General features: G+C 40.0%; 4 protein-coding genes across 7 annotated transcripts; 3 read left to right on the top strand and 1 right to left on the bottom strand.

The window, feature by feature from the left end:
- The first annotated feature begins 9,639 nt into the window (after positions 1 to 9,639).
- Nepro (nucleolus and neural progenitor protein) lies at positions 9,640 to 23,500 on the top strand. Of its 2 annotated transcripts, XM_052740790.1 has the most exons (9): positions 9,640 to 9,819; positions 12,240 to 12,394; positions 14,579 to 14,658; positions 14,954 to 15,085; positions 15,327 to 15,404; positions 17,038 to 17,396; positions 17,752 to 17,813; positions 21,041 to 21,303; positions 22,877 to 23,500. In XM_052740790.1, exons 1-9 carry the CDS (start codon positions 9,714 to 9,716, stop codon positions 23,340 to 23,342), a joined length of 1,701 nt encoding a protein of 566 aa, XP_052596750.1. In that variant the 5' UTR covers positions 9,640 to 9,713; the 3' UTR covers positions 23,343 to 23,500. The 2 variants fall into 2 exon arrangements, with proteins under 2 accessions (XP_052596750.1, XP_052596751.1); XM_052740791.1 differs by lacking the exon at positions 15,327 to 15,404.
- Positions 23,501 to 26,237: 2,737 nt separating this feature from the next.
- Gtpbp8 (GTP binding protein 8 (putative)) lies at positions 26,238 to 36,689 on the bottom strand. The gene is made up of 6 exons (XM_052740792.1): positions 36,329 to 36,689; positions 35,756 to 35,854; positions 33,858 to 33,988; positions 32,663 to 32,762; positions 30,059 to 30,177; positions 26,238 to 26,746 (listed from the first exon to the last, which is right to left on the bottom strand). The coding sequence occupies exons 1-6, from the start codon at positions 36,665 to 36,667 to the stop codon at positions 26,677 to 26,679; spliced, it is 858 nt and encodes a 285-aa protein (XP_052596752.1). The 5' UTR covers positions 36,668 to 36,689; the 3' UTR covers positions 26,238 to 26,676.
- Positions 36,690 to 54,683: 17,994 nt separating this feature from the next.
- Positions 54,684 to 82,025, top strand: Cd200r1 (CD200 receptor 1). Of its 3 annotated transcripts, none has more exons than XM_052740793.1 (7): positions 54,684 to 55,029; positions 76,537 to 76,596; positions 77,341 to 77,658; positions 77,772 to 78,023; positions 79,936 to 80,044; positions 80,569 to 80,614; positions 81,272 to 82,025. In XM_052740793.1, exons 1-7 carry the CDS (start codon positions 54,966 to 54,968, stop codon positions 81,413 to 81,415), a joined length of 993 nt encoding a protein of 330 aa, XP_052596753.1. In that variant the 5' UTR covers positions 54,684 to 54,965; the 3' UTR covers positions 81,416 to 82,025. The 3 variants fall into 3 exon arrangements, with proteins under 3 accessions (XP_052596753.1, XP_052596754.1, XP_052596755.1); XM_052740794.1 differs by having other exon boundaries at positions 77,772 to 78,020; XM_052740795.1 differs by lacking the exon at positions 76,537 to 76,596.
- A 30,118-nt stretch (positions 82,026 to 112,143) lies between these two features.
- LOC128111693 (cell surface glycoprotein CD200 receptor 5-like) lies at positions 112,144 to 121,357 on the top strand. The gene is made up of 5 exons (XM_052739914.1): positions 112,144 to 112,680; positions 113,429 to 113,746; positions 113,858 to 114,106; positions 120,631 to 120,748; positions 121,336 to 121,357. Exons 1-5 carry the CDS (start codon positions 112,647 to 112,649, stop codon positions 121,355 to 121,357), a joined length of 741 nt encoding a protein of 246 aa, XP_052595874.1. The 5' UTR covers positions 112,144 to 112,646.
- Positions 121,358 to 121,896: the final 539 nt, after the last annotated feature.

Below are 121,896 nucleotides of genomic sequence, written 5' to 3' on the forward strand. Positions count from 1 at the left end.
TTTACATAAAATAAACCTTGAAAAAAAGTTTTACTAATTTATTGATATTTAGCAATGTTGAAAATACAGGTAGATACACTACTACAGGCTATCAAATGACTAAAGAATTTTATATAATTATATAATTAATATATTACACAGACCTAAAGGGTTTATTGAATGAATATCAGGCTCAGAAATTAACTCTGGAAAATTAAATCCAGTATCAGCACCTGCAACATGTCCAAAAGGGCAACTTATAAGTGTATTTTAATAGCCTGGCATAGTGGCACATGCCTTTAATCCCAGCACTTGGGAGGCAGAGGCCAGCAGATCTCAGTGAGTTCCAGGACAGCCTGGCTTACATAGTGAGTTCCAGAACAGCCAGAGCTACACAGTGAGACCTTGCCTTGAAACTTCCCCCAGAGTATTTTATTTTTAAGTGTGTGTGTGTGTGTGTGTGTGTGTGTGTGTGTGTGTGTGTGTGCCTTTAGAGGTCCTGGATCTGGAGTTACATGCAGTTGTGAGTCACCTGCCATGGGTGCTGGAAACTGAACATGGGTTCTCTGAAAGAGGAGTACATATTCTTATCCACTGAGCCATCTCTCTAGTCACCCCAAAGTGCAACTTTTAACGTCTTTATTCTCTCCTAATATGTTTATTAGCCTTTTCCCAAAAACAATGATCTCACCCCTTCCCTCTCCCCTGCAAGAAGGACTTTAGAAACTATAATATTAAGAACATACAGACAAAAGATCTAGGACTTATCTCAGACTTGATAAGATGTAAGATTTTTTTTAAAAAACAGGTGTCCATGCCCTTATCCCAGCACTCAGGAGGCAAAGGCAGGCAGATCTCCAAGTTCAAGGCCAACCTGGTCTACTAGGTGAGATCCAGGACAGCCAAGGCTACAGAAACGCTGTGGCATTCGAGCTTGAGCACAGCATGGTGGATTCCTGCTGTGGTACACAGAGGTGTCTCCAAGCTGTGCAGCACTCTGCATGGTGGATTTAGTTTTTGTTAGTACAGAGGAAAAGAAAAAGAAAAAGAAAAAGGTTTCTGGGCTACACGCTGCTTGATGGAGGCATAGACCCACTGCTTCTCAGAGTCGGCGGTGAGCCTGGCTCCTAGAGCAGGTGGTAAACATACCTCTGCCATGTTGGGAATCGGACAGGGGCAGAGTCAGCAGCCAGGACTGCTGCTTTCATCCTAGCCACACACTTTAACAGTTTAAAATCTCTTCTGGTCAGAAAAGGATTGCAGACACACAATAGGACAGATTCAGATAGAAAAAAAACTTCTAAATGGTACAATACGTGTTTAAAACTATATGTAGGCTTGGGAGAGTAAAGAGAAGGTATAGACAGTCATAAAAAAGAAATACAGTTTTAAAATAATAAAATAAAGCCATCAGAAAGGGAAATAAGATATAGAATATATATAATATAATATAAAGAAAATGAGACGTGATGGAAAATGCACAGAAAATCTGGATTATATGTATTATTGTATCTTTAAAATTTTTGACTGCTATGAGACATTTGATTGTAAAGGCTGCTAAGTTAAACATATATATATTTAAAGGTATCTTGACTTCCAAATTTGGGTCTAAGGATATGTTGCTTTGGAAAAGAGGTTCTGCTTTTGTTTCTACAGAAGATGAGAACCTGTGGATTGCTTCCAGGCTAATATGGTTTTATCAACCAAGACCCCCTGAAAGGTCTCTGATGACAGCCATGGCCCAGACATCCAAAACAGCTTCAAGGCAACTAGCTAAGATGATACAGCCTCACAGACTACTACAGCCAAGATTTAACTGTAATTCTTAATTTTCTCAGGATCCCCATAAGATTGCCAGTGTCCCTAGTCAGCAGGAAGTAGTATGGGAAGCTACACTCAAATTCCCAAAATATTGTTTATGAATGTTTATTTTTATTTAAAGCAGGTTGATTATAAATGCAATCTCTTTCTAAAGAAGAAAAGGGGATAGAGATATGATAGAATGAAAGGGTAGGTTATTGAATCTACTTTTAAAGAGCAACAACTTTTTTCAAATGTTTTACATAGCTATGGATTTTAGTTTATTAGTACAAACTTAAAGTTAATTTTGTTATACTGTATATATTACTGTATATATATTTCTACTCTTGTTTAAGGTATTATGTTTATGCAACTCATTTAAAATTGTAATATATAATTAAGAAATAAAGATTAACAATTAATTATCTATGATAATCAAACTTATAGTCATGTTAGTTAAGTTTTCTAGGTATATGTAGATATACTTCAATTAGGTAAGTAATCTCAAACACTTCAAAGACCTACAGAATATGGCATTTAAAATGTTTTAAGAACTTAGACTTTTCTGGACAATGAGACATGTCTGCTCCTGGCAGCACCAATTTACTTCAAAGAGGAAGATGGGCATTGAAGACACTCCATATGGAGTTTATCTTTTTGGCAGAACTGGCCATTTGGGCAAGAAACTGCTTTCGCCTGGACTGCTTAACAGTATGTTATATAAACTGGACATACAGTATCCATAGAAAAATGACCACTAAACTTTGTCTAAATGGCGAGATGGTCCTTCAGGTTCCTGCTTCACAGAAGAAACTGCCAGACATTCTGCAGGACACAGAGGAAAGCAACTGATGAACTTTGCCAATAGGTGAGACAATTCTTCAAATTTCCTGCTTCACTAAAATGTCTGCCAGAGACTCTAGGCCTGTAGGCTGAAGATGGATGCCCCAATGTTGCAGAGGAACTTGGGGTGACTTGTCCAGTTAGCCAGCTGTGTGTTATTTCTAGAATTTTGAAAGTTGCTTACAATGTACTTCCTGTTTACTTAGGTAATATGTACTTTTGGGGTCTTTGATGGAGTTGAAGACTAGATAGTTATAATCATAGTCTTCCTTAGTTATGATGAAAGGTAAATTAGATATAAAACTTTAGACTCATAAATATAGGATGATAGAATATTTTCTTTAATTTTGCCAAATACAAATAGACTAGATATTAAAATTGTAATTCCTGCTTGATAACTGTTTTGTTATGTATATAATTTTACTATGTTAAAATTAAAACCTTCCTTTTTGATTAGACAGAAAAGGGAAAGTGCTGTGGGATGTCTTTCTGTATGTTGTGAATATATGTTGCTCTCATTGGCTAATAAATAGCTACTTTGGCCTATGGCAAGGCAGCTTAGAAGCAGGCAGGAAATCTAAGCAGAGATACAGCGAGGGAGAAGAAAGGCTGGGTCAGGGGAAACACTAACCCACCACCCAAGGAGCAACAAGATGCCTGCAGACTAGTAACACCATGGCCATGTGGCAACACACAGATTAATAGGAATGGGTTGAGTTAAGTTATAAGAGCTAGCTAGCAAGAAGTCTGAGACATAGGCCATACAGTTTATAATTAATATAAGCCTCTGTGTGTTTACTTGGGACCAAGCAGCTGCAGGTGGAACACAGGAAAACTTCTCTCTATATATGTCTCTGTGTGGGTAATTGCATTGGAGTGCAGTTCTGAAGCTGGAGTTACAGGAAGCTGTGACCCTGATATGGCTGCAGAGAATTGAACTCAGGTCCTCTGCAAGCACAGTATGCATTCTTAGTTGTTAAGCTGTCTCTACAGTTCCCTATAGTTGCTTGTTAAGAAGTCTGTCTTGAAATGTCATTTTTGTGGTTTGGCACATTTAATCCAAGACAGGCTGGAGAAGGCAGCACAACTTTGTGCCCAGGAATGAGAGAACAGGGGTCAGGTTTATAAAGGATACCTTAAGAAAATATGAAGGTATTGTCAGAGACAAATATGTTAGATTAAAGACTTCAGAGTCATTTCTGCTATGACCTTTCAGTTTTTGAGATGGAAGTGGGTTAGGATAGATGAGTTGAACTGGAGAAGAACTATGATAGAGAAAGCAATTGAAATAATCACCTCTTCATTATCATCTTCTATATTACCCCAACATTTCATCAATATCTCCCTTAGGATCCTGGGAAAACCATGTGATCAGGACCTATGGGGACTCATGCCTCAGACCTAGACCCTAGACTTCTCTTCCATCTTTTTCCTCTGAGACAAAGTTGTTACCTACAAGGTTCACACTTGAGACCCACACAATCAAGTTAAACATAAATACAATAAAAAATAAAATTCACGAAAATATCTCACAATGTTTTAAGCAAGTTTACAGTTTTGTGTTGGACCATATTTATTGTTATCCTGAAGTGCATGTGGCATATGGGCCCTAGGTTTATGTCTAACATGAAAAGTCTTCTACCAGACTATATAGTAATTTGTTAAAAATGGCCTCCAATAAATGGATCATATCACCCTGTGCACATGCTGCTTAGCAATGTGTCTACTTCTTTCACCAACAAGAGAGGGAATCTATTCCTCATTCCTGGAAATATGACAGTAGAGTATGATGGAAGCTCCATCCATGGCTGAGCCTCAAGAGGACTTGCAGCATAAGCTTTGGCTGAGAATGGATTCCAGCTTCCATGGAAAAGAGTCCAAGTGATCCCACTGGAGAGACTGTGTGGAAAGACAGGTCCCAAAGAGACTGCTTCCCTGTTTTTTCAACTACCATGGTACCACATGGTACCAGATACCAACAACATTTATACATGCTCAATTTTTCATTACTGTACATGACAGTGATGAACAGCATTATCCCATGCTCACTGTTCATCAAAGACTCTATCTTGTTCAACTTAAGTCTGGAAATTAAGTAAGATGCACTATCTCTCTACCTTGGTGCCAAAACCGGTTCCCTGGCTCCTATAACATAGACAAAATAATGCATTAATAAGCGGTGATCTATTTAATTCCTCCAGACACTTTGATCAATCAGCTAATCAAAACAATTCAACAACCTTGTTTCTTATAGTCAATTACTGCCAATTGACCTTTGTCTATGTGGGATACTATTATTCCCACTGAAACCTGGGAACTCAGTTCAGTGGCAGTATCGCTTACTATCAATTGACCTTCAGAAGATGGCCATCACAGAAGACACTGTGAACCTCTCATTAACTCATTTCTAGGTGCCTCAGCATGGGGAGTTATGTCTGAACTCTCCGAGAGGCTACACCATTGGGGTTGAGGTGGGTAGGTAGACCACAAATTACATATCCACTCCAATATTTCAATTCCTCTAAGCCTTTGGATCTTACCCTCTGCATTATCCCCAGACAATTCTGGCACTTAGCCTGACTGAATACTGGTTCCAATTGGTTCACTTCAATCAGCAGAGAAAATTTCTAGCTTTAAGATTCTCCCATATCAGTCCATTTTGTCTAGTCCATTGTTTTATATCTATCATCTCTGGTCTGATGACCTTAAACTCAATGTTACTGGAGTGTCTGTCACTAAAAATGAGCAAGATTCTGTAATTACTGTGGAGTATAAACTCCTTCCTTCTCTGCCAGACTTTGTACTTGGTCCCTCAGAACAAACCCAGACCTGCATCTAGATATAGTTCCAGGGATGATGAGAAGCAGCTGGGGTCTTCATGTCAGTCCCTTCAGTCCCGAGAGCTCAGCTTTTCCTGAGTCCCAGTGGAAGCTCCCCATACCATGGTTCAAAGTCTTTCTTGTAACTAATCACATTTACATGTGAGGCTTATTAGCACACGGATGCTATTTAGATTGTAATTCTGCAAGCCACAAAATTGTATACTGAGTCCAGGTCTGCTCAAAATTCTGATAAGCGAGTGAAGCACTTGAAGTTACCACAGAAGCTCTGGCTCTTCACTGGAGCTGAGAGTAAGTGACCCAGTCCTGCCATTTCTGTAGGCTCTCTGGTTCATTCAGAAGCATCACTGCTACTTGTTTCTGGTCCCCAGTGGGCTTCAGAAAGTTCTTCATTCCAGCCAATCTCGTGTGATTAAGCATGGCTACACAGCATAGCACAGACTTATCACATCCTATTGCCTTAATTAAAAAGATGGTTATTGTGTTCAAAATGTATGATATAATCATATCAACCGGTGAATCCCATATTGAGGGGTTATTACCTGGGACCACCTCTGGTTCCAAATAGCTCATCAGTTAGGACCCTTGAGTAAAAAGGGGTGAATGTCACACACTTTACCTTCAAGAATTGAACATCTGTAGGTTAACTGGACATTTGAGAGCTGGAATGCTAAACTACAACAGTGCATTAGCAAAGTAACTTTCAGTTAACCATTCTAGGAGCTGGCGAAACAAGAAAGACCAGGGACTTGGGCTATCGAAGGTAGGTTTTTAGAGGAAGATACCTGCAGAATTGGGGCACAGGTCACTGAGAAGGCACTGCTGGCCCTACTGGGGGTGCTTCTAGGATCTGTTACAAAAGTCAGAGACCAACTGCCACTACCTGGGCTGAAGAGGGAGGGCACCGTCTCTCCTCTTGTGGTGGTCCTCCCTCTAGTGGCCCACAGTGGTTTAACAGCGACCTGGCAGAAGCATGAATCACCAAGTCCCAAGTGTGGGATCAGAGCTGAAAGGCCAATGAATGAGTCATAAAGTATGTGCCTCTGAATTATACTGGCTCATGTTTACATCTCCTCTCTCTCCCGCCCCCTTTCACCCTCACACTCTGTCTTTGGTGTATTTTAGCACAAAACATTATTTTTCTCAACACAACGATTTCTATGTTAAAATAAAAAATACAAAGTCAGAGGAAAAAAGTCTGCCCTACTGATGAAAACTGATCACTGTTAATACCTTTTTAGAATTTTTTCAGAGCATTCCATCATGTATAATTTCAACAGATCAGCTTTCTAATCTGCTTTTTAAAATGCCTGAGGAGACTGGAGAGATGGCTCAATGGGCAGGAAGACTTGCTGCTCTGCAGAGGGACTGGGTTCAGTTTCCAGCACCCACATGGTGGCTCACGACCATCTGTAACTCCAGTTCCAGAGGATCTGACAGCCTCTTCTGACATTCATGGGCATCAGGAATCATATATATATATATATATATCTCTATATATATCTATATATATCTATATATAGATATATACAGATATATACACACACACACACAAAACCAGGCAAAACACTCATAGACAGTGGATAGAATAAAAAAAACAAAAAGCCACACCTTAATGTAGCATAAAAATTGCTCACATCAGTCTATGTTTATTTACGCCAGAGGATTTCAAACCATTCCTAAGTATGGGCTTGTGAACAACCCACAGGAGTGAGAGTAGAAGGCCGTATTAATGGGAGGGCCTATCATCACCCTTAGCCACTACAATTCTGTTTTACATATTTGCTTTACACATTTGACACCAATGTTAAGATTTTTTTGGGGGGTAGGGAAGAAAATTATACTGTCGGAACTATTAGAAAACAACAGATTTCTTGTGAGGATATAGTGTTAACAGTATTTCCTATTTTCTGTTTTAAATTTGGGGCAGGGTCTTGCTATGCAGGCCAGTTTTTAACTCAAGGAGAGCCACCAGTCCCAGTCTCCTGAATGCTAGGATTACACGTGCTCAACCAAGCACATTTCAGTGTGCACTTCTTGGGTTACTGAGGTGTGTAAGGTTTTACATATTTGCTGACTGACCTGTGTCTGTTAGTCTTTCTCTGGAGTCTAAAATTTTTCCAAGCATGACTTGAAAACCTGCACTGGGATTCTTCCACACGCCTAGTTCCTAGAAGCTCTGCTTTCAATGTGCATTGCTCATAAAACACCATCTCCTTGTCTCCACTCCTCATTACGACCTCAGAAATTCCTTCATGAGAACAGACCTCTCATTCTTAGGCTCCCTCATGTCTTCCTACCCCTGCCTCATAAACATGCCCATATCTATAGCTACCTTAACTTTTCTTTCGGGCTCAGATAGTAAGGCTTTTTAACCTTCAAGTGGACTCTTTCACTTAGGTCCTTGACTCCATCTCTCCTTGTCTCCTCTAAACAGGGGAAGATATTGCAAGATGCTATGGTACTGACTTTGAACATGGAAGAGGTAGGTGGGCATGAGCCAGAGAACGAGGCAACCACTAAAAGTTGGAAAAAACGTGCCGGGCGGTGGTGGCGCACGCCTTTAATCCTAGCACTCGGGAGGCAGAGCCAGGCGGATCTCTGTGAGTTCGAGGCCAGCCTGGTCTCCAAAGCGAGTTCCAGGAAAGGCGCAAAGCTACACAGAGAAACCCTGTCTCAAAAAACCAAAAAAAAAAAAAAAAAAAAAAAAAAAAGTTGGAAAAAACAAGGAAACACATTCTTTAGAGTCTTCAGAAGGAAACAGCACTTTAAACAGCCAACTTTATTTCAGTAAGACTGAAGAGAGGCTGGGGAGATGTCTCAGTGGGTAAAGAGCTTGATGTGCAAACATAAGAACCTCAGTTCAGAGGTTCCTCATTACCCTAGGAAAAGCTGGGCATGGTGGTTCATACCTGTAGCTGGTGCTGATGGGGATGGAGGGATGCTTCTGGGGGCTGGCAGCCAAATATTGAGTTCCAGGATCAGTGGGAGAACCTGACTCAAAAACAAAGGTGGACAGCTATAGAGGAAGACCTAACCCAGTCGTTCTCAGCCTTCCTAATGCTTCAATCCTTTAATACAGTTCCTCGTGTTGTGGTGACCCCAACCACGAAATTATGTTCATTGCTACTTCATAACTGCAATTTTGCTGTTAGCCTCCACATAGGCACGTGCACACGTGCATGCACCATACAACCCCGATTAAAAAAAGAACATTTCCTATCTTCCATAAATCCAGTAGCTTTGTGTTGCTTCAATCTGTTAAATCTGTGGCAATTTGTTAAGAGTCAAAATAGGCCATCAAAAGGGCACGATGGCAGTGCATTAAATGGGCATCTAAGTAGTTACAGAGTGAGGCTAGGCGTTTAGGAAGAATTATCAAAGATAATGGTCCCAGAGCTGACTGAGGAAGTGAGGCTGTTTCAGGGAGATGGTCCAGATGGAAGAGCAATTATCTGCAAGGTACACAGAGGACAGAAATGTTTCAGTAGGGCAAGATTACTAGCATTATATACAAGTCTGGTAAGAGCAAATATTTGTATAGTAGGTACACTTCTAATGTATTCCATAACCTATGAAGGCCTTTATTTTACTCATAAGCATACTGAAGTCTGGAGAAGTAGCTTTTTGGGATCACAGAGCTAGCAAAGACAGAATGAATGCTAACAGTCTCTAACGCTCACTAACTGCTCCTCTCCACATTGTGAAAGGAACCCTAAGCACATAAGACGATATCAACGGCCGAGAATAAACAACCATCAGGATATCATCGTGATGAGAACCAGCAGAGCTTGGAATATTTTGTCCGAGACAACGACGGTGGTAATCCAGACAACCTCTGGGTCTCTCTGTTATTATCAAAGTGGGGTTGACAGCCAAGGTATGTCAGTCTTCCTTGACTACTCAAAATAAATCGTTACGAACTCCACATTTAATACAATCCGAGTTTTTTTTTCAAAATACCTGAGGCGGAGTTGAAGGCTGGGCCTCACTCGGACTCATCTGTAAAAAAAACCTAGCTTCCAAATTGTTCCACACTTCTGTGTGCCTCAGAATACTCTGGAAGGAACTTAAGACTACCTGTCTCCTTTCCCGGAGGGCCTAACCGGGCGTAACTCCGCCCCCCCGGGCCGGGCCACACCCCTCGGGCCCGCCCCCCACTTCCTCCCTCCCTCCCTCCCTCTCCCGCCTAGGCCGCTCCAGCCGGCCTCGCCCAGCTCAGTGGTCCCAGGCCCTCCGGCGGCGCGCAGGATGGCCGCTGCGGTGCGGCGGGGCGCGGAGCCGTGGAACCGCGTGAGGATCCCGCAGGCGGGCAGCAGCAGCACAGTGACGGTGCAGGACCGCAGCGCCACCCTCGGTGAGCGAGGCGCGCGTGGAGCTCCGGCACGTCTCCCGGAGCCAGCGGGCCGGCTCACGTGGGATGGGGGTGGGACTTCCTGAGCGCGGGGCACGCCGGGAAGGGGCGCCCCGGGCGGAAGGTCCCCGGGCTGCAAGTGTGCGTCCGGGACTGTGAAGCCGCTGGGCTCCTGCGGGTCTTAGCTGGAACGTGAAAGCAAGGCTAGCCCCGGCGTGGCGCGTGCAAAACGCTGCCTGGGATCCTGTGCTGTCCCTCCAGGATCGGGGCTGTCCCCCAAGTACCCTGCTTTTCTCTTAAAATGGAGCTCATTTTTCCCTTACCGGGCGAGGGAGTACTCGGGTCCCTCGGTTCTTCTCGATGGAAACAATTTCAGTTCCGAGACAGTTTTAGCAGTTTATTTAGAAAACAAGAACTCCCAAGGAGATGTCGGGGGTCGGGGGAGGGTGGCAGCTCAGTGGGGTCTGTGTTGTGAGTTATAATTAATATATATGATGTGGAAGGGTGCGTATTCATGGAATCAGGTGATTGTATCTACCCTGTCCCAAGTCATGGGCTGGATCTCTTCTAGGACTTTATTCACAGGACTCTTTTAGAAAATTCTATTGGGTGGGCGGGGCGAAAAGGTAGTTTCCTGCTTATCGATCCCCGGGATTCATGTGGGAGAAGGCGAGAACAAACTTCCGCAATTAGTACGTTCTCTAGACTCAGTGCTGTGTGTGGTACTCCCTCACACTCAATAAAGAAATGTAATAAAATATCAAAACATAATGCAAATACTGTAATGAGGTGAGGGGGTCTTTTGAAGTGTGAGGTGATACCTGAGTGCTTACCTGCAGCCTGAAGGAATTTAACCACAAATGGACGTTCAGACCAGGAGACCTAGCTACCAAGATAAGCTGTAATTTTCTTGGTTACCTCATATCTCTTTTTTTTTTTTTAAAGCTGCCAACGGTCCTGTGACTGTCAGCTAAGAAATTTTGTTATTTCTAAAACTGGGGTTTTAGCCCACTCTAAAATGGAAATTAAAAATAGTACCAGTTCCTTGAGGTTGTACTGGGGAATGAAAGAGTTGATACCATGAAGCATTTGTAACCCTGTCTGGTATGGCAGTCGAATGATAGCAGCTGTCGTTAATATTAAATAGACACATTTGCTCATAATTGTTAAGTACAACCTATCACGTCATCTCACCTCTCTTCCCTTCTATCTTTCCTATGCTGTTTAAAACTCTAATTCCTCTCTAGTCACATTAAAAACAAAACAAAACAACCAAACAAAAAAACAATGCTATGGAAAATTCACCAACTCGTAGCTAATTTAAATTCTCCAGATAGGGCCGGGTGGTGGTGGTGCACGCCTTTAATCCCAGCACTCGGGAGGCAGAGGCAGGCATATCTCTGTGAGTTCGAGGCCAGCCTGGGCTACAGAGTGAGTTCCAGGAAAGGCGCAAAGCTATACAGAGAAACCCTGTCTCGAAAAACAAAACAAAACAAAACAAAATCCAGATAGTTGGGAGGGACAGAGAACATTCTTCCACTTAGAATGTTTGTGTTTCCTTTTTGAGCCACCAGGTGGCACATTATACCTGCTTCACAGCTGCTCATGTTAAGATTAAGAAACCGGTATTACTCTTTCAGTTACGTAATACAACTTCCAGTGGCCCTGGTGGTTTCTCTTTTCTGAATGTAGATTCCCACTGATATTCATGGGGGATTGGTTCCAGGAATCCTTTTATTTAAAATTGGGCACATGCTGAAGTCTCTGACATGGTCGATAGTACTTTCAGTATGATCTACTCATATCTTTCTGTATGCATTCACTCTATCTATAGGTTGCTTATGATATTGTATACAGTGTGACTGCTACTGAAATATGTTACAGATGGAATGTGGGGGACTATATTCAGTGTGAGGTTGGTTGAATGCACAGAGGGCACTCATGGGTAGATGGCTAAGTGTATTATATATTCTTATCAGAAAGTGGTATCCAAATACAGTTCCTTTGACTTTGAAGGTTGTGACTCCATCCATTCTGTCTTGCTTACCTGCAGAGCAAAGTGAGGGTTTTAGAGACATGCAGCATGTGCCCGGCTTTTGTGTATTTGGGGTATAAGTGATGTAAGTAAGTGATCACCACCAAATGATGACTATAGAGTAGTCATAGCACTCAACAGTCATGGCAAAAAGTGATGTAAAGACATATACACACATTCATGTTTAACAGATGTTCTCTTGTTGATCACCTGACACCATTTTCCAATTTCTTACATACTTGGAATCCTTTATTACATTTTTTTATAGTTGAGGCTAATTTGTGTTTTGATTTCTTTAAGGCAGATACAGCGGAATGTTTCTTTCAGCATTTGATGCAGTAAATGTAGAAATGCATACCGAGTCTTGTTTGAACTGTTTCTGCTTTAGACATTTGCATTGCAGCTGTCGTGAAAGGGTGCCATCTTGTCACACGGTCACTCAGGAGCCGGACCTTAGATGCGGAAGTTGACGTGTTATGCTCCGTCCTCTACAGCAATCAAAACAGATTGGGCCACCACAAGCCCCATTTGGCTCTCCGACAGGTAAGGGGAAGCTCTGTGCTCTACACGTAGCCCAGTACTGATGAACATGAGGATCACAACTGCCACTTATATTTTGTTACTTATGGAAAGTTCATAAATTATTTTGATTCATAAATTTATAAGACACAATTACATGTTGGATATTTTGGCCTTTTATTTTCTCAAGATATTTTCAAAAGGTAATTTATGATCAGGAAGCATATTTCAAAGCTGGTGTGTGCCTTTAATCCTAGCACTTGGGAGATAGAGTCAGGTGGATCCCTGTTAGTTTGAGGCCTTCCTGGTCTATGTAGTGAGTTCCAGGAGAACCAGGGCTATGTAGAAACACCCTGTCTAAAAACAAAACAAAACAAACAAAAAAACAAAACAAAACAAAACCCCAAAAAGAAGTATGTTTTGATTCTTTCCAATTTTTCAGTAGGCACAGTCTTTAACAGTGCCTTTGCCTAGTTCAAGAGTAAACTAATTTGAGCCCTAAAATCTTAAAAAAGAAAAGTTGTGGTTTAGTGCTGTGGTTTATGTCTTGTGGGACCATAATCTAGTCAGCAGTCTGCTGGTGTGAGTGAGTTTATGGTAAGTTGTGGTGTAAAGTGGTTTCATGCAAGTTTTGGAAATAAAGTATTGTGACCTTCAACTCCAGGACTCCATGGCCGAGAGCTGCTGGAGCTGGGTTCTGTATGTGCCTTCTACATACTCTCTTTGCTAATTCTGCAAGTCCCCTTTCAAAGCTCAGTGTGCTGCCCATGTGTGTCAGAGCCATCTTTCCAGTATTTATTTATTTTTTCACAAAGTTCTCTGTTGACACTGTGCTTGCTGTTGGATCTGCAGCAATAACAAAGACATAGTCTCTCACTGCGCACTCTTTCTGGCTAGCTATACTCACTCCCATTGCTTAAGGCCCGAGGGATGAGGATGCTCTCAAAGAGGATCATGGTCTTTTCCTACATTGTCTTTTTGGGGCGGCTTTTACCCAGGTCTTCTAACCCAAGAGCAAACTTGTGTACTAACTTCTCTGCTGAAGTTCTTAACTGTTTTTACCTTTCTCTTCCTCCCTTACCCCAAACCATATTTCACTCACTGTACTTTCCAAGCGCATTGCCATCTTGGACTGTCAATACCTGTCTTCAAAGATGGTATCCAGACTTAGAAATTAAAAGAGATAGGAGCCAGCCCCAGAGAATTGAAGGATTTGAACTATGCTGAAGTAGATTTGGTTTTTAGTAGTGTATAAGTAGCTCTGGTAAGATATGCCACTTACCAATACCAGTTCCCATCAGGAACTTTACATCCTTCAAAGTGCAGAGAGTTTATACAGCATTTTGTATGCTACATGGCTTGTTTTTCCCTGAGAGCCTACTAACCCCTGTTCTAAGAACTGGATTACATGGGTGAGCAGACTGGACAAGGTATATAGTCCGCGGGGAGCTTACAGTATAGTTTGGAGAACAGGGCAGTCTGGCAGCCAGTCAATGACTGGCTGTGCCAGCCGGTAAGAAGCGCTACAGGGAAAAGCAGAGGGGGAGATTGCGATTTTCAATAAAGCATACCTGTTTTTGCATTAAGTTAGTACTTTCTATGTTATCTGTCCTCATTACTCGAAATTGGGATGTATTGTATACCATGTTATCTCCCAACATGCCTTGCGTGTGGTTAAGGAGTTCAGTATAGATTTCTTCTGTGACTAAGTCACTTTCCTCGTTTCTGGTGTTTACAGACTGTTGAAACTGAGTGAAGAAGTTGCTATCTTGTTTTACTAGATTCACTACTGTAAATATGTTCCCTCAACAAATTATAATATTGAGACATATTTATAAGCATGCTTGAATACTTGGCACATAGGAATTTTTTGAATTGAGAAAGTTGTTGGTGGCACACGCCTTTAATCCCAGTACTCAGGAGGCAGAGGCAGGCGGATCTCTGTGAGTTCAAGGCCAGCCTGGTCTCCAAAGTGAGTTCTAGGAAAGGCGCAAAGCTACACAGAGAAACCCTGTCTCAAAAAAAAAAAAAATCTATATTCGTGAGCAGAAGCCATTGCTTTGGGATTTGGGTTTCCTTGTCCTTAAATGAGAAGGTCTTCTGTGATATATTCCCACCTGGGAAGTTTGCTTTCTTTGAGTTCTTGGTCATATCTGCGACACTGTTGTATTACACACAGTCTAATCTAAGCCGATCTTCCTCCTTCAGGTAGAACAGTGCTTAAAGCGTTTGAAAAACATGAATTTGGAGGGCTCAATTGAAGACTTGTCACAGTTGTTGTCTGCCAAGTAAGTGGCCCATTGCTTTGTCAGGATGCCTTTGGTAGTCTCTGCTTGGTGTTGAGATATCATCAGCTAGGCCAAGACACATACATTGTGTTTTACTGAGGGGCACCGGTTGACTGATGGGAGAGGCTGGTGGGACTCTGAAATGTGGCTCACAGTAGGTTACAGTGAAAGAACCGTGGGTTGCTAGTGGGCATGACCACCTCAGGCTGAGCCTAAAGCAAGTCCTCACTTGCATACTACTCTAGAAATGTTGTGCTTAAAAACGAAAGTCGTGTCTTTTTCTGTTTATGTTAAGTGAAACTCAGCCTGGAGTTACCGAAAGCCATGCTGTCCCCAGCCAGCCGGTGGTGGAGGTGGTGCTGATGAAGGTTTTGGGAGGCTGCAAGTTGTTACTGCGCTTGTTGGACTGCTGCTGCAAGGCATTCCGGTATCCTTGACTACGGGAACACCTTCTTTGGAATGGGGCTGTTTGGGTATATTTAGCTTCTGTTCGAAAGCTGTGCTGTAAGGTGGTGTAACCTATGGGAATTCTGAAAGCTTTGCCTTTTGTCTTGGGGCTTTAATACCTTCAAAGTCTTCTGTACTTCCAACTTATTTCTTTCATAATTTTAACTTCTAAGTCTCAAGTTCCTTTGGTTTTGTTTTGCCAACTTAAACTGATTCTTCAGGTTGACCGTGAAGCACTTGGTACTGCAGGAATTCATTATTTTGAACCTGGTGATGATTGGGCTGGTGAGCAGGTTATGGTATGTTTACGTTTCTACTTTTGTGTTTCATCTCTTATTAGTGTTCCCACAGTTTCGTTTCACACTGTTGGCCATGGGAGCTGAAGGTGTGGGTTTCCCTGTCTTCCCAGGACAGTTTATCTGCAGATTGTAAGCTGAGTGCTGGTGGTTATGCCAGAGGAGTGGGCTTTGCTTCTGTAACCACACGATCAGTGAATTCCTAGGACCTAGGAACTGTAGTAATAGTAACAGTAGTAATAATACTAATAATGGTAATAGTAATAATAATAATGATGGCTATAGTAATATTGCGGTAGGCTTTTGAAAAAGCTGTTGTTCCTGTGGTGGTCATATCTTGATCCTTTCTGACAACTGGTTTCTAATTTTAATAGCAATTAGAAATATAATCCCAGCATTTGGGAGCAGAGCCAGGCAGATCTCTGTGAGTTCAAGGCCAGCCTGGGCTACCAAGTGAGTTCTAGGAAAGGCACAAAGCTACACAGAGAAACCCTGTCTCGAAAAACCAAAAAAAAAAAAAAAGAAATACAATTTGACCTTCCTTGTATGCTCTGGACTTTTCTTTTGCCTAACACACAGCTGCTTTTGAAACCTATTTGGATGATGTAAATAACATTAGTAATACTAAATAGTAATACCCACTAAAAAAAGTCATTTTCCTTTTTTAAGATTTATTTATTTTATGTGTATGTGTGCTCTATCTGCATGTATGCCATTATGCCACAAGAGGGCATCAGATTCCCACTATAGATATTTGTGAGCCATCATGTGGTTGCTGGGAATTGAACTCAGGATCTCTGGAAGAGCAGCCAGTGCTCTTAACTGCTGTCCTGTCTCTCCAGCTCCCTCCCCCCAAAGGCATTTTCTTGTGTGTTTATGCAGCATAAAAAGGTTTGCTGGATAACGACACAGAGTTGGATCATTAGCTCTTATTTGAATGTAGCAAAACTATCAAAACAACACAAATCCAGAAGATTCTTTCTACCTTCAAACATAAACCTTGCTTTGATGTCGTAACCCAGATATCTCATTTGTATTTTAATCATCTTTTTATTCTGCTTATTCTTAATCAGAAATAACAGCATTTGAATTACTAATATTACTTTGTTAATAAAAAAATTAAGAGAGGCTCTTACTGTGTAGCCCAGGCTGACTGAATTCATGTTCTCTTACCTTAGCCTCCAAGTATTGTAGGTGTATACCACCAAGCTAGGCTTGCTAATCATATTGTTTTAAAATGTTTAACTTTTGCTATTTTCTGAAATGAAACAAGATTTACATTTTACTGATTAAAACAATGGTTTATACTTAGAAATCCAAAAACACAAAAACGTGAAGAACTTGAAATGCACCTGAAATCTCATCTCCATAAAATACCCGTAGGGTTTTTATGTACACATCTTTGACACACGTCTCTAGGAAGTTCTCTTTGTGTAGCGTCAAATACTTGGAGTTTTGTGTTTGGGGTGGATTAACCTGGCAGTTTGCAAATACACACCATAGGCGCTTTGTTTGGTTTTGTTCAATGTATAGTGGCAGAGCTTGTAGCTGTGTATTTTCAGTTTGGAATCTTGTGTTTCTTGAATATCTGCAGACGATATTACTAGCTAATTCCTGAGCTTCTGTTTCTTTCCAGGGTTCTCCATAAGGGACTTTTAAGGAGGCTGATTTCCTTATATGAGCCACTGTTTGGATTGCTTCAGGAGGTCTCCAGGATTCAGCCCATGCCTTACTTCAAAGACTTTGCCTTTCCCTCTGATATTACCGACTTTCTGGGGCCACCTTACACTGAACTCTTTAAGGGAAAAACGCAGGCACCTGTTGCCACTAAAGGAGTAACTAAGTTGCTAAATAAACTGTTTTTAATGAAAGAACAACTACCAAAGATCAATGAAGACACTTTAGATAGAATTTCCAAAACATCTGAACAAATAAAGAGCAATCTACAGGGAAGTGTGGACCTGGGACAGCCAGTGAAAAAAAAGACCAAGAACGGTGAGTTGCTTGGATAAGCACAAACTCGTCCTCATTTCATTTAAAATTTTACTTATTTGTTTTTATTCTTTTCTTTTTAAAATACGTACTTTTAAAACAAACCTTTGAAAGCACGATACAGTCATGCATTGCGTAGAAAGAAGTTCAGAATCTCACTGAAGTCACTGATTATATTTAGGGAGGTATGAATGTCACCCCTTTTCAAGGCTTCGCTTCTAGTTCCTTCCTGGGTCTTTGCTTTATTTTCTTGGTTTCTTTGCAGTAACTAGGCAGGAAATGTCACAAAGTTAAGAATTTGTTGGCGGTTTGAAAGTCCTATGGCTGAGTTTTTCTTTTCCTTTTTTTAATTCCACAGAAAAGCCATCGGGATTTGACGTGCGGGCTTTGTGCACAAGGCTGCGAAACAAGGCTGCTCAGGTCTGTCTGGTTTAACTAACACAGCTCTTCATTTCTATACGTTTAGAGGAAGCTCCTCACTACGGACGGCAGGACTTCCCTCTAATAAGCTTGGCTGAGTTCTTAGTTCTCAGTGTGTTCTTTTGAATGAACAGGACAGGATTTTTTAATATCCTGGTTACTCCAGTTCATAGGATGTGTTCAGAAGGGCTTCAATAGGCATTTTAAATTTCAATAGGAATTTTAAAGTAACCATATGGCATGGCCCATCTGAAGTACGGATGGTGAGCAGTTTAAGAGCATGGACTTTGTAGTTGCTGGAACCTTGGCCCCACCCAGCTGTGTGATCCCTAAGTTCTCTGACCTTGGTATACCTCCCTTCTCTCCACGCTCCTAACTTTGGGCTAGCTTCAGTACATGTGAAGTGTTCGATGGACTCTTGAGCATGGTCAAGCATTTAGCTGATGGCAGATGTTGTTAGTAACAGTCATTTTGTCTTCCTCCTCCTTTGTCCTGAGGTGCCAGCCATTCTTTTGGGGTTCAAGCTTTAACTTGGTACCTTTTAATAATGTTGGAAAATTGTTCTGGACTTCCTGACTGATAAGTATGTCAGTGTCAGCCTTTACCCGGTAACTCCTTGACTTTTATTACCCTTTGTCTGGTTTCCTTTTGGGGTTATTTCCCCCATTTTATTTAAGAACTCTTAATCATTTCGAAGAACCTGTAGTGCGAATCCTAATTGGTCTTAATAATAAAAATCCAGAGCCAGATTTCAGGGTAAATGCTGAAAGATCAGAGAGACAAAGGAGCAACTCCTCAGCCTGAAAGGGGCCAAGCTCCTGTCTCCTCCCGCCTTATATTCCTCTCTCCACCCAGCATATCAGTTCCTGTTTCCTCCTCCCTAGTGCTGGGATTAAAGGCATGAGATCTCAAGTGCTGGGATTAAAAGTGTGTACCATCACTGCCTGGACTCTATGGTTAACTAGTGGCTAGCTCCATACTCTGATCTCCGGGCAAGCTTTGTTTGTTAGAGCACAAACAAAATATCACACAAGAACCCTTTTTTTTTTTTTAAAAGATTTATTTATTTATTTATTTTATGTATATGAGTGCTCTGTCTGCATGTATAACTTTATTACAGAAGAGGGCATCAGATCCCATTATAGATGGTAGTGAGCCACCATGTGGTTGCTGGGAATTGAACTCAGGACCTCTAGAAGAGCAGCCAGTGCTCTTAACTGCTGAGCCATCTCTCCAGCCCTGAACCCATAGTTCTTTTTTGAACTTTTCAACACAGATGGCAGCTTGCATTTTGATCTTGCCTAATTGATGAGTTCAGAAGGAGGAAACATAATAGCAGGTCCTTTGAGCACCTGACACTATCTTAAATGCTTTATGTGTATTAACTCCCATCATCCTTAGAAAAGCCCTGTGAGGTAGATGCTTGCATTACTGCTTTCCTATTTCCTTTTTTTAAAATGTATTTATTATGTATATAGTGTTCTGCCTGCATGTCAGAAGAAGGCACAAGATCAAATTATAGATGGTTGTGAGCCACCATATGGTTGCTGGGAATTGAACTCTGGACCTCTGAAAGAGCAGCCAGTGCTCTTAACCTCTGAACCATCTCTCTAGCCCCCAGCTTTTATATTTCAACAGAGGAAAATGAGGCATAGAAAGTCTCAAGAGTTCTTTAGGCCATATAGTTAAGTGACAGGGATCAGGTTTGAATACAGGCCCCGTGATTCCTTATTACAGCTATCCTGGGGAGAATCTTTGAATTCTGGTCTCAAGAACTGTGGTGTCTGTGGGCCTTTCCACCTCTGCAGCCTGAGAGCCAGTTTACAGGGCAGCTGGGCTTGATATGGTTGATTAACATCCTCCTTATTCAAGACTAATTGCTCCCATATTGTAATTGGCATTCATAGGCTCAGCTTGTTTTTAGAGCAAGTTATTGATCACAAAACAATACTAGAGGGTCTTTAATTTCATAATTATTTCTTTAGGTTCCTGTTGAATGTGGGAATTTATTTACTTATTTATTTGACAGAATCTCACTATGCAGCCCTGACTGGCCTGGAACTCACATGTAGACCAGCAGGTTGACCTCATAGAGACCCTTCTGTCTCTGCTCTTTGAGTACTGGAATTAAAAGTGTGTGCCACCACAAATTTGGAAAGCAAGCAAACTTTGAATGGAAGATAGGTAGACTTGGTAGGTGGTATAGTTTTCATAAAGTAGAAAAAGCTAGTAAAATCCAAAGTTGACTTGCTATAAAGAGACTGAATAAAGATGCTTTGGTAAGAGTGGTGCAAGCCTGGGAGGGTTGCACACTTGATCATTTCATCTTGTTTACCAACTGACAGGCCTGTCATGCTGGGCGCTTTCCAGGGCTCCCCATCTTTATGTTTTCTGTAACATTTATGACCCATCTTGAGGACTGTTCCTGGGGGGGATAGAAATTAGTGGTAAACAACTGTAGTTTGAGGCAGTCATGCTGGCACAGGTTTGTTATCCCGCTACTCGGGAGGCTGAGGCAGGAGGATGGCAAGTTCAAAGCCTCTCTGAACTAGAGTGAGTTTAAATCAGCCTGGGTAACTTGTTGAAGCCTGTCTCAGAATACAGGGCAATTGCCAAGTATGCACACGGTCCTAAGTTAGGTCTTCAATAAAAGAAATAAAGTCAAAAAATAAAACAACCCCCCAAATAAACAAACAAAGTAGTCCAGTGATGTCCGTGAAAGACTTGTGATTTTTTTTTCCCTTCATCATTAGGCTTTGACTGGTATCAGAGTTTTATTGTGTATATTACATATACGTGTGAGAGTATCTTGGGTTTTCTTTCTTTTCTTTTTGGTTTTTCAAGACAGGGTTTCTCTTGTATAGCCCTGGCTGTCCGGGAACTCCTTGAACTCAAAGAGATCCGCCTGCCTCTGCCTCTGCTAGGATTAAAGGTGTGCTACCATGCTGCCTGGCTTTATTTTGGGTTTTCTGTGTACATTTAATTAAAAGGCAGATAGGACCTGCCTTGGTAAAAAGTAGTGTTAAGAGACTGGATAAAAAGGACAGGTCAATGTATTAAGAGTTTCTTTACCACCTCCCCCCCCCCCAAAAAAAAAAGAAAGAAAAAGAAAGAAAAGACTAATTATTTGAATTTTTTTTTAATGAATTAGCTTTCTAAAACTCTTGTTCTTTATTTACAAGTCAGTATCATTTTCAATTTATCTTTCTCACCTTTTTATATTTCAGGAGACCAGCCTTGAGTTGAAATGCTCTCAATCCAGATTTAAGACAAGCAAACTTTCCTCTCAAAAGCTGACAAGAACTTCCCGGGCTGCTCACAATATTGTGCAGAGAATCCGGGTGACCAAGACTTTCACCCAGCTTTCTGAAGAAATCCAAATGGCAGTCGTGTGGTGCCGGAGCAAAAAGCTCAAGGCTCAGGCCACCTATCTGGGCAGCAAACTTCTTAAGAGTAACAGGCTTAGACATGTGGAAGCTCAGGGTTATAGGTAATTATGTTAGAAAAGTTCTTTCTCTTTTCGGTAAGAACGTGTACAGATGTGCATTACCTCCTTTGTTTAAAATGGGATGGCTAGCAGCCCTCAGGGTGCTAACATAGGACCTACTCAATACAGTTTCATGTGTTGCTCATGGTGTCTGGGCAGTTAGGAGGAAGAAAGTGAACGAACAGTTCACTGGACTTACTGATTTATACCTCATCATTCCAGCTGGTTCATTCAGAAAGCATTAAGATTGCCTGTGGCCTTCAAAGCATGCAACAGTCTTAGTCCTCAGGAGCTCATGTTCTAGAGGGAGGCACCCTTCTGTGGACAGCATCAACACAGCTGGGTGAGGATGTCAGAGAAGTGACTGCTTCTGCCTCTGAGGCCCACAAGGCTGCAGGAGTTAGGGTCAGGTTTGATGCTTACAGCAGCTGGATGTTCACACATTGGTGTGTTCAATTTATCATGGTTCTTACATCAAAGAACAGTTTAGAATAGTGAAGAAACAAATCATAATGGTGAATGGTTAGCAAGAGGGGTAGCAAACTCAGGTTTATTGGTTAAACTGTTAGCCTCTACTTCCCAAAATATAGTGACCATGTTGCCCTGTTGCTGTTTCATTAGTACATTTTTTTTCTGTAGTACGTTTTGTAAAACATTTAGTGTCCACAGTACTCTGGAAGGTGGCATTCTCATTCCCATTTCATACATAAAGAGATGGTTTTGCTCAGGTACTGGAACTGGACATCTAGAACTCAGCTTGGTTCCTGATTTTTTTTTTTTTTTTTTTTTTTGTTTCAATTCAGAAATGCACCCACTTTCTACACAGTGAAAAGCCACTGCTTATGGTCATGAATTGCTTATTACACAGGGTTTCCTCAAATGATGATTATTATTTTTTTTTAAGAATGAAGGGAATTGGGTAAGAGCTATGTTAGTCTTTACCAACAGCGAGTAGTTTACCAAGGCCAGAATAAGCCATAAGGTAGTGAAGCAATTGCCTAGACTCATCAGCTGAGTTCTGCTGCAGACTTGAAGGGGGTACAGTACAACTCAGACTTCGGGTTATCTCACAGCTGTCAGTTTGTCTCTGCCAGAAGCCCCCTCTTCACTTCTATTCCTTTCCTCTGTTCATTTCCTGCCACAACATGAACTTAGCTAGGAACGGATTCTGACTGCAGCACTTTCCATTTGTGATATTTTGCAATTTCCACCTGTTTACCCTGGGAACAGATTATCAGCATGAGGGAAAGGCCGCGGCTCTCAAGTGTGGAGGTGTCTCACCATTTGTGACCTTGCTGGGCAGTTATGGGAGTTACTTTGAGGGCAAAATGGAGGCACATTTGCCTGCATCCTGAATCAGGGAATAGGGCTCTGAAAAACACACTCTTAGGTTGGATCTCCCATTTCCTTACTTTGTATGTTTGAGGTTATACATACACACAGGCACAGGACTTATAACAAACTCTATTTTTTATAACTGTACTGTACTTCTGTTGGAAACTAGTGGAGAAGTTAAAAGTGCTTAAGAACTTTGTAGAATCATAGTAAGTTGAGCTTTTTCTCTTCTGTCCTTTAGTTTACCAAAGAAGCTACAGTGCATGAAAACATCTCTTTGCAACTGCCTTCTTCGAGGCTCCATTGTCAGCACTTCAAAGTGTTCTTCCAGACAAAGATCAAAGCATAAAGTTTTATCGAGACAAAGGAAACCACAGAGAAAGTTGCAGTCAACTCTTTTAAAGGAAACCCAGCAGGTCCCTGAAGGGACTCTGAAGAGCACGAGGGGCATCAGTGCTAAGTGGAGCTGCTCAGATGGGACAGTTCCGAGGACAGATGTCTGTCCTAACAGAAAGCAGGTCTTGAGAAGACTTTCAAAGCCTGTCCTAAAAATAAAGGAGACAGGGATCCACAGGAATCTCACAGCAGGCGGTGGAAATGAAACTGGTTTGCGGACAAAGAGACAAACACACACACACAGTGTACCACCAGAAGCTGCTAAAGAGGCAGATGACATTGATGATATTTTTGCTTTGATGGGAGTGTAGATGTGCGTGTGTGAAACTGAGCAGTTAACAAGCTGGTTCGGGGTTCTGCTGTTTTAAGTGGCACTGCTGAGAGCTGGAAACACTGCTTGGGCCAGGAGCTGCTTCTGTGTAACATTCCACAGGAGTACACACCAGTTCAATAAACGTTTACAGCAGCAGCTCTGTCAGTTCCTCAGTTACTATTTGGCTTTGACTGTGGAGGGTGTGAAATATGATGAAAAGTGTCACTGTCTGCCCGAGTAACACCTACCTTCTTGACTGAAGCAAGTAGGTTTCAGGTTTCTGAAAATTAGATGTTTATGATTTACTAGGGAGTTAAGATCCCAAGTTCACAAAATCTTAGGTATCTGAGGGTAAACAGAGCAAGTTTGGAGAGTAGCAAGGAAGCACCATAAAGGTGTGTGTGTGTGCATGCACACTCGTGCGTACACGTGCGTTGACATCAGAGGATGACTAGTGAGAGTTGGTTCTCTCCTTCCATCTGTAGGTCCCAGGCAGATTGTCAGGCTTAGCAGCATGTGTGTTTACTTGCTGGGCCATCTCACCTGCCCATCTCACCTGCCCAGGTTCTTCTCTTGAATACAATGTGTATGTAAGCCAGTGTATGCTGTTACTAAGATGAATTATCAAAAGATTTGCCATTACTGGAATGGTTAAAACTACTGAATCTTCATTTTATCACTGTAACTCTTAAGAGGCTATATTACAAGGCTTTTGGAGTTTTCTTCTTTCTTGTTTCTATGGAATGCAGCTAAGAAGTAGGTGAGTGTATGCAAGGAATTTCATAAATTTGTAACCTGGGGTCAATGCCATCACCTGACTTGACATACCTGTACAACTGCTCCCAGAAATGGTGGTTATGGAGAATCCGCTTGGCCCTCAGGCCAGAAAGAGGGAGCTTCTTAGGAAACAAGGAGTCTTCCCCTTGTCCTCTGTAGTGACCAGCTGTCCAGTGACAGCACAAGCCTAAAGCCTGCAAGCCTGGGCACAGCTGGACACTTGCCTCGAAGGCCTGAGGGTGGGAATGGTGGGCTGTGTATCTGGACTTTCCATACTCACTTCGCCTAGAGTACAACTGCTTTCTGCTCTCCAACACTTGACCACAAACACGAGGCTCAAAAAAGTTACAAGTCTGGAATAGTTCTGATTTTGGACTCTTGGATATGGGACACTCTACTATTAAAGTCTGCAAATAGTCATAAATTCTGTAATCTGAACTTGCAGTTCTTAGCATCTCAGATATGGGCTGAAAGGAGCATTAGGCGTTCCAGTCATTTTTAAGTGCAAATCCTCTGACACTACTGTGTCAACCAGTGTTGAGTAGGGCTGCACCTTGCCTTCTGCTCTGGGGACCTGTCCCGGCTTCTCGGCTTTTTATGATATGTGGTCAGTGTATGTGGCGTATGTGTATATATGTGTGAGTGTGAACCTCTGGGCTTATACAAGCTACAGGAACTGCTTGGCACTTAGGTATGTGCACCTGGGAAGAGTATACCTGCTTCACTCTCTGGTCTCAGAAAACCCAAGGTTTCGTGTTTGGGTGGGAATGGAACCTAGTGTGTCATCTATGCTAGATCATGGCTTTACCACTCAACTACATTCTCTTGCACTACAGGTCCATGTCTTGAGGCTGCTCAAAGTCCCTCAACACAAGCACTGGTGTCCTGGTGGCTGGGCCTGCTGGGCAAGCTTTCCTTCTACTTCTGCTTCTCCACCACTTCTGTCTCTTCATCACCTCACAAGAATGCTACCATGGGAAGCTTTGATAGCGCTGCTTCTGGCAGAAGGACGCCACTGAATGTAATTCTTCTGACACCTATGTTTTGCTTTGTGAAATTTTTTTATTTAATATTTTTATTTTAAAATTAACTTAATTTCACATATCAGCCACAGATTCCCTGTCCTCCCTCCTCCTACCCCCCAGCCCTTCCCCCCAATCCACCTCCCATTCCTACCTCCTCCAAGGCAAGGTCTCCCCTGGGGAGTCAGCCCAGACTGGTAGACTCAGCCAAAGCAGGTCGAGTCTCCTCCCTACACCAAGGCTGAGCAAAGTGTCCCAGCAAAGGTCCCAGGCTTCAAAGAGCCAGCCCATGCACCAAGGACAGGTCCCAGCTCTACTGCCTGGGGGCCTCCCAAACAACTCAAGCTAATCAATCAACTGTCCCACTTATCCAGAGGGCCTGCTCCAGTTCCATGGGGGCTCCTCAGTCATTTTTAAATTTTTTTCGGCTTTAAATACTGCTAATTAGGATAAAATAGACTAACTTTATCAATTATAAAGCAACTGAAAACATTTACCATTGAGTTTTTAAAAAGTCACAAAGTTGTACAGCCTTACCGCAACTCTGACCTCTTGACAGCAGCCTCACTTTGAAACACCAAGATACTGCATGAAGAGTTGATCTTTATAAGAAGTCTGCTCCTGTGAGCTGGAGGTCAAAGCCAGTCTTCCTGGTCTAACTCTGCAGTACAGTGATTCTAAACTGTCCACCGACTGTGAATCCATTTCCTCACTTAAAACTAGGTCCTCTTACCTCTGCTACTTGTTTCAGGGTGGGAGGCTTTTTGTGAAAAAGCCTATGAGTTGTGCTGTGTCCTTTGGCTGGTATGGGCTTGCAAACGTACAGCTGTCATCCATATAACTTGTTAGCTTTCAAAGCTAAAGTGCTGATAGCCACCAACACCAACAAGGTAGCAAACACCAGATGATTTTCCCAAGGACCAAGTAATAACACACACCAGGAGGAGAACCTGAATCCTGAATCCTGGATTCTGATCATCAATCCTGTGTTCACCCAAAGGGCAGTGAACAATTAATTCCACAAGACTGGTGTTTCCATAAACTGGCAAATTTTGAGAATTTTTTTCATATTCAAATAAAGACTAGAGGAAGAATTATAAGCATACATGAGGTCCTTTACTTTTCTACTTACCTATGCATGCTTTACAGAAAGGCACCCCCACCTTACCTAGTTCACATTTACAACATTAAAAACTATAGACACTTTTTATAAGACAAAAAATTAATAATATAACAAACCTCTCCACATAGTAGTAACAGAGTCTCACTTCATGTATTTCTATATGCTCTTGGACTTGTCAGTTTGTTAAAATAGAAAAAGCAGCTAGCATCTGTCCTAATTAACATTATGATTTAATTATAACCCTCACCCCCAACAAATTCATTTTTGCTTCAGGATGATGCAGGTTTTAAAGCTTGCTGATTCTCTTGCAAGTTGAGATGCACAATATTTAAAACAATATTGGAATTCTTCGAGATGTTTAACTCCAGTTGACATGAAGAACGTTGAACCTTCATCTACCCTGGGAGCGTTTACTTAAGACTTCCTGTCACATCTGCTATAAAGCATTTCAACAGATGGACTCCAGAATAGGTCACTGCACTGGGAAAAGAGAAGAAAATGGAATGTTTCCCCTTACAACAGAGCTGAATTCATGCTATGCAAAGTTGTTTTTTCTCTAAACCAACTCTTATGGTGCCATGTTAGTGCAATGCCTTTTCGTCTGTCCTATCTCCCTTCTCTCGTCAGTTTCAGGCAGCATTCTGCACTATCTAAAACAGACCCACTCATCTGTGCTGATGATCCACAGCATCCGATCCAGGTCTTTCAGGATTCTCAACATTTTACCACACCTTCCATCTTGCTTTCTCTTCTCCAGAGTAAGTCCTGATATAGTTTGGTCTTTTTGTGATAAAAATTCAAACATCTTGAAGTATTCTGAGGTTAAAAATAATCATCACCACACACTTACTTTTATGTGTCTGTCTCCCACACACAAGTGGACAACTGTGGTCTCTCAGGCCGGAACATCCTCTGGTTTATTAAAGGTGGAATCTTCCCTGTGGTGCTGCCAGTTCTGTTAATGTGGACAGCGGTTTGGATTTTCTGGCTAAAACTACCAGGCCAAATACAGCCTTCTGATGGCTTTTACAACTGAACTAAGCATGTATAATTTAAAGGAGAGAGATAAGTTGGATGGTTCACACACTAACTGGCACTCTGCATTAATGTGCAATGTTTCTGGTAACTCACAATTCTGTTCCCAGAGTCAGTTCTCATCTGCTTGGAATTTTACTACACCAAAGTACAGAAGCAATTAGACTCTGCCTACTCACCTATTTTTCCTGTATCATTTATAAAATATACCATTCGTAATATTAATCTATATGGACATTTCACATTTATACTTTTATATCGTGCTGGGGCAGAGTTCATGCATAAAGATTATCACTTAATTTTTGTCTATAGGTTCAAAGCCAAATCTTTCCAGACTAAGTGTCTTTACCTTTCTCTTAAGACAGCAGTTTTCAACCTGTGGATCTTGACCCCTTTGACAAACCTGTATCTCCAAAAATATTTACATTATAATTTACAACAGAAGCAAAATTACAGTTATGAAGTAGCAATGAAAATAATTTTATGGTTGGGGGTCACCACAACACGAACTGCATTAAAGGGCCGCAGCATTAGGAAGGTTGAGAGCCACTGTCTTAAGAGAATAGAGGAAGAAAATAAAATAAAACCTGACTTATTTACAGTACTCAATTGTGAATAGGCCACATTCCCTCTGAAGGAATGTCTGGAGCTTTAACAAGCAAGTGAGCAGGTATATACAAGTCTACCAAGGTTTGAGAGCCATGAGCACATTGCTATGAATGACTGCTGGGTTAAGGGATGGCGAATTTCTTTCAGGACAATAGGCTTCCATGTCTCAATTCTGAGTGCTGGGTGGCTTTCTGCAGGGCTTTGGTTACATGTGGTAACTATGTGTGTCAGGGTCATGCAGCAGAGAAAGCTGTCATGTCTAAAAAAGCAAATGCCTTTATAAAACACCAGGAATCCAATAATGTGGCTCTTAAGCCTAACCCTGCCACTGATGACTGGCAAGAAATGAAATTATGTATTTAAAGTGTATATATCAATCACAACACATGATCCTTCTAGTGACATTTACCAGTGAGAAAATGGACTCAGAGAAAAATGAAACAAGTTGCTTTAAAATCGGTAGCCTCTAACAGAAACCCACATGTTATCTGACCCTAAGGCCCATGCCCTTCCACTTCAGCAGATCCTCTCTGTAACCCCATTTCTCACTTTAACCTTCTATGTGAAACAGGCATGTTTACTCTGGAGATCAATGCAGCGTGCTGTATGTGCAGCACCTCCCCGCAACTCATCTGTTTTTATATAGCTTTAGTTAATGTCAAGCCACAATCTGACAGGACACGTTTTTGGGATATAGTATATGTATACAAAGTGTGGGGTTATTGCCTCATCAGTCCCTTTTTGGAACTCCATAAATCCATTGATGTAGCTCAATTATTAATTTTCCCTGTAACATCATGCTGTTAATTCAAACTCAGCTTATAGTAACTAAAATTGACATTTTTTTCCAATATAGGTATATATTAGCCATGATTTGCTAGTTTAACTTTGTGTGCTTTTTAAACCCATTTTATTTCTTCCTAAACAGTTAAAGTCAAGGGCTCTGGAGGAATTAGGACATTAGTCCCACCTCCAGGATTTCCATTGCACTTGTAGGATGAAGGCAAAGGAACAGGACAGAGCTGAACGTAGGTGAACGAGAAGAGCATTTTGGAGGTGAATCCTGAAAGGCACATTCATAATCTCAATTTCCATTTGCTCTAGACTGATACGACTAATATAGCTAAGGGGACAGTTCCACCTCCATCAAACTGTTACAAGGTATTTTATCTTCTCACAAATTACCATGGTGCCTCCCACAAACAAGTCAGGGCAAGGAAACCAGAGACTGATGCTCCATCTACCTCAGTACACATTACTTACTACTCCCAAGATACCCAATAGAAGTAAAAACCCAAGTTTTTCATGAAACCCTATCACAGTGTCTCAAAATTGACCAGCTTAGAAAATACCTATTCTGTCTACTTTAATTCAAACTTGAAATATTTTTTCTTCTTTATATAGGCCTATTTTATATTAAATTTTTAAATTATTTTTTGAGGGAGAGGGTCCTACTATGTAGTCCAGGCAGGTCTTGAACTCAGCTCTACAGAGCCTGTCAATTTTTAGGCAAACTGATCTGTCAGGGCCTGAATGAGCTTTTTACCACAAGGTAAGTGGTGCTCACTGAAATTAAGGAGCCGGGCTGGTGAGACAGCTTATCAGGTAGACGGGCTTGACTGAAAGCCTGAGGACCAGTGTTCAAGTGGCAGATCCACCAGGTGGCAGACGGGAAAGAAGTGACTCCAAACGGTGCCCTCTGCCCTCCACAGGCCCACCACTGCATGAATGTGCCCGCACACACAATAGATACATCAACAAGTAAAAGCTGCTTTGTCAAGTTCTCATTTCGGTCATGGCCTAGGGCTGAGCCAGGCTGAAGCAGAAAGAGAAGGAAGTACCTAAAAGAAGAGCCAGCATGAGAAAAAGAGACGGAATAAAGCTAACAGACTGTACTGAGAACGCACAGCTAAATTCAGTTTCCCAAGTGGCACCTCCATCAAGGAACACTGATTTCATAGTGAAGGCTTTTTTCCTCTTTCTTTTTTTTTTGTTTTTGTCTTTTTGAGATAGGGTTTTTCTGTGTAACAGTTCTGGCTGTCCTGGAACTTGCTTTGTAGACTAGGCTGGCCTTGAACTCAACAGAGATCTGCCTAGTAAAGCCTTTTAGTATGCAATGTTATTAGAGCAATTTAATTTGACTCTTACCTTATAGGAAATAACTGAGGAAAACAGCCTTGTGTTTGTGTGTTGACGTACTTCTGGATCTGAAGCACTTGTTTTAAAAGATAGCCCTTGGAAGATCTGTCAATTTTTGTTAATATCATCTATAGGAAAATAGTTTAAGTATTAGAAATAAAATTGATCAATATAGTTTTACACATTTTAACTGTAATTTTTCAGTTCAGTTGAGTTGGTTCATGTAAATTTCTTAATCTCTATCTACATTCTCATCTATAGAATAAAAACAAGCCATAAGTAATTTGCTGTGATGATGAGATGAGCTAAAATATGTCACATATGAAGTGTGCACTGTGTGTCCGCTACTTAACAGTGCTTTTAGTACATGACCATAATGCCTTGGACTTTATTTAAAGATCAGTGAGAACCACTGAGCCACATTTGTAATTGACGTCAGCTATTTTATGCGATTAAAATGTATTTTATAGTCTAAGATATTTAAGTGAATATAACTTGGTTGAACCACATAAAGCTGCCAATATGTAACAATTTTGGAACCAAAAGTTCAATTTTACATGTAGTATTCTAAAGGAAAAATTAGAAATTGGGTTATTGGTTGGCTATATCTACTATAGTTGTATTCTTGGTAAATCTAGAATGTTACTTATCCAACTACAAAGTAGTGGAGGAAGGTCAAATTATGGGTGATTACAAATCAAGGAAAAAGTGAAATTTCAATCTATCAGGTTTTCTCAGGGAACATTAAACACTCAAACACACATACACTCTTACTTGAAGCTGCTGGTGGTGGGGCTCATCCGTGCCAGGCAAGTGGTATTTCACTGAACTATAACTCCCCTAGGCTAAAATTTAAAGTCATCTTTTTGTTTGCCTTTTTTCCCCCTTCTTGGGTACTTGGATTATTGCTGATATCCTAATTCCTTTTCCAAAGAAGAAAGTACTCCCTTCAGCTAGAACTGACGGAAATATATGATTCACAAAGTGGTACCTGGGATACTTAATCAGGACTACGAGGACTTCACAGCCAGTTTGATAATACTGAGTCATTTTTATACTAATTCCTTGATGATAACAGTGTCCCTAATACTTCCTAGGACTTCTGCAAATCCCAAGAACTTCACAATTCCAAGAATACAACAAAAGTGGCTGCCGAGTTGCATGGCTTTATTCACATGCAACTTCACTGCTTCAGTTTAGTGGTTTCTGACATTCTTTGAAAAGTAAATTACAGTCATTGAGTTCTTCACTTCCCTTAAAAAGAAACTTTAAAAGTCTATCTGGAAATATTACAAAGTAAAATTAATGTGGACACTGACCTACTGACCTGCATTTTGGTGTAGGTCAATTTTATGCTAGTAGAGAAAAAATAAATCTAATGAGATATTCCTAAAATAAATTTTTAGTTATCTTTTTTATTTCATGTGCCTGCATGTATGTCTGTGTGAGGGTGTCAGATCCTCTGGAACTGGAGTTACAGATAGTTGTGAGCTGTCAAGTGGGTGCTGGGAAATGAACCCGAAGTCCCCTGGAAGAACAGCAGGTCTCCCAACAGCTGAGCCATCTCTCCAGCTCAGAAAATAATTTTTTAAAGAATATAAAAATCTACTTGTGTGTAGAATTTTTATATTCTTAAAAAAAATGTTGGAATCATCTCAGTTTCTGGTGCAGTTTTAGTTACATCTTCGTAAGTACTAGACCATGAGCTGCTGTTCAAGAGCTAGTAACGTGTTTGGGACAAATGTTTGTATTCCCATAAAAAAACACCTTGGGAAGGGAAGCATTTCAGAACACTAGATGGACAGTTTAAGAAACTGACTGTAAAGGTAAAGCTTGTATAGCTCCAATATGTTAAGAGCACACACTGTTCTTTAAGAGGGCCTGAGTTCAGTTTCCAGCACTCCCAGTGGGTGGCTCACAACCTCCTCTAACTCCAGCTTCAGACAAATCTGCTGCCCTCTTCTGGCCTTCACAGGCATCTGCATACAGGTGACACAGGCATGTGTATGTGTACACACATGTGTTCTCTCTCTCTCTCTCACACACACACACACACACACACACACACACACACACACCCCTTCCTCCCTCTCCATAAATTTAAAAAATTAAGGCTTAAAGAAGGAAAAAAAAATAAGAAAGTGTCACAGAACTTAAAGGAACTTTTGATTTTTTTTTTTTTTTGGTGTATATGTGATGTATACATGTGTTATGTGTATGTGTGTGTGTACACATGTGCACATGGGTCTGCCTGCAGAGGCCAGAGGAGGACATGTGTCTATTCCATCACTCTTGCCTTTTTCCTTTGAGCCAAGGTCTCTCCCTGAATCTGGACCTGGGCTGGTAGCCAGCAATCATGCGATCCTCTGGTCTTCAACCTCTACAGCACTAGGGTTATGGGCATGCATGTGACCACACAGCTTCCCATGTGGGTGCTAAAGACTAGAACTTAGGTCCCCAAGCTTGTGTAGCAAGCATTCTTCCCCACGGACCCTCTCCCCAGGGACTCCTCTATCTTCTGAGGAAACACTTGCTCACTACTAACAAGTACATGTGCATATGTATCCCAATTGTGATTTCTAATTGCCACCGTAAGGCTAAGGAAACACTTACCACGTAAGGCAATGCAAATTCTTCACACATTTCTACGGCAATATTGTCTAACTTTGTAATTCCAACAACACTATCCACTAACAAAAATGTTCTCTTCAAGCTGTAAGAATAGAAAGAAAATAATGGCAATATAAGATAAACTCATTCATCTGTCTCTCTCCTAGGAACTTCATCCTGTGGTCCAATAGGACTCAATGCAGTTTATTGTACTTTCAATAACTAAATTTACTAAATACCAATTTATTTCAATAAGAACATATTAACCTGACTGAGTCATGACAGAAAGATAAACGAGACCCCTCCTGTAAGACCTTAAAGTCTAGTGGAAAAACAGACAAAAATCAAATTTATTATAATTTTATTACTTTAATTTTGCACCTTTTATATGTAAAGCTACAAATGTATACAATGTATATGTATACACACACATTTAATTTGTGATGCTGAGATCAAATCTGAAGCCTTTAGCAAGTTAGGCAAGTACTCTATTACTGAGATACATCCCTAGTCTATTTTTTTTAATGAATATTTTTTCCTTTTCTTTCTTTTTGATTTCTTTCAAGGCAGGCTTTTACTGTGTGGCCCTGGCTATCCTGGAAGTCTCTTTGTAGACCAGGCTAGCCTCAAACTCAGAGATCTGCCTGCCTCTGCCTCTGCTACGATTAAAGAAATGCACCACCACCGCCTGCTATAAATATTTTTTATATACTTCAGAAGCCTAACATTATTTTCCTCTAGATTGTGTGATTCTTCAAACACACTATTGCTTGATTACTTATGGAGATCAAAAAAATAAAGACAACATTTTTAGAGTTTGTGATGAGTGAGCTACTTGAAGACAGAGTTTACTGGATTTTATTTAAATCAATTAGCTAACAATTTTATTTTTCAAAATTAGCCAGCTGAGAGTTTGGTTCCGTAAAAAAAATGAATGAACTAACTGTTGAATACTCTTTATAGTTTCACCTTGAGAAAATAAATGAAGTTAAGATTTTCTTGAACTATAGGCAGAAGCTAAACAGGCGGTGTATACCCTGGGCCTCAATATTGTACTGCAGAATAATATGAGGATAAAATGCACCTACAAATAAGTCATTTGATAAATCTGAAGTATCTGCCATGTGTAGAATACCCTTGATTTTAAAAAGGCTTTGGGACTAAATGTGTAACTACTGTAAGAAAGAAATTTCCTTACTTCGTCCGTTCTTTTAGATAGGTCTCTACCATGTCAACAAAGTCTTCCGGGGCTCTATAGCCATAACCTGGCATGTCCACCAATGTAAAATATTTTCCAACTTTGAAAAAATTCATTTTCTTTGTGTGGCCCTGATAAAGTAAATGGAAAAAAAAGCTGGCTTAAAATATGTCCTTTATTTCATGACTAGAAATGTTTCTATTCAATCAGCAAATATTTATTAAAAGTTGAAGTATAATTATGAATGCAAAGGGAAAAAAGTGAAGATTAGTGGCCACCAATAATTAAAATCTCTTCAATTTTTTTTTTTTTTTTTTTTCCGAGACAGGGTTTCTCTGTGTAGCTTTGCGCCTCTCCTGGAACTCACTTGGTAGCCCAGGCTGGCCTTGAACTCACAGAGATCCGCCTGGCTCTGCCTCCCGAGTGCTGGGATTAAAGGCGTGTGCCACCACCGCCCGGCTAGTTTTTTTTTTTTTTTTTAATAAAATATGTTTAGCTTAAAAGCTTTACATTTCATATTAAAAAGACATAGACAAACTATTTCAGAATCTTTCCTATCTTGCCGACTGAACGTCACCCAGACTGAAGTTGTATGTCTGCCATTAGCCAGTTCTCTGATGAACAAATACACAGAGTAATGAGCTGGGTACTGATCAAATGTTTATCTTATCACACAGGTTCTTAAAACACCATATCCAAGGTTGGATAGTTCTTATCTGAAAACTAGTGTTTCACTAAACCAAGATGCTTTGCATGTGGGTTTTAGTGTCCTCATAGACCTTTCTTTAAAAGAATGTGCAACACCACAATTATTAAATAAAGTGCAATTAAAATTGGTGCAAAGATAAAATACGGCTACTATGCTTTTGTGTTCATGAAACACTTAGGAATCAGGAAAGGAAAGACAAACAATGTAAAGCCAACTGTTTGGATCTTAGAAAAGACCCTATCAATGGAGAGGGTTTTATAAATGATGATTAAGTTCCTGGTTACTTATTTGTCCATCTGTTAGAAAGTGTGTTTAGAACTCTATATTCTAGAACGAAAAGAACCAACCTCATCCACTGTCCTCTTATACAAGACTGGAATCCATCCTATCTAGAAGTCCTGGTTTAGCTGGCTTATTTGGTGAGGAAGAAGAGGAGTGAAGATGAAGTGTAAGGAATGGAATCATTAGTGATGAAGCCAGAGAATCTACTACATAGAGTGGGGAGCAAACACCTCGTGGTTTCATGCAAGGGCTTCAACTTAATGAAAGGGGTAGGGAACATGGAGCATTGCAACAGATGCTAAGGTAAGGGGAGCCAGGGGTGAGTTTTGCGAAAAGGCTACTTTAGATTCCAGCTGAGTCTGCAGAATTGCAAAGGAAGTAGATGGGGGAAATGACAGAAGCCTGTAGAGCAGAGTGTCCATGAAAACAAGAATAGAGTGGCCTTGGGTAAAAGAATAAGCAAGACTGGTATATATGCAAGAATGTATGAGAGTGTGTGAGTAGAGAAAGTGTAAGATTATAGAGAATAACGCAACTTTAAACCCATTTTTCCTACAACCAATGTAGAACTAGATGCTCATTAACATATACAAAAACAGAAAACAGCAATAAAATACCTAATTTGGCAATTAGAGAAGATTTAGATAAAGGATGCTTTCCTCAAGATATTGGCAAGACCTCTCTACAGTCAATTCAGATATATATATATATATATATATATATATACACACACATATATATATATATATATATATATTTCAGGAAATACATGGGCACTAATGATATGTCTTACCTTATTACTTGTTTAAAAGAAATATCTCTTCTCTAGGAACTTAGCAATTATGATCTCTTGCACCTTCCAATACTTAGGTCTCATTTTAGTAAATTCAAGAGATACCCAGCATACCGGTTTTTTTGAGACTCTGACTTCTACATCAGGGGCCAGCGAAAACAAGGCCTTTATCAAGGAGGATTTTCCAACATTGCTCCGACCTATGAAACACACCTAGTATGAGGGGCAAAAAGGAGAATGGAGAACTTAGAGAACTGAAGAGTGGTTTATTTACTAAATGTTCTATTTGCGGGGTTGGAGAGATGGTTCAGGAGTTAAGTGCACTTGCTGCCAGAGGACTCTGGTTCAATTTCCAGCCCAAAGGGCTGCTTTCAAATGCCAGAAACTCCAGTTCCAGGGGGAAATCTGATGCCCTCTTCTGGCTTCTGAAGGCGACAGCAAGCATGTGGTGCACAGACATGCATGCAGGCAAAACACACATCAGAAATACAAAAGGCACTGGCTGCTGTTCAGAAGACGGAGGTTCGATTCCCAGCACCCACGCTGCGGCTCACTGCGGTCCTCCATGGGCACTGCACACAGGGCTGGTGCAGCCACACCGAGCTTTCTGTTGATTTGATTTTTTTTTTAAAAATCCCTCACGTTGGGTGACAAGCTATGAGCAGGGGCGAACTCAAGCTCTCTCACCTCCGGCTGCTGCAGGCTCGGGGCGTGGTCTAGGCGGACGGCGGAGCTGAGGTACTCGATGCGGTTCCGGGCTGTGGCCGCGAAGACGCTCTCCGCCCTCGCGATGTCCTCCAGGCTGGGGTCGAAGAGCCTCTGTTCGATCAGGCCTGGCCCGGTGTCCGAGACGAGGTGCTGCTCCAGTTCCCGCAGCGGGTACAGAACTTTCGTTAGCTGTTTCTGCGGCAGCCTTAGCACTTCGGCGAAGGCCGGGGACGTGCTGTAAAGCCGGGGCCAAGGCCCCAGTGCCGGCGCCATCTCAAAGAGCCTTCCCACCCTAGGCCACAGCCCAGCAGCCGCCATTTTCCTCTCCCAGAATCCTCGCGACGATTTCATTCATAGGGTCTGGAACGCGCAAGGGAGACTCTCACTGCCGCGGCGCCTGCTGGGAATTGTAGTTTTTCTAGGGCCTTCTCGCCTGCTCGAGGTTTTCACCGCCAAAGACTGCGAGGATGTTGGGGACCGGCAGTGGAAAACCTGCTGACTTTCTTTAACACCTTGGCCTTACCAACTGTGCATCAGATTGGTGTGTTCTGTGGGAAAGTCTTCAGCGGTTTCCAGAGGCGAAAAACCTACCTCGTCCTGTGGTTTTTGAGTCTCAAGGGAAGGAGCCATAGAGCGTAGCTTTAGAGGATTCCAAGCCCGATTTGTCATCTATTTCCGATCGTCTTACCGATAATTGACATTTAATCATAAGTTCACATCACTGAGAAAAACACATTTGCAAAGTTAAATGATCTGGTGAGAAATGTGGTTGGAATAGCACCTCGTTTTCACGGAAGGGACTGTAACTCTCCGGCAGACATGCCATTGAAGCTGCAGCTGAGAGCTCACATCCAGATCCATAAACCAGAAAGCAGAGGGAACTGGGAAACAGACCTGGGAATAACAGGAGGCCATGGAAGCCTCAAAATGCAACCCCACCTCCAACAAGGCCACACCTTCTAATCCTTTCCAAACATTTCCACAAACTGGGGACCAAGTATTCAAACATACGAATGAGCCCTTTCTCATTCAAACCACCACAAACATTTAATCATTATTTCCCCCTTTATCACTCCATTACTTTTAATAAATTTTAGAGAGATGAGTTAGAGTCCGCATATGCTATGCTTTCTCTGGACATAGGTGATCAAACTCTTCCCAGTGTAGACAGAAGATCTATGTGAGACATGCACATAGCAGTTAGATCTACTAGTGAGAGGGTGGAAAACCAGAATTGGATTTAAGGGAACTAACACGGTTAAAGTTGCCATGGGAATCATAAAGAATACAGAGAATTGTGTAAGTTCAGGAAAATCAAACCAAAATCAGTATAGGAGAAGATCCCATCTGGTAAATGGGATTGTGCAATCGCTTGCAGTAATAATCTGAACCTGGTTGTTGACAGTATCTTGGTTTCTGGTGTTTTGTCTATATGAAGCAGGTATTAGTCTATGGCCGTATATTAGGATTCGGGATCTAGCTTTCTACACCAGAGGTTTGTCTGGGCTAGGATTGAGAATAGAATTTAGCCCTAGTGAGGTAAAGCCATATAGATCAGAAAAACACATGGTCTGTGCACAACATACACTGTCCAAAATGGAGTTCCTAATATTCTCTCTTCCCCTGTTCTGTGGGTTTTGCATTCATTCCTATCACAGTACCCCTTCAACCAGACTTCTTGAGGGAAAGTCTTGATTTATTTCCTTATATCCTACACTTAATCCATCAGCAATCTTGCTGATTTAATCTTTGACACATCCTGAATGTGAGTCTTTAGCATATCCACTGTTAGTATCGTGTTTCCAGTCCCCATTACTTCTTACCTAGATAATTGGCTATAGCTTCCAAAAAACTGGCTGTCTACCACTGCTTTTTACTCTTTTAGGTGCATTCCCAACATAACAGCAAAGATGATTCTGTTAAAATGAAAGTGAAAATCTCCAGCATCTTCCTGTTTCAAAGACAAGCCAGTTTTCCCTGTAACTTAAGAAGCATAGGTAGCCCTGCCTCTCTGTATATGCCTGCCTGGAATGTTTCCTTCCAGATGTTATGACATGGTTTGCTTCTTTACCATTTGGAGTGTTTGTGGTGCTCCTTCTGAAGAAGTGACTTTGATTTTGAGAACTGAAGAAGTAGTTCACCACAGAGTTAACACTTAAAAAAATTAATATGATATAGACAGGTATTGTATACTTTACACACAGTCCTTAGAGTGGTTTTATTTTTTGGGGGGCGGGGGATCGTTTTTGAGACAGAGTCTGTTCCATAAGTCAGACTGGCCTCAAATTCGTGATCCTTCTGTCTCAGCCTTCTGACTGATGTACCACCCCACCCAGATTGAGAGCTAAGATTTTTCACTAAAATTCATGTGACTGAAATGCTGTAGCTATATTCTGCCAGGCTTAGATTTTAAGGACAGGAAGAAGGTTGGTAGATCAGTGACGAGATCTTGCCACTCTTACAGATCATCACACTTGTTTTTCCACTGTTGTCTGTCTCTGAAATGAACAGCTTTTTGGTTCCAACTGATCACGAGCTATGTCGATCCAGTAGGTATCAAGTCTAGGGATTCTATCTAATTCAAGAAGAAGGTAAGCAGTGTAGGCCTAGACCAGTAGACAGAATCATGGACGTCAGAGTCAGCAAATACAGAGCTCACACAGGTCAACTCTTATCCTAGTTTAGACACACCACACTTTGAATGTCTGGATAGACATAAGAGTAGAGATGCTGAGAAAGCTTGCTTTTGGATATAGGGAGAGGTAATGGATTAGCAGTCAATGTTTGTTTTAACAAAGGTTCTTTCTTACCTTCACATTCCCCTTCTTAACAACAGTAATTACAATTTACCTGTTAAAATACCATGCCTAGTGGTGGTACCTGTGATGCTAGCACTTGGGAGGTAGAGGAAGGAGGACCAGAAGTTAAAGGCCATTTTCATCTACATGCCAAATTTGAGGCCAGCCTGGACTACATAGAGCCTGTCTCAAAAATGTTGTTGAATGCTTTCCATAAGAGGAGTTGATTTGAGTATCAGGGATCAATTATGGAAAAGGCCTGGTCATATTCAAATTCAGGGCTTGCAATGGGAAGGAAATAGTGAGGGAAAAGGAGATGTATTATATAGAGAGTGACACGGAGAAACTCCAACACATAAATTGTCTGAATTATAATAACTCCTGTTGGGATGAATTATTTAAGATTAAAATTCATTTTAAAAGTATTTATTTTCGTGTGTGTGTGTGTGTGTGTGTGTGTGTGTGTGTGTGTGTGTGTGTGTATGTGTACATACCAGCAGAGGTCAGAAGAGAGTGTTGGGTCCTCTGGAACTGAAGTTATAGGAGGTCGTGAATGTCTCAACATGGGTGCTGGCAGCCAAATCCAGACCCTTTGAATGAGCAGCAAGTTCTCTTAAACACTGAGATATCTCTCTAGGGAAACTTTAAAATTTCTTTAATTATATTTTAACTTTTCTGTGAAACTTTCTCTTTAAACAATTATATTAGCTATAACTCAGCACATTGACACAGGTTTGTGATCCCCACACATGCAACATGATGCGTGACTTTTCTACCTAATTTATTTTGGGGGGTGCAGGTTATTACATGTGAGAGTCACTATATTATCATCTTGAGAAATAATAAATGTATTTCTTATGAACATCTTGGTAGTTTATCAAATCATTAAATTTCATTTATATCTCATTAATGTTCCTTTAAAGAATGTCTCCAACAACTTCAATAATTGTGTTGTTGTTTTTCTTTTTTTCTCTATGAAGTCTTCTTGGACTTCTTTTACGATTGTATCTGCCATGCTGACAAATTTCTCTAAAGAGATCTGGAGATTAAATATCAAATGGTAGTTATGTAGGAGGTGAGTTCTTAGAATAATTTGAGTTCTGAGAGGAAAATAAAAAATTGTTTCCATCAAGTTTTTTTTTTTCAATCAATAGAAAGCAAGTTGCTTTAAACAATATTTTCCATTGTTAATTTGGTATTTCATCCTAATCATACTGATGTTACTGTTTTGCAACTCTTTGCCATATATAGTTTGTGCTTTTGTATCAGTTAAAAGCTCGTGTGTGTGTGTGTGTGTGTGTGTGTGTGTGTGTGTGTGTGTGTGCGTGTGCATACTAGTGGTTGAAAAAAGCATGGGTTTTTCTGTTCCAAGTGATGAATTCATTAATATCTTAATCTTTACAACATATTAGGTAAAAATTTTTTTTGGTGGGCAATGCATGATTGTAGTATTGCTATCAATACTATATGCAATTGCTATATTCAAACCTGTAGAGGTTTGAAGGAGAAAGGCCCCCACAGGCTCAGATATTTGAATACTTGGTCCCCAGTTGGTGGAAATATTTGGGAACAATTAGGAGGTATGACCTGTTGGAGGAGGTATGGCACTTGGGTCAGGCTTTGAGGTTTCAAAAGCCCAGTTAGTTGTCTCTGCCTCATGCTTGTAGGTCAAGACATAAGTTCTCATCCACTGCCATGCCTGTCTGCCTGCTGTGATGCTCTCTGCCATAATGGTCATAGATTCCAACTTCTGAAACTGTAAGCTCCCAAAAAATTCTTCCTTCTATAAGTTGCTTTGGCCGTGGTGTCTTAGCACAGCAACAGAAAAGTAACTAAGACAATCTCTGAACCACATCTCTTTGCTTTAGTGATAGGAACAGCATACTCTTTGGCACCTTGAAGAAACAGAGCAACATCCCACAGGTAGATACACTCATATATGTTCCAGTTTTAAATTCATTCACAGATAGGTTTTTGTCAGGTATCTCCCAAGTCTAGCTTTCAAATTTGCTGATAGAAGAGGAAGATTCATGAAATTCAGTATATGGTTGTCTCTGTGGCTAGAATTTGTCACAGCAAAAGGATTCAAATTAGAGGAACAGACTCAAGTTGAAGACTTGAAAAAAAAAAACAGGTTCAAGTGTGTCAGAATTCTCTCTCATAGCACAGGCTGCTTTTACATCTGCCAGCAATGAGTTGTAATGTGGGAATGCTGTTCACATGGAGAGCTCTCTGGAACCCACGAGTCTAAGGTTTATATCAAAGGCTGACCATGTAACTATTTTGTGGTTGTGTAACTGATTATACTTTCTGAAATTTCAGATCCTCAGAAGGTAATCATGCATTCACTATTGTTATAGTTTTCATTTTGTTTTTGAGACAGGGTATTACTATGTGGTCCCAGCTGTCCTGGAACTCACTATGTAAAGCATGCTGGCCTCAAACTCACGGAAATCTGTTTGTCTCTGCCTCCCAAATGCTAGGACTTAAGGCATGCACCACCACATCTGGCTTACTGTTGCTATAGTCTTTATCTTAATGGCCCCCCAAAGGTTCAGATGATAAAGGCTTGGGCAGTTTCTTAAGAGGTACTATCAGGAGGTCTTGAAAACTTGAAGAGGTGGGGCCTGGTGGGGAATCTATAGATCAGTAATTCTCAACCTGTGGGTTATCACCCTTTGGGGAGTTGAAGGACCCTTTCCCAGGGGTCACATAAGACCATTGGACAAACACAGAGATTTACATTACGATTTATAACAGTAGCAAAATTACAGTTATGAAGTAGCAATGAAAATAATTTTATGTTGGGGGTCCCCACAACATGAGGAACTATATTGAAAAGTCGTAGCATTAGGAAGGTTGAGAACCACTGCTCTCGACCATTGGGTATATACTCCCAGGGGGATGTTGGAACTCCAACCTTATCCCCTCTCTCTTTAGTTTCCCATGAGGTAAGCAATTTTCCCCCAGCAACCCCTCCTGCCAGAGAGCTGCTATATCATCACAAGCCCAAACACAATAGGACAGACTGAAGGCTCCGAAACTGTCAGTCAAAACACTGGGTCTACGTTAATCATTTCTAGTATTTGCTATGGCTATAGTAAGCTTCCTAACACAACCCTCAGCAGCCTTGTCCAGACAGAGCAAGCACGGAAAGCCATTCATAAGTGGGGGAAGCGTTCACTTAGTCAAGCACTCAGAAGCAGCTCGGGGCCAGTCTTATAGGTAAACTGGACTCTGGCCACTGGCCAACTATATTATTCACTCCTTTCCATGCACAGATTTAAAAGGAAAACATTGAAAAGTGAGAAATTTCTCATTTGGATTTATTGCAAGATATATATATATATGTATATATATACACATATATATGCATATATACACACACATATATAATGTATACAAAGTATTTATATATTATATGCTTATACTATAGGTTCTGCTTTAAATACAAATAATTTCTCTGAAAATGTTTAAGAAAAATGAGACAGACTTGCTCTATCATTTTAATAAAACGTGCAAAACCCAGAATTCTACGTGTTTAGGAAATTCTAATCAAAGCCACCATCTCAGGCTAGGAAGCAGTACAGTGGCAGAGTGGTTACCTAACAACTCAAGAGGTCCTGGGTTCTGTCCCCAGGACACCCCCACTCCCCCCCCCCCACTACAGTTCCGGCATAGCAGATCTTTGGCTGACTAAATGGGGCTGAAGTATTGAGTTGGAATTGGGGCCTGCTATGGAGCATTTCCTTCCACTTCCTTACCCTCTTCCATGAGCTGGACCGCCAGTTACTAAAGGGAGAGGGGGAGGGGGAGGGGAAGGGGAGAAAGAAAGAGAGAGAATATTTACTCTCTAGAAAGGCATAATGTCTATGGTATGGATCCTGGGGATTTCCTGGTAATAGGATGGCATATCCAACCATGATGGTAAGGTTTTCTTCATACAGCCTCTCAACTCTTGTACTAACCAGTTCCAGAAATACTCTCACATGCAAACCCATAAGTAATGCTTTTACTGTCAATGAGATATCCACAGCCCAGTCAAACTGACACTTAAAATCAGCCAACACATACACAACCGTTAGAGACAAGCTTAGGCAAAACCAGTAGTCAAGATAACGGAAGTATAAAGAATCCAAATTTTATAGCATAATCATGTGTGAAGACTTATGAATTGTATGCTTTAGGACTCTTCCAAACATAGAGGAGCCATCAAGACAACACCCAGACATCTACTAGCAACATTTTGATATTTTTCCTAACACGTAAGATTTCCATAAAAAATGAAAGTTATACATGATAGGGGGGGGGTAGGACACATTTAAACATTTTGAATTACTTTATTTGTTTATCATGTGTGTTTGGTGTGTGCACGCGCATGCACTCGTGCACCTTGACCCACCTGTGGAGGCCTGAGGACAACTTCTACCATGAGGATTGAGAGGATCGAACTTAGGTCGTCAGCCTTAGCAGAAAGCACCTTCAACCTCTGAGACATCTCACTCGCCCAAAACAAACTTTATTGAACAAATTATTATTCTTATTTGTAACTTTTAAATACCTAGACATGTTATATGTGGGCTTCCATCGATGCTCTCACTAGAGTCTCAACAGTATGAAGCCTGGGCCTGGTAAAGACAGAAAGATAATAAAAAGAATACAATCCAAGATATACACATTAGTATGTAAATGTAGTGAAGCATTAATCTCCTCTTGTTGCTTTAGCAACATACCACAGACTTAGTATCTTGTAACTTCACAAGACATTTTGTCTCCTCAGCCATTATTTGCTTCTGTTTGTAGAAAAGAAAATCTAAATTATGCACCTCTTCGACTTCTAGAAGCAGTTTTTTGGATTCATTATGTTTAAATAAACTTCTTTAGTAGAGACAAAGAATAGAGTATACAGAACATAGCTGAATTATATAATATTTGTTCTTGACTAGAGGAAATAATTGTAGCAAGAAGAATGGTAAATACTGTAAATAAAGCAAAGCAAAGCAAAACAAAAACAAAAAGCCCATATTTAAAAAGTATTTCAGTATGTCATTTTCTCATAGCCAGTTCCAGTCTCTGTGTCTTATTAATACTGGTGTCCCAGTGCCGAGGAGTTACTCCCTGCTTCCAAATGGACCCAAGACAGACATTAGACCAAAGACCCACTGGCATATTCCGGGAAGCTTCCCTATTTCCCCAGTAGCAATATTTTATATCTCTCTTTCCTCAATGCTACCACGTGGAAAACTGAAATTTTAGCAATCATAAAGCGTTTTATTGCAGTGTGCTTATTTAATACATGTTGCTGTGATCTGCATACGGTTTGTTACACTAAATTCATGGGCTGCCTGGTTGGCCCCCAGTGTGGCATTCTTGAGAAGTGGTGGCACCTGTAAGGGGTAGGGTCTCGTGAGAGGTAGTTAGAGTGACTCTTGGAAAAAGTTAAGAGGTCAGAGAGGTAAGTTAGGTTCTGTGGTACTAGACTGGTTACCACAGAGTGAGCTGTTCTGAATTAAGTTCAGCTTTTCAACTGTTCTCTTCCTTTTCTCCTTTCTGGCCACATGACCTCTCTGTCTTGTTTAGTACTGTCTCTGAGGCTCTCAAAACAACCTAATGCCTGTGCCATGTTTTGGGGCCTTCAGAACTGTAAGCTAAACCAATATCTCTTCTTCCTAAGGATATTTACCAAGACATTCTTACGCACAGGATGGATGCACCAGGAGACATTTAGTATTAAGAAAGTGACTTCCCAATGATAACCAAGCTCCATTCTAAAGAACTGCAGTGGTTAGATATAGAGTAAGAGACTGGGAGGGGGCAGCTCTCTCTAGGAAATGGAAATAGGATAGTTATGGATGGATGTAGGAAGCTGGAACTGGAGGATCAAGTGGGAAGGAGGAGGGAAGAGGAAGTGAAGGGGGAATAGAGAGAGACTATTTCAGAGCTAGTATGGAAGCCTAATACAATTGAAGCTTCCTAAAATACGTACATATATGAAGGTGATCTCAATGAAATTGTCAAATAACAGGTGAGACAGCTCCCATTGGCTATCTCTTGTCACAAATGAAGCTTTCAGTACTGGGATTTGGTCACATCTAATTGAGTTGTTGGTCAAAGAGTCCCCATGGGAACCCCCAAACAAATAGAGCTGTTGTCAGCCTATAGGTTACTCTCCCCAAATTGACAGCCAAGCCCCGTTGCTGAAGACAGCACTTACACAACTCACTGAACATGAAGAAGTCTAGCTGGTGCCTACACAGAGCCTTCACCCTTCGTGCTATCATCTTTGGTACAGGAAGGTACTCAGCACGCTACCAAAGGAGAAACATAAACACAAAGCCAGCCACAAATCTTTTGATCTACAATGGTGTCCTGTTTACAAGATACTCTCATGCAATGGTGGCACAATGCTGTGGGAGTAACCAACCAATATCTAATTTGACTTAAGGCCCTCTCTATGACATGGAACCCATACCCTACATTGCTTGGGTAATCAGGGACCTAGGACAAGATAGCCCAGGGACCTAGGGTAAAGTCAAATACTACTTTTCTAAAAAACAAAACAAAAGAAAAATTAAAAAAAAATAAGAGCAATGACTCTTATACATTTTGCTGTGCTCATAGATCCGTTCCCAGCTATCCTGAAAGCTTCCTCCTGCAGTAGATAGGAACAAAAACAAAGACTCACAGCCAGAAAATATGTAGAGAGTAAGAGATCTTGGAACACTCAGCCCTAAATGGGATGTCTCCATCAAATCCCTACCCCGGAGGCTCAGAGAACCCTGCAAAAGAGGTGGTGGAAAGAAAGTAAGAGCCAGACATAGTGGAAGACACCAAGGAAACAAGGACCTTGAAATCTAAATCAACTGATTGACACATGTATGAACTCACAGAGACTGAGGCAGCATGGGCAGGGCTGGTATGAGGCCCTAGAGCTGAAAAGAGAAATAGACATGTGCCCCCATTCCTAATCCAGGAACTCTCTCCAATTGGTAACCACTTGCAAATGAAAATTTAGTTTCTCCAAGTGAGATACTGGGAAAACAAACTACCCTTAAGGGTAGGGTAGGCTACATGCCCAACAGTAGATGGTCAACGGAAAACAAACTCAATGGCGTATTTGGAGGTTCTTTGTCTCTTAATCTCATGACAAGACTTTTCTTTCATTTCTTTTGAAAAAATTTTATCTTGTTATATATATATATATGTATATATACATACATATATGTGTGTGTGTGTGTGTGTGTGTGTGTGTGTGTGTGTGTGTGTGTGTGTGTGTTATTTCCACTCTTTTTACCCTACAGGTCCTTTGTATATATAATATGGTTCCCAGTTTAGTGTTTTTATGGGATTTCTGAGTGTGTGAATGAGTGTGTCTCTGTGTCTGTATCTGTTTCCTATGCCTTTTCTTTGGCTCTTTTCCTTCGGTTTGCTTAGTTTGTTAGTTTTCATTTGATCTTATACTATATTTTATTATCACCCTTTAGAAACCTGTTTGTTTTCTAATGAGAGCTAGAAGGGGGGTGGATCTGGATGGGAGGGGGTGAGGAGGAACTGAAAGGAGTGGAGTGAGGGGAAACTGTAATTGGAATATATTATGTGAGAAAAAAAATCTATTTTTTTTTTTTTTGGTTTTTTCAAGACAGGGTTTCTCTGTGTAGCTTTGCGCCTTTTCCTGGAACTCACTTGGTAGCCCAGGCTGGCCTCGAACTCACAGAGATCCGCCTGGCTCTGCCTCCCGAGTGCTGGGATTAAAGGCGTGCGCCACCACCGCCCGGCCTATTTTTTAATAAAAAAAAGAAGAAAGTGACTTCTCTGCCTAAACATGGCCTGAATGAGAAAGGGGGAAAACCCAGGAGACCTCAAACTGTGACAAAGAACTACAGGCCACTAAGGAACGCTGACAGTGAGAGACATAGTCTTGTCCAGGGAAGAGCACACCAACTAGTTATCCAGTACCAAATGATCAGCCCTGAGAACATACGTACAAGTACCATTATACAGACTGAGCAGGTTGTGCTTATGTATTTAGGAGTATATATATATATATATATGTATATATTTATGTATATATATAAATGTACACATATACAAATATTTCATATATACAAAGTATTTTCTATGTGTGTACACATAACAAAGAAAAAGTGGCTATGAATTTGAAAGAGAGTAAGGGTGTTTTTGGGAGGGGTTAGAGCAGTGGTTCTCAACCTATGGGCCATGACAGCTTTGGGCGTCAAATGACCCTTTCATAGGGGTCACCTAAGACCATTGGAAGACACAGATATTTACATTATGATTCATAAAAGCAGCAAAATTACAGTTATGAAGTAGCAATAAAAATAATTTTATGGTTGGGGGGTCACTACAACACGAGGAACTGTATTAAAGGTCACAGCATCAGGAAGGTTGGGGACCACTGGGTTAGAGGGAAAACAAGAAGGGGAGAATGATGGAATTACATTATACTCTCAAAAAATAAAAACAATATATAACAAAAAGTGACTTCCGTTTGAAGATGGAGGCATGGCTGCTTGTGGTCCCTCTGCCATTGCTTCAGGCATTCTTAATTCTTCATTCAGGCAGAATCAAGGTTTATATAGGTCAACCATGGTTCTATTTCATCCCATGTTCATTTTCACCATGGTGGCTGCGTCACAATCAGGAGCTCCGTTATAACTGTTTTGTTTATTCTCGGGGCAAAATTGTTAGCAGCAGGACATTATTTCTCGTGGGTTTAGTTGCTGAATTGTGTTCAGCCAAGTAAAATATAGAAACACTAAGTCTGAAAAAGATGTTATCTACTACTTCCTTTTCTTGATAGGGAACATTCAAAATTTAAACATTTTCAACAGTCCCATAATCCTTACTTCTTCTTTTCCCAAGCTGAGATAATCATAACAGTATTTTAATAAAACTCCTCTAGATAAACTTTCAAGTCATATTAAATCAGCCCAAAACTATAATCAACACTGTATGTTAAATTAAAAGTGAATTGAAGCACACAACGAAGATTATTAGTAGAAAAATAGTCACAGAGATGTAACTTAGATGTTAATGTAAAAAACTATTTTAAGGAAAAACCATCTAGGTGTAGAACACCGGGCTCGTAAAGTTCTGATATTTCATGTATGGAATGCTGAACCTTTATGGTTTATTAATATTAACAACTGCTACAAATGACCAAGCCAGATGAATATTGAAACAGACCACACTGAAGAAGGTTGTGATGAAATAGTGCAGCTGAGAAATGCAAGGATTCTTGAGGATCTGTTATCTTTTCTTTTTGTTTGTTTTGGGTCGCTGTGGTCTACAAGAAAAATGACACAGATTTTGTTTTTCAAAACCATGCTTTTGAATGTGTAACTTTATCTCCATTTTTCCAATGTAGCAGAAGGGCCATCTGTGTAATAGCCGATGAAGACCTTTAGACCAGCTCTTCCACTGAAGACAAATAGAAAAGCTGGACATAATAGCAGTAATAAAATCTGTTAGTGGGTAAGAGAGCTAGCCAGGTAATGTTGAATTGCCTGGGTAAGGTACATAAGAAGAAAGAAAGGAAAAGGAAGAAAGGATGAAAGAAGAGAGAGAGAGAGAGAGAGAGAGAGAGAGAGAGAGAGAGAGAGAGAGAGGCTGAGACAGACAGAGACAGAAGAAAAGAAAGATGGATAAGCTGGACATGGTAACGTTTTACCTTGGTGATGTTTGCTGAGCAATCTATAAGAGCTGATTAAAAAATTAAAAAATTAACGGTGTTTCCATCAGCCCCTTGACTGGGGAAGATCCATCAGCCCCTTGACTGGTGAAGATCCATCAGCCCCTTGACTGGGGAAGATCCATCAGCCCCTTGACTGGGGAAGAGTAGGATAAAGTGGGTCTGAGTGGACAATAAAACCTCTTCTCTTCTAGACTTTGTTCTTGCTTTGAGTCACAGGATGTCGCCCTCTACTCCTAGTCATATCTTAGGATGAAGATGTTCTGTTCACAGATTCCTGGAAGAAGAACATGAAAATCATTCCCAGAGGAAGATAAAAATCACATAGGGGCTCAAATTATCTCTACATTTTCTACAATCTAAAAACCAAAACAGTGCCAGACAGTTGAGACCAATCTTTACTGAAAGAATCATAAAAACAAGATTTTTTTTTTTGGACAGGGCTTCTCTGTAGCCCTGGCACTCACTGTGTAGATCAGGCTGGCCTTGAAATCACAGAGATCCTCCTGCCTCTTCCTCTGCCTCTGCCTCCTGAGTGCTAAGATTAAAGGCATGCGCCATCACCAACCAGCATGACACAATATTAAAAAAGAAGAATCAAATAGACATTCTAGAACAGAAAAAAAAGTTAAGTGACAGAGATGACGTTTGCCATTTGCAATACAGTTTTAACAGCTCCCTCAAAAGGGAAACTCGTGATTTTCTTAACTCTGCATGTAACACATTGGATTCTAACCACTGAAAACTCACCTACTCATTAAAAACATCATACAATTATAAAATACAGCGTGGTTAGCTGTATATAATTTGAAGACAATATTATTAACTCCCTGGGAGACTAAAACCATAATAATTCAACAGAACATTTATCATTCCCTTTTAGAAATCTGGAGCCAATGAAATTCGAATGAAATTTCAGGAAAACACAAGCTTTTGTGACTGCTGTGGTTTTCATGTTTTATATTATTTTGCAAGAAGGCCACAAGGAATTTATTTATCAATTGAATACTATCTGAGGCATTTAAGATAATTTCACGTGGAATGTTCTTTTTCAACTTTTCAGTCTTAGTAATTCTTGAAGATCAGATGATCATTATCTGAATCTAGAATATTTTGCCACATTGTTAGTTTTTAGCCAAGATATGTGGCAGTGATTTTCATTTTCTTTTCTTCTTCTTCTTTTTCTTTTCTTTTCTTTTTTTTTGGTGGTAGTGGTTGACTTCTGTATTTTTCTGGAATTCCCAATTACCACCCATAAGTAAAAACTGCTTTAAGTAGGAAATATCTTAAAGCAGAAAATACTTCAAGATAGCATTAAGCAAGCTCTCCCATTTATTCGGCTTCTGGGGGCATAAATACAGTTGGTAGCACAGAAAAGCACTGTGTCTGAACACAGAATTGGATCTGATTACTTTCCAGTATTTATTCTCATAGCAGACACTGCAAGGTGTCACGTGACCCCTTTCAGTAAAGAATTTTGCTATTCCAGTTTTGATGGTGTTGCCCACAGTTCAGAACTTTTCTGGAATGTCACACTCAGGTCTTCCTGTAGCCATCTATTGTGACTGACGAGTGTGAAGCTTTAAACCTGGTCATTTGGGGCCAATAGAGGACAACTCTAAAGAATGATTTACACTCTGGAACCCTGTATGGGATTACCTGAGTCTTGTGTAGTGTTCTCCTCCTGTTCTACCACCTCCCTCTATCCCTTCATTTGTACAAACGATGGCCTAAAGTTTCTCCGCACACCAAATTCCATCTCTGAGTTTCTTTTCCACAGTACCACAAGGATGGCAATCTTCAAGTTTTCCTGAAATGAGGCATGGAATCTCTTACGTTTCATTTTCTTTATACTCTTTGTATTAAAGCTCCTCAGCAATTCAGAAGATTCATTATTACTCTTTTAAATAACATGTCGTCTGGCTAGGACACCCACACTCTCCATTAGGTAATCAGTTGTAATTTTTTTTTTTTTGAGACAAGGTCTCTCTATGTAATCCTGGGTATCCTGGCGCTTGCTATGTAGACCAGGCTGGCTTCAAACTTAGGGAGATTTATTTGCCTCTGCCTGCCTCTGCTTCCTGAATTCTGGAATTAAAATGCCCAACTATGTAATGTTTAATAAATTTATAGATGACATTAATTAAGTGTGCAAGTGCATAACTTATGTTGTGTTCAAAATCTCAAAGTGAAGCTCTTAACTGAATTTATCAAATATAATTTTGAAAGCCTTAATAATTGGTTTCACAAAATTGTCTGTAGTGGGCAGCAGAGAGCAGTATTATTAATAAAAACTAGATTAGAGCAGATGGTTTATTTATTAAATAATCACACACAAAACGACAACAAACCTCAATGTAATAATAAGTGTGTGAAATTGAAGGAGAAAATAAATGACAGATGAATACTTATTGGACGATATATTGAAGACAAGACAGAGCATTAGAAAGGGCTTAGAAAATGAAAGTCTAACTAACCAAGTACCCAACTATGAAGGTAGGTTTCCTGGGTCTTATTCCTGCTTCCATCATGTGTCACATGTGTGTCTTTGGGAAATTTACCTAGTCCTTTTGGCTAAGAAGGGGAAATGTAAAACGGGAATAGTAAAGATACTATTCTGCATAGGGTTGTAGAGAGAATTAAATAGAGTAATATTTGTGAAGTGTTTAGGACTCGGCTTTGGGTGTTAAGTGTAGGGCTTAGTAAGTGTTATTTACATGAATGTGACCAGTGAGATTTAGAATTGATTCCTGGCAACAAATAAAAGGCCACTAATGTTTCTTTATGCATACAAAGTATGCTAACATACTAACCACTGAACATGTAGATCACTTGTTTGATATTGTATGTACTTTGCTTTCAAACACCCATGTCTAATTTTTTGTACAATTGGTAAAATTATAACAAAAATGGTTAGCTCTTACATGATACATATGGTGGTTTTTATGTTGATGACATAATGTAAGTAGAAGTGAAAATTTTCAAGATAAATATCAACATAATGATAGGATGTGAAAGTAGAAACATGCAGTTTACAGGCTGCATCCCCTTTTTCAGTGCTAGGGACTGAGCATGCTGGGCAAGCACTTAACCACTGAACTACACCCCAGCCCTTTGAGACTGAGAAATGCTCCTGAGCAGACGATGTTTACTTGAATAGCCTTTGTAGACAGATACGTAATTTTTGAGTAAGCCTAAGTTACAGGTTTGCGGTTGTCATGGCTTACAGGGGCTCTAACTTACTGAAGCTTGCTAAGCCTTTGGCTTTTGGCTATCACATGATTGGTCTATGCCATCCCATCCTGCTTTCTTTCTTCCTGAAATTCCCTGATTCTTAATAGACAACAGTAAAAGACAGTTGCAGGGTTTGTGTTTCTGCTTGAGCAATTTCTTTCTCTTGATCGTTTCTCATTCTTCTGCTCTGTCTCCTGCGGTCTGGTACCAAAAAGTACATGCAGGAAGAAACTAGGGCCTTGAGATTTTCCAGAGAGAAGCCTTTACAAGATGTACACACACTTCTCTTATGGTGATTCTCACGGCACAGTGGATGATGATAAACTCTTGGAGCCTTAATTTAAATGCTTGTTCTTAAGAAGAGAAGGTGGGAGTTGGGAAAGCTGAGATGTGGGGCTTGAGGGTAGAAGATGGGAGTGTTGAGAGAAAAAGCACACTCTTTCCTCTATTTTGTGAATTCTATGGTGTGGAAGTCATTGAATCGCCTCTTATACAGCTGGTTAAAGCTTGTGGTTTGTTCTCAGTTGAGAGCACAGGGAGCCTATCTGTGAAAATCACACCTGAAGTCTCAGACTGGGGCGTGGGAGCTGAGTCTGAAGAACTGAGGCGGCAATGGTGAAATGCTGTGCTCAGCCCAGCAACCAGGTCTCCCTGAAACTTTGCAGGTCTCTTGAGCTTAGTTTTGATATTAGCATCAAGCAGGCATTAAAATAAATGACTAGTAATTTTTTTTTCAGGCTGGGAGTGTGGCTCAGTTGATGGTATGCTTGCCTAGCATGCAAGAAGCCATGGGTTCAGTAGCCAGTAGCGCTTAAACCAGGTGTGCTGACACAGGTCACAGTATAATCTGAGTACTGGGGAGGGGAAGACAGGAGGGTCAGGAGTTCAAGGTTATTCTCAGATGCACAGAAGGTTTGAGTCCAGGCCATCTCAGAAATGAAGGATAAAGAGAATAAAAATAAAGAAAAGCAAAATTAAACAATGTGTCCGCCCCCTCGTGTGTGTGTATGTGTGTGTGTGTGTGTGTGTGTGTGTGTGTGTGTGTGTGTGTGTGTGTGTGATTTGTGAAGATAGCTGTGGAGTTGGCTCTGTTCTCTCCCTCTCCCTTTACGTAGTTTTTGGGGATTGTGATCAGGTCTTCAGGCTTGCTGGCAAACATCTTTATCCACTAAGCCATTTTGTTCCCCTCATCATCAAGAGTTTTTGATGACATGAAAAAAAAAGCTCATGTCATTATAACATCAAGTGGAAAAAAGAATACAGACATGACTAAGAAAATTAGCCAACATTATTGACATTTGCCTGGCAGAGAATTTAAGCCCCGTTCTGTCTGTCATCAGAACCTACAGTGTTAACAGCTTCGTGTGATGGAAAAACAGTATCACGATTTAAATGACATTTCTTTGATTTTTTTTTTTCAGATATCTGGTGAGTCATCGACAGAAGGGAGGACAGCCACTGTCCACTCATTGTCACGGCCCATGTCTTCAAGCCTTTCTCGCTCTTGAGGATCTTATCTCGTTATCCGAATCAGATTGATTCACTGAGAAAGCTTGAGAGGGGGAGGGGAAATGCACACAGTTTAATGTTTGGTAAGCGGGAAGATGGAACTGCCAACTTTGAAAAAAAAATGCGTGCTGTTTTATCTTTTTTCCTGTTTGCAATATTTTCTTCCCCTTCCTGGAGCATTTGCCCTGGGGTAGGAAATTCTTACCACAGAGGTTGTTTTTTTTTTTTTTCCTTTCTTCCTCTCAGCTATAATCTATGTGCATATGAACTAGTAACATTACATAGAATTTTTCTGGAAAGTCAGAGTCTCAGATGTGTGACAACTGAAATAACCTAACTCTTCAAAAGTCAGAGAGAATGGAAATTCAGTATTGAACCTCCAACAGAGGTCCGTGACTGAATGTCCACTGATCTGGCAAAATGAACTCTGTGGATGTAATTCAATGAAGGGTTTTCAGATGGAGAGATAATGACCAGGACCAGATCGATCACAAAGGATCCTTTTAAGAGAGAGGCGGAGGGGTCATGGTCAGGGAATCAGGTATGACAACGGAGCAAAGGCCAGCATGATGTGTCCACAGACCAGAGAGCAGGGACACCTTCTAGGTGCTGGGAAAGGTTGAGCCTCCAGAAGTAAAACCCTGCCTGGCCATGCCTTGCCCATACAATGCCATTTAACCCCATACAAGGCCATTCAGCCTCTGACTCCCAGGCACTGCATTTGTGTTGTGTTAAGCCACTAATTTTGGGATTGTTAGAGTAATAACAGAAAAGTGGTACACTTATGATGCTCCTAGCATTATGTTTGGACTTCCACACCAGATAGTAATTTCACCCAAGCATTTCCAAGGAGAAACATTTATTCTACCTTTAAAGACTGAAGAAGGCTGGCTATACATTTTCCCCCCAAATTGGAGAACTTTCCAGAACTTAATTGTGATTGGGAAATTTACAAGCATAGACCCCCCCTAGGTAAAAATCCCACTTCTGTTTTGAATGGACAAATCCATCTGTCTTAGGCACGTTCAGAGCCTCACTGTACAGTTTATCTGTGAGCAGCAGGAGAGAAGAACCAATGAGCTGGAAGCTAAGTCACTCAATCTGCTTCCTCTGCAAAGCTGCAGGGCATTGCACAGGAAATCCACTGCTGTGTCAAGTCCCAGAGAAGTTTCTTCTCTTCCAAGTTACTAATCAGACTAAGGAAGGGGCAGAGAGGAAAGGAGCGCTCGCTGCTGATGGGTTAAGAGGTGCTACCACGCAGAAGCCAGCGGGAGAGCGGAGGGAACCTGGCCATGGTCACTGTTGCTCCCCTACCTGTGAGGAGAAAACGTACCGAGTGAGCGGCAGACACCAGAAACCAGAAATGTCCTGCTTTTGGAGAACTTCTGACCTAGCGGTACTCTTGATATGGGGGGTCTTTGTGGCTGGTGAGTCTGAATTTTCCTCGGGAGAATGACTAGGGATGAGAGAGAGAGACCTGCTCTGCGCTGCTTTTGAGCCTTGTCCTTCTCGCCAGGCAAACGCAAGCAAGCCAACTGCTGCCGTAGAGATGGGGTGGTGGGGGTCCTCCAGATGTGAATTGTCTCATCACCCCTGCTTTCTGCTTTGTCGTATTTATTTTGCTTTGTGTCCTACAATATATGCGTTTCTATAATTTCCTCCACTGCTGTGTCCTCGTCTTCCCCTCCCTTTAAGGGCAAAGCAGAATAAATTAAAGGCATATTCATAGCAATCCAAGCGACATCGGTTCTCTGTATTTTCTCCCTCTTCGAAAAAAAATTTAAATGACTGACATTTCCCATAACCCATCTAGGTCTCCCTTGCCAACAGTGTAAGTTAGGAATATTTGTTTCTTTCTCTCACTTTCTGTGACTGTGGGCTTTATGCATACAGTTACGCTGGCACATCTGTGATGTATGTCTGTATTTATCTTGAAGATGTGTGGGCTACAGGAGACACTTTCTGAATCAGAAGGTGCACTCCTCAATGTCTGCATTCCTGTAGGAGTTGAATAGAATCTAGGGCTACTGTGGGGGTGTCCTGGTTTCACTATAGAAGGGAGGTGGGCGTTGATGTGGGAGGGCATTTTCATGTTTCACTTTTAGTCGATGGAGAAGCTGCAGGGAGCAACGTACTTAGCTCTAAATTTTATAGTTTAATGATTTAAAGGAGAAATGGTATTTTTCCCTCTCATCAGAATTTCTTTAATATCATTTTTGCCTATCACTGAGAAAAAGACTATCTCATGATAACCTTGTTGGTGAGCACATGTAAAGTAACTTTGGACTACCTCTGCACTTCTCTGCTGAGAATTTTCACATATCTTTTCTCTTTGATGTGCATAGCAACCCAGTGAGGTAGGCATGGAAGACAGCTCCATTTTACAAAGCTAGACCTTGAAGCTCAGAGAGGTGAAATGATTTGTCCGTGGTGATAAGGAGCATCACAGAACACTTGAGTGAGCAGATTACCGGTACCCTTTTCACTAAAGAGAACCGCCCATTGTAACGCTGCTGAAAAATGCTAAGCTAATATTGGGCTATAGATTGAACGGGAAAAGAACAAGATAGATCTGCATCTTTCAGGAGCTGGGCTTCTCTGGAAAGCTCCTGAAATCTGTGAAGGATGAGTTTGACAGGGAAAGCCAGGCAGGCAAGGAGCTGTTTGTGTCAGGTTGCGTTATGAAGCAGACAGAAAAGCAACAAAGTGAAAACGTAGCAGATAATTTGAATTTTAAAGGCTGAAGGGTGAGTTTTTAAAACTGCATCTGAGCACAGGTTGGAGACGCTAAGTTCATCAAGTCTCTGAAGTCCAGGCTTGTATCATAAAATCATCAAGTGTTTCGAATGCAAACAAGCAAATTACTTTATACCCATGATCTGGCATGATAAGGTCACCAAGAAGTCATTTAGAACGGTGGGCTGAAAATCAACCAGGCTGAAACTTTATGGTTTTGGTACTGGTGCTGCAGACAGGAGTAGCCGGCTCGCTCTATGTAAGATCGGTTCACACAGGAGAGAGGGGAAGGGTATCAGGGTAAAGGATAGGATGTGTTTCTTTTGCTTATTTATTTTAAAAATTTGCTTTAAGCTGTAAACCATGTGGTATTTATCTAATAAAAATCCTCAAAGGGGAAGTTAAAAAGAATGTAAACTCTCCGTCTCATGCGTGGCTGCCTGTCCTCCACTCTCACAGCCCATACAGACCATGCCATTTCTTTCCACTTACTTTTGCCCATTGTCTTCTAAGTTTTCTCATCTTCAAATTATGGTTTCATTCCACCTTTTATTGAAGTTACTGCTTTTGCCAATGTGAGTTGAAGAAGAAGAAGAAGAAGAAAAAAAAAAAAAAAAAAAAAGGAACCAACCCCTCCAGTGTTTTCTTCCTTTTCATATTTTTTGCTCATTTTCCTTATCTTCCACTAGGGGGCAGGTAGTAACCGGAGGAGACACAACCAGCTCTAGCGAGATTAAAAGCAACATCAGAAAAGCAATGAATTGTCCTTACTAACTTCAGCTTTATCTTTCTTTTTTTAATTTTGTGCCAGCTGTAAATTTGACGATTAGCTTGATATATAGGTGTGTTTTTCTCTGGATGTTCATGCTTAATATTCTGGTAAATAAAAATGCTAAGAGCTCTCTCTCTCTCTCTCATGTGTGCATGTGTGGTATATGCAAGAATACTGGCTAAAAGTTTCCAGCAATCTAAATGAGGGAGATGAAAATAAAATTAAATTCTCAAGGAACATTTAAAAATCAGAAAATATGCCAGGCAGTATTGGTGCACACCTTTAATCCCAGCACTCAGGAGGCAAAGCCAGGCAGATCTCTGTGAGTTTGAGGCCAGCCTGGTCTACAGAGTGAGATCCAGGACAGGCACCAAAACTACATGGAGAAGCCCTGTCTCGAAAAACCAAAAAACCAAAAAAAAAAAAAAAAAAAAAAAAAAAAAAAAAAAAAAGAAAACCAAAAACAAAAAACAAAACCCCAGAAAATATTAAAGTAAAAATGAGGAAAGTTGGGTCTCGAGTTGGGCCTTGGCTAACAGCTTTAGGTAGATAAAGTTAGAGAAGAAATTGAGAGGAGGGATGTGTAACAGGAGCAAAGGCCAGGAGGTTCTGTAAGACAATGGGACCTAGCTTGCAGGAACAGTGTGTCATATAATAATAAAAAAATAAGGGTGCATTCCAAGGGACTTTAATGAATAAATAGATCGTCTGGATATTGTACAGTTAACAGTGAGGTCATCTGCTAGCTTGTGAAAAGAAACAATAATCGAAGGCAGTAGTTTTGGAGAATAAAGTGGCGGCAGCATCCTGTTGCTTGGCAGTGGCACTCAGTAAAGTATTCCCCTTGAAGCAGAAACAGAGAGCTTCTTAGCAGGGGGCCTTACAACAGGGTTACGTTGGTGGCTGAGAAGGGAATTGTAGAGGAAGGACATGAATGCTAGCCATTCCTATCTATGCTGGGGAGTATAGAAAAACCCAGCATTTGTGAACCACGTATGGAGCCGATGTTCCCTCTAAGCCAATACAGAGATTCGAATGATAGAGGAAATACCAGAAATGCTGGCATTCAGGTCTGAGGGGCCAAAAGGATCTCTTTTCCTCTCTGTAACAGAGAGCAAGATCTAAGAAGAGATGGGAAAGGAGAAAGTATCGCCAACAGATTATGTCCTTAGCCTTAACTAGGAGGAAAAAAATGCTCTGAGATTGGGAAATGGGTTGAGACAGAAATTAGGTACAGGGAGGCTAGCCAGCTCAGAATGGCTGGAACACGATGGGGGTAAATGAAGGTACTCTCTGTAGGCAAACTGCGCCTCAAAAAGACTAGGGGTATTTCAGCTGATGATGCTCCTGGACAAAACTATCCAGTGGTCATTGGGTTTTATATTGCGTCTGAAGCATTAATCTATGCAGTCATTAAGATGTTACCAGTGACATTTCCATTTTGCCTCTTCTCCCTTGATGTCACTGACTCCCATTTTCCAGCTCCTGACTGGGTCTAGGGAGCCAGACAGCGGGTGTCATGTAGCTTTGGATTGTGTGACACTAAGAAGTAATCACCGTCTAGCACTTTAAGAAATGATAAACATCACAAACACATGTAATTTTTATGAGAGTTGATTATAATCTGCTCATTTCCCCCAAGAACTGACATCATTCATGCGTTAGCCCTAAACAAAGAATTTCAAGGTTTTCATACCTTGAATTTATATGCCTTGCACGTCTGAAAACCTAGGCTCCATTCTGGGAACATAATCTTATTCTGTTTGAAGAAAGTACCATAGAGAAGCTGCAGCATTGAGGTCCACCCGGCAGCTCTTCTGTTGATAAAGAGGTAATTTTCTTCAAGCATCTCTGATGCTCCTAACTGTTGATGCCGTGGCAGGTTTTCCTGGAGTCAGACTTAGCTGGGGTTTGGTGTACAGAATGTTCCTGCATCTCAACCCTCACTCTCATCGGACACAGCAGGTGGGGGTGGGGACTACTGAGCTAGCTGGCCGTTGAGAGATTCCACATCGATGAGAACGCTGGTCTTTATATCTCCACCTTATTCAGTTACTGGGTGGGCTGCCCCGGGAAGGGCTTGATTTTGAGCAAGGAAAGCAAACACCCTTTGAAGTCCCAGAAAACTGAAGGCTGTCTGCTGGCAGCGCTCTCGGCTGGAGCAAGGGGCTGTCCCTGAAGGGGATTCTGGGTGGCACATTCTAGATACACATCACAGTTGCCACCTCCTATATTCTTCATTCCTTCGTGAAACTCCGAGTCTCTATCTGGTCTTATTTACCCAATCGATTTTATATCTTTAATTTTTAATTTCATTTTCTTTTTGCTGTTGAGAAGTTCTCTCAGTTTTCTTTTGTATGAAAAGAATTATTAATGATTTTGTGTTTGAGACATTTATTTTACTTTTATTATCAAAGCATGTTATTTGCTAGAGATGTGTAGAATTCTGGGTAGCGATTGGCTCCCCCACCCCCTTTTAGTGCCTAAAAAACTCTAATGAGAAGTCAGTCTGCTACTCACATCATTTCTCTAAATTGTATCTCCTATCTTCTAGGGCAGTTTTCAACATTTCATCCTTGTTGCTGGGGTTTGCCACATTTAATCTGTTTAACTGTGGTAATTTCATCTATAAAGGATTACTTAATCTTTTCAGACAGTATTTCCTCAGTTATGAAACAAGTGGTTATGACACTATTAAGCGATACAGACTTTTCAGACTCAAGACACCTCTACTAAATCTTTCATTTTGTATGTGGACCGATGACGACTAGCCACGTTCAAGGAACTGCTGACCCTGTCGCCTCACCTTTCAGTGGATAAGTTGGCATGGAACAGCTCTCCAGTACCAACAGTCGAAGGGCAAGAGCTGTGGCAAGAGTGTGTGTATGGGAACCCCTGGTTTTAGGTGTGATACCCTGGAAATGACAGCGACGTTCAAGAGAGAAACAATAGCGACTAAATTAGGGTTGAGATTCTTGTTAAGGAAAAATAAGTCGTAGCTAAAATGAGGCTTGGTCACTTGGTCAGCCAGGAAGTAAGGGAGTGTTCTGCCATATGTCTGTCTATGTGCTTTGTACTGATGATATTTGATGAAAAAAGATGTGGAGGGGCTGGGGATGTAGCTCAGTGCCAGAGCATTACTCTACCATGTATAAGGCTTTAAATTAAATCCTAGCACTAAAAAAAAAGACAGCTATAGAGCCTATTTTCTTGGAGCTTAGAATCTGGTAGGGAAGACAGATATTAAACAAATTGGTGCAATTAATTAAGTAACATAAAGAATGTAGGGAAAATACAGGGTGGCCTAAAAATGTAATTGGTGAGTCGGATCTTGTCTGAGGGTCAGGAAGGCTGCCCTGAGGAAGTGACAGATATGGTGAATGGTAGAGCTAGCCAGGAAGAGCTGTGAGATGAACTCCAGACTGGTGGAAGGGCCTGCACGATATACAGAGAGAGCTGATTTACGGTTGGAATGAGCGAATCAATGGTGTGGAGATTTAGCAGGAATTCTGGAAGATGGGAGGGATACTGGGAGAATCAGAGAAATAAGAGTGGGTGAAGACCTACGGGTGGGGTGCATGCCTGCAATCTCAGCATTTAGGTTGGTGGGAAAGGCAGTATGGCCAACCTAGGCTACATAATTAGAGGCTGTCTCAAAGGAGCAAGCAAGTAAACAAAATGTTTTTAAACATAGAGGAGCAGCTTGAGAGGAATACCCCACACTAAGGTGCTGGAGGACAAAGGTAACTTGAGAGGGTACTGAGTAGGCAGGCAAGGAGGCAGAGGGGAAAATGTGTAGGTGTTGTGGTGGAGGTGACAAAAGGGGCTTCAGAAGGAGAAAGTGACCAAGTGTGTTGTTAACTTAGAGAGCAAACCAAGAGAGACGACCCAAAGATTAGTAAATGTATTTAGGAGCAGCAGCGTCCTGTCGGTACTTGTCATAGTTAACTATGTGTGTATTCAAGGAGGCAAGGGACATTCTTAAAGGTGGAAAGAGAGGGACACCCAGGGTGTGTTCAAGTTATCATCACTAGCTGCAAGGATTCATGATGTGACGTGAGTGGGGTCTGTCCACATTTGCCCATAGTGGTTGGGTCAATGTTTTTTTACATTGGTCTTTTGTTTTCTGTGTAAGGTAGCAGTGGCCTTTATCCACAGTTCTTCAGCGTCACAACAGCTCTTGTTACCACACAGAAAGCACAAGATCCCTGTCCGTCATAATCCTCTGACATTATTTATTTTATTCAATTTTTTTAAAAAAATTAAGCCTTAATACAAACAATTCCATTTTAATTCTAACTTTCCCAGTATAAAAACCCAGCCACGCAACTCAGGTGCATCAATACTGCTGAGAAGATATAAGGGGACTATAAGACAGTGGTGGCCTTTGAGATTGCCTTTTGAGTAGAAGGTGTGTTGTGGGGGGAGCAGCCACATTGCTGGTACTGCTGGGGAAACGAGTGGGAGGGAAATTGATGCTGAGAGCCCCGGCCACTCATTCTAGAAGTTAGGCGGCAGAGAAAGGGGAAAGCAGAATCTACCTTTTTTTTTCCCCTCCTCTATCAACAGTGGTAAACCTGGGACTATGCTAATGATAAGAACACCATCTGAGACAATGCGGTGCCTCAGTAAAAATGTCTTTCTGATCTCCGTGTGTCCATGCAATTTTAAGGTATTTAGTAACTTCCTTTTTCTTTTGACATTTTCTTACTTTACCATGAAATTCCACTGCCTGTCCAACTTACCCCATCGCATGCTGCAGGGAAATTTACTTCTATGAACCTTTCTGGGGTGTTGACAAAAAAGTTGAAGTGGAAAACACGTGTAGATTCCAAATGATTAAGTCTAGCTATGTTTATTCCCAAAGCAAGCCTTAATTGGTTCCTTCTTACAAGTTACCCAGGGGCGATTGTAATCCAGCACTTTTTAAATGTGTCTCACAGAGCCAGGCAGTGGTGGTACACACTTGTAATCTCAGCAGTCAGGAAGCAGATCTTTGAGTTCAAGGCCAGCCTGGTTTTCAGAGCAAGTTCCAGGGCAGCCAGGGCTACACAGAGAAACCCTGTCTCAAAAAAGCAAGGGAGCAAAACAAAACAAAACAACAACATCAACAACAGATGTGCTACATGGAGTCTTCTATGGAGCCTAAACTGCTAGGGACACTCAGGCTCTCAAAGTTCCAGGTATCTGTGCTTTCAGGAACCTTTGCAGACGATGATGGATAGAGCTGGGGTTAAGAGTGCTGCCCCAGGTCTTGGTTAGTTTCTTACTTGGGTTAGTTCCCCAGTCAGAGGATTGGGCTCATTTCCGATGCACCCGTCTTGCAATGTGGACTTTAACCAGTGGTAGGGCCTCTGAGACCTTGCTTCATTCATCCTAGAGCTCTACCAGGCACCGGACACCAAGCTACTTAACGGGAGTTGCCTTGAACGTCCTTCCTACCTCGTGTGTCTGTAATCATGCCCTCTTAGGTCTTTCCAAAGGGAAACCACTTGACTTTTTGCCTCCTACTCCTTCAGTACATCTAGGATCCTGCTTTCCCAGTTACCTTTCTTCACTCTTTTCTACTCTTTCCATCTACAAGCACACTTTGTCTTCCTCTGTTTTCAGACACGTCCTCGGTCCTCAAGCACCAGGGAATTGCTCTATCTCTTTCCCAAGTTTGAGATGAACAGGTAACAAGGTCACGGTCTCTTGGCTTCCATCTTGTCTAGGGCAGACTCCTTGAGAGTTTAAGCCTCCATTGTGTTGACTCAGTCGGCTCTGCTCTCTAGGCCCTTTCAGGCTGGATTCTGCTCCAACCTCTTTACTAAGATGGTTTCCTTATATGATCTTTTCCTTATATGGTCTTCAGGGCCGTCACTGACATTCTTGCTGCCAAGTTGTAAAGTTCTGACTTCAAGATTTTCTGCATTTTAACTTGATTTACATCCTTCATGTCAGGAGATCTTTCTTCTTCTGGATTTCATGCCACTGTGCTTTTGTTTCTGTTTCGCTGCACTGTTTCTGCCAAGCTCACAGCCTTCAACAGAGCCCCAGGTATACAGGTTTTAAAGGTCTGGGTTTGACCTTTTCTCTAATTTCCATACCACCGACAGACATGTGGCAGTTTATGGGCTTCAACTAGCTCTCAGTTGTCACCCTTCACATCGTAATTTTGAAACTTTAAGTTAGCTGCCTATTCCTTAGTCTAGTGTCGAGAGTTGCTGGGAGCATTAGGTCCCACAACGTAACTGAAGTTTTTGGCATAGTTTGTATTCATAAACATTTAAAATGATTCTTTCATGGTTCTCAAATACATTGTTTCGTGCCATTCAGTTAGCTCTCTACAGATTGACTTTTTGGCCATTTTCAGTTTTTTGAGAGATAAGAGCTTTTTGTTTCTTTTTTCTTTTTCTTTTCCCTTCAAGACGGCTTTTATTAGCACTTGGCACAAGTTACTGACACAGATAATTACTTTACTGTGGAATAAGGTTTATTACTTACCATAATTATTGTTTGCTTTCTAAATTTTACCTACCCATTGAATTTGTTGTTTGAATTCTTGTGTCCTAAGTTTTGTTTTTGTAAGCTGTTTCTTCATGTCTTCGTTTTATAAACCATCTGGGTGTTTTATTTGATCTCTGAATCCCATTTGATCAGTAGGATCGGAGTCGCTAGCTATGACACTTCCAAGATGCTGTTTAATCTTTTGTCAAGATATTCATGTCTGTTGTCCAGTTTTCCTTCATTCAGCTTTTCCATTTTTTTCCCAAATTGATTGTATACTTTCTGATATTTTCTAAGGAAAATTGGCCTTTGATGACCAAAATCAATGTTGTGAACAGTCTTTAGAATTTTGCCTGGGGCCGGGCGGTGGTGGTGCACGCCTTTAATCCCAGCACTCGGGAGGCAGAGCCAGGCGGATCTCTGTGAGTTCGAGGCCAGCCTGGACTACCGAGTGAGTTCCAGGAAAGGCGCAAAGCTACACAGAGAAACCCTGTCTCGAAAAACCAAAAAAAAAAAAAAAAAAAAAAAAAAAAAAAGAATTTTGCCTGGTAATCTTTTAGTGGTTTTTTTTTTTTCCATGTGAAGGATTTAAGTCCTAGAGTTAAATATTTTAGCATTTTTGTTTCTAGTTTCAGTTTCTATAGTTAGAAAAGTTTCTGGGTAAAGTCAACTGTCACATTTTACCTGGAACTTTCTTCCTGGTTTCAGTACTTGAACTCTCACATCCCAGGAAGCCCTACAGCTCCAGCAGCATATTATCTTACCCATCCTCCACCCTGTTCAAGGTGAAAAACCCCAAACTACCCATGTTTTCTCCCAGGGCTTTTGTTTTGTTTTATATTTAAATATTTCCTTTCTTTTTGTCTGAGGAGTGAGATAGGAACCTGATCTTATTTCTTCCACATGCCTAGCTATCTATCCCTCTTAATACCGCTCACAAATAATGGAATGAATCACCCTTGCCTGTAGGAATGTAAGTTCCACTCATAATGTCAGACCCTCTGTTCTCACATGTGTAATTAAGCAACTGAGATTCTCAGAAACCCGTGTAAGATTACAGGGATAAGAAATGAAGACTTAATATATTGGTTGGTATTCTGACTCGGATTTTGATGTCTTCTCTGTTTTCACTAGAACTTTGGGCTTCTGTCCAGATTTTGTTATTTAACACCTAAATAGAATGTTGTCTGCTGCTAGGTTGGTATCTTTCATAAGAAAAGATAGTTTCATAAAGTCTAAGAAAATGAAACCAATTCCTAGGTCCACAATTTAAGCCAATTATGCTTAAACTATTAAAACTAAAACATACACATTTGTACTTTTAATTTGCAATTATTTTAACTTTCTTCTATGTTAACTTATACTACACTGTACGATATATGACGGGCACAAACGTGAAGGGCTCATTCTATATCAAGGACCTGAGGGAGTTAAGAAGCAGACCACTGCAGACTCCCTCCAGCGTCTGCTCTAACAGCAGTAACTCTTTTGAGGTGATTATTCCCTGTGCAGAATAGTCTACGGTCTACTCATCGTCACATACATGCCCTGCTCTCAGTAGTAATACGTCTTTTGCTTTTTTTTGTGTTGTTTGTAACAGAAATATTGAACATTCCGTTTCATAATTGCTTTCAGTTGCTCAGTGCAAACGAACCATCTCAGTTTACCTGGAACTCTTTTTTTTTTTTTTTCCTTCTGGTTTGAGCACTAAAATTTCTGCATTCCAGGAAACCCCTTAGGCCTAGCAAAGTAAGGTCCTACTCATCATGTATGCTGTTCAAGACTCAAACAAAACAAAACAAAATAAAACAGAATTGCCCATTTTTTAAAAACTGTTTTTGTTCTTTATGTTTAAACCTTTGATTTATTTTATTTTCATATGAAAGATGAGAGTAATCCTTATTAAAGTTTTTTTATATTTATGTGGTATATGTACCTGTGTATATGCATGTATGCATTGTGTGTGTGTGTGTGTGTGTGTGTGTGTGTGTGTGTGTATGTATGCATGTGGTGTTCCTGGATCTTCAGGTTAGCTATCACAGACTTCCACCTGTCTCCATACCACACAGTGAAAACCACTGCCTTAGAGTAGAATACAGTGAGGTCATTTGAATGATGATAATTTTAGTCTCAGAACCTCTGAGAAATAGGCAATTTAATCCCACAATTCAACGAGCTTTAATCTCATTCCATCTATAACTCAAAAATACCTTGAAAAAAAATGACACTTTTCTAACCTACAGCTACAACATGCAGCTTATAAAATGTAGAAAAACATCCACCAAGTCACAATTAAAGTTGCCATGTTTGACCTTTACTGGAGCTGGGAATTTTCCACACTGTAGTGACCTTATTGTCCTTGTGGGTTGCAAAAGTCACCTTGCAGTTGAGCTAAATAAAGGTCTACCAATGCTATCTGAATTTCTGAATCTTTTATGATGACGATATGAGTCACAAAGCTGCATTCATTTAAAATAAAACCTCAAGCCTGGCATATTGGCAAACACCTTTAATCCCAGTACTTGGGAATCAGAGGTAAGTGGATCTATGTGAGTTCAAGACCAGCCTGGTCTATGTAACAAGCTCCAGGCCAGCCAGGACTACATAGACAGACCCTGTCTGAAAAGAAATGAATAAATAAGATAAAATGAAACCTTGAATCTTCAGGAGAAATGGATCCATGATTACAATGGATTTACCACCTCAGTTTACAATGTGCTTTTATAGTCTACTTATACATAGTTTGTAAAACAAATAAACAGCACTGTATGTATTTGTCAGAGGGAAAAGCAATGCACCATAATTTACCTCATTATATAAAACATTTAGAGGAAAAGGAAGAAGTAAAACCCCCATTGTTCATATTCTCTAGCCATTAGAAATGGCTTCCTGCTTCTCCTCCAAAGACTCAGCCCCGAGTGTATTAGAACAGTTACGAAGTTTGAGATTTAAGAGTGACAAATGAAGACAAATACTTTTACTTTGTTTTCCTTAGGTATTTCCACAGATTCTGATGTGTCTTTCATGTGTTAAATAACAATGCACATGACAGGTCCTGACGTTTATGATAAGCAATAAGAATGAGTTTTATGTAGCTCAGTACCCATATTGAAATATCTGTAGAAATGTGGAAACAAAACTACTTTATACTTGATTTTTTGGGTTTTTTTTTGGTGGCGATACAGTTGTGAACTCGGAGCTTCATGTTTAAAAACCTACAGTTTGGACCTGATTTCAAAGTTTTGATACAAAGTTCACTTATCAGACCTTTAACCATAAGTTTGCATTTCCTCCAAAAGACCTGCAAATGAATGAAAAGGGAGAAAAATCTTAACTTTTTGTTTCTCATTTTTATGCATTAGTAATAATAAGTGACTATTAACAGCAGCGTTAGCTGCTTCACTATGGCGCACGCACGCACTCTATGCTCGATTTGAGCTAATAGTGGCTCCCGAACCAGGAACTGTTAATGCTGGCGTTTCAGAAATGCCTCCCTCCAGTGTTTCTTTCTTTCTTTCTTTCTTTTTTTTTGAGTGTGCACTCAAAACGCAGCATTTTGCAACAGATGACAATTGTTTAATCTCGCCAGGAAGTCATGTGTTGTCTCTGAGAGCCCTGTTCTGTCACTGAGGAAGCTTCTCCGGGTTTGCACAGTCATGCCTAAGCGACGTGTCCCGCCCGTGTGGGCGGTATTTGCTTGCTCAGGCATATGTATGACAAAGATGATTTGGGAAAGGAAACTTCTGCTTACTAAGTTACTAAGAGGTTTCGCTAACAGTAAAACCAAAAAGCATTCTCCTGTGCCGATTTTGACTTTGGTGGAAAAGTATTTGAATACTGCTTTCATTCAGAACCAAGGTCTTTGATATGTGCTGGTGATGGTAGATGCGTTAAAACTTGGCGTTTCTTTTCTTTCTTTCTTTTTTTAAACAATGTTTTATTTTTAAAATTAGCTTTCAGAATATCAAGTCTCCAGATGGGATTTTTATATGTATTCCATTTTGGTTTGATACCTGCACCCCACTTACTGGTCCCTCTCCTACTTCGTTCTATTGTCTTCCCCCCCCCCTTCCTAAAGCCCTGCCCTCCCCCAAGTCTGACTGACTCCTTCCTAGTTTCCTGGCCTTTACCCATATTTACTCCCACCTGGACATACATTTAATAGCTAGATGCTAGGATCCATATATGAGAGACATCATATGGCATTTGTTTTACTGAACCTGCGTTACCTTGCTTAATATATTATTTTTTTAGTTACATCCATTTTCCTGTGAATTCCATTTTTCCATACAGCTGAACAAAGTTTGTTTTTTTCTTTTCTTTCTTTATTAATTTTTTTCCGTTTATTTTACATACCTACCACAGTTTCCCCCTCCTCTCCTATTCCCTCCCTTCACCTCTCATCTACCCACTCCCATCCATTCCTCCATTCAGAAAGGGGCGGGCCTCCTATGGGAGTCACCAAAGCATGGCACATCAAGTTGAGGCAGGACCAAGCTCCTCCCCCTGCAGCAAGGCTGGGCAAGGCAACCCAGCATGGGGAACAGATTCTCAAAAGGCAGCTCAAGTGCCAGGGACAGGTCCTGATCCCACTGCTAGGAGCCCCCAAACAGAACAAGTAAATATGGACTCATACCTTCTGCAAGTAGGGATAGTTCTTTCTCTTGTGTTGTTCTAGTTAGGACAACACAATATTGACCGCTATATTGAAAAGAGAATTATTTCATCTTTTGCACTTACTAAGACTTACTTTGTAGCTTATAGTGACCAATATTAGAGACAGTGTTGTCTCTATCTGTTTGTCCATATTTGTTAGGGTGGAATGTTTGGTGAAATATCTAAGTCCAGTTGACCTTTGGTGTAACTTGGCTCTGAGGTTTCTTTGCTGGGTTTTTATTTGAAAGACTTATTTTGATGTGAGATTAAGATGTTAATGTCTCCCATTATCATTGTGTCCAGATCTGTGTAGTATTTTTATGGCATGTAGTGTTTGTTTTAATGTGGTTGGGGTTCCGATAGTCTGTGCTATATAGCAATTACGTTCTCTTGATGAAGTGTTCCCTTTGTCAGTATGTAATGGCCCTCTGTATCTCTTCTGAGTGGTTTTGGTCTGAAGTCTATTTTATCAAACATAAAAATTGCTGTGCCCGCTCGTTTGCTGCTTCTGTTCGTTTGGTAGTTGGAGCTCCAACTTTTGACTCTCAGTTTATGAATGTCTTTCTTAGCTGTGTATATTACTTGGAGACAGCAGATAGTTGGGTCATGTAAAACCTGATGCTTCTGATACAACTTTGAATAACTCTTTCAGCTTCATAATGTAAAATGTATAGCTTGATGAGTTTTGTCAGGTGTACACACTTGTAAATGATCACCATCAAGAAGATGAAACAAACATTTACATGATTTCCAAAATCTTCTTCATCTATCTCTGAAGTCCATCCCTGCCCCTCCTACTAGTTACTACCAACATATTTTTGTCACTGTAGAATATTTACCAATTTATATCGGAATAAATCATTTTGCATACTTGCAGACTGAATTAAAGAGTACATTAAAATGATCATATACCATGACCAAATCCATTCCATTCAAGTGATGTAAGGATGGTTCAACATTCACGTCAATAAATATATACAACACATAATGACTCAAGGACAAAAATCATATGGGTATCTCAGTTATTCAGTAAAGATCTTGGACAAAGTTTAAAATCCCTTTATGATAAAACCTCTGAAGAAACTTAGAATAGAGCCTACTTTGATAGAATAAAGCCTATTCATGAAAGATCTATAGCAAACATTACAGTAAATGGGGAAAAATGAAAGCATTTTCTTAAAAATCAGAAATGACAAAAGTGTCTACTTTCTCCACTCATATTCAATACAGAGTTCAAAGTCTTTAGCTACAGCAATAACACAAGAGAAAGAAATAAAGAGGGAAAAAGTTAAATTATCCCTATTTTCAAACGATAGGATCTTATACTTAAAAGACTCTAAAGACTCAACGAGAAACCTTTCGGATCTGGTAATTCCAGCATAGCAGCAAGAAACAAAATCAACCCATGGAAGGCAGCAGCTTTCTACATAACTATAATAACTTGTTGAGAAAGGAATTTTTTTGGGGGGGGAATCCCCATTTCCAATGGTCTCAAAAGCAGGAGACCAAGAAAGAAACTTAAAAAAAAACTGTGTGTGTGTGTGTGTGTGTGTGTGTGTGTGCGTGCGCGCGCGCGCACACACACATGCGAGCACATGTGTGCAGATAGATGCTTAGGGAGGCGAGAAGAGGGCATTGGATCCCCTGGAGCTGTGATGTGAGTCATTGAACTGAACTCTAGTCCATTCCAACAAGTGATCTTAACTACTGAGCCAGCTCTCTAGCCATAGAGAGGAAAGATCTTGAGAATGAAAACGAAACAAAGAAATTGAAGAGGTCATCTTGCCAATAAACACACACATTGGACAGGTGGTTCACAAAAGAAGTGTAAATGAACAACACATATATGAAAAGCCTTTCAATAATCTTAGCCGCCAGGGAAACACAAATTAAAAGTACCTCACAATTCATCTGACTGTAATAAAAATGGGTATCATGAAAAAATAAAGGGCAGCAGATGCTGGTGAGGATGTGGAGAAGGGGAACCCTCATACACTGCTGATGTAACCACTGTGGAGATCTATATTGAGTATCCTCAAAAACTAAACATAGAATTATCATATTCTTTTGCTATACCACTCCAGGGTCTACACCTAAAGGAATCTAAGTCAGTATACCACACAGATGTTTGCATATCCATGTTTATTGCTACATTCTTTACCATAGCCTAGATATAGAAGAATAGATAAAGAAAATGTGACACATGTATGGCGTCTAAGCACATGATACTTGGTATCATGTTAATGGAACAAGGTAGACTGTAGAAGATAAACATCCCATGCTTCTTTCTTATGCAGACTCTAGATTTATATTATATGCATAGATATGTGGACAAAGAGGACCAAAGGGAGAGGGCTGGAGGTGAGGAGTCAAATCAAGGTATTTGGGGAAATAAAGACAAAGATCACAAATTTGTTCTCAAATGCAGTATTTATATTTAAACACACATACATGTGATTAGATATGTGTATTTGACAGGAAAGCAGAAGGGAGACTATTTGGAGAGGTCCAGCAAGATGTAGGAAGTAGGGATGGGCAAGACAATGTGGGTGGTGGTGGTGGTGCAGAGAAAGGTCTATAATGAAACATATCTATAAAAATGCTATAATGAAACCTAATTTTTATGCTAACTAAAATTTTAATTAAAGATAAGTATCTTGCATGACATCTTCAATCTGCCTCCTTAACCTACCTATATCCATTTATATTTAGAATTAAAACTGTCAGTTTCCAGATTCAACCCAAATTATCCATGTGATTTTTGGCAATGCTGATTATCTGTATCTCTTTAAAATATCCTTCTGTTTCATGCTTCCTTTAAATGTTATTATTTTTCTTTACAATTCTCTTTTCTTAGAAGTTCCACATCCTAAGGTCCAGCTCAAATTCTGTCTATGATCGGGAAGCTTCTCCATTCTCTTGTCCTCATAGTACTCCTGTCCAAAAACATACTCAACTTCTGAACACCACAGCATGCTTTTATCATCACACAGAAACTTTACATTGTACTGTTGATACAGCTGTTTAATCTCCTCGATCTTAAAGTCTTGGGGAGAAGGAATATTTATTAATTAAAAAATTTTAATGGTCTTTTTATTTTTTTTCAACAATTTCTACCTAAAGTATGGACACTGGCAATGCAACTCCCACTAAGAGCTTATCTCACAAAATGGTAAATTGTAAGCGGTCTATAGGCTATGCTTTGAACAAAGGAAAATCCTCTTTTGCTGTTCCATATTAATATTCAATCAGCACATTACAATCGCATTGGAAATCCTTTAACAGATAATTAAGAGCATTTTCACACTGGGATGCACTAAATACTGTGATCCCAAAAGAAGAACTACTGAGTTGTTGGATATAAACAGGAGAGAGGGAAGGGGAGCAGAGATGTCAAATGAAGACCAAGTCAAAAGTTTGTGGTAGGGCAAACTGCTTGGCTGTGGTCATTTATATATTTATTAGCATTAGCAATAGCAATCTGAAATGGCCCAAAGAACATAGGAAAAAGGGTGTTGCTAAATGAATGGATTCATTTATGCACATTACCATCCTGCACCTCTTTTTCAAAACACGCAAGTTCAGCAATGAAAGGTCTTGTGTCACCAAAGACCTAAGGGATTCTCTACTGCAGCTAACGAGCAAGCTCGGTCACATTTTAGTTGATGCCCCATCCTTTAATGATAGTCATAACAAGTTAGTGCTTGATGCTTAGATAGTGTTTGGACTTTAGACTATCAAACTGCTTTATATGCAGCTAATGTTAATAGAGTATTTTCTATTGTCATACCACCCTGCACATGCCTGATCTTGTCAGATCTTGTAAGATGAGCAGGAACATCATGGTTAGAACATGGAGGGGAGACATTTTATAGCAGCAATTCTCAACCTGTGGGTCTCAACCACCAGAAAACACATAATTATGATGGCCTTAGGAACTGAGACATTACTCAGGAGCAAAATTACAGTTACAAAATAGCAATGAAAATAAATTTATGGTTGGGTGTTCCTAAGATCATTCCAACTATGTGTTTTCCGATGGTAACAACCCACAGCTTGAGAACTGCTGTTTTATGGTATGCTAGATTATGTTTTTTTGTGTTTAAGAGTGTTGACAAATTTTCCATTCTGAAATTATTTCTGTTTATTTAGTACCAACGTCAAGAATGCAATCATTAAAAAGAATCATGGCATATCTAAAACTTTTTCCATCTGATGTTTGCAGCATAGATTAGCTCAGAACACTTTTGAACAATGAACAGCCAGTAGTTTATTTTCTGTTCTGCTGTTTCCAAAATTTTTGTTTGGGGGTAACTTTGAAATTAAACGTTGATAGATTTTTCAAGAGCAGTTTTTGATTCACAGAAGAATTCAGTGGAAGGAACAGAAACTGTCCACATCTGTATCCCTGCCCTTGCCTCTTAATGTGAGAAGTCTTCTCAGTTATCTGCAGTCCCCACTAAAATGATGCATTATTATTACAGCTCATGAATTTATACATTTGCACCTTAGAGTTCACCCTTACGTTGTGTATTCTAAGGGATTAAACAAATGTAAGACAGCAATATCTCAGATCACAACATCATGAGGAGTCATTTGGTTGCCCTAAAATCATCTTTGCTTTGTGCGTTCATCTTTCCCGTTCCTCTAACCTCTATTGTTCACTCCAGCCACAGCTTTGCTTTTCCCACCATGCCACGTGACAGCAATAAGTGTGCAGCTTTTCCGGTTTTTCTTTAAACTTAGTCATGCGCATTTAATTTCCCTTCGTCTTTTAATGACCCACTTTCAGTAACTGAGGATTTCCAAATGTGGCCAAGGGTGCCCTTGAACTTTCTAGTTGTCCATTTTCTACCTCCGAATTGCTAGGATTACATGAGTCTATTATGTCCAGTTCCATGCAGGGCTGGGGATTGAACTCAGGGCTTTGTGTAGGCTAAGCAAGCTCTCTACCCACTGAGCTACGTCCTCATCTCTGAAAATTTCTTTCAAGCACTGAGTGATAGTGTCACTTCCAAATGTGACATAATATATTTACCTATTTGTTTACTAAAGAATATCTTGTTACTTTCCAAGTTTTGGCAGTTATGATGGGAGCTAATTCACATTCTTAGCAGCAATGAATAAGGGCCCCCTTTTCTCTGTATCCTTATCTGCATGTGTGTGGTTATCTTCCTTTTCTTTTTTCTTAAATTAAAATTCCTATTTTTTATTTACTTAAAGTATTATTACATTATTTTCCTCTCCCTCTTCTGCCTCTACTCTGTAGTTGTTTGCTCAACCGTTATCATTCTGAGTAGTGCGAGATTTAATCTCAATGTTTTTAATTTGTATTTCTCTGATGGTTAGTAATAGTGAACATTTTTATATGTTTATTATTTATTTTTACTCCTTTTTTGAGAATTGTCTGTTCATTTCATTAACTCATTTGTTAATTGGGCCATTTAATTTTTTTTTTTTTTAGTATTTTGCGTGTTAGTCCTCCATTAGATATACAGTTAGCAAAAATGTCTCTCCTATTCTGTAGGCTGCCTTTTCACTCAAATATTTCCTTTGCTGTACAGAAATTTCTTACTTTAATAAAGTCTCTTTTTCAATTGATGGCTTTATTTCCTGAGTGACTAAAGTCTTTGTCTATTACTGTATTTTTAATGTTCCTTCTACCTTGTCCTCTAACAGTATGTCTTAGTTAGGATTTCTATTACTGTGAAGGTACACCATGACCATGGCAACTCTTTTCTTTTTAAATTTATTTTATGTACTTTGGTGTGAAGGTATCAGATCCCCTGGAACTGGAGTTATAAACAGTTGTGAACTGCCATGTGGGTTCTGGGAATTGAACCCAGGTCATCTGGAAGAGCAGCCAGTGCTTTTAACCACTGAGCCATCTCTCCAGCCCCCCATGGCAACTCTTAATAAGGAAAACATTTAATTGGGGCTAGTTTACAGGTTCAGTGGTTTAGTCCATTATCATCATGGTGGGAAGCATGGCAGCGTGCAGGCAGACATGATGCTGGAGAAGGAGCTGAGAGTTCTAGATCTGGATCATCAGGGCTGCAGAAAGGGGGAGTGACATGGGGGCATGGCTTGAGCATTTAAAACCTCAAAGCCCACCCCCAATGACACACTTCCTCCAACAAGGGCACACCTCCTAATAGTGCCACTCCTTATGAGACTATGGGGGCCATTTTCATTCAAACCACCACACAGCAGCAGTGTTTCAGAGCTCATATGAACGTCTTTGCTCCATTTGAAGTTGATTCCTGTAAGAGGTGAGAGATTGGAGTCTGCTTTCATTCATCTACATATGGATATCTAATTTTTGCAACACTATTTTTTGACAAGGGTATTATCCTCCAATATGTATTTTTGGCATATTTGTTAAAAATCAGGTGGCTGTATTGCCAAGGCTATTGGTTCATCTCCACAAATTGAAGGTAAGGCTGTACTGCTGAAGACAACGTCTATGTAACTCATTGAACATGGAGAAGTCAAGTTGGTGCCTACCTAGAACCTTCACCTCTATTGACTAGTGTTCATGTTACTGGAAGGTACTCCACATGCTACCACAGGAAAAAGTAACAGTCCTAAATGAAATGTCTCCATCAAATCCCTCCTCCCAAAGCTCAGGTGTCTCCGCTGAAGAGGAGGCTGAAAGATTGCAAGAGCCAGTGAGGATGGAAGACACCAAGGAAACAAGACCTTCTAGACACAGAAGGACTGCCACACATAGGAACTCACAGAGACCGTGGCAACATGCACAGAGTCTGCACAGGTCTAAGCCAGATGGGGTCCCAATGCTGAGAGAGGAAATGAACCTATCTCCAACTGATAACCACTCACAAAGGAGAATTTAATTTTCTCCAATGGAATCTCACTGGGTATACAAACCACACTTAAGAGCGGGCCCCATGCCCAGCAGTAGATGGCCAACACAAAATGAACTCAATGGTATTTTTGGAGGTTTTTTTTTTTTTTGTGTGTGTGTCATAATGCTTTGCCTGGGCATTTTCCCCCTTACAGGTCTTTTGTTTATATATTACAGTTTCTGTCTTTGTGTTTTTATGGAATTTCTGTGTGTGCAAATGTGTATGTCTCTGTGTCTGCATGTGTTTCTTGTGTTTTCTCTTTGGCTCTTCCCCCTCTGTTTGTTTGTTTTGTCCTGTTCTGATCTGTTTGTTTTTATTTTATCTTACTTTATTACAATCATTAATTTTAGATGGCTGCTGTTTATTTTCTAATGAGAGAGAGCAGAAAAGGGTGCAGATTTGGGTAGGTGGGAGGATCTAGGGGGAGTTGGGGGAGGGAAAACCACAATTAGAATCTATTTTGTGAAAAAAATCCTACTTTCAATTAAAAAAATCAGGTGAATGTAGTATTGTGGTTTATACCTATGTCCTCTATTCCGAAGAAAGGAAAGAAAGAAGAAATTTCTTCTCAGATCTTCATCCACTCCCCTTTCCCAGCACCCTTTCCTTTCCAGTCCACTGTAATCCACTTCTGTTAGGTCTGTGGGTTGTATTCTGCTTTCACATGCAGCAACATGTGTTACTTATCTTGCTGTACCTGGATTATTCCGCTTAATAGCAGGCCTTCTAGTTCCATTCATTTTCCAGCAAATGACAGGCTTATTTTTCTTTGTAACCTTTTATGTGAATTTATCCTCAAAATTCACTTTATGGCCAGCTGCTCTGATATTCATGATTCTCCTGCTTCCTACTCTGTGTGGGCATGCCTGGCTTGGGACTACTATAATTGTGAGAAATTCTACAGAACTCAAGGAAGGAATACAAATAGGTTCCAGGAACTGTATAACAAGAAAGTAAACAGAGGAAAGGACACATACCCTGTTCCTACCTCTGTTCTGCTTCACTTCCATTGATGATTCTCAAGGTAGAGAGTAGGAAGAAAGAGAGAGGATGAACTCTTTGTGCTTCTGTTTCTTCAGTTCTTGAGAGTATCTCTGTTTCTTCATCTGTGTGAAGTGTTCATTACTGGACCAAATGTCTTTAAATAGGGGTATGGTATCTGGAGAAAAGAGTTTAATCAAGTCAGTTTATGTGTTATGCCTACACTGAACCTGCTAAGGGGCTGGAAGAAGAAAGGCAGGGCTACCCTACAAACTGTTTGACAAAATAAGGTCACTCGTAAGTGGGAAATAATAGATTAATATCTTGTAAATGTTATTTTCAAGATGTTTACATATCAGTGATGATAAAACTTGGATTATTATCTTAAAATCATCTAAATATTTAAGCACTCTTATTTAAATATTTTCTAGAGTCAAGTTGTATAAATGGGAATCAAACGGCACAGAATAGTCCATCACCTTTGCCAGAAGGTACTACTCTTCTTTATCTTGTGAACAACACTGTGGGAATGGAGAGTTGAACTTCCTTAGAAACAGCAACTAATGCTTTGGCTGCTGGACAGATTCAGGAGGAGTGGAAGGATCTGGTGATGTGAAGGTTATGGTATGAGGGGCTCTGAGCGATTGCCTCTAAACCTTAGTTGTCTTAGAGTAAAAACACTATGGGATTAGCACCCTCCCAGGTCTGTGTTGAAGAGCCCTTCATCATCTAATTAGATGGCCTTTATATATGTGACTTGTGAGGACTTGAGGACCCCAAAGAGGCAAGTGACATAGAAACAGGATAGTTGAGATACTTAATTCAATGTTTATCAGAAGCAAGGCTTATTCATAGAGATTTCTGCTCCTGTTAAAGTGGTGACATTATTGACTCTTTTGTCACAGGTGATTGTAACAGATAATTTTTTGAGTAATCATCACTCAGCAAACTTGTATCCATCATGGACTCTTTAAGTCAGTGTACAGACAGTATGAGGTTTTATTGTGCAAAACATATGTGGTCCATAGGCCTTGAATTATTTTTACTTTAGAAGGTGAGTGATGTATTTAATTCTGATAGAGTGAACATACAGAAACTAGAAATGTGAGAAAAATCGGATATTTCTGGAATACACTCATTAGCCAAGCAATGCTCTAGTGTAACTTCATACATGCTGCTGTGGACGGATTAACACAGGTTTTCTTCTCTCCTTCTCTCTGTGTGTGTGTGTCCAGTTAATACTATAGTGTCTGTGCAGATGGGTACAAAGGCTCTGCTCTGCTGCCCTGATGTTTCACTGACAAAAGCAGTACTAATAACATGGGAAATAATCCTAAGAAACCAGCCTTCCTGCAGAATATCCTACAGAGTAGAAACCAAGGAGACCAATGAAACCAACTGTACAGACAGGAGAATCACCTGGGACTCCACACCTGACCAGAGTCCTGATCTTCAGATCAGTGCAGTGGCCCTCGATCATGATGGGCATTATTCATGTCAGATAGCAACATCTGATGGGCATTTCCAAGAGAGACGTGACCTGCAAGTTCTAGGTAAGCAACAATGTCACACATTGTGGTATTTCAGGTCACCAGATTTTAGATAGAAACAAATGACTTTGTAATCTGTGAGGAGGCTGAATCTTTTTTCCCTTCTTTCGCCACAGTCCCCCCTGAAGTAACCCTGTCTCCAGGGAAAAGCAGAACTGCAGTTTGTGAGGCAACTGCAGGCAAGCCGGCTGCTCAGATCTCCTGGACTCCAGATGGGGACTGCAAAACTATGAATGAATCACACAGCAATGGCACCGTGACTGTCAGGAGCACATGCCAGTGGGATCAGAGCAATGTGTCTGCTGTGTTCTGCTTTGTCTCCCATTTGACCGGCAACCAGACTCTGTCCATAGAACTGATCGGAGGTAGTGAGTACCCACCTCTTTAATTTTTTGCCTTTATTGATTGATTGATTGATTGATTGATTGATTGTGTTTGTGCATGTGCCATAGAAAGTACATAGAGGCCAGAGGACAACTTGTCCTTCTACCATATGGAATGGAACTTTGGTCCTCAGGCTTGACAGCAAATGCTTTTACCACCTGAGCTATCCACAGGTCCATCTACCTCTGTTTCTTTTTTACTCTTTATCACTTTCTTCTTCTGAGATTAGATCAGATCTACCTTTGTAGCCAAGACTGGCCTTAAGTTCATGATCTACTTTGTCTGCTGCCTGAGTGCTGGGATTACAGAGGAGCTGTTTCTTTCTTGAGAGGGAACTGTTATTTCACTTATTCTTCAAGTAGTAGATAATGAATAACCCAACACAGGGAAGACAATTTGAGCGGCTCACTTGGACATTGCTCTACAGCTAGGAAATGCATTGTTGTGCGGGAGAATTATTTTGTAACTTTGCATCAAGTGGGAAGAATTGCCAGTACTAAGTACTTCTTGTCTGTACTTCCCTAAATGCCCTGTTATTAGGTTCACCATAAAATATTTTCATACTTCTGTGATGTGTAGACTTTAATGCTCAGATTAGTGATACAATACACTAATGTTCATGGTGTTTCTTCTCTTCCTGATCTCCCTGTTTCTTGCAGTTATCCAAAGTGAGAGCCAGGTTTCCCTGCTCATTTCATCTTGTCTTCTGAAGCCAGTATTAATTGTAAATTATGTAAACATTTGAAGTTCGTGATACAATGATAAAAATGAGAACCTCCCCTGCTTTCTATTGAGTTGCAGAATACAATATGACAGGAGCAAAGTCTTTGCACACCATGGCTTGTCATTCACAGCTGTATAAATGTGAATATTATTCAAAATGTTCTGACTTACTGGGTAATCTGCCAGTCAGGCCTTTCCTTTTTCTTTCTGAAGAAACAGGGTGGCTTAGTATACCGCAAAGACAGCAAGTAACAGAAGAATGTCCTACATCATTTTTTCCCTTAAAGACATCTCTTATTTTTTCCCTTTTTGAATCAATAAAGGGATTGACTTTTATTTTGTCTCTGAAAATTATGAAACACATCTTAAAGTTTTTCATCTTAAAATTTATTATTTTATGATATATATGCATGTATGTATGTGTGAATATTACTTTGTTCATATTCCTCCCATTACCCCTTCTTATCTCCTTCTATTGAACCTCCTTTCCCAGCATGCTCCTTTCTACTTCTTTCATTTTTTCTTTTGGTGTGTGTGGCACATTATGTTAATTCAGGTTGCTTGCATGAGGGTGGATGGGGAATTATGTTGTTGAACAACTTATGACCCTTCTCTTATCAGTGGTGGAATGTTAAAGAGTTCAGTCTCATACAGCTCTTGTACATGTAGCCACTGCTGCTACATGTACAAGAGTTCAACACCCATTTTACGCCTGGAGGATAATGTTTTGCAGCACTCCCTCCCATCCTCTGGCTCTTACCTTCTTTCTGCCCCTCTTCCTCTATGCTCCCTGAACCTAGTATGCAGTGATGGAAATACAGTGTTTGGGACTGAACATTCCATTTAACAATGGCTTATTCTCAGAACCTTGAGCAGTTAGGGGTCCCTGCATTAACCATTACCCATTGCAAACAGAAGTTTCTATGACCAAGATCAAAAGCAGCATCAATCTCTGAGTATAAAATAAATATTTAGAAGACAGCGGAACACCATGTCCATTTAGCAAAGCAACAGTAGGCTCTCCCTCACCCCAGGGCTCATGATCTTCCTGACCACCTGCTTTTGAGCATGTTTCAGTACCAGACATGAAGTCCTCCATTTCATCAATGAAAAATATCCTACTATCGGGACTTATTACCTTTGAACCATAACATTTCCTGTCTGTCATTACAGGTGACAAAGCATTACGATCTTATATTCCGTACGTCATCCCATGTACTATTATTATTATTGTTTTGATCATCACAGGATGCATTTGGCTTTTGAAAATCAGTGGCTTCAGGTATTAACTGACAATTTTTTTCTTCAATCTCATTGGACTAGTAAAGGCTGAGAAATGTGGGGCTGACGGGTCCACTGGGGAATAACAACCATGTTCTCATAAGCAAAAGGGATGCATGAAGTGTTAGGCTGGGACACTTTCCTTGGTGACAGTGTTTAATGAGTTGCTCAGGTGTGAAAGCACCATGAATTAAGTCAGTAAGGGCTGAGAAGCTGGGCATGCTATTTTTTTTTAATTTGAGAAAATAACTACAATAATTATTTTCATGTAACAAAGAGATTGAGTCACATATATTTTATTGCATGAAGCTCCTATCTCAAGATTTTGCTTTTCTACCTAAGAGCCAGAATTTTCTTATTTGTTATTAGTAACTGCAAATCAGTGTATTCCATTCATTTCTGGTAGTTCATTTTTGATTTACTGAGACTTACATAATAGTTATCAGAGCATTTCGATACTACAACTGTTTATCCTGAACAACGACGCTGCCTGCATTCACTCCAGATTTTTATGTTATTTTTTAGAAAATGTAAATGGACAAGACCAGGAGCTTCTACAGTTGTTGAGGAGGTAAGATAAATTAAAGGATATTTGTAAACTTTAAAGCCGCATGGTCTGAAATCTAGCAACATAATCTGTAATTTGCGTTAATATTCATGTTCTAGTTGAACAAAACAATGCTGATTTTACACTGTTGGTAGTCAGACACACTTAGTTCCCTAATTACCCATCAAATACTATGTATATGCTACTCAAATACACCTTTTCATCTGATAAATTGTGTCTTCGTCACTTTTGCCCTATTTGGACTGCAATCGCTGGGGAAATCAAGTGGGTGTTTCCTTCTCCAGGAACTTGTGTCTAATTCTCGACTTCCCCTTTTCAGTACCACCATCATTTTTCTCTTATCGAAACTTAAAGCAGCCTGCCCCTTAGTCTCCAAAACCAACTTCCTATTGTCTTTGATTCATCCATTCGAAGTACTTCTCACATCACCACATCCCTCTACATTTCTACCTTCACCCAACGGTCATGTCACCCAAAATGTAAATAATCAACCAATGTTTTTGATAGACTATTAGAAGGAAGCCTTGTTCTTCTGTTCATGTAAGTCAGAGACACACGCATAAGCATTGCTAGTAGATGCTAATATGGTAGAAAAATGGGTAATTTGGGTAATAATTTCTGGCTCTTTTGAACGGATTTTGACGTTGAGCTTTTCCCAAGGATGACATGCAGCCTTACGCTAGCTACACGGAGAAGAGCAATCCACTCTATGATACTGTGACCAAGGTGGAGGAGGCATGCTCGATGCCACAAGGTGAAGTCAATGGCACGGACTGGCTTGCTTTATCAGCCACTGGAATCTAGAACCAAGAAAAATGAATCAAGAGACACCATAATTACTGCTTTGCTTTCCTTAAAATTCTACAATGGAAGGATTACTTGGAAACTTGCTCTTCAAAAGTTCTTAGAAAGCACAAATGTTCTAATGGATTTGCATTTGTATTCTTCTATGATTGGAGGTTTGGAATCTTTGCTGCTACCAGTTAGTTCTTTGAAGAACTGATGTAATTATTACAAAGAAAGCACAAGGTTATTATACAATATCACATTGTGCAATATAGTATGATGAAAACTGAGTTTCCTCAAGAAATAATGTGGAAGGAACAATCATTACTAAAGAGTTTCTCATGAATTCTTCCAAAAATTTTTCTCTGTATATGACATACCTATGGTATATGTATGCATTTATGTTTATTTACATATGTGTATACATGCACACATCACCTTGTCAAGACCGCTCCTTGTCAAAACATACTGGAATGCTGGACCTACAAAAGTTAATAATGTGAGTCTTGGAAACGTTTTTATAACAGCATAAGCAAAACTACCTCATTCTTTTTAATGTCTATGTAAAATTCCACTGTATGATTATATTGTAATTTAATAAATCATGGCCCTTGGATGGGCATTTAGATTTTGTTTTGTGTGTGGTATTAAACAATACCAAGTAGAATGTTTTTTATGGATAATCTCTGCATTCTTTGAGCACATAGTGAGATAATTTTTTGAGAGTAATGGTTCTGCCAGTTGGAATGTGTTTTTATTATTAATAGATCAGTCAAATTGTGTCAATTTACATTCCCTCAAATTATGTTTGAATGTGCCTTTCTCCATATTCTGATTCTTGTTTCCTTAACTTTCTCACTTCCACAGTTTCTATTTTTTCAGTTTTAATTAACCAGTTGGGGGATAAGTCTTAAGATTATGATATTAACTCTATTATTTAATGAAACTGGAATCATGTCTTTGTTAGGTCTGCAAGAGAGAGACAGCATTTGAGAGACAGTATTTTCAACTCCTTGTATCAATACAGAAGTGCTGACATCTCGTGCATGACAGTTTTACAGATGTGATGATCTGTGCATTTTAACATTCTATTCTGATACATTTATCAAATAGCAAGTGTCTGTAAGTGGGACAACTTGGGGTTCTTTACACGCTAAAAGGATGGCAATGGGATGATATAACTTTCTCCTTCATTTTTTGTTTACAGGGAGATATGGGGAATATATATATTGATAATTTTTTAACATTTTTTAATTATTAAAAATAAGCTTGTTCCCCTTTATATTGGGAAAAATATTTAGGATGGATTTTTTTTGTCTTATCTTATCTGGTTTGTTTTTTTTGAAACAAGGCCTTGATGATTTCTAAGGTAGTTCCTCAACTCACCATACAGCCCAGGCTGGCTTCCCAAGGGCTGTGATTACAACTATGTGGCAACATACATGCAAAAATCATCTTCATATAATAAAATGATAGAAATTATAACAAGACTCATTCACTCTTCACATATCCCAGCTGAGACATTTAAGGTAATTCGTTTGTATACTAAAGTATTTTCTCTTTTCTTTCTGGAAAATTATCTCTTTACTTTCTTCCTATTTCTCCCTACCCTCACCGTACTACTTTGAAAGTTATGCATTATAACATATATGTATTAGTGACTATGCTTTATTTATGAACATCTAAAACATTGATTTCGAAGTTATTATTGAAATTTAAAGTTTATTCTTTTATAAATTTATTAAATGTTTTCATTTATTTTACATACCAACCACAGTTTCCCCTCCCTCCTCTTCTCCTGTTCCCTCTCTCCACTTCTCATCTACCCCTCCCCCATCTACTCCTCCTCCTCTGTTCAGAAAAGGGCAGGCTCCAATGGGAATCAGCAGAGCATGCTATATCAAATTGAGGCAAGACCAAGCTCTTCCCCCTGCATCAAGGCTAGGGGAGGCAACCCAGCATAGGGAACAGGTTCCCAAAAGCCAGCTCATGCATCAGGACAGATCCTGACCCCAGTGCTAAGGGCCCCACAAACAGACCAAGCTACACAACTGCCACCCACATGCAGAAGGCTTAGGTCATCCCATGCAGGTTCCCTTGGCTTTATCTTTGTATTAGTCAGGCTTTTCTAGTGGAACAGAACCAATAGAAGGAATATATATATATATATATATATATATATATATATATATATATATATATGATTTATTAGATGGTTATTCTCACACAGGAGAAACAGAGACTCTAATAATTGCTCAGTTCATGAGCCTGGCCTTCTCAGCAGTCCCAAACTGTTGCTGAAGTCCTGGAACATTCCCGGAGAGCCCCCAGTCCTCAGTCCATGTCAAAGAGCCGAAGAAGCTGAGTTCTGACGTCAGTGAAGAAGGAAACAGCAGGGGCAGCTGCTGCACAGGGTCAATTATGGAAGAAACATTTACCTATATTTGGTCATCTAGACATTCTTAGGCCATTTTGGCCTTGGATTACTGCGTGATCTAGTAACAGACCTGGGTGTTATGCAGACATACGGAATTCAAGTGTTGTGGATGCTGCCACTCGGATGTAAGGGAAAGCCTGGGAGGCATCAGCTTCATCAAGAATATTGGCTTATAGTTTTCCTTTCTTATGATGCTTTTAGTTTTAGTGTCAGTGTGAAATGGAACTGGAAAAACTGTATGGATTTGGGTAAGGGGTTGGAAGACTTGGTACTTGTTATTCTTCAAATGTTAGAAATTTTCAGTGAAGCCCTCAGGTCCTGAACTCCTATTTATTTTATTTTGATGGGGAGTTAGTTTATTACTGATTTAATCTTACCACTAGTTGTATTTGTCCAAACTTTTTATTTACTCATAATACTTCTTTGTGGGCAGTATGTTTCTGAGATTTCCTACATCTTTTCAGTTATCTGGTTTGTGGTTTGTAATTATTCGTGGTAGTCTCAATGATACTTTAACTTTCAATTTACTATTATTACTCTTACATCAATAGCTGTACAGTACTATACAGACAGGGTATCACTATGTTGCCCTCTCAAGCCTCTTACCTCCATCTCCTAAGTGCTGGGATCACAGATGTGAACCACTGTTCCTGGCATTTTTATAATATTTTTGTTTCTTTGATAACAACTGTAATGTTTCTCTTTCATTTTGGCATTATCTATCTGTATCTCTTCTCTCCTTTTTCTTGATAAATATGCAGGTCTCAATTTTGTTTATATATATTTTTAAAAAAATCCAAATTTTAGTTTCATTAATTTTTTCCTGTTATTTTCTGTTTTCCACTTTCCTTCATTCCTTCATTCCTTCTTGAGCCTGGGCCTTATCCATGCTATGCAAGCACCTGCCTTTAATCTACACAACCAAGGCTTCTCATCCAATCTTTATTGTTTCATTTCCTATATTAACTTTCGGTTTAGTGTTTTTTTCTTTTTCCAGCTCTTTGAAATATAGTTACATTTTTTCATTTGATATTTTAAAAATATAGGTATTTATCATTATAAACTTTAACCTTAAAATGTCATTTTTAAGTTTTCTTTTTAATTTACTCTTTAATCTACCAGTTGTTCAAAAATGTGTAAAGTTCCACACACTTGTGAAAATTTTTCTCAACACAGAAAAATTAGTTGTATATTTATACCCTGATAACAATCTACCTGGAAAGGAAATTGAAAAGTAAATTTTATATGCAGTAGTATCGAAGAGAATAAAGTCCTCAGAAGTATTTTTAGTTAAGTAAAAAAACACTAAAAACTACAGAACACTGATGAAAAAATTATGATTTAGACAAATGAAGACATTTTGTTTATTCATAGATTGGAAAACTTATAATTGTGGGCCAAATGATCTACAGGTTCAATACAATCTCTTTCAAAGTCACAATGACATATTTTTATAGTATAGAAAATTTTCTGAAATCCATATGGACCTATAAAAAATTTAGAATAGCCAAAACCATTATAAATAAAAAGACAAACCTGGAGCCACCACACTTTCTTATTTCAAAATGCATTAGAAAGCCACAATAACGGAATTGCACACTATCGCTATAAAGACAGATGTATATAAACCAGTATAGTGTAACAGAGGCAGCAGAAATAAATCCATGAATACTTAAAGATTTATTTTTACTTATGTGTAGGTGTGTGTGTGGGGGGGGCATGTGGGCATGTGCACAAGACTGCAGGTGCCCTTGGAAGCCAGAGGTATCAGATCTCCTGGAGATGGAATTGCAGAAAGTTGTGAGTTGTCTGACTGTGTACTGGGAACTTGGGTTTTCTGCACGAGAACATTTCCTTTAAATAACTGCATTTTGTAATCTCCTGTAAGAGCAGCAAGTGCTCTTAACCACTGGACTATCTTTCCAGTCCCAAACCAACCCATACATATTTATGTTAACTGACCTCTGACAAGGGTCTAAAGAATACACAAGGGAGAAAGGATAGTCTCCCCTGACAAACAGTGTTGGAGAAGCTGGATATCCACATGCTGTGTCAAACCTGACCTCTGTGTTACCGTGCATGCAAAAGTCAATTCAAAACTCTGGGTGGATGAGGAAAATAAGGCACACATGCATTGTCCTTTCACCAAACACTGCTGCTTTGTCCATCAAAGCACTGAAGAAGTAGTCTATCTCATGGCAGGGATGAGCCCTGGTGATAATCTCTAGTCTGGAGAACTAAATGTAGATATCATATTGACTTTTTTCATAATAAGATAATATCAATTGCTCCTTTTGGCTAACCAAAGTGCAACCAGTGTTAACCATGGGGGTTTGGAGGTGCCACAGGATAAAACTAGAGGGCTGGACTACTTCCTGTTTAGGATGCTGCGAAGAGAATGTGTGAGCACAAACTTCAGCCTGTAGGTATGTGTCCTCAGTCTTCATCTTCACATTCCACAATAAAAACCTGCTTGTGGCGGGAGACAGTTTATGCTAAACTGCTATAGCCGGAAACACATCGAACAGAGGAAGAGGGTGAAATACAAAGTAGGAAGAGGTTAATGCTGATATTTGGATGGAGAATTACTTCTATTGCGGTCTCCTGAAAGGTCATCCAATCCAAGCTTGTCAATCCTAAACACATGTACATACAGGTAACATTAAGTGGACTCAGTAGGTAGGTGCGTGCGTGCGTGTGTGTGTGTGTGTGTGTGTGTGTGTGTGTGTGTGTGTGTGTGTGTGTAACAACAATAATTAAAGAAGAAGAGGTCACGAAATTCAGAGGGAGTGGGAAAGCAGGAGAGGAGCTGGCGGGGCATGAGGAAAGGGTGGGAATGACGCAAATTCATTACTGATATATGAAATCCACAAAAATAAAATTTTATTAGTTTACAAAACAATTAACGTCTATAGAGGCTTTCCGTGGCTCTTTCATTTTGGTTGATTCTCCGCCCCCTTCCCCTTTCCCTGCTGTACCTTTGTCCCGAGTGTCCCCTTCCTTCAGGTGAAGCTGTTCAATGGCACTAACCCCATGTCAGCACAGAACAGCAATGTCTGCTGTCAGCTGTTCTCTCTGGAGATGTCCTTACATCTCCCACTTCCTCAACAGGTCCTGTCCTAACCTATTACCTTTCTCTTGGATCATAGCAAGAGACCTCCAACCCATAGCCCTACATCTAGTCTCTTTTTAAGAGTCATCCTTCAGAATACAACCATATATCCTTATACGTTATCCCATCAACACCCGCGTTTGCCAAGCTCCCCAGCAGCCAGCTCTCCATTTGCTCTACATATTGGATGACAAATGAATTTCTTATCTTCCCCCATTCTGCTGTTCCCGCATGTGCTCTTCTCACGCAGCCCCATGGAGTCAGGCTTCTAGACTTTGTTCGTGCTGGGTTTCTGGGTAAGCTTGTGTCAAACAGCTCTTCAGTCATCCCAGAACACTGCTACCAACCTCAGATAATCCAAACTAGGTCATTTATGTTCTACTTGTGTGAGATGGTAGTGCTGCCTCTTTGGACAGAATGACATCCAAAGTAAACAATATGTTTATTCAATTACTAGTGAGTAAAGAAGAGATCTATGACATGGTTGACTGCTTTACTTATATGGATGTTTACAAGTAATTAATATTTGCATCAGGTGGATCAATGAAGAACATTGCTTTGTATTTATTTTTATGAATTTCTGTATTTCTATGTGCATGTGTGTTTTCATGTATTTGTGTATGCATTTATGTGTGGGTTCACATACACATGTATGTGTGTGCATGGAGAAGCCAGAGGCTATGATCAGGTGTCTGTTTCAATTGCTTCTCCAGCATATTTTTGGAACGAGGTCTCTCACAGAACCTGGAGCTTACTTTTGGCTAGATTGGCTGGTCAGCAATCCCCAGATCCTCCCATCTCTACTTCCCCTGCACAGACAGTGCAAATGCACAGAACTCCATCTGTGCTTTCCTTTTTCTTTTTTAATATGGTTGCTGAGAATCGTAACTCAGGTCTTCAGGCTTGAATAGCAAGCATTTTACCAATGGAGCCATCTCTTCAGTGCCCATTTTTACGCCTTTAAAGTGTTCCAGGTAAGAATGTGTTGAACAGTGCTCCCTAATGCAACTGGTGCATGGATATTACTAATCATTACTTCTTTCTTATGTCCAGTTAACATTTCTCAGTTTGTATCAGGAGCTACTGGCTCTGCTTCCCTCTGTCTCATGAAAAGTGTGATGCTAAAAACATAGGAGACACTACACTCTTCGGAGACAAGCCTTCTGTTACCAAGGTCTACAGGAGACGTAGAAATGAACTTCACTCACCACCAAATGGCTTGCATGTCCTGACTGGCCCTTCAAGTCACTCATTATTGCGTATGTACTCACATAATGCTTGCTGGAACTTTCCAGTGTGACAATCACCTTCTTATGTTAAGTGAAGCACTTCACTGAAAGAGTGATATACTAATCCAGGTTCAGGATGGAAAGCCAGAATTTTTCCATGGTTCTTGGAAGAATCCTTCATTTTCCACCAATATTCTATAATCCACATCACCCACCACAACACTTTAAAAGTACTAGTGTTGATTATTGATGGAAGTATTAAGGCAACTCTACGTAGTTAAAAGGTAGGTTTATTTTGCGGGGTAACTTACAAGTAAAAGCATAGGTTACAGGGTCTGGGAAAGGTGAAGCGCAGTCCAGCGGTGTTTTCTGGAGAGCTCTGCTCAGTCTACCTCCAGCATCCAGGATTCAGGAACCAAGAGAGCTGGCATATCCGGATCTCAGGTCTTAAGGGCTCCTGTCTTGGCCTTGCCTCGTAGGCATGACAGTTACTGGAAGCCTCAATGGGGGTAGGACTTCCAGGTCAAAGCTGGAACAGCTACCCACTATAGTTGATAGTTACAGAGCCCTTACTACATGCTAGAAGCTTGTGTGTTCTACATGCATTAATTTACTTAACTGTCATATTGCAAGAAGGACAGTTATTCTCAATTTACAGAGAGAAAACTGAGGCATACAGGGTGATATGTATCATTCCTTATTATTCCTAAGGTGCATGTATTCTCTGCTTTTTAATATCTTCAATGTAGAATGAGTATCAGCTATCTCATATCTCAGTGGAAATATGCACTAAAAATATATAGTCAGATGTAGAAGATTTGGCAGAAAGAATGTAAGCACCAGGGGAGGGGGGTGGTGTGTTATTGATGCTGTATTCCAGGCATGGTATGGCCATTGTATTCTCAAACTCATAACATCTAGGGTTACTTGGACAAGATAGAAGCAAGACTGGGAACATCAACACACTGTCATGGAAGGGTTAGAGGATCATAAGGTCCCACCGCTCTATAAGGATGGATAGAGAGCTAATGGCTACTAAGGGAGGGAGCAATATTTCCTTTTTAAAAAGTCTTTATTTTTGATACACACATGTGGTGTGTTAGTATGTGTATGCATATGTGGGTACGTATATGTGTGCAGATATGCCTCTCCATGTGTACACATGTGGAGATTACAGGTTGTCTACAGGTGTCTTTCTCAATTGCTCTTCACTTTTTTTCCCTTTTTTTGAGGCAGGGTCTTTCACTGAAACAAGAGTTTGATGTTTCAACTAGACTGGCTGATGAGCAGATCTGTCCATCTCTGGCCTCCCCACCCCTGCTCCAGTGCCCAGCAGAGTTGATCACAGTAGTGACATGCAGTGACATCTCAGCAGAAGTTATATTGTGAACTCATTTTTTCCTATCTGCTAATCTACACTGACTGTTTGTTTTCTTCTAGTGCTGCTAATGGAGCCCCTTCCGGGCCTCAGAGAAGGACAGAAAAGGCTGAGGAGTGAGTCTAGACAGACAAATGAGATATTCTAGTATAGGGTGTACCTTATAAGAAATATCATGAATAGTTGACAGTTTTTTTTTCAATTCTTTCCCTATACATACATATGTTAAAAATCAACAGTATCACTCAAGTCACAGGAAGTAGTTGTGGCCGAGGTTGAAGCCAGGTGTCTTACTCTAGAGTCCAAACCCCTTAACTCAGGCTCACTAATAGTCCTCAGTCACTGTCCATAAGCTCTCATGCTTTTCAAAACCTTTAGCTAGAAGCAATTTTCTGTCCTTGTTTATGTCATCCCTCAAGGTCACACCTTTCTCAGCAAAGGACAGCAGTGCAGTGCACATGAACAGTGCACGGAAAGCCAACTGTGTAGCTCTAGAACGCAGCAGGAAATCGCATCATTGAGCAACATCGTCGTAAGACGCGACTGCAAAGAGCACAGGGCAGACCTGTTCTCTTGGTCGTTTGTTTGGAGCAAGAGTCTGATCGCTGGTAAGTAGGCTGGCATTATCTATTCAGTTATTAAAACCTTTTCACCCATTGAATTATCTCTTCCAAAATCCAAATAGACTCAGATTGGATTTTCTCATTCTTCTCTCCATTTATTTCACTTCCTCTTTCATGTTTCTCTTCTCCAGATGTTGCACTGAGATTCGTCTCAGATCAATCCTCTTCTCTCTTATTAGTTTAAATAGATTCACTAAAAAATTGGAGTGCAATGTATAATGTAGTGAATGGCCTCAGTTGACTTATGCCTTTTGATAGGAATTACATTTACTCCTTTAAAAAATGGCAACCCACCTTCCTCTGACTTTGCATTTATTTTGAGATACCCATAGACACACTCATTTGTTTCCCTTGAATGCTAAGCTCATGGATTTCTCTTCAGTTATATCCAGTCTGTTGCTAATTTATCACTGAGATTTAACTTCAATGATTATATTTCTAAAAAGTTAGTTCTTTTGTTTCTTTTCCTTTTAAATCATAATAACCGTGTTTTATTTTAGGGTAGCTTTTTACCCTCTTCTGTTATTTTAATTATTGTTTTGATATATCTCCTGTGGACTACCCTAGTAGAATTGTAGACTTATAGACACAATGACCGATAGATATATTGTGAATGGGAGTGTTGTGTGAGTGCAGGATCTAGAGCATACTTTGGAAAGTCTGTTATGTATTTAAAGATTTAATTCTGATATAGCAAGAAGAGGGCACTTTAAATGAAGGTGCCTACATATGAAAAGACATAGAATTATGAGATTGCTTGCAGGCTGCAGAAGAAATACAGTGGAAGTTGACTTGAGTAGAGCAGAAAGACTGAGGAGACTTAGGAGAGAGTGCTCCCACAGATGACTTCATGGAGGCATTGTTTTTGATATAAATACATTGCTACTTTTAGGCTAAACTGAGCATTTTTCTAGCTATTGTACTTTAGCTTACAAAACTGAAATGTTTTCTGGTTTCTTCTCTGGGGATTTCAAGCTTCTCATTGATTTTCTTTCTTCTTTCATATTGATTTTTCAAGATACTTTCATTTTCATCTTGGCTGGATTCAGCATCACCCAGGAGGTTGAGGGGCTTTCCAGAAGATTAATTGATAAGAAAGACCCATCCTGACTGATTACAGGGGGCATCACAACATCGACTAAATAGAAGAGATAGGAAAAAACACATATTGTGCCGACATTTCCCCTTTTCTCCAATTCCTGACCCACTGTGCCCTGAGTTGCTCCACTTGGCCACATCCTTTCTGCACTGATGTGTTTGATCCTCTGAAGTAATGAAGCAGAAATAAATCTTCCCCATAATAGTTACTTTGTGTCCCTGTGACAGAATATCTGACAACAGAAGAATTTAAGAGAGGAAAGGTCTAGTTTGTGCCACTCTTTCAGAGAATTTCAGTCCATCTTGGAAGGGAAAACATCCTGTCATTCACAGTGGTGGGATTGTGTCCTGGAGAATCTTCACATCATGGCAGAGTGGAAAGGAGAAAGGTATCCAGAACGTGGGTCTAGCTTCACCCTTCAAAGGCCTGCCTTTACTGAGTTGATTCTGCCTGGTAGGCTTTTCTTCCTGAAAGGCCTTAGACCCCCAAATAGCCTGACCAGCTGGGGAATAAAGCAACAAAACAAGAGCTTGTTGAGGACATTTTAGATTTAAGCCACAGCACTTCCTTAAACTGTCATGCACTACCTGGTTACAGTGAATACACGACTCTGCTGTGCAGTTATAATGACCATTCACATTTGCTGTAGGAATGTTTACTAGTGGTCCTTTAGGCATTTGATTTTCTTAGTTTTTTAAAATGACAGTTTATTTTTGTGAAAATGAGATGTTTTTTATATGAACTTCAAGCAATCCATAAAAATCTTAAGTGCCTCAATTTTTTATTGGTCACATATACTGTTAGTATTAGATGAATGATTTTCTGTGAATATGCCTGGAGGTATATATCTTACATGGAAGGACAAAAAAGGATTTTAAAAGTACTTTCACTGTACCTGGAGAGATACCTCAGTGGTTAAGAGCACTAGCTGCTTCTCCAGAGGACCTGAGTTCTGTTCCCAGGACCCACGTTCTGTTCCCAGCTTACAACTGTCTGTAACTCTAGATCCAGGGGGATCTACCACCATCTGTTGGCCTCTATGGGCACTGCACCCATGTGTGGTGCAGAAACATACACGCAGGCGAAACCCCCCCCCCCCCCCCCCCCACACACACACAATAAAGAATATTTTCATTTAAAAGTTTGATTTTCAATAAAAACACCACATTTCTTGTTTCTAGGTTTTAAACTAGAGCAAGAAACTGGAGCTGTTTCTGAATTTGAGATTAAAAATGTCCTAAGCAAATGCAGCCCTGAGTGAACACCAGGATTAGTTAGAGACTTTAAATAGTAAAGCATCGGGGTCGGTTCATTAGTTATAACAAATGTACCATGCCAGTTGTGTTGTCGGGTCTCCTGGTCATTGTCTCTGTGAAGGCAAAGAATTCAATGAAGAGACACAGGTAGTTATGCAGAAGTCCATTTAGTAAACCATAGCAAGCACTCCAAAGAGAGATTAGAATGACTTGTCCCAAGGAGGTGGGTGTAGAAGCATCCTAAGTTCTATATTTTGAGTGTTAAGAAAGTTTTATGAATATTTATGAGGTGGGTGGCATATTCATTGGGTAAGACGACAGTTTTCTCTCCTGAATCATGACGGAGCAGATGGATGGATGGTACCTTTCAGATGTTTCCTACCATGACCCTCTAGAAAAACCCACGAAGGAGGAAGTGTCAAAACCACAATATAAAAGACAGAATAGTGAAGCAGAAGCCTTTTGAAGATTCAGATTCTTTGTTAGTACACATGTGCGGGAAATGCCCCAGAGCCTTGGATTATGAAGTGATGGGAGCAACCTGTCTGCGGCCTCAGGGAGGTTTATTCTGTGTAATAATTTTATTATTACTTCATGTCTAGCTTCTCAAGACTGCTCAAGGTCTCATGACTGTCTGTTGATTAAGACATTTGCTGCCTCATCTTAAGAAATTGTGTCACTTTAAAAACTGTTGCTTTATCGTTAAGAGGAGGCTGAGGTTTTATTATAGGTTGTCCGTCTGTGCAAACCAGAATGAGGCTTGGGCTGCCGTACATGGGCTGCTTCTCTGAGCTCCACAACCCCATCTGTGTTCCTGTGAATAGTAAGGAATGTTGATGGCGGGGAAGTCTATGCTTGTGAGGAGGGCAGAGGTATTAGGAATTCTCTGTACTTTCCACTTCATTTTATTATAAACTTAAAACTAAATATAATTACTCTCTCTCTCCTGTGTCTTTCTAATGAACTTCGTTTTAGCAGGAATTTTCTGACCTACCATAATATGTAAGAGATTCAACAAATTAAAAAGAATCATGTTAAAAACAGAGAGACATCTACATAAAACAAATGTTTATTTTAATGAGTCTGAAGCACTTTCCTCTATTTTTTTTAAGATTTATTAAAAACTTTTAATTATATGTATGCATGTGTGAGCACACACATGAGTGTTATTGCCCATGGAGGCCAGAAGAGGGCTCCAGACCCTCTGGGGCTGGAGTTATGGGATGTTGTGAGTTGCCTGACATGGGTGCTGGGAACTGAACTCAGGTCTTCTACAAGAGCAGTGCATGTTTCTAACTGCTGAACCATCTCTCTTATAACTCTTATAACTTTTTTTTTTAAGAAAGAGAAAGATAGCTTTATCAGATTGGATGATGTTAAAGGAGTTCTCTAACACACACAAAAAAAATATTGTGAACCATATTCAAGAATTAAGTCAATGTGATGGAAGCAGATTCAGAGATCCATGGCCAGGCCCCACGTGGAGCTCCAGGAGTCCAATCAGTGAGAGAGAGGAGGGATTATATGAGCAAGAGATATTGAGACCATGATTGGAAAAAGCACAGGGACAAATTGCCAAACTAGTGGAAATGCATGAACTGTGAACCAATAGCTGAGGAGCCCCCATAGAACTGGATCAGGCCCTCTGGATAAGTGAGACAGTCGATTAGCTTGAACTATTTAGGAGGCCCCCAGGCAGTAGGACCGGGAACTGTCCTTAGTGCATGAGCTGGCTTTTTGGAACCTAGGGCCTATGCTGGGACACTTTGCTCAGCCTAGGTGAAGGGAGGAGGGGACTGGACCTGCCTCAACTGAATTTACCAGGCTGAGCTGAATCCCCAGGGGAGTCCTTGCCTTGGAGGAAGTGGAAATGAGGGGTGGATTGGAGGGAGGGCAGGGTGGGGAAGGAAGGAGGAAGGAGGACAGGGGAATCCATGGCTGATATGTAAAATTAAATTAGTTATGAAATTAAAAAATAAAAGAAGAATTAGGTCAATGTACATTGGTAAGACTGTGTTTTCACCTTTACACAGTCTCCACTGATCTCATATCACTAAAGATAAGAAATGATTTTATTTCTACTTTATGTGTATGTATATTTTGCCTGCATGTGTGCATGTGCACTATGTGTGTGCAGGTACCTTCAGAAGCCACAAGAGGCTGTTTGGTCCTTTAGCACTGGAGTTGCAGATGGTTGAAAGCCACCTAATGTGGTTGCTGGGAAGGAAACTCAGGTCCCTTTGTGAAAGCAGTACATGATCTTAAATATTGAGCCCCCAGTCTTTATCTTTTTATTAATTAATTCATTAACTTATTTATTTTAGTTCTGTACTCTTTGTTACAGATCTTCAGGTAAGATAAAGGAAATCTCATAGTGCTCATTTTGGTTCACAGTGTCTGTCTGTTTCTCTTTGTGATGTTGTTTATTAAAACATGGTGAGATCAGACAATGAAGAGTCAACAGGGCCAGTGCTCATTCTGAGTGAGAGGAACAAAATAAGCCAACCCCCCAGGAACAAACCAAATTCTAACATATCATTATCAATAACAGGTCAAACATTATTTTTGTCAGAAGTTAGGAAGACATAGAACCTGCAGCATTTGAGCAAATTTATATGTAGCTCAGATGAGAGATGAACAGAGGGCAGTGTATTCTAAGCTAAGCTGAGTCTCACAACCTCAAGTGATCACATGATGCTAACTGATTATCTGCTTTATATATATATATATATATATATATATATATATATATATATATATGTGGTATTTTTACTCATGCAATTAATTCTATTACTTGAAATGCTTGTATTTTGTGGTGGAAATAGTTGTGATAACATCAGCTCGAACAGGAAATCCATGTGGGTAACTTAAATTTAAGTGTTGAATGTGTGTCTTAGAGAAGCAGGTGAGGAAGGGTCAAAGGGCTGGCCAGAGCAGTGGGGGACGATGGTGCAGATTGTCTGTGAAGGAAGGCAGAGACCAGAGAACTTGAGATGTTCAACAAGAAGGCAAAGGCATCTGTGGCGAAAGGCTGTCACCTTGAAAATGAACATTTTCCGTGTAGGAGATAGTTTACCTATCTTCAATATAAATAGCAGAGTTTAGCTTCTGAGGTCAGCAGGGCTGCAGGGGTCTGGAAAATGCAGGTCGTTGTCAGGAACTGTGGTGTAGAAATGACCCCAAACCATTTAAGAGTAAATCTGTTGGGTCACATCAGCAAAAATGGTTGGGTCAGAAGCCCCGAAGCTCTGTCCCTCCACCCAGGCAACAACTAAGCTGTACCCAGTTCACATTTTCAGAACTCTGAGACTCAGTCTAAACAATGAGAAGAGGGCTGCTGAACTTTAGGAAGAGAGGGGTTGGCATCCTAACTCACCTGCCTACCACTCCCTTCCTGGCTGGCTAGTGACCACTGAACTGGAAGCAGGCTCAAGAGTCCTTTCCTTGAAGAGTTGTCTTTCATTTTTAGCTACCAGAGAAGTGCAAATCCAACCACTTTGAGGCTCCATCTCATCCCCAGCCAGAATGACTGTGATCAAATAAACAAATTACAAATGCTGAAGTGGATGTGGGAAAGAGAGTGTAAACTGGTGTGGTTCCTATGCAAGTAGAGCTGCCATATGACCCAGATATACCACTCCTGGGCATATGTCCACAGGAGTCAATATCGTAACAAAGAGGTATCTGCATATCCGTGTCTATTGCTGAATTATTCATAATAGCAAAGAATGGAATGGTTCTTGATGTACACCAACAGATGAAGGTAATGGAAATGATTCATGTATGCACAATGGAATTTTATTCAACTACAAAGGCAAATGAAATTTGCTTGAGTAGGGATCTGGAAAGTGGTATATTAAATAAGGTAACTTAGACAAAAACTGATTTTTAATGTTTAAATGTATGTAAATAAGGGGGCATGACTGTGAGTATGTAGAGATAGGAGACTATGGAAGGGAACGGGCAGTACTGAGAATGTGGAGTGGGGGGTCACATGAGACATGAGAGTGGAAAGGAACCTCCTGGGGGTGGCAGGGTAAAAGAGAGGATGAAGAAGAGTGCTGTGGGATATCTTTCTGTGTGCTGTGAGTATGTGTTGCTCTGATTGGTTGATAAATAAAGCTCCATTGGCCTATTGCCAATAGGGCAGGATGGAACAGGGTGGGAAAATCCAAGAGAAATAGTGGGAGGAGAAAGGAGAGAGGAAAGAGTCGCTGTGAGCCACTGGCAGGAGAAGCAAGATGTGAAAATATGGGTAAGCCACGGCCACATGGCAACTTATAGATTAATAGAAATGGGTTAATTTAAGATATAAGAGCTAACTAGCAAGAAGCTTGAGCCATAGGCCCACCCAGTTCATAATTGATATAAGCGTTTGTGTGTTTACTTGGGGCCAAGCAGCTGTGGGATACAGATGGGAGAGATTCATCTCAACTACAGGCCGGGCAGGACACAGGAAAACTTATGACTACAGAACAGGAGTGGAGGGAGGGGGAAACAACAAAACAAATGAAATGTAGTTCTTTGTATGATAATAAAAAATAAATAATTATGTTTGTGCATTTGACCTGTCTGGTGGCTCTCTGAGGAGCTGGCTCAGGGCCTTGCCTTTATTGCTTCTACTTTAGAACAATCCCAGGACTGAATCAGCCCTAAATAGCATTGTAAAAAGCTATTTACAGGTAGCTCTGTGGGTGAGGGATTAGGAATCTAGGATAAGCAGGAGACAGATAAAAAATATGGAAAGGAAGAGGCTGGGAACTGAGAAAGCAAGTAGGAAGTGAAGTATCAGGCACACATGTAAACTCTCTAGTGACTAAGAGAGACACTGCCCACTTGCAAAGGCTGGAAAATGCTTTCTGGAGATGGAGTTGTCTACAGAAATCATTGTCAGATCAGTAGCTGATTAGCAAGCTAAACAGACATGTAGGCAGACATAAATAAAGAGGAGTATAAACGTTAAAAACCAATTTAGAAAATTCACTAGACAAAAGGTACTGAGCACAAGCAACAAAAACCCCAGGGAGAGAGAAGAATATGAATTCCAGGCAGCTGCATTATAACATAATATGCAAATGTTTGTTTTTAACAATTAAAAAAAATGAGGAAGGCAACGAAACAGGAAATCATGGCCTATATACAGGGAAAGAGGAAGTAGAAAATGTCTCTAAGGAAACACAGAGAACTTATCTAATCATCAAAAAAATTAGTTTAAGCATTTTGAATATGTTTAAAGAGCTAAAGAAAGCCACAGAGAAACAAAACCAGAGGAGTACAAAACCAAATAAAAGAACAAATGTGACAGACTTTTCTGTGAAGCAGGATTTTCTGAAGGGCCTTCCTACCTTGTCTTGACAAGGTTCAGCAGTTCTTTCTTTTATGTCCTGCTTGTCCATTTGGATAGCATACTGTCAGCAGTCAAGCCAAAGGGCACTTTCTTGCCCAGTGGCTAACTTTTGCCACAAAGAAAGTAAACTCCATATGGAGTTTCTTTGATGCCCATCATCTTCTCTGAAATAGATTGGTGTTGCCAGTAATAAACATGTCTCATTGTCATAAAAACAAAGAATCTATGTTATTAAAATATCTTAAATGCCATATTCTGTAAATCTCTGAAGTGTTGACCTGTCTATCTAAAATATATCCCTGTTTGACCTTGAAAACATCCCTAACCTGACTACAAGTCTGATTGCAGTAGATGACTAACTACTACTAACCTGCATTTCTTTATATCCTAATTAGTTTATAATAATAACTTTCATGGACTAGAAATTTTCATTACATTGTTAAGTGAGCTGTATATGTACAATACCTTGAACAAGATTAGAAGTGTATGCACAGTATGTTCTAATGAAATTTATGAAATTTATCTCAAACTTGTAGCAATATACAAAATTTGTATATAAAATGCAAAAATCCAATCCAATGTAAAATATTTAAAATTAGTAGTTACTTTTTAAAAGTAGATTCAGTAATCTACCTTTTTATCTTATCATATCCATTTTTTTCTTTCAGAGTAGATTAAGTAATCTACTCTTAGAGTAGAAATATATGTATAGCATATCTAACAAAATTATCTCAAATTTGTATCAATATACACAATTTGTATACAATATACAAAAATCCAATCCAACGTAAAGTATTTAAAGCTAGTAGTTGCTTTTTAAAAGTAGATTCAATAATCTACCTTTTTATTTTATCATATCTATAACCTCTTTTCTTCTTTCCAAAACAAGAACCCTGAATCTAATTTCCTTTGTTTAGCTTTTTTCCTGACCATTGTCAATAACAACTTGTAACCAACCACCCTAAACAATAATTATCCATAACCCATTGAAGGAACAAAAACCACCCACCCCACCTCTTGGGAATGTGAGCATTGTGTACTTAAATTTACTTCCTGCTGTCTGGGGCAAAGGCATTTTTAGGGGATCCTGAAAAGAAAAAAATTGGGTTAATTGTCAAGTCCTCGAAGAGGTAGCTGTATTATTTGCTGTTCAGTCTCTGAATAATGGGAAAGTGCAGGTCTTGTCTCAAGTCCTGACTAGTGTAGTCTGTGAGGCTGGATCATCTCAGCTAGCCATTTGGAAATTGTCCTGAGAAGTTTGTAGTCCAAAGCCGATCTTTGGATGGTGTCTGTCAGCCCAGTGGTGTTATCATAGTTCTTGTGGAATTATTGTTATGGGGACCCATCATCCTTTTGGAGACATCAAAGGCTGCTGTTAGATGTGGTCATGGTTCACTGCAGAAAGCTGATAGAGACTCAAACCTGAAATCATGTACAGGAAGCTAGATGAAGCCATTTTTTCTAGCATTAGTACTCTATATGACCATTAATATCATGATAAAAATTTAAATAATATATTAATCTTATAGATTTTGATATAAAATTCATGCCTTAAGAAAAGTTTTAAAGAGTCAAAATAAAACCAAAGGATCATGAGATTAGTAGCAATAGAATAGTTCCTTAATTTTGGTTTTCTTCTGTCCCATATCATGTCCATGTCCCACATCTGACATGATACAGAGATCTTGCAGTTCCCTTTAACAAGCATCTTGGGTTTAGAGAAGGAGAGAGCCACACTCCATCTCCAAAGCCATCTTTACTTTTTAATTGAACTCAGACTACAGAAAGACCATTTCTGTTATGTGTCTGTAGAGAACAGCAGAAACAAACAGTTAGGAAGATTTATGAGATTTTATCCTGTTAGATATGTGATATGCCAATAGGCCAATTTACTTTTTTTTTGGAGACATTTTTTTTCCTGCATGATTTGCCCTTTTTCTCCAGTTGTCTCATTTGCTCAGTGTTCTTCAGCTTCTTTACCCTTCATTCTCCTGAAAGACAAAAACAAAACCCTTCCCCAAACCTAATTTCAGGGAGGTTCTAAATCTAATCTTTATCAATTTTGACTTATGGTTTCTCCTGAATTGTTTGTTCTCTCTTCCTCAGCTGTTCTATCACCCAGAGCAGTACGGTTTTTATTTTATTTTATTTTATTTTTTACAATAGACATTGGGTTCTTTAATTGCTCTGTGAAGGAGTTTCTTCAAGGATGACAGGAAAAGAATGAATGGGATTTGACATGGGGGCCTTTGAGAGGCTCCTAGGGCATTTCCCTGATGGCAAAGGCAAAGAATTACCTTGTCTGTCCTTTGCTGATCTACATTCATTAGTCCAGTGCCTGCCTTTGGCACACCTTCGGCATAATCCAGAAAGGAGGGAAGTTCTATTGGGATTATTCCTTGAAAAAGAAAGAAACATTGTTTCTAGGAATGCTATTTATAGTCTCTTTTTAGATGACCTTGTTTACTACAATTGAAACATGACGTTACTGTTTTTCTTCAAACCTCTGGAAGTCACCTCTCCTATCTAAGCATCATCATGGTCATAAGATTCAATATTGATTGTATCTTGGATCCATTCCTCCAAGGGTGCTGATCTTTCCTTTAATGACATAATTACCCCTTTGCATTGTGCATTAGCACAATCAAAAGCTAGAGATTCAATTAATATTTGTCTAGCTTCTGAATTTGGTATCATTCTACTTACTTCTGAAGTCAATCTTTGTAAGAAATCAGTGACGGTTTCTTTTGGGCCCTGTATAACTTTTGCAAATGATTCAATTTTTTTTTTTTTTTTACAGAGACTGAGGCAGCAAGTACAAGGCTACAGGGTCTTCTGTGTTTATATTATAGCTTTCATTTTAGTATTTTTATGGGATTTCTGAATATGTGAACAAGTAGGTCTCTGATTCTTGTGCCTTCTCTTGGGACTCTTTCTTTTGCTGATTTCCTTGTCCAGCCTCAATGTGGTGGTTTTTCTTTTATCTTATTACATTTTGTTTGGTTATGTTTTGTGGTTATCTCTTAGAAGCCTATTCTTTTCTAGTGAGATACAGAAAGGAAGTGGATATGATTGGGAGCAGGGGTGGGGAGGAACTGGGAGGAGTAGAGGGAAGAGAAACTGAAATCAGGATATACTGTATGAGAAAGTAATCTATTTTTAATAAGTGGGGGAATTACTATCCTAAAGACAACCATGTCCAGGATCTTTTGAGGTTATTGACACTAGACAACCCTGCAGGCCTACTCCTCACCCCTACCCCTTGCTTTTCACACATGAGCCATCCCCTGCAGATCCAGCTTGCTGTTACCCTGCTGTTGGGAACAAGGCCTTTGTGATCCTGCATAACAGCTTTCTCTTTTTTGGAGTTATAAGTAAGTAACTCTCTAAGTGCTTTCGTGCTGTGGTTTGTCGTCACAGGACTCTAAATTTCCTAATACAGGAAGGAAGAATCTGGTCTTTGCCTTTTTCTAGATTCTGGGGACCTGATGACAATTTTTGTTGGTTCTTAACTTGTAGAAAAAATACGCCTCTGTCTTTGCCTTTGTGTTCACATGAACGTTTCTCTGTATGTATGGTTATGCCCATTCTTCTTTACAAATGGATAACAGTTACACTGGACTATAAGGCCTAAACTATCCCAATTTCATTTTCACTACTTATAGATGAAATGACTTCATTTAAAAATAAGGCCACATTCTCAAGTATTGATACACAATTTTAAAATATAAAGGAGGCGGCAGACAGGCAAGTTAACCTGTGACAGGAAGTATTTGTTTAAAGTCACATTATCCTATGATCCATCACCTTTATTTGTGAAAATATAAAATGGGTGCCACAGAGACCAAAAAGCTTGTGCAAATCAAGTATTCTCATAGAATCTTTATATATGCTAGCCACCAAATAGAACAATTTAAATTCATGGAGAAGCTGATGAATGAATTATGATATATTCCTTGGTAAGTCCAAACCAGTATGCAGGGATGAACTCAGCAATGCATTTCATTTATGTGGAGCTCAGTTACCAATAAAATGAGCAAATGGTGATAGATGTTAGAGCTGTGTTTGCTTCTTGAGAAGGAAAACCAAGGAAGAGCATGTCGGGAACTCTGAGTAGCAAAATGTCAGCATCTTGGTTTGGAAACGTTGCAAATACTTGTCCAATTTCGTATAGATGTACAGATTCATCAACTCTACACACAGTATTTGCTCATTTTTCAAGATGTGATTTATTCTATAAAAACTTCACTACAAGGATTATCATAAAGTGTATCTTAATGTTTGAATATCGTGAGAGAATGAATGATTTAAGCATTGGCTTCTTTATCACTCAGAAAACATTACTGCCAATTTTTCCTGTGCAGGCTTAATCATCCAGCAGCACGTAGAACGGAGACGAAGATAAAGATAGATGAATGAGGAAGAAAAGTCACCCTTAAATCTGGTGAACTGAGCACAAGCACAGTTGACATCGAGGGACAGATCACTGAGTCCATCCATCCACATGATGACTTGTATTTAAGTAGAAACCACTCCAGATGAATGTTTTCAGGAGGACTTTGGCTTTGGGGTTACTGATCTCCATCACTATTCTGGTGCCGGGTAAGTGTGACATTCTGAGGTTTTTAGGAAATGAAACCATTCTTCAGGCTAATTTAGGACTATGATAATCCTTCTGCCTCAACCTTCTGACTCCTGGCGTTACAGACATACACATTTGGTGCAGGCTAACAGGGCCACTTTAACACTCTTCAGGTTACTGTAAAGCTGATTATTTTTAATAAGCAGGTTTTCTAAAAATATTCCATGGAGTAGATTATTTTATTGTTTGTTATAATGAAATTGAAGATGAATGACTGTCTGAAAAGAAATATTTTACTGGACTTCTTGCTTGTCCTGTCTTTAAGGTTGACACATACAAAAAACAAAAACGTAAACAAACAAACAAAAGACTAGAAAAATCTCTGAGGAGGGAAGCAGTGGGAACCAGAGTAAAGTGGAGACACTGAACTTAGGCAGGAAGGGACCGTCCTCCATTATTGTAAGAGAAACAGGGACAAGGTGGCCTGGAAGTGGGGGAAGTGGGTCAGCTCATGAATTGGTGTCATAGTTACAGAGTCTGTCTTAAAGCATTTGAAGTAAAGCTCTTGGACATTGCCAGCGGAAAGAGGGGCCAAGATAAGGACCATAGTTTGTGAACTACCACTACAAAGATGGGACAGGCCAGTCTGCCGGCTAAGGTGATAGAACTCTAGTCTTAGTTCTGTTTCAGGAGAACCACAGCTCCTAAGAAGACTGATCAGTGTGAAAGTAAATTGATTTTTCCTCAAATACAAAAATACCAGTGTGTTTCCTTCTACTTCAAAATGTAAAAAATGTAAGTCTGACATAAAGTATACCATTAATGATCCATTTTCAACAGTTAAGAAAGCATGAGAGGCCTTTATATGAGGTTAATTTAACCATTTTCAAATTTTTAAAAACTACATATATATATATATATATATATATATATGTTTGTGTCCATGTCATAGCATTTGTGTGGGGTCACAGGACAACTGTAGGAGTTGTTCTCTTTTTCTTTGTGGGTTCCAGAGTTCAAACTCAGGTTCCCAGGCTTGGCTACATATGTCTTTATATCCTGAGACATTGCTGGCTCCTAACCTTAAATGTAGAGATTTGTTTTGTAATCCAGTACAAAATCAACTTTGATAAATGTATCTAGGTCACTTGAAAAAATACACATTATATACATTGGAATTGTTTTATGAATGTCTCTTTGGTCACTATAATTGATACTGTTATTAATATATCCTATGTCTATACTACTTTTTAAAGTTCTGATTGCTCAATCCATTTCTGAGGAAGATGTGCCAAAACCATCATCTGTGATTGTGAAACTATCTGCATGTCTCTTTAATTTAGTTAAATTTTGCTTCATGTGGTTTGAAGCTTCATTACTACATATGTACTACATCATGACAATTAACATTGTGTGATTTTTAAAGTGACTAGTAACATTTTTTGAATAATTTTTCTGTTATTAACACAGACTCTAGTTTCTTTCTTTCCCTCTCCTTCTCTCTTCTCCTTCCTTCCCCTCTCCCATTTGTGTATAGTTAATATTTTACCACCAGAAGTTTTTGGTTTAGTTATATGGCATTTTACATCATCATCAGTAATGCCTGTAACTACCCGTGGGAACATGGTTAAAAGATTGACCGTGGTGAACAGTGCCTTGAGGAACTGTGAGAGAGGCTCAAGGAAGGTCAGAGGGCCTTTTACCTCAGGAGCATTATGTTCCCTGGATTGTTCTTGCATGTGCTTTTGTGCATCTGGTGTTAAAACATTTACATTAAATTTATATGACATGTTTATTGTTGTATGTCAGATTATAGCTACAGAACCCAGTTCGGGAAAAAGGGCTGCTTTGCCAATATTTATAATGTGCTTACTGGGAATTATTTACATGTTTTTCTGAGTTCAAGCAACCTTCCTTGGATCATTGCTTTCTTTGTTACATTCATGTATGAAAGTACACTTAAACTGAAGTAAGGATGTCTACAGCATTAGACTGTAGTCCACTCCATCCTTCAAGGTCTTCAAATCTCAGGTTCTATAGACACAGATCTGCACAGGTCAATGAAAGTCAACACCCCCAACACTTCATACACATGCACATATTACCAGTCATTTTAATTCTGTTCATGCTTCTAGGTAGGTAGTGATTATTTTACTGGGTTTTTGATTGGCATTCCTTTATAGTTACTAGTGCTTTCTTTGTGTTTACTGGCCATTTGACCATTTTTATTCTTGTGAAGTGTTTACTCAAATTATCTTTCTGGTTTTCAAATCTGGTGTTTAATGTGATTGAATAGTTTATTGGGAGTCCTTCATGGATGAGTGCTGTGGGATGTTTTCTGTATGATGTAAATATGTGTTGCTCTGATTGGTTGATAAATAGAACCATTTAGCCTATGGTAAGCCAGGTTATAGCTAGTTGGGAAATTGAAGAGAGACAGGAAGAAGAAAGGTAGAGGGCAGAGAGACTCCAGCACCACCAGGAGAAGCAAGATGTGAAAACACTGGTAATCCATGGCCACGTGGCAACTTATAGATTAATAGAAATGAGTCAAGTTATAAGAGCTAGCTAGCAAGAAGCCTACCATAGACCACGCAATTGGTAATTAATATTAAGCTTCTGAATGATTATTTTTTAAGCATCTGTGGGATATTGGGGCTGGGTGAGACTGGAGAAAACTCCAGCTACATTTGGCTTTCTAACTTGTTGGCTCGACTTTCCACCTAAAACTTGAGAGAGCTTAAAAAGAGACTTTAAAATTGAGCTAAGAACAGCTTCCTACTTCATGTCTCATGTGGGCCGAGATATAGAGACATCAAGGTACAGAGATGCCGCAGCATTTAGGCTTGACCTACAGCATGGCTGATTGCTGCCTTGGTAGACAGAGGTGTCTCCAAGCTGTGCAGCATGCTGCATGGCAGATTTAGCTTTCATTCATATAGACAAAAAGGGTTTATGAGCCAGCTGCATGCTGCCTGAAGGCAACATAGACCCCAGAGTTGGTGGGTTAAGCATGACTGTCCTGGGTACCTCCACCATATTGGAAAGCAGAAGTAGGCAGAGTCAGCACCCAAGGCTGCCACTTTTTGTCATAGCCATGCAACTTAACACTTTAAAGTCTCTCCTGGCCAGAAAAGGATTATAGGTTTAGAATAAGGCAGATTCAGATAGAATAAACCTCTAAATATTTTACATTATGTGAAAAAATATATTTAGCCTTGAAAGAGAGAAGAAAAGGAAGATAGACAGTTTTATAAAGAGATAGTTTTAAAAAATAAAGTCTTAAAAATAAGACAATAAGAATAATACAAAAGTTAAGCCACGTATGGATAGAAATTACACAAAGAATCTGGATAATGCATATTATTATATTATCGTTGAGATTTTTAACTGGAGAGAGACATTTAATTGTAAAGGCTGCCGAGTTAAACCAATATGTGTATTTTAAAGATATCTTGACTTCAAAATTTGGATCTAAGGATATGTTGCTTTGGAAAGGAAGCTCTGCTTTTGTTTCCACAGGAAGCAAGAGGCTATGGATTTGTTCCAGGTTAAGATGGATCAGATTTGATCAAGCCAGACCTCCTGAACCTTAAAAGATGGTACCTATCAACAAAGGTTATAGCTGGTCTTCCCAGGACTTGACCATTATCTCAAATTTTCTCAGGATCCCCATAAGATTGACAGCGCCCCCAACCAGCAGGAAGTAGTATGAGAAGCTACACCCAAATTCCCACAAAATTGTTTAGAAATATTTATTTTTATTTAAAGGCTGATTATAAATACAATCTCTTTCAAAAAGAAAAAAAGAATATGATATAGATTTGATAGGATGAAAGGGTAGACTATTGAATCTACTTTTAAAGGGCAACAAATTATTTGAAATGTTTTACAATGCTATGGATTTTAGTTTATTGATACAAATTTAAAGTTAATCTTGTTATACTGTATGTATATTTTTATTCTTGTTTAAGGTATGTTTGTACAGCTCATTTGGAATTGTTATCTACAATTAAGAAATACAGATTAATAGTTAATCACCTATATAATCAAACTTATAATCATATTAATTGTTTTTTAGGTATACAAAGATATATTTCAGACAAATAGGTAATCTTCAAACACTTCAAAGACTTACAGAATATGCCATTAAAAATGTTTTAAAAACTTAGACTTTCTGGACAATGAGACACATCTGCTCCTGGCAGCACCAATTTCAGAGAGGAGGATGGGCATTGAACATACTCCATATAGAGTTTATCTTCTTCTTGGCAAAAATAGCCATTTGGGCAAGGGGCTGCTCTTGCCTTTGGACTGCTGATAATATGTTGTATAAACTGGACATGCAGGACTCATAGGAAAATCACCACTGACTTTGCCAAAATGGGGTGAAATGGTTCTTCAGGTTCCTTCTTTGCAGAGGTGACTGCCAAATATTCTACAGGACACAGGGAGAAGAGACTAAAAAAACTCTAGACTTATTGGCTGAAGATGGATGCTCCAACTTTACAGAGGAACTCTGGATGACTGTCCAGGCAGGCAGCTGTCTTTGTCACTTCCAGAATTTTGGAAGTTGCTTACAATGCATTTCCTCTTTACTTAGGTAATATTATATCCTTCTAGGGTCTTTGATGTAGTTGAAGACTAGATAGTTATAATTATAGTTTTCCTTAGTCATGCTAAAAGATAAATTAGATATGAGACTTTAGACTCACAAATATAGGATAGATAATTTTCTTTATTTTGTCAAATACAAACAGACTAGATATTGCAACTGTAATTCTTGCTTGATAACTGTTCTATTATGTGTAATTTTACTGTTAAAGTTAAAACCTTCCTTTTTGATTAGACAGAAAAGGGGAAGTGCTGTGAGATGTCATTCTGTATGCTGTGAATACGTGTTTCTCTGACTGATAAGTAAAGCCATTTAGCCTATGGCAAGTCAGGTTATAGCTAGGTGGGAAATTGAAGAGAGAGACAGGAAGAAGAAAGGCAGAGGGGAGAGAGATGCCAGCACTGCCAGGAGAAGCGAGATGTGAAAACACTGGTAAGCCACAGTCATGTGGAAACTTATAGATTAATAGAAATGGGTCAAGTTATAAGAGCTAGCTAGCAAGAAGCCTGCCATAGGCCATGCAATTGGTAGTTAATATTAAGCTTCTGAATGATTATTTTATAAGCAGCTATGGAACCTTGGGGCTGAGAGAGACTGGAGAAAACTCTGGCTACAGATGAGTGTTAGATTGTATCAAACTTCTTTGGCATCTACTGATAATACGATATTGAACAGGTGTGCTCAGAGTGGAAAACCTTGCCTTGTTCCTGATTTTAGCGGAATTCCTTTGAGTTTCTATCCATTTAATTTTGGCTATAGGCTTGCTGTAAATTGCCTTTTTTATGTTTAGGTATGTCCTGCATATCCTTTATCTCTCCAAGACTTTTATAATGAAGGGGTTTTGGAATTTATCAAAGACTATTGCAGCAGTTAATGAAATGATCATGTAGGTTTTTTTTCTCTTAATTTGTTTGTATGCTTGATTACATTGACTGATTTTCCTATGTTTAACCATCCCCACACTTGTGGGATGAAGCCTACTTGATCATATTGGATGATCTTTCTGATGTATTCTTGGATTTGGTTTGAGGGTATTTCCTTGAGTATTTTTGCATCTATGTTTATGGGGAAAATTAGTCTGTAATTCTTTTTTTGTTGAATCACTGTGGTTTGGGTGTCAGGGTGACTGTGGCCTCATAAAATGAGTTTGGCAATGTTCCTGTTTTTATTTTGTGGAATAATTTAAGGAGTATTGGTGTCAGTTCTGTTTGAATGTCTGGTAGAATTCTGTTCTAAAACCATCTGGTCCTGGGCTTTTATTTATTTATTTTTTTGGTTGAAAGAATTTTAATGACAGCTTCAATTTCAATAGGGATTATAGGTCTGTTTAAATTGCTTATCTGATTTTTATAATCCCTCTCAAATAGTGCCACCCCTTAACGACCACTCACCTAAATATATGAGCCTCTGGAGCCAATTCATGTTCAAACCACCACAGCATGTGGCTATCATAGATCAATTTTTCAGAAATGTTGTTTGAAGTTGATAAAGACTATTTTTTGTTTCTTTTCCTAAAATGGTGTATCGCAGTGTAGCCCAGGCTGGCCTCAAATTACTATGTGGCCAGCTACTCTGAAATTCATGATTTTCTTGCTACTGTCACACCACCCTCCACATGCCTGATCTTGTCTGATCTTGTAAGATGATCAGGGCCCTCCTGGTTAGTACTTGGAGGGGAGACATTTTAAAGCAGCGATCCTCAACCTGTGGGTCTAGACCACCAGAAAACACATAATTCTGATGGCCTTAGGAACTGAGACACTGCTCAGTAGCAAAATTACAGTTATAAAGTAGCAATGAAAATAAATTTATGGTTGGGTGTTCCTAACACTATTGGAAGTATATGTTTTCTGAGGGTCGCCACCCACAAGTTGAGAACTGTTGGGTCCTGTCCCACAGGGAATTTAGGTCCCCTGAGAAGGGAGACCTGGAACCAAGGAAAGGTAAGTGCTGCTGCTTGCCTGTTCCCCAGCCTCCCTTTTTCCCAGGGAGACAATCAGATGCAGCAGGGAGCCAAGTAAGGCAAGGACTCATTTATTTAAAAACAACAAGCTCCTGTTAAAGCATAAAGAAAACAAGGGCGGAGGGGGGGGGGGGAGAATGCCCCATTGGGCCATCAGCTTAAAGATTACCCAATTACACATCTAGTCCACAGTATTTAGTGTTGTCTATGAGGGAATTCATGTACTGACATCATCTTGACCTGAAGCCCCAATCATATTTTTTTGTAAATCACTTGGATTCCACCTTCTACACTTTCCCTGGCTGGCCAGCTTTACAAGCACCTGGCTCCATAGGCCCTTCCCCCACAGAGAAGGGTGTTTTATGGTATTATCTAGATTATTTTCTTTGTGTTTGAGTGTTGACAATTTTTCCATTCTGAAATTATTTATTTAGTACCAATTTCAAGAATGCAATCATTAAAAAAAAATCATTGCGTTTCTAAAACTCTTTTCATGCAATGTTTGTAGCATAGATTAGCCCAGAATACTTTTGAACAATGAGAAGTTAGTAGTTTATACTCTGTTCTGCTCTTTCCAAAATTTTTGTTTGGGGTTAACTTTGAAATTAAACTTAGACATTAATAGATTTTTTTTTTTTTTTTTTTTTTTTTTTGGTTTTTCGAGACAGGGTTTCTCTGTGTAGCTTTGCGCCTTTTCCTGGAACTCACTTGGTAGCCCAGGCTGGCCTCGAACTCACAGAGATCCGCCTGGCTCTGCCTCCCGAGTGCTGGGATTAAAGGCGTGCGCCACCACCGCCCGGCAATTAATAGATTTTTAAAGAGCAATTTTAGATTCACAGAAGAATTCAGTGGACGGTACAGAAGATGTCCACATCCGTATCCCTGCCCTTGCCTCTGCATATGCACAGTTGAACATTTGAAACCTCAAAGCCTACCCTCAGTGACACACTTCCTCCAACAAGACCACACCTCCTAATAGTGCCACTCCTTATGAGACTATGGGGTCATTTTCATTCAAAAAACCACACAGCAGCAGAGCTTCAGACCTTATATTAACGTCTTTGCTCCATTTGAAGTTGATTCCTATAAGATGTGAGAAATTGGAATCTGCTTTCGTTCATATACATATGGATATCCAATTTCCACTGCATTATTTCTTGACAAGGTTATATTCCTCCAATACATATTTTTGGCATCTTTGTTAGAAATCAGGTGGTTGTATTGCCAAGGCTGTTGGTTGATCTCCAGAAACTGATGGTAAGGCTCTGTTGCTGAAGACAACATCTATGTAACTCATTGAACATGGAGAAGTTGAGTTCCTGCCTACCTAGAGCCTTCAAACCCCAAAAACCCCACCTAGTATTTATGTTACTGAAAGGTACTCTGCATGTTACCACAGAAAAAACGTAAAACTTAGTCTTAAATGGGATGTTTCCATCAAATCCCTCCTCAACTCTGTGGAAGAGGAGGTTGAAAGATTGCAAGAGCGTTTGGGGAGGGAAGACACTAAGAATACAATGCCTTCTGGACACAGAGGGACTGCCACACATAGGAACTCACAGAGACCGTGGCAACATGCACAGAGCCTGCACAGGTCTATGCCACATGGGGTCCCAATGCTGAAACAGCAAGTGGACAGATCCCTATTCTTAACCCAGAAGCTATCTCTAATGATAACCCCTCACAAAGGAAAATTTGATTTTCTCCAGTGGAGTCTCACTGGATATACAAACCACACTTCAGAGTGGGCACCATGCCCAGCCAACACAACATAAACTCAATGGAATTTTTGGAGGTTTTTATTTATTTTTGTTTTGGTGTCCTAATACTTTGCCTGGGCATTTTTTCCCCTTACAGGTCTTTTTTTTATATACATATATTATGGTTTCTGTCTTTGTGTTTTTATGGAATTTCTGTGTGTGCAAATGTGTGTGTCTCTGTGTCTGTATGTGTTTCTTGTGTTTTTTCTTTGGCTCTTTTTTTCCTGTTTGTTTGTTTTGTCCTGTTCTGATTTATTTGTCTTTATTTTATCTTACTTTATTACTACCATTAATTTTTAGATGGCTGCTGTTCGTTTTCTAATAAGAGAGAGCATTTGGGTAGGCAGGAGGATCTATGGGGAGTTCAGGGAAGGAAAAACCATAATTAGAATCTATTTTGTGAAAAAAATACTTTCAATTAAAAAATCATGTGGCTGTAGCATTGTGGTTTACACCTATGTCCTCTATTCTGAAGAAAGGAAAGAAAGAAGAAATTTCTTCTCAGATCTTCATCCCCTCCCCTTTCCCAGCACCCTCTCCTTTCCAGTCCACTGTAACCCACTTCTGTTTTCAGGTCCATGGGTTGTATTCCGCTTTCACATGCGTAACATGTGTAACTTACCTTGCTGTACTTGGATTATTCCGCTTAATAGCATGCCTTCTAGTTCCATTCATTTTCCAGCAAATGACTGGTTTGTTTTTCTTTGTATCCTTTTATGTTTTCATATGAAAATTTTCTGTACTTTTGTTCTATCTTTTGTTATTTAGCATAGGTATTCTTTGCTTTTGGTTGAGACATACAATTAGTCCAATTTTACTATTAAAAAGCACCCTAGCGGCCGGGCGGTGGTGGCGCACGCCTTTAATCCCAGCACTCGGGAGGCAGAGCCAGGCGGATCTCTGTGAGTTCGAGGCCAGCCTGGGCTACCAAGTGAGTTCCAGGACAGGCGCAAAGCTACACAGAGAAACCCTGTCTCGAAAAACCAAAAAAAAAAAAAAAAAAAAAAAGCACCCTAGCACTTCATAGTAGTATAAACACCATAGGATAACAAAATAGTTCTATTCTTTCCTTCCTATCTCTTTAATTGTTGCTTGGAAAGCATGAAATATTGCAGATCAGTTCTTAAGAAACCAAGTTTGAAGTTAAGACTATTTTTTGTTTCTTTTTCTAGAGCAGTGTATCACGATGTAGTCCAGGCTAGCCTCAAATTCACTTTGAGGCCCGCTGCTCTGACATTCATGATTCTCCTGCCTCCAACCTCTGTGTTGGCACACCTGGCTTGAGACTATTATAAATCTGAGAATCTACAGAACTCAAGGAAGGAATACAAATAGGTTCCAGGAACTGTATAACAAGAAAGTGGACAGAGGAAAGGACACATACCCTGTTCCTACCTCTGTTCTGCTTCACTTCTGTTGTTCATTCTCAAGGCAGAAAGTAAGAAGAAAGAGAGAGGGTGAACTCTTTGTGCTTCTGTTTCTACAGTTCTTGAGAGTGGCTCTGTTTCTTTGTCTGTGTGAAGTGTTCATTTTTACTGGACCAAATGTCTTTAATTAGGGGATGGTATATGTAGAAAGAAGTTTAATCAAGTCAGCTCATGTGGTATGCCTACACTGGACCTAGCAAGGGGCTAGAAGAAGAAAGGCAGGGCTACCCTACAAACTATTTGACAAAATAAGATCACTCCTAAGTGGGGATTAATTAATTCATATCTTATAAATATAATTTTGAAGATGTTGACATATCAGTGATGATATAACTTGGAATTATTATCTGAAAATCATGTAAATATTAAAGCGCTCTTATTTAAATATTTTCTAGAGTCAAGTTGTGTGAATGGGAATCAAATGGCACAGAAAAATTCATGTCCTTTGCCAGAAGGTACTACTCTTCTTTATCTTGTGGACAACACTGCGGAAATGGAGAATTGACCTTCCTTAGAAACAGTAACTAATGCTTTGGCTGCTGGACAGATTCAAGATAAATGGAAGAATCTGCTGATGAGAGGGACCCTGGTTATGATATGAGGGACCCTGAACAATTGCCTCTAAACCTTAGTTGTCTTAGAGGGAAAAACGCTATGAATTTAGCATCTTCCCAGGTCTGTGTTGAAGAATGCTTTGTCATTTAATGAGATGACCGTTACTGGACGTGATTAGTGATAACTTGAGTCATTCTTGCCCAAAGAGGCAAGTGACATAGAAACAGGATAGTTGAGATAGTTAATGCAAAGTTTATCAGAAGCAAGGCTTATTCACAGAGATTTCTGCTCCTTTTATAGTGATGACATTATTGACTTTTTTGTCACAGTGATTGTAACAGATAACTTTGTTGAGTAATCACCACTCAGCAAACTTGTATCCTTCATGGACTCTTTAAGTTAGTGTCCAGGCAGTGTGAGGTTTTATTGTGCAAGATCTATGTAGCCCACAGGCCTTGAATGTTTACTTTAGAAGGTAAGTGATGTACTTAATTCTGATAGAGTGAACATACGTAAAGTAGAAATGTGAGAAAAATCTGATATTTCTGGAATGCATTCATTAGCCAAGCAATGCTCTAGTGTAACTTCATACATGCTGCTGTGGATGGATTAACACAGGTTTTCTTCTCTCTTTGTGTGTGTGTCCAGTTAACATTACAGCGTCTGTGCAGATGGGTACAAAGGCTCTGCTCTGCTGCCCTGCTATTCCACTGACAAAAGCAGTACTAATAACATGGGAAATAATCCTAAGAAACCAACCTTCCTGCAGAATATCCTACAGAGTAGAGACCAAGGAGACCAATGAAACCAACTGTACAGACAGGAGAATCACCTGGGCCTCCACACCTGACCAGAGTCCTGACCTTCAGATCAGTGCAGTGGCCCTCGATCATGATGGGCATTATTCATGTCAGATAGCAACATCTGATGGGCATTTCCAAGAGAGACATGACCTGAAAGTTCTAGGTAAGCAACAATGTCACATTGTGGTATTTCAGGTCACTAGATTTTAGATAGAAACAAATGACTTTGTAATTTGTGAGGAGACTGAATCTTTTTTCCCTTCTTTCTCCACAGTCCCCCCTGAAGTAACCCTGTCTCCAGGGAAGTATAGAACTGCAGTTTGTGAGGCGACTGTAGGCAAGCCGGCTGCTCAGATCTCCTGGACTCCAGATGGGGACTGCAAAACAAAGAATGAATCACACAGCAATGGCACCGTGACTGTCAGGAGCACATGCCACTGGGATCAGAGCAATGTGTCTGCTGTGTTCTGCTTTGTCTCCCATTTGACCGGCAACCAAACTCTGTCCAGAGAACTGAATCAAGGTGAGCATCCTTTAAAAAAGAAGAATAATTGATATTGAACATATTCTTCCATGAAAGATAAATGTTCTAATTTCATTATGTTTGTGCAAATACTGTGGCCAAATGCCACTTAGGGGAGGAAAGAGGAAAGCCAAGACAGCTCTAGCAGACACCATGGAGCTGCTGACTCGCTCCTCAGACCTGTGCAAATCTATCTCACCTGCCTAGGGATTGGTGCCACCCTCAGTGTACTGGGTTCTTGGGTAACTTTAAGCTGTGTCAAGTAGACAGTTAAGCTAACTAGGACAACAGACCCATTCAGATAATAGTAACAAGTTTTCAGTTATCTGTGTCCTGCAGTTCTTGTAAACTAACTATAATTCAGGATGTTTCTACCATCTGTGTATCAGGTTCAGTGATTTGGTAGAATGGTTCACAGAACTGAGGATGCACTTTGCTTACTATTACTGGTTTATTATAATGACTGCAACATGGGGACAGACAAACAGAAGAGATTCATAGGGCCCTCTGTGGAGGAAGGGGCATAGAGCTTCATAATATCTCAAGGATGGCTGTTCTTCTAATTCCTCATAGAGAAGCTTTCAAACTGTATTATTTAGGATTGCTGATAAGACATCAAATCATCATGACCATGTAACACAATCTTAACAGCACAAAGGCCAAGCTCAGATGGTTTTTCAGTTGCTCCTTTCCTCTAAAATGTCCTTTCTCCTAACTCTTTCACCTAGTAAACCAGCAAGACACTATCCTAATCCCACTTCTCCATGACCCAGAGCTAGTGCTGAAGAACTATTCTCATTCATCAGATGTTTAGAGCATGTCCTTCTTGCTTAGCAATGTTTTATGTTTTACAAGTTATCTAGAACAATCGTGAAAACAGCAGCAACAACAACAAACACTGGAAGTATCATCAGACCGAATTTCAAGCTGTGCTGTGCAGACAAAGTAGCAAAGCCAGAAAGGTACCAGCACAAAACCAGACATATTGGTCAATGGAACAGAATCCAGGTCCCACAGATAAGTCCATGCATCTATAGCCACCTGATTTTCCACAAAGATTCTAAAACCATCACTGAAGAAAGGATAGCATCTTTAGTAAACGGTGTTGGGAAAATTGGCTATCTACATGTGGAGGAATGAAAATTGATTCTTCTATTTGCACACAAATAAAGTCCAAATGGAGCAGGGATCTCAGTGCTAGATCTGAAGCTCTAAAACTTGCAGAAGAGCAGCCAGTTCACTGAGTAAACTGCAGGGCATAGGCTCAGGTAAGGACTTTCTAAATAGGACTCTGGTTGCTCAGGAAATAAGATAAAATAGCAGCAAGTGGGACTTCATGGGATTAAAAAATTTCTGTTCTGCGTATGTGGATAGCATGTGGAGTGAGTAGAAAATTTCTTAAAAAAGAAAAATGAAAAAAAAGTTTCCGTTCTGCAAAGGAAACTGTTAGCTGACTGAAGAGGCAGCCTACAGATCTGATGGAGGATTCATATGTAGAATATTCACGTCATTAAAAAAAACCAAAACACTAGGAAAACAAACAACCAAACTGAAAAATGAGCTATGGAGCTGAATAGAGAGTTCTCAGAAGAAGAAATACAAATGGCCAAGAAATATTTTGAAAACTGTTCACCACCCTTAGTCATCAGTGTAATGCAAATTAAAACTGCTTTGAGATTTTTATCTTAATAAAATGAGAATGGCTAATAGTAAAATAAGAGAGTGGATGTAGGGAATGGTGAACCTTCATGTACTGTTGCTGGGAGTACAATTGGTGCAGCCAGTGTGGAGATCAATGTGGCTGTTCCTCAGAAAACTATGGTATGACCAAGCTCTTCCACTCCTGAGAACATACCAAGTTGTCTGACTACAGAGATATATGCCCATCCATGTTCTAGATGCTCTTGTCCTAATAGCTAGGGCATGGACATAGCTTAGATGTCCATCAACTGATGAGTGAATAATATCCATAGGTCAAATAATGCCATGGATATTATAGAGGCTACTAACTATTTGATTGGATTTAAGTCACAGGAAACACGTACCTGGTATTTTAATTGTGGCCAAGAGCCCATGGATGGGGAGTTTTAAATAATTCTTTTATCATTTATTAAATTGTAAAATCCATGCACAAATATTAAGGAATAAATGGGGAACCTGAACAGAATCACAAGACACCGCTTGCACCCATCACTTCTTATTCCTCACTCAAAAAAAAAAAAAAAAAAAAAAAAACCTTCCCTCCCTTGGTTACATCTTACTCCAGTGAAAACCCTGCCTCTTAGACCAAAATGCTCCTCTCAATTGGCTAGTGGATCAGTGACAGAATTCCCACAACAGAGGAGCTCACAGGCTATTATTCTGCAAAACAGACATTCCAACTACCCTCTAAATTTGTATCATTCTACCCATATATTACCTGAATTCTCATGCCTCTTCAGAGAAGGTTATTTTGTAAGTGAATAGTGGTTAAAGTGGAAACTCTCAACTGGTCAAGGGGATAAGCAGTAAGATTGTAAAATTCAGAGGACAGGGGAGACCAGAGGAAACAACTTCTGTACCTGACAGGGTCTCTAAACTCCCAAGCTCGTAGGAATGTAGTTTCCTGCATAGGACTTGCACAAGATGAAGCCAATCAATATTTTAGCACGGAGTGGAAAGGAACTCCCGAGTCCCTGCCCTGTCAACTGAGGAGCTATGGACAATTAATGTTTTTTTGAGGAGAGAGAGTCAGTTATCTTTTAGGGTGTTCTCCTCATAGGCCCCAACCCAGGAGTATATGGGCAACATAAACAGAAGCCAGTGGATTATAAAAAAATATGAAAATTTGGTGAGGGTAACAGAGTCGTGTGGATCTGGTAGGAGTTAGGAGGAGGAGTTGTAGGTAAATATGATCAAGATAATTATATGATATTCTCAAAATAAAAAAAGTAAAAGAGAATCTTTCAAAAAACTAAAATTTTCACATGATGCACTTCAGACAGCGGACTCAGAGGATCTGGGCTGGATTTGACCTGAGAACCTCCTCCCTGAGGACTAACTTTCATCGTCACCAAAGGTGTTGTACAAGTTGCCCCAACAGGGAAGCAACTGGTAGGATCACAAAGCTATGAAGCTTAAGAACCACAATAATGACAACCAAGACTGGTCCCTAAGATGCAATAACATAACCATATCTTGGCAGCAACCAATAGCTGTCCAATTATATTCAAGGTCCACTCAACAGGAGGAAAATCAAGCCTGATACTGGAAACCTAGTCCACTACTCAAGGTTAGTGAGACCATTTGTCTTAGAGATGAACCTAGTACAGCCCTTCACTAAACCAGCATAACACCTATCTAAATTCTTAATCCCTTATGAACACCAATAAGTGTGGCTCTTAACCCTTACCAAACAAACTTCTCTTTGTAATAGACAGAAAACATTAAGAAAGCCACAAATGTTCAAAATGCAGAGAACACTCATCATGCCATGTCCAACCCCCACGGATACATCTACAACACAATTCCTACACTGAATGCTCAGAGAATATTGTAGAAGAGGGGGCAGAACACTGCAAGAACCACAGGACCAGGAAATCTACTATAAGATTGTGTCGCCTCAACTTCCTGAAGAGAATGTCAGTAGCACACACACTAAGATCCACAATTAACAAATGGGACCTTATGAAACTGAAAAGCTATGTAAGGCAAAGGATGCTGTCAATAGAACAAAATAGCAACCTACAGATTGGGAAAAGATCATCACCAACCCCACATCAGACAGAGAGATGATCTCCAAAATATATAAAGAACTCAAGAAACTAAAAATCAAAAAATCAAATAATCCAATTAAAAAAGGGGATATGGATTTAAAGAGAGACTTCTCAACAGAAGAGTTTCAAATGTCAGAGAATGTTAAAGAAATGGTCATCATCCTTAGCCATAGGGCAATGAAAAATCAAACTGACTCTGAAATTCCATTTTACACCTGTCAGATGGCTAAGATCAAAAACACAAATGACAGCTTATGCTGGAGAGGATGTGGAGCAAGGGAAACACTCCTCCATTGCTGGTGGGAGTGTAAACTTGTGCAGCCATTTGGAGAATCAATTTGGCAGCGACTCAGAAAATTTGAAATCAATCTACCTCAAGACCCAGCTATACCACTCTTGGGCATATACCCAAAAGATGCTCAGTCGTACCACAAAGACACTTGCTCAACTATGTTCATAGCAGCATTATTTGTAATAGCCAGAACCTAGAAACAATGTAGATGCTCTTCAACCAGGGAATGGATAAAGAAAATGTGGTATTTTTATACAATGGAGTATTACTCATCTGTTAAAAACAATGACATCAGGAAATTTGAAGGAAAATGGAAAGAATTAGAAAAAATCATCTTGAATTTGTAACCCAAACCCAGAAAGACAATCATGGTATGTACTCACTCATAAGTGGACATTAACTGTAAAATAAAGGATAAACATGGTACAATCCATAGACCCAGAGAGGCCAGGTAACAAGGAGGGCCCAAGGGGAGATACATGGATCTCTCTGGGAAGGGAAATAGAAGAGATCTCCTAGGTAGACTGGGGGCAGGTGGGCATGGAACTTGAGGGATTGGTTTGGGGGGTGGGTGGAAGTGGAGAGTATTGAAAGAGATGACTGGAAAGGGGGTCTTTTGGGGACCAGGCAGAAACCTGATGCAAGGAAAATTCCCATGAATCTACACAGATGACCAAGCTAAGACTTCTAGCAATAGTGGATAGATAGCCCGAAACAGCCATCCCCTCTGATCAGATTGGTGACTACCACAATTGTTATCAGAGGGCCTTCATCCAGTAACTGATGGAAACAGATGCAGAGAACCAGAGCCAAACATTAGGCTGGGCTTGGGGATTCCTGCTGAAGAGAAAGAAGGATTGTAGGAGCCAGAGGGGTCAAGGACATCACAAGAAAATCCACAGAAACAACCACCCTGACTCATAGGAACTCACAGAGTCTCACCAACAACCAGGGAGCCTGCATGGGACTGACCTAAGCCCTCTACATATATGTGACAGTTGTACTCTATTTGTGGGACTTCTAACAATGGGAGCAGAGGCTGTCCCTAACACTTTGGCTGGCTCTTGGGAACCTATTCCTCATTCCATTCCTTGCACAGCCTTAATACAAGGGGAGGAGCTTAGTCTCATGGCAACTTGATATACCATGCTTTGCTGATACCCATGGGAGGCCTGTCCCTTTCTGAACAGGAACAGGGGAGGAGTGGATTGGGGGATGGTGTAGAGGAGGTGGGGAAAGAAAAGGGAGGACAAGAGGAAGGGGAAATAAAAAAATTTTATGTATTGGGCTGTAATAATATATTATTATTATTGTAACGGTTAGGATGTAAAATATATAATTAATAATAACAACAACAAAAGACTACTAAAAAAGACATTGTGTCTCCTGGAAATGACAGAAAAGCTTCACCCATGAAACCTCAATAATATTGCTGCCTAAACAAAACTGAAACAAGTAAACCATCAATAGTGATGCAAACATGTTAGGGGAAAATCTCATGGGTCCACACTCCTTGTGGTAGTTTGAATGTAACTGGTCCCTATAATCTCATAGAGAGTGGCACTATTAGGAGGTGTGGCTTTGTTTGAGTGGGTATGACCTTGTTAGAGGAAATATGTCATGGTGGGGATGGGCTGTGATGTTTCCTATGCCCAGGATACCACCCAGTGAGTCACTTGACTTCCTGCTGCCTGCAAGAGGTAGGACTCTCACCTCCAACACCCCATCTGCCTGCTCACTGCCATGCTCCCCAACATGGTGATAATGGAAAGAACCTCTGAAACTGTAAGGGAGCCACCCAAATTAAATGTCTTCTTTATAAGAGTTGCTGTGGTCATGGTGTCTCTTCACAGCAATGAAAACCCTAACTAATACACTACTAGACAAAGATCTACAGTTGACTAAGGGATGCTGAGAGGGGGAGAAGTATTCTCCTATCAGAGAGGGCCCTTAACTGGTTATCTAATATCAAGTGGTCAGTCCTGAAATCATGCACATGCAAGCAACACAGAATCATCTAAGCAGATGTTATTTACATATTATGTAAAAATAGGCAACACCACCAATTTAGGAAGAATAGGCTAGGAATTTGAGAGGAAACAATGGGAGGTGGGGAACACGGAGGAGGTTGGAGGAAGAAAGAAGAATGGGTGGAAAAGATGCAATTATATTTTCATAAAAATGAAGTAAGGTTTGCATGGAAAGTTTTCCTTATATAACTGGGGAGCATTAACAATAGTGTGCACTTTAAAATATTTTTTAAAACCTATCAACCACAGAAATTAGACTTTATTCCTAAACTTGATCCTGAAATAATGATATGTGTGTGGTATTTGAATTATAAGTGAGTTTCTGATTTCGACATTCTCTAAAAGTTTAGGAATGATTTAAGTGATTTTAAAGCTGTTTGCCTCTTATTGCTTAATTGGAACTATTATTGAACTGACCTGAATTTTTACCCTTGCCTGTATTTAAAGGTGTCACCAGCACGCCACTGCATTCTTTACTGACCATTCTCTATGTGAAACTTTCCCTTTTGGGGATCATTTTGCTCATCATGGGATTTGCTTTCATCCAGAAGAGAAATTCCTTCAGGTAGGAACAGAAAACTGAAATGTTAAGACTCATTAGAAAGAAAACATTGTCATGAGTTTGAGCTCACAGTGGACTGGGAAAGTATGTTATATGGACTCATCAAGGTTGTTTCCTCAGCCCTTTTTCAGCATCAGGATTTTTTAAACAATGGAGCCCACAGCTCTGACAAAAGGTCTGCCTTGCTGCAGATCTAACTGAGCAGGGAATTAGCTGGCTCTCTCTTTCAGGAATCAGTGGTAGAAATGAAGTTGCTGGAACTTTATGAGTTTATTTACAAGTTTCTTGACTTCTGTGGGTTTCTGTTCATTCCTGCTTAATCATATTTTTTGTTGTTTTTGTTTATTTCTAGAAAATGAAAATCCAGATTTCTGAAGCCTATTAGTCTGATGACACAATACAAGAAAACAGTCATTTGCAGTCACCTTTCTAGTTGACATCCAGCATACCTGTTCCTGATGTCTCCATGTTTGCCAGAAGTCCTGTGACAGCTGGCAGTCATGCAGTATGAATATACAGGCAAAAGCTTGGTGCTTACCATCTCATGTGCTATTAATGACCATATACTCTCTCCTGTCCCTGTTTCTCAGGCCAAAGAGGAAGTTGGCTTAGCAAAAGGTGAACAATTTTTCATTGTGATGGATGGATTTCTTCCACCCAAGTCCTCCAGGAATGGCTTCTATCAACTTCCTCTTCGTTGGTTCATTTTATGTGATCATATATGCTACACTGTCAGATGCCATGAGAAGCAACACCTTCAAATCAGCCACTAGCTGGCCTTCTTTCCTTGCTTGCTTTTGGACAGTTGTCTTTTGTATTAAAAATTGAATACATGAATAGAAACCATTTTTTTTTAGCAGTATCTCTGTGCTTTAGTAGAGGTTTATAGTTGAACCCAGAGAAGGCACTGCCAGTGTCATGGAGGTAACACTGAAAGACCCCTTACTGTTTAGAGCCCCAGTGTCTCAATTTTCTTTGCTGACTGTATGATGACTCACAGGGGTTGGGATGGATCAGGGAGGGTAAGGGTAAGACACTGGTGAACCCTACTAACTAGAAACCAAGACCTTGTCTTCACTTGATACAGACAGTAATCCTATAATAAAAATTTTATTTTTAATTAAAAGGATTATTTCTTGGGTAAAGTGACA

The sequence above is a fragment of the Peromyscus californicus genome, unplaced genomic scaffold (assembly GCF_007827085.1).
Source record: "Peromyscus californicus insignis strain IS unplaced genomic scaffold, ASM782708v3 Scaffold_16__1_contigs__length_79575227, whole genome shotgun sequence".
Taxonomy (NCBI): Eukaryota; Metazoa; Chordata; class Mammalia; order Rodentia; family Cricetidae; genus Peromyscus; species Peromyscus californicus.

What these genes read in the sequence shown, in the direction of transcription:
- Cd200r1 (XM_052740793.1), top strand. Translation starts at nt 54,966, where the DNA reads ATGTCCTGCTTTTGGAGAACTTCTGACCTAGCGGTACTCTTGATATGG. An exon ending in ATGGGGGGTCTTTGTGGCTG is followed by an intron (nt 55,030 to 76,536) that starts GTGAGTCTGAAT and finishes AATATTTTCTAG; the next exon opens with AGTCAAGTTGTATAAATGGG. An exon ending in TTGAAAATCAGTGGCTTCAG is followed by an intron (nt 80,045 to 80,568) that starts GTATTAACTGAC and finishes GTTATTTTTTAG; the next exon opens with AAAATGTAAATGGACAAGAC.
- LOC128111693 (XM_052739914.1), top strand. Translation starts at nt 112,647, where the DNA reads ATGGCACAGAAAAATTCATGTCCTTTGCCAGAAG. An exon ending in ACATGACCTGAAAGTTCTAG is followed by an intron (nt 113,747 to 113,857) that starts GTAAGCAACAAT and finishes CTTTCTCCACAG; the next exon opens with TCCCCCCTGAAGTAACCCTG. An exon ending in CAGAAGAGAAATTCCTTCAG is followed by an intron (nt 120,749 to 121,335) that starts GTAGGAACAGAA and finishes CCTGTTTCTCAG; the next exon opens with GCCAAAGAGGAAGTTGGCTT.
- Nepro (XM_052740790.1), top strand. Translation starts at nt 9,714, where the DNA reads ATGGCCGCTGCGGTGCGGCGGGGCGCGGAGCCGTGGAACCGCGTGAGG. An exon ending in TCACAGTTGTTGTCTGCCAA is followed by an intron (nt 14,659 to 14,953) that starts GTAAGTGGCCCA and finishes GTTTATGTTAAG; the next exon opens with TGAAACTCAGCCTGGAGTTA. An exon ending in TGCGAAACAAGGCTGCTCAG is followed by an intron (nt 17,814 to 21,040) that starts GTCTGTCTGGTT and finishes TTTATATTTCAG; the next exon opens with GAGACCAGCCTTGAGTTGAA.
- Gtpbp8 (XM_052740792.1), bottom strand. Translation starts at nt 36,667, where the DNA reads ATGGCGGCTGCTGGGCTGTGGCCTAGGGTGGGAAGGCTCTTTGAGATG. An exon ending in CGAGCCTGCAGCAGCCGGAG is followed by an intron (nt 35,855 to 36,328) that starts GTGAGAGAGCTT and finishes CCCTCATACTAG; the next exon opens with GTGTGTTTCATAGGTCGGAG. An exon ending in CCTCAGTTATTTCCTATAAG is followed by an intron (nt 26,747 to 30,058) that starts GTAAGAGTCAAA and finishes CTCTTTTCCCAG; the next exon opens with TGCAGTGACCTATTCTGGAG.